Source organism: Alnus glutinosa, chromosome 8, assembly GCF_958979055.1.
Source record: "Alnus glutinosa chromosome 8, dhAlnGlut1.1, whole genome shotgun sequence".
NCBI classification, from domain to species: domain Eukaryota; kingdom Viridiplantae; phylum Streptophyta; class Magnoliopsida; order Fagales; family Betulaceae; genus Alnus; species Alnus glutinosa.
The window spans coordinates 6605525-6727434 of record NC_084893.1 but is presented as its reverse complement, the minus strand read 5'-3'; the positions used below and the strand labels follow the sequence as shown (position 1 = coordinate 6727434).

Genomic DNA, 121910 nt, shown 5'->3' with positions numbered 1-121910 from the left:
AGGCTATGAATTTATTGTAATTGGAGAAAATATACAATAAAAGAAAATTAAAATTATTTTTATACTATATGAGTATTTTCATTTGTCATCTGTTTTCATTTTTTTGTCCTTAATTTATGTTCTAATTTATATATTATTGCTTATTTTGTGCTAAAAGTAATTTCTTTTATGATATATATGTGAAGGATGGTGGTCGAAAGAAAAAAGATCTCATTTTGATTGGACTTCTTCCTATACCTATTAGTTTCATTGAAGCCGAGAAAAATATACAAAAAATACAAATCTTACGTTTTAATTTCTGGTCCTTATTTTTTGTTCTAAATGCAGTTTCTTTTATGTTATACATGCAATACATATATACACCTCTAGAATGTCGTATGAGTTACACTTCATTTCATATTGCCCTCAATTTTAAAGGCAATAAGAAAACAATATTTATAAAAATGACAATATAATATTTGACTTCATGTTTGATGGTTTATAAATTGTTAATTATTTATTATTTGATTATGGTGAGAGTGTGATTTCTTGAGTTTAAATATGTCAAATGTTAACAAAATTTTCCTTTAGGGTTTCTTTTGTAAATATTAAATACAAGTTATAGCAATGATGTGAGTACACTATTTTGTTCTTTGTTTTTGTGAATTCATATATTATGTAAAAGGTCTCCTGAATTAACGTCTATAAAAATTGAATAATATGATTACTTATAAAAAAATTGAATACATGTGATTTATATTAATTCCTTACAAGATAATTTACAATATACATTTACATTTACGTATTTTCAATCTTTTTTTTTTTTTTAATTAGTAAAAACCCGCGCATGACGCGGGTTATATGCTAGTTCTAAATTAAAGTAAAAAATAATTTGCTTATGTAATTTGTTTTTTTTTTTTTTTGGGAAAAACTCCATTTGCTTATGTAATTTCCTTTGATGTTTTAACATTTTTGCAATCATACATTTGAAGTTAATTTAAAAATTTGCAAAGTCTGGTTGATCGCAAAGTTTAAGAACTTTGCAATGTTAAAATATATAAAATTCCTACCAAGTAACCGAAAATTCCAACAAATAAGAACCCTAATGAACTTAAAAAAAGGATAGAGGCCGACCATAAATTACTTGTTTTTCGAGACCCGCTATAAGTTCCATCCATATTTGTTCTGATCGCCACTTCATACTAGATCTAGTTCCATTTTATTGAAATTGAGAGAATTAATAACCAAATAAATTTGATTTTTTTTATGTGTTTCAAAAGTAACTCTCATCAACTAGCACTATTCCAATGTGAAAGACGCGAAAATTTTTAAAATACCTCTTTTTTGGGAACCTAACCCACGGCTACGAGTTTTTTTTTTTTTTTTCCTTTTGTTTTTGTCTTTATTTATTTATTTTTTATTTATTTAAGGGTAATTTTAGAATTTTGTATTTTTATTAATTTTATATGTGTATAAAGGACAATACATCCATTTACCGTTGATTTAATCCCAAACCTTTGACGGTAAGAGTGAAATTTCAAATTTAGTCATATATTTTGCCTGCCTAGCTAGCTATCATGCAACCATGGCCAACTTGCTTCGAAAGATAAATTTTTTAATTAAAACAAAGGAGAAATGTTAGGGGTATTTAAACTTTTACAAAGAGAGTTTTACTAACTGACGTGGCATGTTATACAAATACAAAAATACCCTTCATCAGTCCTGAGAAAAATGGGCCAGATCCTCTTCCCATCGCCGGATCCAGTTCTCGCCGGCGACCCTGTTCTCTGGCCAAAAAAGCCGGATCCTGGCCGTTCCCGGACAGAATGGCCGAATCCCGGTAGGCAGGATGGGATCCAGCTGTTCCCAGACAGAACAACGAGATCCTGGCAGGCTGGACGGGATTTGGCCGTTCCCCGGCCAGAAACGGCTGGATCCCGGCCGTTACCCGAACCAAACGGCAGGGATGGACGGGATCTGGCCGTTCCCCGGTCGGCTAACGGGGATGGCCGGGATCTGGCCCTTCCACAACCAGACTGGCCGAAGATTAGGTCATCGAGGTGAGAGGTCGGGAATTTTCGGCGTGGTATATTCACCGATAGATGGAATGGACATTTTTATCTTTATCTAACTAAAATATTTTTTAACTTATTTTAATATTAAACTGATGTGGAGCCACTTATGAAGTTCCACATCAGTTAATAAAACTCTCTTGATAAAAATTTAAGCATACCTAACATTTCTCAAAACGAAGATAAATTTACTGAGTTGGACATGAATGCGGTTACCTTTTTCGGGTCCTGGCCTAAAGATCTCCACAAAAGGTATAAAGAAATTTTGCGGTTGAGTTGATTGTTTAGAATAAACTGCTCTACAGGCAATCTTTTCGGCTTCTGGCATTCAAGCCCAGCACAAAAATGGCCTCTACGCTTACTATCTCTCCCGCGAGACCGATAACTGCCATAACTACCATTTCGCAGTTCCCAGAAAACCCCAAAACCCTAATTCTACAACAATGTAGAACGACCAAAGACCTCAACCAAATCCATGCCCACCTCATCAAAACACGCCTCGTCCTCAACCCGGCCATCGTCGAGAACCTTCTTGAATCTGCTGCCATACTTCTCCCCAACGCCATGGACTATGCACGCTCGATTTTCCGAGAAATGGACGAACCTGATTCGTCGGCTTACAACATCATGATTAGGGGCCTCATATATAAGCAATCCCCTCATATGGCTGTACTTATGTTCAAGAAAATGCTCGAAAGCTCGGTAGAACCCGATGAATTTACTTTTCCTAGCATCTTGAAGGCTTGCTCTAGACTACGAGCGTTAAGTGAAAGTGAACAGGTTCATGCCCACATTGAGAAACGTGGGTTTGGATCAAATGGGTTTGTTGAGAACACTTTGATTCACGTGTATGCGAATTGCGGTAGAGTTGAGGTTGGTCGTCAGGTGTTCGATGGAATGTCGGAGAGGGGTGTTGTTGCATGGAATTCAATGATTGCTGGGTACACGAAGAGCGGGTGTTGGGAGGAGGTTGTGAGGCTGTTTTGTAGAATGAGAGAATTGGGAGTTGGGTTTGATGAGGTTACGATGATTAGTGTTTTGACGGCATGTGGGAGGTTGGCTGATTTGGAATTGGGGGAGTGGATTCGTGAGCATATAGAGGCAAATGGACTAGAGAAAAACCTTCCCTTAATGACTTCTCTTGTTGATATGTATGCGAAATGTGGTGAGGTGGATACTGCACGAAGACTGTTTGATCAGATGGATCAAAGAGATGTCGTGGCATGGAGTGCCATGATTTCTGGTTATAGTCAAGCAAATCGATGTAGAGAGGCTCTTGATCTGTTTCATGACATGCAAAAGGCCAATGTGGAGCCCAATGAGGTCACCATGGTCAGTGTGCTTTATGCTTGTGCTGTCCTTGGAGCTATAGAAACTGGTAAATGGGTCCATTTTTATATAAAGAAGAAGAAAATGAAGCTCACTGTTACCCTTGGAACTGCACTGATAGATTTCTACGCGAAGTGTGGGTCTCTAGACAGTTCTATTGAAGTTTTTAGTAAAATGACTTCAAAAAATGTCCACACTTGGACAGCACTGATTCAAAGTCTTGCTAGTAATGGACAGGGGAAAAGGGCTCTTGATTTCTTCAATTTGATGCGGGAGAAGAATATTGAACCAAATGATGTAACTTTCCTTGTCGCTCTTGTTGCTTGTAGTCATGCAGGTCTGGTTGATGAGGGTCGAAGTCTTTTTGTCAGTATGAGTAAAGATTTTGGTATTGAACCAAGAATTGAGCACTATGGTTGTATGGTGGATATTCTTGGTAGAATGGGGTCAATTGAAGAGGCATATCAGTTTATAAAGAACATGCCCATCCAACCCAATGCCGTTGTTTGGAGAACACTGTTGGCTTCATGCAAGGTTCACAAAAATGTTGAGATTGGGGAAGAATCATTTAGATGCATAACCAGATTGGAGCCTGCTCATAGTGGGGATTACATACTTCTATCAAATATCTATGCGTCAGTTGGTAGACGTGAGGATGCACTGAGGGTGAGGTGTCAGATGCGGGAGAAGGGAATTAAAAAGCCACCAGGTGGTAGCTTGATCGAGTTAGATGGAGTAGTTCATGAATTTTTCTCCGAAGATAATGGGCATGCTCACTTAAAGGAGATTTATAGTGCAATAGAAGACGTGATAAAACGGATAAAGTCAGCCGGCTATGTGCCCAACCCAGCAGATGCGAGATTGGATGCTGAGGAAGATGATACGGAAGCTTCAGTCTCTCACCATAGCGAGAAGTTGGCCATTGCCTTTGGTCTTATCAGAACTCCACCAGGAACTACAATCAGAATATCCAAGAACCTTAGAGTGTGTACAGACTGCCACAATGCCACAAAGTTAATCTCAAAGGTATATAATAGAGAAATCATTGTTAGGGATCGGAATCGCTTCCATCATTTCAAAGAGGGATCATGTTCTTGCAATGACTACTGGTAAACCATATGATCTACATGTATTGTCAGACTATAAAAGGATTTTTTCTGCCTGTTGTAGCACCAAGAGGATACTTAGGCATTCTTTAACACTATGGTGGCCGGCCTTGACTTGAGAGATTTTGTACAAAGAGAGCAATATGATCTTGTTCTGTATTCGAACAATTTTCGTATGTCTCAATCTCCGGAGAGTGAGAATGAGTGATTTTTATTTATCCTAACTAAACAATAAGATATGAATCTTTTTCGCATGGGCTATTTTCTTCCATGGATATGATGTTTTCTCAATATATATATATTTCCTACAAACAAAAACAAGCAGAAAACACGGCAAAAAACGACAACAGGAGGCAAGGACGCAATGTGAATGCTATGACCCATCTAGCAAGGTTATGCACTGTTTAATTAGCACTGCGATGAATTTTATGGAAAAACCAAACAAGAATATCATGTAAAAGCTGACGGGCTTCAAAGATAAAAGGGTCTAATTTCCACTCCAGTGGTTGCCCTAGTTAGCACTGCAGAGATCACCACTTGTGAGTCACCCTCTATTTTGATATTATTGAGCCCTTCCTCCACTGCGGATCCTAATGGCGAGTAATGCAGCTCTAGCTTCACCCACGGTTGGATCTCTAAGTGGGAGCTTTTTTGTCCAAGCATATAGAGTTTTTCCAGATGAGTCCCAATAGAAAGTGTCGCGGATCGCCGTAACAAAATTTATCTTCAAGGGAACTTTCGGGGGAGGCACCTGATTTTCAATCTTTTTACTCTTGTTTGGAGCTTAGCTCTAGGCCCTCTCAACTTACTATAATTGCCGCATCAGAAGATCCTTTGGATGGGCCTTTTGCCAACAAATGCTTCTTTTCTTTCTTTTTCTTTTTCTTATTATTCGAAGTTTACATTTTACTTTAGTTAGCAGTTATGACAACAGTATATTTAGCATATGCAAAGTACTATATAATAGAGCCACGTACTTGGAGCTAGCTACCATCCTACTGTGTTTGGTAAACTCAACAGTAGCATCAGATACACACAAGGCAGAGAAATCTGACAACAGTACTAAACTTCAATGAGATGTTAAATGATCATTTAAACATATACCATGTCATCCAATATATTTGTGAGACTAGAACCTATTATCTACTAAGCTTCCCTTGAGCCACTTTGGACGGGAAGACAAAGCTTTCGATCCTTATTTACTATTCAGGGGGTTAATAGCACTGGTTGAAGCAGAAAAAGAAGCCCTTTGGCTTGTCCTCCATCTCTGCCTTGGGTGTGTCCCCTGTGTCATCACGCACTGCCATCAAAGAGCTTGTACCAGGAGACTCAGGTGGCAACACTGTGTTCTCCGACATGAAAATTCGAGCAGGAATTGAGGGTTCTGGAGGAGAAATGGTGTAAAGATAGTTAAGCAGCATCTGGATTATTTGGCCGAAATTCGGTCGAGCATTCGGGTCCTCCTGCCAGCATGAAGTTAGAATGGTAGCCAATTCCTCTGGGAGGTCCTCTGCACTAGGCCTTACATTCTGAAATGGGAAAACACCCCTTACAATTATCAGTAACAAAAGGGCTTCAGATTATAACTACTGCAATAATCAGGTAACAACATGATAATATAATATGTAGATAGGGAAATATACTTTAAAAGCGGCTGCATATGCTGCCTGGAGATTTGACATTCCCTCAAAAGGCAATTTGTTGTGTAAGAGCTCCCACAACACAATTGCAAAGCTATAGGCATCCACTTTATGGTTATAATGCTTCTTTTCTCCCTGCCTTAATGTAACAGTACTGTACAACTGCCGCCAATAAAATGCAATTAAGCAATATTTATGTGCTCATTCATAAAATGAGAAATAGGTGAAGGTACCAAGGAGAACAAAACTAGGCCTTTTCCTAAAGAACTACCTCTGGAGCCATCCAACGGTACGTCCCAGTTTCAGCGGTCATCATCTCTGTTAATGACTCTTCTCTTGCTAAACCAAAATCTGCTAGTTTAACTGTTTTGTGCTCTGCATTCAGGAGTAAGTTTTCTGCACAAACAAAAGAAGAAGTCCATCTTCACTGGGTAAATATTGTTTCTCTGAAGTCACATAATTTTGAAAACATAAGAAATGCCTACTAGAGTGATTTAGTCTGGGTGAGCACTATGTTGGGTACAGCAAGGTCTCAAGTATTTAAAAATGAAAAAAAAAAAAAAAAAAATCTGTTTTTGTTTTTGTGGCAGTCCAGGTAATGTACTTGTCATGATATACTGGCAAATAAAACTAAAAAAGAGTGAAAATGATTAGATATTGACTCATTTCAAATGCCATGAGAGATTAAAAAAAAGGATAACTTTCATTTTCTTGCTTTTGACTGAATGATAATTGCAAAATTTCCCAATATGATGCAACAAAAAAATTTTCAAAAATTAATTTTGGTGAAGCTCCTTCCTGAGACGGATCAGTTATGTACAATGAAGACCTATGGATGCACTGATGAAAAAGAGTAATTGCACAGAAGGAAGAAGGAGAGGACAAAAATGAATACACTATTATACTTCAAGGAATTTGTATTTTGTACTGTAATTTTGTGTTTAGGAACATTCTGTTTGCATGTTCTAAGTCATCCAAGCACTGTGAAGTTTTAACTTAAGAACTTCTTGCACAAATCACATCTTTCTGCATTTATGCCAGAAAAAAAAAAAAACGTATTTTGACGTCCATTGCAAATGAGAAATGATATTTTTACTTATCTTATACATTTCTTTTTTAAATCAACCATTGAATCTGTAGGGCCTACGTGTGGGTCCTACAAATTAAATGGTTAATTTTAAAAAAAAAAATGTACAAAAGATACATGTGTATCATGTCCCATTTCAAATTCTTATTCATCGTCAACCACCATAATAAACAATTATTAATTCTGACACATTTTCTTTTCTACACAATGCATATCAGATAGTAGAGAGGATGATTGCAACTTTAAAGATTTATGACTATCCAAACAATTCTTAAAAAATGTAACTGCATATAAGCCAAGATATGGGTTGCAATATCCAAACTATTGAATGAACATATTTGATTGGCATTGATCAGGATCTAGAAGATTGTAATGTATTTTTCTTTCAAGAAGTTTCTTCTCCAATTTACATCTGTCGATTTACCAGCTGAGTGTACCCTTTTGATTTATATTCCAAACAACAACATAGATATGCCATAGTGTCTGTCAATAAGAGGGGAAAAAAAAATAATTTACTGTTATCTTCTTTTAATAGGTTACGCCCGAAGGTTAAACTAATTTGATAATACTTGAATGAACAAGCATATGACTGTACTGAAACACATCCACCAAAACTTACCAAACGTTTCTGCAGCCATAAATAAACTTTGCAATCTTAAATAATGACTCCAGCTTGAGAAATTGATGTTAGATGAAAAATATACATATAAATGAAGTAAAAACCCCAAGGCATATTTGAGTTCTCTTCCACAGTTACTTTAAGATGAATCAGTCAAATAAATTGTGATCAAGCCAAACACTAGTGCATAAAAATGTCAGTTTCTTAGAGTGATAAACTGAAAATATTAACATCAAGTATAACTTGGCAACAAGGACAGGAAGATATGGATAAATTGAGAGCTAAATTAGGAAATTGCATTTCCATCAACTTATCCAAGCAATTAATGAATAATCAGCAATAAAAGATCGACATGGGGGAGCTTATTTATAGAAGTCTGAATATGCAATCCTGTAAAGAAAGTTGAAGTGTGTGTGAAGGTTCATATTGATGTAGTGAAGATACCATACTTTCATAATTTCCTGAGTAAATCCATGCATATGAGACATTCTCAACCAATCCAGATCAGATCTTAACCTAATGAGACCTATATCAAAAGAATAAAACATGGGAATGAAAAGATTACCAGGTTTCAAATCGCGGTGTATGATCCCATGAGAGTGCAAGCATTCCATAGCACGAGCAATATCAAGTGCAAACCCGACAGCGATGCGTCTGTCCAACGACCTAGGCCGCATGCTCAGCAAGTATTTACGAAGTGTCCCTCCCAATAAAAGCTCAGTAACTATCACCATTACAGGCTCCTTGCAAGCACCAGTAAACTGTTGACACAAGGTTTCAATATTTATTATCAGATGTTGATAAATGATAAGTACAATATTGTAAGAGCCTTGAAATCAAATTCAAACCTTCACTAAGTTTTTATGCTGAACTCTAGACAACATTGCAACTTCTCTTGCAAACCGTGCTTCTCTCTTGGCAATCTCCTCTGGAGTTTCTCCTTTATGAACAACTTTAATAGCAACAGTCTGGTTTTTGTATCTGAAGAGAACCCCCATCACCAAAAAACTGGAGAGTGAGATACTTGCAGCATAACCAGATACCACATTGCAATATATTACTGAAGAAACTCATCACTGATTTAGGAGCTCAAACCAGATTCATTAGTGTTTACTAAAGTGCAATTCCATGCAAGCATGCTATTCCAATCAAAATCAGGCCTTCGAAATACGAAAATAGATTGAATTATTGACAAAACCTCATGAAATAACCTAGACAATGTGGAATCCGCATAGTAATTGCTTAAAAAAATCCATTGAATACACAGGACATTGACTAATTACCAAAAGGTGCATATATATAGAGAGAACGCACAACAAAAACAAAGATGGGACTCCTGAATCTGACAAAACTAAGCAAGTACTTTGCAGATCTAAATAATAGTTCTCCAAAGCAAGAACAAAATTCCCACACGGGAGAAAAAGCATTGCCCAGAGGTCGAAGTAGAGAAATTCTCACTTCTGCAGACCAAATAACTGAAGAACAAGAATCCTATTCAAGAAAAGCTCTGAACTTACTTCCCCTCGTACACTTTGGCATGAGCTCCCTCTCCAATTCTAGGCCCCACAAATAGATGCTTGGGATCAATCAGCCATTTTGCATCCAACTTGAACTCATCAGCTGAGTAGAACCTACTCCCAGATTCCATCTTTTTTAAGAAAGCAATGAACTTAGCATCTATATCTTCCAATGAACTCTAGGCTTTAGCACCTATTATTTTACTTTATGGTAAAAGTAACATATCAGAACCCCAAAAAGGAAAACATTGGAAAACTTATTATTAGTACGGAGAGTGAATTGGATAAGCTGACACAAAAAGAGAGAACTAGACAAGACATGCTCTGTGGTGTTTTCTGCTGCTCATAACCACATCTCAAGAATTCAGGTCCAGAGATCAAAACTCAGCAGCTTGATGCCCTACTCTACATGCCTTGAGGAGGCAAAAGCATAGAATCCCACATGTGCAACTGAGAGAGAAAGCAGAGGGAGAGCGTGTCAGGTGTAGGGTGTCATGTGTGTGCGTGACCCCAAACACCAGAACAAAGCTCAAAGCCCAAAGAGATATCTTGAAAATTTCTGGGGAAAAGAGAGGAATCCTTAGAAAGGGGAACAAGGGAAGATATCCAATCAACAAGCCTTCAGGAAGTGAAAAATCATTGAAAACCTATGACCCATTATGGAGATTAATTAAATGAGACAATGGCTTTTTCAGCTAATTTAATCTTTTTGGGTTCAGAGCTTCACTCTTGATCTGTAGACAAAATCATGGAAGAGATTGAGTCTTTGTTCAATAAAAGAATTTAGAGAAAGAGAGTGAGAGAGTAACTGAGTAAGAGAGACACTTGTGAATATTGTAGTAAAGAGTGTGGGAGCCATAAATTAATCAAAAGCACGTGGAAACACATCTTGTCAACATGGGCCATGGGACAACCCACTCAATAAGAAATGCCTCGACTAGCTCCTACCCTTTAGCTTTCTACACAATTCTACCCTTTAGCTTTCTTGTCTTTCACGGCTAATGATAAAGTTTCATCTATGTCATACACTTTCCATATAACCCAATTAGATCATAAAGGTTGCAACTTTATGTTACTTTTAGCATCAACGATGATTTTAAATGTTAATAAGTCATTACTATCTTATTGTTACAAAACTAAGATGAAGAAATAAATTCGTGAATTCGTTGGAATCCCATTAATACCACTCATTGCATTATTTTCTATTGAATGATCCTAATTATTCTCTCCTAAATAACGGAAAGAAAAGACACCTTTGATGGCAATAAGATTCTTCATTCTTCATAAGCATCCATTTGGTAGGAAGAGCATTCCATTTCCAATTACCATGTACAGTTTCTAATTTTTTCTTTCCACCTAACCAAACTACTTTTCCTATAATATTAAAAGCAGTCCATAGAGGGTTAGGTAGAGAGTTTACCTCAGTTTTATCCAAATTCTATCAATCTTTTCTATCTACTTATCTTTGATCAAATATTCTAGCCCTCTCTCACCACTAGATTCTCTACGCATCTAGCGAGGAACTTGATCATTTTTTGTCTTCAAACTCGCGAATTGTCCCATAGTTTGTCAAGTTCGAAATGGACGAAATCCGAATGATTATATATGCCTCTTTTTTCTCTTTGGAAATTACATTCTGCACATAGAAGTACCTTTTCCTTTCTGGATTTCTTTTTATCTTAGAACACCTTACCCTAAACTCACGTTTGTGGTTTACAATTCACAGCGCATTAACGTAAACATAAAAGATAAACACCATTGCTAAAAATAAGGGTCCCAAGTGACTTAACATACTATATTGAGGTACACAACGGTCATATACATAGAAGACTACAAACTGATATACGGAAACACGCACCAGGAAGGATGGTTCCCCCCTTGAAAAGGAAACCATCCTTTCCTAAAATGCAACAAAAAAGTTAATACTAGCAGCGTATTTATTTATAGTATTAACATCACACTTTCAGCCAGTTATATATACTATTAGAAACAGAGCCTTCAACTAAGCCTTCTCCCCACTGATAAGATCCATGACAACACGCTTGATACTCCCGTTGTTCTTCATCAGCAGCCTCTTGTTTCTATAATTATCATGAAAACCCTACAGCCACACAAACCATAGTTTTAACACTGTAAAGGCTATCAAAAGCCCAACAAAAAGAAGAAATGGAAAATAAAAAACTAACAGTAAAAGCTTCATCATGCTTTCCAAAGAATACTTACCATCTCCTGCAACTCTTCAAGGATTGGATCCCACTCAGAAACACCGCAGAGATGATCTACAGACTGCTCCAAATTGTACTCGTTTATCCTCAGGATTTCCTTGTTCAGATCAACCTGTTTGAAACCCATCTCCTCGAGTTCCTTAAGGAGGGTCTCCTCAACTCCTTGATCTGATGTTGAAGCAACCACAACTTTGGATGGCACCAGGGTCGGTGCTCTAGGAGTGGGGGATTGTTCATGGCTAGCTGCTCCGGTGGCATTTGATGGTGCCTGGTTGGGCACTGCAAGAACAACCTCGGAGAAATCAACAATGGGGTACGACACAGCCTCTGGTGTTGCAGATGAAGAGATGCCATGGCCAACCAGTAAAGCATCATTTATCGGAAAATTCAGATCATGGTCCTTTTTAGGCTGCTCGTCAACAACTGGTTCTATTGGTTCTGTGGCTATGTTCGAGTTGCAAGGCTGGAGAAGTTCACCATCTATAGCAGGCTGAACATTCACACCTGTAATTTCAGGGCCTTTAGACCCGACAGGGGGAAGATTCAAGTTCAAACCTTCAAGGCTATCACAAAGTGAGTCCGTCAAGGAAGCATCAACCTGAATTTATTAATGATAAAAAAATAAATAAAAAATCAGAGAACATTAAATCATCAAAGCAGATATTCAGAAAACAAAGTGATGCATGTAGCACAAGGTTACCTGGATAAGAACCCAAACACGCTGCCCAAACTTTTGACCGGATTGTGAAGCCATCCTCCAGTATGACATGTATCGACCAGGAGATGCAGGTGCAGTGAAGTCAACTGCAATGTCAAGCTCCTGATCCATGGGCACACCATTTGCAGGAATCTGGCAACAGGTTGAGAGGGTTGATTAAAAAAAAAAAAACTCAGCAAAATCTAAGGGAAGACACCAGACTCAATGTTAGGCATGTACATGAGTTGAACTAGATGTTGTCACATGCTCACCTCTAACTCAACTGAAGGTACATCACTATATCGGTCTCCTCCAATCCAGACAAGTTGTGTTCCTCTTGGCCATATTAAACTTCCATTATTACGCATCCGCCAAATCTTAGTAAATGGTGTAGATGGGGCCATCACAGTACCATCGATCACATTGACATCTTGAATGAAGCGACTATCTAGCCTAGGACGACCAAGCTTAGTTCCACAACCTCTATACAGATCATGTGGCAATACAGGGGCACCAGCCCAAGGAGCATTCGCCTGAGGGTTCAAATGAAAATAAAAGAAAATAAGTCAGTAAACAAAAGAAATATAAAGAGCAGCAAACAGATGAAGAATCTACATACTTGCTCATGTAATCCCTTGAATGACCGTGCATGCCGAAAAGACACAGGGCGGTCCATTCTAGTGTAATCAGTCTCATTACCCATTTCTGAGAAGCAAATACTGCAAAGGTCAAAATCTTCTTTGCTGCAGTGGAAAAAATTCAACTTTAGCTTCAACAATGAGGTCCCTGAAAAAGCTTCATTAATAGGTTAACATCAGAGCTAAAATAATTTCCTTACACTTTGGACTTGAACCGAGGTCCAATTATGGGATGAACCCCACAGCCATCACATTGTATACCCTTGTGGAACATACCGCCCATCGACGCAGTGTGACTATGGCTCCTTTTAAATGGATGGTTAGCAAAAGGCATTGCAGAGGCATGTACCATGGGTAATCCAGTAAATGGACACAGACTCATAGGAATATTACCACTTGTATTAGTAGTCTGGCTAGGCCTTGTAGGATCAGACGAACTTGCCGAGACATCACAACCAAAAGACTTGAGACCGTGGCTGTGCTTAGTGACTTTCCAGTGGTCTCCAGCAGGAACATTTGATGCAACTGGTGCAGACTTCACAATTCTGACACCTGATGGATTAGAATCACTGGGAGGGAGATTCAAATCAACAGAAGCAGGAAGAGGGGTCACTGGTGCCCCCACACCCATTGTCACGTTTCCAGTGTTCACATCACAAATGTTTTTGGATGCTGAGTCAACAGATACAGACTTCGGCATAACTTCTTCCACGACACCATCCTTTGTATCATTTGAACCACCAGCCACATCCTGTGTGCATGAAGATTCTGCACCAGTATGAGTGTGGGAATCCACATTCAGGTAGGACTGTCCTATCTTCAAGAAAAAGTCAAGCAGCTCAGCAGGCACTGGACTGGAGGCAGCTTTAGAAGCCATGTCAAGGCAAAGCTTCGAAAGTGGTTCACGCAGCAGCTGTGGCACTGGCAAAACTTCAACACCACCAGCTTTAATATTTGGAAATGGATGCTGGACTTCAGGAGAAAGTTGTTCACGTAGTGCCTGCGGCAGAGACTTTATAACTTTAACAGAACCAGTCTTAATTGGAAATGTCCGTTGGACTTGAGGAGATCTTAATGGGGTAGAACTTCCACTTGAACCATCATATGTTTTACCACCTTTGTCGTTGCTCAATTGTACGTCGATCCTCAAGAATTTCAGGCTCTGCCTCATCATATCACGCATATCCTCATCATCAACAAGTGTTACTACATCACCATCTTCATCCACATATGTTAGGGTAAAATCAGTATCAGGAGGGAAATTGAAGAGACCGAGGATCTTTGCCCTCAATCCAGCCATGTCAAGATCCAGTCCTCCATTTAGAGGATCAAGAGGAGCACTAAAGCGCCTAAGAGTATCTCCAAATTTAACCTGTATAGACACAAGTCCAAAACTGGTTACCAATTTTTCTTTTCTTTTTAAGTGCATTCTCACTTGTAATGACGATAAGATTCTGAGCCTTTACCCCACAACATTTACATTTGAAAGGCACCAGAATAAAGATATATATGAAATTTTTAGGCCTATTAAAGAAAAGTAAACCACAAAAATGAATGAAAGAAAATCACAGAATCAAATTCTACATGCATTTCAACGGTAAAAGCAACAAAATTAAAGAGGGATCCAAGGTTCAGATCCTTCATGACTCGTTATGTTTAACCTGTAATCAACTACCTAAGTTTGAAGCATAGGCTCCATTCAAAGGGATACAAATTTCAAAATATTTACTGACATGCAACCACTCCAATTAAGTATAGCCATAGCAATATATCCACATGTTCGATAATCAGAAGGCGCACTCTATTTGAATTATTTTTATTTGGTGCCAAAAGTAAAACATCAGGAAGCTTCATACATTGTACGATCAACAAAACAGGCTCTTTCAGCACCAACTGGTCCCAATATATGGTCAGAGCAGTGTCAGCAAACGAATTACAGTACCAATTGTCTCGATCTAAAACTAAGCACTGAATCAAGCAAATATATCATCTTCCAGTCAAATGATACAATGGAAGACCACATTCGTAAAAACAAGAACACGCATAGAGCTCACAGAATCTTGCGCAAACAACCAAATACCAGTCTTGAGTCCAAAACCGAACCATTTTTAGATTTCAGATTAAAAAAATATATAATAATTAAACCCTAAGGATACCTTTGTCCAAGGACTATTTACCATAACCCTAAATTATAAATTCAACATCCAGTTACCAAATTCATTTTTTTCCATTTATTTTCCGATTTACAGCAAACCACGCAAAACAAAACGAAAAATCAAAACTGAACTTCTTTCCAACAAGAAAATCCGTACATTTTGATCTGGAAGCAAAATAAAGGATCTGTTTTGTTTCCCACGTTAAAGTCAATTTCTTTCCGACGTCTTATGAGCGACCAAACATAGCATAATAATGTAAAAACAAGCGAGAAAATTCAAAAATCAGCCTCAATTCCATCCAGATCAAAAACTAAATTCACAATCCAACCCTTTCTCAGCAACCAAACGGATTAAAAAATCCCACACCCGACTTAAAAAAAAAATCCCACACCCACAAACCCATTATAAAACACAACAAATAATCTCTAATTCCCAACCTTCTCTCAGCACCTAAACGCACACAAAAAACAAAAAAACAAAAACAAAAACAAAAATTTCTAAAAACCCCACCTTGATCACCTTCCCGAACTCCATAGTAGCTCCGAAACAGCGTCCCGGTTAGCCGCAAAGGGAAACTATTACCTCGCAATCCACGAATTCCTAACCCAAATTCGAAAAATCAAGAACAATTCAAGAACCGTTGCAAGTCTACGCGGATAATTAAGAGAGAATCGGAGAAAGAAATGAGTATTTGTGGTTACACTGAGAGAGCTCCAAGCGTTCCCGTAAGCCGCTATTTAGCACCTCCGCTCCTCAGTCCCTTTCTTTTATAGCGTGCGTATATATCGGTGGCTTGGGCGAAAAGAAATTTTTTTTTTTTTCTTAAATAAATTTATTTGACTTTTGGTTTTCTTTCTGGCTAAGGCAAACCAGACTGCGGAACTGGAACGCTGATCTCTTGTCGTGATTTTCTAACAGTGGGACCATTATATCCAACCTGGCAAGATTTCATTGGATTGGGAGAATTATTTTACTGCAACATGGAAAATATCGCCCGGGAAACGTTGGTGTCCACTGAGAAATCATGACCGTAGGATGGTTCTTGATCGGCGGGGCCAGGGCTACACGTATATCAAACGTGGCAGGAGTGAGGTGGAGGATTGGACGTAGATGAAACGTGGCAGGATTGAGGTGGAGGATTTGTGTGGTGGAGTTGAGAGTGGTGGATTTTCCTGCAACATGGGTAATTTCGCCAGGAACTGTTGGTGTGAATTGAGAAACCATGACCGTAGGATGGTAGGATGGTTCTTGAACCGGGAGAGAGCGAGATTTGAGAACATTAATTTCGTCTTTGGAATTTGATTCCTACATAACATCACCACAATAACTGCACAGCACTCCCTCACATGGGGTGGACCACACATACTGGGTCACACCCCATGTAAGGAGGTGTTGTTCAGTTGTTGTGGTGGTGTTGTAAATTTATCATTTTTCTTTCGTCTTATAATTGTGATTTTTGATCGGCGGGACCATGGCAACACGTACATGAAACGTGGCAGGAGTGAGGTGGAGGATTGGACGTATATGAAACGTGGCAGGATTGAGGTGGAGGATTTTTGTGGTGGAGTTGAAAGTAGAGGATTATACTGCAACATGGGTAATTTCGCCAAGGAACTGTTGGGGTGTGCATTGAGAAACCATGACCGTAGGATGGTCCTTGAACAAAGAGTTATTGAGATCTGAGAACATTTATTTTGGTCTTTTAATCGTATTTTTTTATCTGTGGGACCACTGCATATTAGCAACACGTGTAAGCGTGGCAGGTTTTCATTGGTTTAGGATATAAAGTATTTCTCGATAAAAAGATTGGATTGTGCCACGATGCGGTGGTGGAGGATTTGTGAGGTGGAGTTGAGAGTACTGGATTTTACTGAATATAAAACTCTTTCTTTTATTATTTCTTTTATTTATTTTTTTAAATTTATAAATTCAATATAAAATTAACATTGACGAGTTTGATTAATTTAATTAAAATATATCAAGTTAATGTTAATTTATATAATTCTAAATTCATACATTGATATGACTCGAATTCGACATGTAACATTTAAAATTGACAATTTTTTTTACGACTCGTGAACCTGATTCAAATTTAATACAAATTTTGAAGGTTATATAGTTAAGGGTCAAATCACCCGTTTAATTAAATAAGCCAAATTAAAATTAATGTATAGGATCTTATATTAATTTTCCAATACAATCTGAACTTAATACATAAACACAAATAGTCACTTCATAGATATTAAGGTGTTGCCGTGCATTGAGAAACCATGAGCGGAGGATGATGCAAAAAGTTTTGGCATTTAGTAATGCTTTAATATCTCTAGCTATGGTTTGGACTTCTAAAAAAAAAAAAAATAATGAAATTGACAATATATATTTCGATTAAGATTTTCAATAATTTTGACAAAATTGTATATTCTCATATTACAAAATTTATGTTGTTGTTAGGCATCAAAATGCTTAGAAAATATCACATTTTAAAAAGGTGGCATGTTATCGAGACAACAAAAAAGAATTTTTCTCCCAAAAAGACTTTCTTTACTTTTGTAGATATGCCTCTTATTTAAAAAAAACTGAAAGACAGTTTTTGGGTCAATTTTTTTTTTACAACATATAGAACACGAACTTTATGAAAATATACTAAATTCTCAATTGTAACATGCCACCTTTTTAATGTGTGGTATGTTTTAAGCGTTTCAATGCCTAAAAAAGGCCTAGATTTCATAATTTGAAAATTTACAATTTTTTTGAAATTGTAAGGAATCTTAATCCATATATTTTATTGTAGGTATTTAAATATTTTTTTTTTAACAAGTCAATATTTAAAGTTAATGCATAAAACGAACATAATTTCACATTAATTAAATTTTAAAAGAAAAACATATTAACATTAGCTTCTCTTGAAAGATGATCTCGAATCAGCAATGTGATTATTGTGGTTTATCAATAATTGAAAGCTATTGGAAGTTAAGGAACGATTGTAATACATTATTATGGTTATGTGGTTCTATCAATAATTGAAAGGCAATTCAATGCTATTTGTTTAGTTAAATTAAATGCTAATTATAATTGATGATAGTGTTATTTTTTATTTTTTATGGTTTGAGAATCTTCTTCTCCCTCTTCTTTTTTTTATTTTTATTTTATTTATTTATTTATGAGGAAAGAAAAATTCAAAACATGTCCGTATTATATGATGAGGCTATGTTGCAAGTGGCAATGATTAAAAAGTAGGGTTAAATTCATAATTGATAGTTTTAGTCTTGCTCTTTATCTAAAAAGGTATTTGAGTTTTAAAAAGTAACAAAATCGATATATATATACCTTACAAGTTTTTCAATTTGATACTTTCGTTCATTTTCCATATGAAAATCTAGCATAATTTTTGCCTATATAAACATGTAAAACCAATAAAATATTTTTATGTATACAAAATGCCACCACAACTTGAGACTAAAAACATAATAATAATAGCCAAAAAAAAAAAAGAAAAAAGAAAAAAAGAAGAAGAAGAAGGTAGTTGAGGGGGTGGTTCTCCTCTCTCTACCATTTGGGGTTAAAGAGTAACTAGACTACCCTTTTGTCTAAGGTGGGGGATTAGGTTATACCCTCACTTTGGAAGTGGTTTTGCCACCTTGAAAGAGGTTTCGAAGGTGGCTGGAATATTCCTTAACATACGAAGTAATCCGACTACCCAATTGAACAATTTTTTAGGGTGATCCAGCCACGACTTTAAAGAATTTTTGAGTTGTTCAAGCCACACCAATAATTCTATTGAGGAATGCAGGTTCAACGACCATCTTTGTCACTCTCAAAACTTATTTAGGAGTGGCTTGACCACCCGTAAGATAAGAAGTGGTCCAACCAACCCTAAAACCTTTTTCATGGGCGGTTGGATTAACCATTCCCAAGTGACACAAATGGCAAAGCCACCCATTGCATTGCTTTTAATTCGTTTGTGTTTTTTCTTTTCTTTAAAAAAAATAGTTTTTTATTTTCTAATCATTTTTTTATTTTATTAATTATCAAGTTGAGATAACATTTTGTATACACGACAATATTTTATTGGTCTTGCATAATTTGAGATAACATATATATATATATATAAAATGAGTGAGTGGCCTCAAAGGAAGAGAGTGCGAGGGTATTTCCCAAATAAGTTATTTTAGGTATCATTTGTTACTTGCGATTAACTGAGAATCCCATTCAAAAGAGTGGGGAGTATAAAGAGAAATTCCCAAAAAAAGCAGGACCTTTTTGGCAAAAAAAAAAAAAAAAAAAAAAAAAAAAAAAAAAAGAAGAAGAAAAGAAAAAGAAAAAGAAAAAGAAAAAAGAAGCAAGCAGCGTTATGCATTTCTCAATTGGACTGTCGCTTTACAAAACTCTACGAAAAAGAGAAAATTATTCAGCCTCTTTAATGGGAACCATGGTCATGAGGCTCACAATTGCTGCACAAACCACCGCAGCAAGGCCTCTTTCTCTGAATACAACCCTGACCAAGTGCACCGCAACATCAGCGGTGATCTCCCTGCCGTGTTGAGCCAGTACACGGCGACGCTTTCCAGAAAAGGCTAGCAGCACCAGCACTGTGATCCATGCCACCATGGCGGCACGGGCCACCACTATCACCAATGTCGCCATCAAAGCCACCCCCACGAAAGGCAGCATCCCCACGTAGAGGGCTGACCGGTCAGTGCAGGACAAGAGGATACAGACGGTTACAAAGAGGGAGACCAACAACATTGCTGTTGCTGTTGCTGATTTGGTTCTAGGCAGGTTCATGTTTGTCAAAGGTGATCTCACGAAAATGGAAGAGAAGGAGAAGATCTGAAGATGAAGCTGCTTATTATATGGTAGATGAAGATGATGGTTGAGGATTGGAACTTGAAAGGAATTTGACAGCCATGTGCTGCACATGGGGAGGTTGGCCAGGTGGTACGGACCTTAGTAATTTAGGAGCTGTGAAAAGTGGGTATGATCAAATAATGTCAACCACAACTGGTACACTTTTGTAATGGACAGTTAAAAATGGGAGTAGGAATATTTTCTGATTTCATCTCTTGTGCACGAGCCTTTCTACACATCCTCCCCTTCATCTCCCCCTTATCACCTTTTTATAATAAAAAAATTAATTTTTATTAAAAAGTTGTCTCTGATGTGACATCAGAGACAACTTTTTAATAAAAATCAATTTTTTTATTATAAAAGGGTGATGAAGGAAGGATGAGTAGAGGATATTTAGCATTTCCCCTTGTGTACATACCCAACTCCCCTTTTTTTTTGGGAAAAAAATGCATATATCCAATTCAAATTATTTCAATTTCCGATCTCTCTCTAAACTTTGAATTTAAACATGAGACCTATTACACTTAACATCTCTTGGGTGAGTACTACAGAACTAATAGTTGATTTGAAAAAGAGATGTAAAAAGATCATTTCTCTTAGAACAATATCCCTCCAAACTACTTGAAAATTACAATGTACATTTGTACCAAAAATGACAAAAATATTTTTATAAAAAAATTAGAATAAAATGCAATTTTTTTTTTTCAAACTTATAAGGATATTTATCTTATTTTTTAGAATTTTTAGAGGTATTTGTCTTTTTGTGAGACAAAATAACATTGCAATTTTTGGTAGTTTGAAAGGAGAGACATTGTTTCAATTAAAAGTTGGGAGGACATTACAAATTACTTTATAGTTCGAGAGATGTATGTGTATATATATATATATATATTTTGGTGAAAAAAGTTCACATCCACCTAAAATTTCTTCCCGTTTGACAATGTCCTCCCAAACTTTAGATTGCGACAATGTCCCCCACAAATTACCAAAAAATATCAATGTCCTCCCAAGGCAAAAAGAAAAAAAAAAAAAAAAAAAAAAAAAAAAAAAAAAAAAGAAAAAGGCACATCTTTTTCAATAAGACAAAAATAACCTATAAATTTTTATTATTATTATTTTTTTAAAAAAAAAAAAACAAAGAAGAAGAAAGGAAGGTCATCAAACCATCACATGGCCTGCCTCATATCATACTGAGGTGGTTCAAAAGTTTGGGAAGATATTGTCAATCGTATGAAGTAATTTGAAGGGTATGTAAACTTTATTTATTTATTTATTTTTGGTAAATGCGCTTCTGCTTGTACGGTCAACTCGCAATGCTGGGAGAAGGTGAGGAGATAATGCAAAAGCCACCGTTAAATATTCGAGAACAATTTTGTTTAAGGTAATGAAAACTGCAAGAAGATTGGAGCCAACATTTGATACTCCATATGTCGCGCCCCCAAATTAGGAAATAAGGGGCATAAACTTACTGACGTAAAACAATAACAAATAATCTCAGGGCAATAAAGTACAATACGAAAATTTAAAATTTGTACATTTAACATATATTTTAATACATCTAAAAAATATCTAGGAACCAACTTTTAAAGGAATTATATTGCATATAGGGAGGTCCCCGCCATCCCCCGATCCTTGGTCCCGCTAATCGGAGGATGATATAAAGAGCCATGCTCAACAGTGTCTGTAAACAAAGTTTATAGGTGCAGGCTATTGCAAGTAATAAAATTCTCGATGAGACCGAGGTCTATCCTTAGAGAATGATAGACACTCAAATAAAATTTCTATTATCATACAAAAAAATAAAATGAGTTGATTTTTTATTTTTTTATTTTTTTTCACTAAGATGTGGAACAATGGGTTGAAACGCAAAGTAAGCTTAAATTGACTAAAATATAGTTAAAAGAAAAATTAATAGGGCTTCAAGAATCCACCTAGCATTCTTTTACATGTTCTTGAGATATTATTTAACCCGACTATATTAGAGAATCAACTCTCCTAATCGTAAGATGAAACAATTAAGCACTAATCAAAAGTAAAATAGATTAAGCATAGGTTGGTTAATACTTTGAATCCAATAACGCGTCACAAGATAAATTATGCATTCAATATATTCTCGAATTATAACAAATTAAACTGATGCAAAAGAAAATTAGGCATAAGTTTTGAAGATTATTTTTTGATTAAGATCAATACAAGAATAAAAAGAATCATACAAAATATTTAAAAATTATTTTTAGAATAATATGTTTTACTTTCTGTACAAATATTTTGCTTTGTCTCAATGTTTATGGTTATGTATTTTTATTTATTTCTTTTTTTTTTAAGTATTCTGATTGGAAAGTACTTAAACTTTGCATATATAAAAGCAGGTCTGTATTATTTTGGAATGAAGTTTTGAAGTATCAATTAAATTTTAAGTCTTTCAGAGTTATTTCTCTGTTTGCTTATTTGGGGCAATTAAGGTTTTTCTTCCTTATTTGTTATTTTTTCTCTTCCTGAATTCCATTTTCTATCTTCGATTCATAGTTTTTGCTATTGTCATGTGCTGATAAAGCAATCTTAATTTTGTCATGCGTCACAAACAAAGTAAGCATTTGATATATCCAAAAATCATAATGAATCATAAATTCTTATTAATATATAATTTTTTTCAAACCAAAATCCATTCCAAAACACTTAAAATCTATGAAGAGCATTCATTAATCACCTAAATAGCATATAAATTGAATATGAGTTAATTGAAAATTTGATTTCAACAACATGTTACAAGAGAGATTAAGCATTCATTATATTCTCAAATAATAACAAATCAAATAATCCTAATGAATAAAAAACTTGTCAATGTTAAATTTTTCTCAAATTAAAATCATTTCCAACATCCGATCACTATTCAATGAAGAGCATCGAAAATTTGATTTCAATGACATGTTACAAAAGAGAACAAGCATTCATTATATTCTCAAATCATAACAAATCAAATAAGATAAGCATTTAATATATCCAAAGACTAACTTGTACGTTAAAAATAAAACTAATATGATCTTGACATCCCCTACACCACTTAGAAACCTGTAAATTGCTATTATCACTAATATTTTAACAGAAAATATAACTCTAAACTTCATCCAACTTTAAGAGAAATCCACCATGCCTCACCTCACAAAAAATATCAGCAACCTCGTATCTTATAAATTTTCCAACAGCATGTAAGTCCATCAAAACACTCATACAAAATTAAATAGCAATACTGTCCAGTCTATATGTTAAAGGGTCATGAATACTTAATTGAGCCACATAATCCCATTTTTATTTATGACTTAATTTTACGTTCTTGAATCCAATTGTCATTTGTCCATGTCCAGATAAAATGTCCTCTGTCCATGTCCAGGTAATATGTCCTTTGTCCAGTGTTGTCCAGGTCAATTTATCCATTGTCCGAGGTCCAGATAAAAATGTCCATTGTCCAAAGTAGGGGTCAATAGGTACATTGTCAGGGTAAATATGTCCATTGTCTTGTCTGGTGTCCATTGAAATTATGAGGGTCCCAATAATAGTTGGGAGGTCAGTTATAGGTTGGATTAAATTCCTCTGCGACTTTAATTATTTAAAAGCCATAGGTCTCTATTCCATTTTAAAGAATAAGGTTACAAAACCAAAGGCGCCAGCAAATTCCTCCATTTATCCTTTCTATCAAAAGGCACCAGCAAATAAAAAAAAAAAAAAAAATCAACCAAACAGGAAGCATAAACCATCCGAATTTCTATTCATGAAATTTGTACACTTTATTAACTTCAAACATTCTCAAGGAGTTTAAGCAACCAATGTCAATTTCAATGGAATGTTAATCATCATATACCATTTGGACAGACAAACATAGCAGCACAAAAGTTAATCTACTTCCTTTGTGATTTTGAGCTTGCAATCATGTACTACCAAATAGGTATTAGTTTGACTTAAAGAATCACACAGTGAAACTAATGTAAGCATCTTATCATAAAGGGTATAATATAACTTGAAAACAATAAACCCACTCACATGAATCTTGGTTTACAATTGAAGAACCCACATCTCTTTGAAAAGTTAGCTCAATCGTCCGAAAGGAAATTACCCAACTCAAAATTCATCAATCGCAGGCCCTGACTCGGCCAAGCACCTGAAAAATTATCATAGAAATCCCAAAATTAGACAATCCCAATCCATACTTGTTCGGCCAGCACCCAAAAAAAACAGCCAAACCGACATCCTTCAGAAATTTTAGCAAGTACTCCCCATCAAGAACAAATTATTGAAATCTAAAACAAACACCCCAAATTTGCTCCAATTTCGGCCAATACAAAGAAAAACAAAATCCAACACCTCCTGCTCCTACAATCGATCAAGCCACCCAAAATTTTCCTTTCATCAATCAGCCAACATCCAGAAAATTAAACAACAAAAGAACTACAACCAAGAAAACAACCCAATCGGCTGTATATATATATAAACCCAGCATAAATCAACCAAAAAATGAATCAATATCAACCAAATTAACCAATGGGTACGCCAAAAGGGGGCTGTAATCTCATGGGTATCGTTGAAAACCGAATTTGAAGCAACACAAACACTGTAGAGAAAATTTTCGTTTATAACCCAACTACCCAAGCTCTCAAAGTTTTTAGGAATTTAGGCTAAATCATTAAGTGGGTATAACCGAAAATCATCAACACATACTAACCCATAAATTTTTCCTCAACAATCAATCAAATATGACAGAGCAAAGTAAAGAAAACGTGAAGGGATTTTCGGGTAAGGGAAACCAGTGAGAAGAGAAAACAGAGAGAGGGAATTTGAGCTCATACCTTGTGTTGTAACCATGACAAATCTTCTTCCAAGCCCTCTTTGGTCTGCTCTCTCCCTCTCTCGTTTTCTCTGGTTTGTTTTCCGTCCCCCATCGCCTCTTTTTCATTTTCTAAATAAAAAAAATTTCAAAATTTGTTGTTTGATGTCACATCACCCTCTTTTAATTTTTTAAATCAAAAAAAATTAAAATTTGTCCTTAAATGGAATATCACTGCTCTTGTTTTTTTTGTTTCGAGGGCAGCAGGGAGGACCGGAGGAGTAATAATAGGCAGGGGTAAAACAGTCGGCCTTGCCCGACACTTTTCATTTAAATGGAATTTTTTATTATAGAAGTCTGCTGAGGGATGGTTATGATGTGTTTGGCAACCGAGTGGAATAATTATTCCACTCGGGTTTTAGAAAAAACCCGCCCACCCGCCCGAATACTCGAATTTGGCCCGAATTTCGTTTGAATTTTAAGCTGACATTTTGTGTAATGGCTGGGCCCCACGCGCAGGACAAACTGTCTCCCAAAAAGCGCGTGGGTCCCACATATAAATAATAAAATAATACAAATTTAAATAAAAAAAATAAAAGAAATTAATTAAAAACACAAGGGGTGGCTGCCAACCGCCAGCGGGGGTGGCCGCGCGGTCACCCCCGACCCTTGGGGGTGGCCGCGCGGTCACCCCCGACCCTTGGGGGTGGCCGCGCGGCCTCCCCCGACCACGGGGGGTGGCCGCGCGGCCTTCTCCGGCCACTGGGGGTGGCCGCGCGGCCTCCCCCGGCCACCCTGCATCATTTTTTTTTGTTTTTTAATTTTAATTTTAATTTTTAATTAAATAATCAATATATAATAAATTATTATTATTTAAATTATTATTTTACACAACTTTTCAAAATACCAATCATTATATACAACTTTTTAAACTTCCAATAATTTTTTATCATTAAAATATAATATTTTTCAATCTCAAAATTCAACATCCAAACACAATTTTTTACCTCGATATTTGTAAATAGAATTAGAATTCAATTCTAATTCTTAAAATTCAATACCCAAACGCACCATTGTGATTGGGGACCCTTGACCGGCCCTCTTCTCTCTTTTCAAGAAATAAATCATTTTTATTGAAAAAAAATAAAGCAATAAAAATATCACTTTTGAAATAAAATTGTTTTGTTTATTAAAAGGGGGAAGGGGCCGGTCAGGTCCCCCAATCACTACCCGTGCTTCAATACTTAATGAAGCACCACAACTTTGTCCTACTCCCAAGAGTCATTTTAAATTCAGTTTACTATTAAATTTTTGTCCATTAATAATCAATAATAATCCTCTTAAATTCAATAATAATTTTTAAAGCCAATCACATCTTTATCCTAATTTAGTTCAATACTTAATCCTAGAAGATTGCTGAAAAATTTTGGGTCTTGCACATTGTCCAACTATCAAAACTAGAAGGGCCATTATGTCAACATTCTCTTTTATTGAGCAGAAAATCTTATCAAAATTTTAGCAACTCTCTCCATTGATAAAATTTTTAGTAACTCAACATTATTTTCAAAATTTTCAATATGGCCATTTTAATTCCATTTCTAAGCCGATTGACCTTATTTCAAATTCAACCTGCCCCCAAGAATAGCTCAATCAGCTGGAAATCATGCCTTATGAAACGGAGATTATTAGTTCGAATTCCCTCTTTCCCTCTTGTGTGGACATGTAAAAAAAAAAAAAAATCAACCTTAAATGGGTTGAAAATCCATTTTATTAAGTTAATTGACAAGTCCACACCATTTTAGGCCTTGGCTCAAAGATTTGATCCCTAATTAATTTTCCAAAATCCTCTTGTCAGGTAATTAAGAGCTGAGGGTATCACACCAGATTTAGTGAATGTACAACTATAAGCAATCAACTACTTGCAATCAAAAAGAGGAGCACAGCAGGCTGTATCGATTGACCTACAAAAATACTCATTTCCGCAACTACTAGACTGGAAAAAGAACAACATTATAAGATATTCAATACTCTCAAGCTTTAATTAAGCAAGTATGAGACTGCAGCAGCTAAAAACCATCTCTTTGATCTTCATCAGCTTCGCATTGGAGGAAAAGAAAGTGAACAATTGAAATGATTTACGAGCATCATAGTTGCTGATCAAGATAAGGGTCTCTAGGAGATCCCCTGGGAGATGTCAAATATTCCGAAACATTCGAAACATAACTTTTCAACCAGGAGGTGCTGCGAGTCAACCATCCAGTCTGTCCCTGTTCTTGCATCTCAAGCATGCTCATCCTTTCTTCCTCCGCCAGTACCTCCAGCCACCTCTTAGCCATAAAAAGTTTGACAGCTTCAACCCCTTCATTCACAACCTCCACTGGTGGGATCACAAGAGGATTTTGGTCCATGTTGAGTTTGGTCAAATTGTCAAGCCGACCAAATGTATCAGGAAGAGCATGAATTTGATTGTTGCTGAGATCAAGTTCCCTGAGGTTGGTCAAATCACCAATGGTGTCAGGGAGTTCCTTCAGGTCACTAAAATTACTGCTTAGATTCAGAATTTCAATATTAGTCAATCTTCCAATAGCATGTGGAAGGCCATGGAGTTCATTGAAGTGAGCATCCAGACAGCGCAAAGACTTCATCTCACATACAGAAGTGGGAAGGTAACGAATCTTGTTCAATTGCATTGAAAGCTTCTGTAGATTTACTAATTCATAACCAATGTTCGTAGGCAAATATGTCAGGCTGTTGAAGCTCACATCTAACTCTACCAATGATCTGAAAAATAGCAAAAGCCAGAACTAAATATTCCAAAAAAGCAAAACAGGAAAAAGAATGTGGCACTCTCTTTTTTTTTTTTGGCTAATTATTTACCTGCAATGACAGATGGAGTCAGGAAGGGCAGCTAGCTTGTTTCCTGAGACATTCAGAATTTTCAATTTTTGCAACAAGCCAATCGAGTCAGGAAATGACTCCAAAAGATTAGAAGAGGCATTAAACTCCTCAAGATTTTCTAGTCCCGCTATTGAGTCAGGGATAACCTGTTACTTTCACACACAAGTTAATTTTATTAAAAGGCAAAAATATGACAAGCCAAACACCCAGTGAACTAATACTTGCCCAATCATAATAAGAGGGGAAAAAAAAACCAAAGGAAAGTCTGTACAAAATAAAGATAATTCATATATACCAAAAATTAATGTCCAGCAAATTTGAGTGCACATTTCAGGGTAGAAATGTATACATGAACCCATTATTCACGAATTTTCACAAAGAAAACAACTTATAGAAATAACAAAATAGGGAGTTTATCACCGATGAAATATTGCATAAATAAGCTTAAACATAGGCATCAAGAAGAAATAATTGTTCTATAGCTAACATAAATGAATGCCAATTTAAACAATGTTCGCAAAAGAATGCTTATGTTAACAATTAACAATTCTAGCTGGCCCTCTAACAAAAATCTTAATTCATAAAAGTTGTTGGTTTTGAAGTGTGAGACACTGATAAACGACACACCGGTATGATAGGCTTCTCTAACATTCTTTTTGATGAATAATAATTCATTAATTAAAAAAAGCAAAGGCCTCGCAAACAAAAAGTACACGAGAGGCAAACACTCTACAAGCATCTAAAATCTAAAAAAGAATCAAGATCTAAAAGACTTGAAGACGAGAAATTTGGAACAAAGACTACAACCCAAATCCACAAGAGATTCAAAAACAAGGATTGATGATTTCATGAGTCATTCATAACTATGGCATCAGGAGAGCCATTGACGATGCAGACGAGAAGCAATGTACTGATTGTTCGCCATAGAAGCTTTGCAACACTCTCTCTCTCTCTCTCTCAATTCCAATAGCCAAGCTGAGCCGAGTCGAGTCAAGTGCCCGATAAGGCACTCGGATCGGCTAATGGATGAGCTCGAGCTTGCACAAGGTTTTTCCTTTGGCGAGCTGAGCCGAGACAAGGTTTCTAAGCTCGTCACGAGCTCGAGCCGAGATCGAGCTCTTGTATATTGCAAACAAACCGAGCTCGCACAAGCACTACTCGCTCGAGCTCGGCTCGTTTACAGCCCTACTTTTGCCTCATGATTTTCTCATCTTCTACAATATATCTCTCTTCTAGCATATCCAGTGATTGAATCTCCTCCAGTAAGGACTTCTTCCTCACCTCAACATTTCCAAAGGCCTCCTTGTTCCAGCGTTTTAAGTCAACTTTCAGCCGTTTTAGTTTATTAGCAAAAACAAAACAGGGAGTACCAATGAACTGGTATGAGTCCCATCACTGTTTCACCATATCTACAAAACCTTCTGCTTTCAACCACATATTCTCTTATATACCATTGATCAACAAAAAGATTGCACAATTTAGCAAGTTGAAGATTTATGTTCCAAATAATGGGTTTCCGTGAACTAAGAAATTCCTTGCTGGTTCCAAATAATTCATTCAACTTTCAAAATTTCTTGTCCATGATAAACCTAAGCTTTCAATTATTCTGAATAAAACCCTTGTGAAGCAATAACTGAAAGAGAAAATAAAATGGTTTGGGAACCATGAGCCACAACTCACTGCCCTCTTCACCAGATTACACCTTTGGAACTAGCTTAGCTCTTCCTAATTTGCCTAGTATTCCAGCACCATGTTGACTTCATTTAAGCTGCAAAGTGTCATTGACACAACAACAGGCAAGCCCAAAACAACATGAAGGAGACATAGTTTAATGGGAATAAAAATGACAGCAACATACTTGAAGTCAGAAATACATATCAAGTAATCAAGCTTTGAATATTTGCAAACTATGACAATGAAACAAGGGGGGAAATGTAGGAAAAACAAACAAAACAAGTTGTTACTGGGGTAACCTGGGCAGAAAAATTGGCGACGAAATTTCTGAAAATAGTCATAGTTTGTCAAATTGTTGTAGTTTGCAAATTATTCATAGCGAGGGACGAAATTTTCCTAGCCTAAGTCTCACTCTAATAGTTTGCAAATAGTAAGAAACACATTTCTGAAATTAGTCGTAGTTTGACAATAGTCGTAGTTGTCAAATATTCATAGCCAGCGACAAAATTTTCCAATTATCCGAGGCAAATATTAAACTCTTTCTGGTCACTAAAATACTCCTCAAACGAGCCCAAAACTTCACCCCCAGAATAATGCAAATGTATCATTATCCAAAAACCATGCTTCTGGAGACAACCACATATTCCACTACTAAGGCTAAGAATTTCAAAAAAAATAAGGCATGTTAGTTCACCCGTATCACGGGCGTATGTAGATACTCTAGTTGATATGAGTTTAGAATCTCATCATGATCAAACTATACACTCTCTGTTTGATCCATTTTCACCATTTAATATTTTTTTTAAACAACTACACTCTAAAAAAAAAAAAAAAAAACCATAGAACTAGAACTCAAACACAAAATTAAACGGAAATTACCTCAAGTTGATTACTCGAAATGTCAAGCACAAGGAGGCTCCGAATCCGCCCGAACGCCTCTGGCAAGAACCGCAGCCTCCGGCCCGACAAGTCGATCCGCTCCAACCCCTGCCCGGTCGCCTCCTGCAATATCCCAACCACGTCCTCGTTAATCTCCTCCCTTGCCACCATCGGGGCCTCATCCGTGCCCGCATCCTCCGGCGACGCCTCGGCCGAATCGTAGATCTTGACGAGGCGCTCCTCCGCCTCCTTAAGAAGCCTCTCGTACGCCTCGTGCATCTCGTCGAGCTGCAACACCGCCTTATAGTCCTGCTTCTCCTTCTCCGCCGATCGCCGGCACTCGTTCTCGCGCTCCGCCAGGTGCGCGCGCCACTGGAGGCGGTCCACGTCCGGTGGCCGCGGCGAGCGCACGATCTCCTCCAGCTGCTTCCCCAGGGTGGCCTCTATGTCGGAAAGCTTAGCCCTGGCCTTGTCGACGGTCTCGTGGTCCGGCCGGGGGCCCAGGGTCTGGAGCACGGACCTGGTCTGGGCCACGTCAGACACTGCCCAGGTCATCGAGGCGAGGAGCCTCTGGTCGGCCAGGTGCGGCATGTCGTCCTCGATTTGGGCCCGGGTCTGGCTCGAGGATGAAGATGGATCGGATGGTGGTTTTAGTGGCGGCTGCTCGATGTCGATTTCAGAGTCGGAGGTGGCCGGTTTGGGTCCGAGAGAGGGGAGACGGGCCATGACGTAGGAGAGGATCGGGTGGCTTTTCGGGTTCGGATCCATTGCTCTCTGAGATGAGGGTTTGGATCAGAGAACGAGAGAGAGAGAGAGAGATTGAATCGATGATAGATATGTCATAGTTTGTTTATAGTTTTGAACAGTTCTGAAAGTAACTGTCACAGAGGGTAGACATTTGACGTGGCATCCACTAATCCAATCCGACGGTTAGGAAAAGACGAAACGGAAGGCTACTGTTTCACTTTTACGGCGAAGCATATTCTTCCCTATTCAAATGCATAAAATTTCTCTTAATCACAATCATTATTTACAAATAAAATAATCATGTTAATATCAATATTCATTATATATTATTTATTTTGAATAAATGTATATAATAAAAATAATTAAAAAATTTATTTTATCTAAATTTTGTAAGACAATATTATTATTTTTTACAAAAAATAAAAACTTTAATAAATAAAAAATGTAGGATGCATGCTTATGCCAGATTAATATCATAGATTATCTTAAATTTATCGCTTCAGCATGTGTTAATTAGTCATGAATTTTAAAAAATTCAGATAAATAATTACAAAAAATTATTTATGAGACTTATCTAACAGAGTAAATAATTGAACAACCTAATTTTTATTGATCAAATAAATCTTATAAATAATTTCTTATATTCACCAATTTAAATTTGCTGAAATGGTAAATAATTTGAGTGAATCGTATTTTCACGTGGATATGGCTTTGGATAAAGATCGGCGGCTGCATTTCCATCTGTTTTCGATTTTTTGTTATTGACATTTGACAGGACGCCACGCGGCATGGCGATGGGCCTATGAATCTATGATTCTATGAAAGTGATGAGTTGATACGGGAGTGTGCCCAATTTTCCCGAATAGGAAATTCTTACGTTTGCATTGATCATCGCTAGCCACTGTTCCACCGATAGAGAGGGATTAGTAACCAGCACCTTCTTTTCTTTTTTCTTTTTTTTTTTACAGGGATAATCCGCGCTCTTTAATTTTAAAATATGGATAATTGCACCATTGGTCATTGAAATTAAACTAAATTACTAATCACTCTCTGTAGTACAAAAAGTTCATAGAGGGTCTCTATGTTAAATTACAATTACGAATTATTCCCTGAACCTGTTTTTCGTCCAAAAAATTAACAGATTCTGTTAGTTTGTGACGTCATATTTAATGAGAAATCGATGTGTGTCCATTACAATAAAAAAAAAAAAAAAAAATAGTCAAGGGGAGGCTACCGGGGGTAGAGCACTGCTACCCCTTTGCTAATGGAATCTGTTAATTTGGTGGATGAAAAACGTCTTCAGGAAGTGATTCGTAATTATAGTTTACTGCAGGGACCCTCCATGAACTTTTTGTACTACATGAATGAAGTGATTTATAATTTAGGTCAACCACAGAAACTCGTAGTGCAATTATTCACTTGAAATAATTAAACAACAATGCCTAGTTTCATACTCAGACAAAAGGGACTAGCATCCGCCATGGTCATGTCTTTTTCTCATTTTTTTGAAATCTTCTATATAAATATTCTTTATGGCCTCGTTTGGTTTGCGGATTAGACCCATGGAAAGGAATAGCTATTCCTACGGAATAGCTATTCTTTTGTTTGGTTGTATATTATTTAAGGGAATAGTTATTCCCACGGAATAGCTATTCCCTTACGAAGAGGAATAGGTATTCCACTCAAAAAGGAGTGGAATGCCTATTCCTTTCCTATGAGAATAAATTAAATTCGTCTTTTGCCCAAAAACCCCAACCTTCTCAACACCCAAGTCTCTTATCCCTCTCTCTCTCTCTCTCTGTTTCTCAACTCATGGTGTGTTTTGATACGAAATTTTGACAATAAAATATAATTCTGATTCTACTTTTTTCAGAAATAAATCATATTTTATTCAACTTTTTAAAAAACAAATTATATTTTATTCAACTTTTTATAAATAAATTATATTTTATTCAATTTTTTTCTAAAAAGTCAAATTTCAAAATTCGCAAACAAAATAAGAATTTAATTATGATTTCAAAAATTCATCACTCAAGTGCACCATCAATATCTTTCTCCATCTCTGCAATTATATTCTCATCCCCCTCTCTCTGTTTCTCTACCCAACTTAATTTGTTGTGGGGTAGTCTTTCTTCTTCTTCTCTTTTTTTTTTTTTTTTTTTTTTTTTATAAATCATTTTACTTTGTAAGCAAAGAATGAATGTTTGTTGCTGGAAAACAAATAAAAAAGAATAAAATAAAAAGGGCTTTGCAGATGATCTATTTTTTTATTTTTTTATGATAGTGATATGATGATTATGTGTGTGTGTGTGTTTTTTTTTTTCCTTATAAATCATTTTGTAGCGTAATTGTATATGAAAAAAAAAAAAAAAAAAAAAAAAAGAAGAAGCCATGACCTCTATGAAATTAAAAAAAAAAAAAAAAAAAAAAAAAAAAAAAAGGTCATAGTATGATTGTTTATGTTTCTTAAATAAAGAAAAAAAAATGTCCTCAAGAATATAAATTATATTTGTATTATAAGGGTATTTTAGAAAATTTGATTATAATATGATTCCATTCACCAATGTATTGCAATGTACCAAACAAAAGAATACATATGCAATGTTCTATTCCACCGTTACAACCAAACAAAAGAATAGGAATAGTTATTCTATTCCACCTTCATCTATTCCCATGAATAATTATTCATTTTCCTAATGGAATAAACATTCCGCAAACCAAACGAGGCCTATATCAATTTGTTCTAAATTTAGACCACAAACATAAATGTTTTGAAGCAAAAAAACATAAACTTAATAACATTGGCCAGCATATAACGTAGAGAGTCAGTGGTAGATCTGTATAATGCTTTCTTCTAAATGAAAAAAAAAAAAAAAAAAAAAAAAAAAAAAAAAAAACCACCCTGCTCTGGAATAAGCTTATTTGCGTACTAGAATAAAACCCACCAAAACCTACTCAAGAATAAGCCTATTCCCCTGCTGGAATAGAAGTAATCCAATTGTGCACCCAAACATCATTCTTTTTCTTTATCAAAACGCTATCGATGCCTTGGAAAAGAAATATCCCAGGTTGTGTAACCCATCATCATTCCTTCCTCTTTAAATGTTGCCGACGACCTCTGAAATAACACAAAAAGTGCAGACCCGAGAAAGAAAACCCATCTACATCTTCCACACTCCCCGCACCAATCCGAGTCTCGCCAAAAACAGAAAACTCATCTTTGCTCCTAACTTTGAACATCCCAACTGTAGAGCGAAATCTACCAACTCAAAAGGATTAGAGGAAAACATCTTCACCTCTTGGGTTTGCAGAGAGCCACCTAGAGAGAAGAAATCCAATAGCCCACGGGTCAGTGTTGAGTCGAAACTAAAACCATAAACAGAAAGCAATTTTAATATAAATTTCAGAAAACCATAAACATAAACAATATATATGTTTATACTAGAGTTTTGTTTGGTTGGCACGCCCTCCTTCCTTGTTTTCTCTTCTGTTTTTTAATCCTCTTTACCTGTCCCCTTGTATTTGCTTAGAAAACATTAAAATAAAATAAGGAATACCCAGTTGGGTACACTTTGGGCGGGCATTAGTCATCATCAAACCTTCCATTGCCCACAATGACTTTGACAGGCAGAGGATTGCATTGGGATGAACTACTAGTTTGTCAATCAGCTTCCTTTTTTTTTTTTTTTTAGTTTTATTTTTAAACTATTTTGGACAAACGAAAAAATTCCAATGGTCAAGGCTCATAGTATTACACAAACTACTACTCCTCATCCTGATCTCATTGTTTGGTACCTTAACATGGACTACTTGGCTATCTTATTTCAATATCCGAAACCTAGTGAATCACGAAACTATGAACATTGAACATGACTGAAACTATGAACATTGAACATTGGCTATCTTATTTCATTGAACATGACTGAAACAGAATTCACTGAACATGTTCTGTTTTTGAGATATTTGTTTATCCTTTTCAATGCACAATGATGGTTGGTAGCTCAAGTATTCATCAAATGGAACTATATATCCTGATGGGTTGTGAAGAGAATCTCTCTTTCAACAACCTCAAATATTTCCTTCAGTCGATGGGTAAGCTTCTCAGTTACGTTCCGGGTGATCCGCTGCTGAAACTTCGTGCTTTTAAGCCAGGTGACACCAATGTAAGCATCGCACTTGCATGCGTTATCAGCAAGATCAGATTTCTCAATTTGGTACCTGAAGTGAACCTGCACGTAAAATGGAAATCATGCAATGAAGAAAAAACTCTTTTGAGCACTTGTGGTTAAGTTCCATGAAGTTCCCAAGAAGATGGACATAAAAAAGCATAAAAAAGAAAGATAAACGTGAGATCGATCAGTTTCTTGTCACCTACATGGAAGTGGTCGCCAAATGGGACACCATGTAGAGTCATAACTTCGTTCACAGTCCACCCTTTACTTTCAGGAATGGGAAGTTTTTGTTGTGTGCATGTGACTTCCCCTCCAAAAGCAGAGACATGGCGGTTGAACTTGTATGACAAACGCCGTTCAAAAACATCAGGCTTTAAAGGCTCCCATGTAGTTGTTGCGTAATTAAGACAACCTGATTTTTCCATAGTCTTATGCTCCAACTTTCCTCCATCAAACATTTTCATCAATGATTTTATCTGCACCATTGCCAAAAGAGTTCCCACACCATGATTAACAAGTTCATCATACTAATTTAATGTATTACATGCACATGATTCACTTTTCCTTTTGTTTTTTAAACAAGTAAAGCCGAAACACGCTCAATCCATTGCCTCGGAAGAAAGAAGATGAAGCTCAATATCATGGGTGTATTCAACACTCCCAAATAAAAAGGGGAATTGGTCTATGGTCTATTTTCTCATAAATACTTGAAATAATTGGGCGCGAGAGCCAAATGAATCAAAAGATTCATGTTTGGTTCAAGAATGGATCATGGAAGTTTTGAAATAAATGGAAAGATAATCTACTTTTGATACTCAGAACATCAATCTAACGCTTATCTGGGTTTAATCCGGTAGACCCTCCTGAATGCTTAATGAGATCCAATGAAACATAAATGAGAAGAGTATTGACCACTGACATTGATGGGAAGTTCTGCACTGTAAACCTTGGACATCTTTGCATCTTCAACATTCAGAATGGGTCCAGCATCTTCAAGCATGATAGACCTCTCATCTTGATCGTCCTGCTCTTCTGCAATTTCTGCTTTCTGAGCAGGGGTCAACGTTCTTGTTCTCCACAAAGCCATAATTGTCCTGTCAGTTAGTTCACATTTGTAAATACTTGTGGAAATCAGCATATCATCCTCAAAGTATTGAATGGGCTCAAGTGAAGTATTTCATTACACTACTACCTGGTAGCTACATTGAACGACACAAATGATTGGAAACAAAATTTAAGCCTGCCCTCTTCATCTTGAGACTTTGCACCATGCCTTGCATCAAGACCTCGACCCTTCCGCAGAACTATGACCAATGAAGGGCTACCCATAGATGACAGGGACGGAGGAATCACTTGGATATCTTCAATATCCTCCAAAAGAAGGAAAAATTTGGTTTTATGTCCAAACAAATTGCCAGAAAACCCCACAATTCTTGTAGATAGATAGAGTCGGCCCTGCACCAAAGAGTCATTCCATTTTCAATCTATAGAGATGTGGGAATAAACAGGTAGATTTATTTTTTTATTTTTTAAATATGAGTAAACATAAGCATAAGCAGTTCGATCTAGCCATTGGAACCATCTACAGTATAAAGTAGACAAATTGGTGGAGCATTTTACCCTAGCATAAAATTAGCCAACTGTGTTTACAGCGCAGTTTAAATAATCCCATTTAGGTTTTAATTCAATTAAACGAGGTCCTTTGTTATTTTAATACTCAGTTAATCTATGATTTCAGAAGAACAAAAATAAATTTCATGTTTACTATTAGAATAGGCCCCATAACTGTAAACTAAATGGAATTTCTAGGGTAGCAAAAGGAGAGGAGCAATTTAAATCACCTCTACGCCTTGAGACTAGACCGACTTTAACAAGCTCATTTGTTGGCCACTTTGAGATTCCAAGTGGAACTTCCAGTGGTGATCTTTATAGATCATTCTTTATAAAGGTGTATGGATTCCCATGAAAAATATAACTAGCACCTGTAACGGCATTTTTCTCTTCAGGGAGCATGTAAAGTCGCTGATGAGAAACTCTTCTGGTGGCAACATAAACAGTTTCTGGAATGTTGAATTCTTGTGAGGTGATCGTAGATTCAACTGTCAATCAGCCAACAAGGTATTAGATCACAGTTTCTACAGGGGATACTAAAAATAGTGGGGTAAGGTAAATAGCACAATGTTAAACATCAATGGGAACCACCATGACAGTAAAACTGTTATGCATGAGTAGGTCGGAAAGACGGAAACAAGGGTCCTGGACTATATCATTCAAAAATAATGTGAACCAAGTGCTTACCTTCTTTCCAACTTCCTTTTCCATCTTGCTCAAATACTCCCTAATCGTTTCAACCCCCTTATTATTGTCTAAGAAAACTCTCAAATGCAATTTTGACTGAGAAGACTGAGCGAGCTTCCCCTCAAGGGGGACCCAGATATCCGCAAGTTCAGAAGATGTGTGTTTTACAAAATTGATCTCAGCATGCCCAAGCGAGGTGGCATGGTCAAATGGACCCTCAAAATCAAAAACTTCTACATCTAAAACTGATGGTGGTTCTTCCATAGCATCAAACTCAAGAATCTCTGCATAATTGTTTCAAGGGTCCTGGAGTTAAGTCTGGATGAACAGATATCAATGGAAAAATAATTAAAACCAATTTCTAAGAACTTAAAACACCTCACCAATCCATCGAGGATCACGAGTTTGGAGCTTGACAGAGCTTGTTCTTGTTTTCCCATTGCAGGTGAAAACCACATAGGGATCTGACAACTCCACCAAATCCAACAATGCTAAGTTGACCCCTTCAATTAGAGCTATAGTAAGAACCCATCCATCACCTTGGGCTTTAACTCCATGATCACTTCCTATAGAAATAGATTGGCAAAATAAGTCAATTCTTGGACAAATTCACAAAAGTGGAATCAAGAGAGTGTGTTATAGATTCAAGTCAGTTGATAAGCTCTGTACTAAGTAGCATAACACATTTACCTCTTTGCAACCTAGCTTGTACAAAGTGTGAGATCATGTAATAAACACGTTCCAGTTGAATGACTAATATTCCACATGTGATAAGCTCCCCTACGCTATCTGGTAGATCAAGTCCATTAAATTCCAAGCCTTGGAGTTTGCTGGGCTCAGAGAGTAGAATATGCACTAGGACATAGAACACCATAAGAATCGTAGAAACTACAGTGAGATTCCAGAAGTATTCGGTTGCCAACTGCCAGTCTGATTGATGTTCTGTTTGCAAAGTTGCCAGCACATTATCCTTGTCGGATAAGTACATGGTATCCACCGTTTTAAAATTCTGAGCCAGTAAGTTGGTAAACTGGTCAAAGCTCTCCTTCAGTCCCTGACGAACTCCTCCTTCAATCATGCCTCGCATCATCGTGCTTTGCAGGAAGTTAATGCCCCAGGACACTACAAGATGGGATGATTCTTCTCCTGAAGATAGCTCTGCTCCAGGCATTATCTTGTAAAGCAATTCAACCTTAAATGTACTTCCATAAGGAACTTCAGGTGTACTTACACTTACCATTACAGCAAATTCCCTTCCATCTGCTCTGATATAGGTTTGCTCTTCTGTGGCTTTAACAGCCTTAACTAACTTTGTTGCAGCTTTCGTGTAGGAAACAACTCGTGTTAAACATGATGTGTCTTCTGATTTCCATAGCCAGGGCCCCTCTTGCACATCTGTTGTTCCCTGTAGTTCTGCTAAGTCTTTTCTGAACTGTGAATTGGGAGCAAAAAGAAATGAATTAAGATCATACAATGGTATTATGTACATCTGATCTAGAAGAATGCCGCCCTGCAGATCCTCAGGGATTTTATCTTGTCCATTATCTCTTGACTGCATCATCTCAATAGCCTCTTCAAAGCTACAGCTGGAGGGTTGTTCCTCCATGCATTCCTCATAATCAGATAATGAACTTGATAACTCCGAAGGATCATCAGTTCTTGAGGCTTCTTCATTTTTATTGAATATCTTCTCCAGACGATTAGCAATAGCCTTCATCAAATTTTTCCCTTCTACCATCTTTCGATTTGGAGCTTTGGAGCTAAATACGTCCTGACATGATACGGATGGATTTTCCCGTTCTTTAACTTCCTCAATGTTGATATTAGAATGTACACAAAGGAGGTGGTCGGTCGAAGTTTCATAGCCTTTTCCGTGAAGAGAAATGGTGATAAGAATTTTCCCTGCATGCAAGGGGCATAGATATTACCGACTTAAATGAGAGGTCTCCAAACATGCCTAAAAAATAAAGGACACCACCTGAACAGCGTTGGTTAGAACTTCAATTGAAAGGCCAAACAGAACCAAGAGGAATGTAATGCCAATAATGATTTCCTTATGCTTTGGCTGTAGGAAGCCTCATGTATGCTATGTTTTGTACTAGACCAGACATATGTTAGCATTGTTTCAATTTAGCCTTCAATCATTATTACTTTATCAGAGTTCTCATCGAGTCCATTATGAGTAACTAACCTGCAAACTGCCAATTTTTTACTCGCCCAAGAAGATAATTGTTACAGCACTCTTCATTGTCTCAATGTACTCTATATTTATTGGATGGTTAACTAGATTAACTACAAAGCAATCCTCTAAAGCAACTGTAGCAATGAAGCATCAACTACTGCGTTGGTCCGTTGGATATCTAAACAAAATTGTATCCGTTCATCATATTGGGCACGACAACTCAACCGCAATGGAAGAAGCAATAAAATATAATACAAAATAAGTCATTTATTGAAATCTCAAAGGCTCAATAATTCAAGGACAGTCAATAGGATCCCGAGCTTAGACAAGAGCTATGCACGCTTTATTGGCTCAAGATATAAGATAATAAATTCAAATTAGGAAAGAAGAACCCTGTTCAAATGCCACAAGACAACAAAATCTTCTTTCCCAAATCTTGAGCTAAAAAGAAAAACAACAACAAAAAGATGTTGAAGTGTCCCTTGTATAGACGAAGTCTGCTTAATCACAGCTCCCAAAATATTTCAAACAAGTTTTTTCAACCAAACCAGGCATTCTTGAAGCGCTAATAGTCATGACTTTTTCTATTATTAATGCACGATGCCATCTTATACTACAAAGAAGTTGAATCTTTAAGAGCTAAAAAAAATCCCAAAGAAACTGTAAAATGTAATAAAAGTGAATGTAAATCCAAGTTCCACTGTAGGAGGCGTGTCTAATTGTTGAAGCCTTGATTCTAATGTACAATATACAGAACTATGAAGCAAGCATGTCGCATGAATTCAAGAACAGAGCCATCAAAAACACAATATTGGAATCAAACGTTCAAATGTGATTTGACAAGCAGTGACAGAGAGACTAACCACAATCTTTATTAATAAATTTCCCAGCTTTGGGACTTTCAAGAGGAAACCATGTGGGTGGCAAGGTCTGATTTTTCTCGGCGGCAACAGACCACACCGGAATCCAAACTCGACCCACTAAATTCCCAGAGCCATTGAATACGCCGGGTTCCTCAACATGGTGAAAAACAGACACAAGAAGCTCCTCCTCCGTGTCATGGACCCTGAACACAAACTCTTCATTCCAAACGGGCAGCAATGTGTTCTTCGAAATCCTAGTCTTGGATTTGTGTTTCCCAACCTTAAGCTTCACATAGGAGTCCTTCACAGGCAAGTCTTTGGCCTCCAGCACGTACACATATAGCCTCATGTCTGTAAAACTTCACCTCTATTACCTTTGAAACAGAAAACCAAGTTGGTTTCGAAAGATCAGAAAGTGGGCTTGAATGGGTTTCAATAAAAGTTGAAGACAGTGATCGTTGTTGTTGTGAGGGGAGAGAGAGAGAGAGAGAGACTTGTATGCGAAGAAACCATGAGGAAACGTGGATGTGAAAGCAAACGGACACGAGGATAAGTGAGAGGAAAATATGGAAAACTGTAGAGAAAATGGGGTCGGTTTGGGGGCATGCATTAATTCTTCAAAACGGTTATCAATTTCCAAGGGGATTTAATTTTGTTTTTCTCTGTTGTTGTCCTTATCAAGGCTGTGGATTTTGTATTCTTGTTTATTAAGCGAGACTTTCTTTTTCTTTTTCTTTTTTCTATTATTCTCTCCCTACTTTCTTTATTTATCTTTTTCCTCTTTAGAAATTTGAGAAAATGGAATCAGAAAAAGAGGAGGAGATCATATATGGGGAGTTACCAGATTGAGGAATCGATTGCTTTACTCTTGTTGTAATTTCCATCGTTTAAGACCAGTTAGTAACACCAGAATAGAATTGTTTCCATTTCAAGCGAAATGTAGACAACTTATTTTTGGATTGGGATCTCTAGTAATCTTATGTCTCAACTGAGTCAATTTTTTTGGGTCATTCTTAGTAGTTTATAGGATCTCTATAGACTACCGGTTGTTTCTTTGGGTGTTTGAGCGTTGGCCACCCTATTTTGTGTTGGATTTTTATGTTTCTTCTGTATCTGTCTCTTCCTATTCTGCGCAAAATTATGTTTAAATTGTTAATAATTTGGGTAGTGTATTGTGAGAGAATTCATTTGAGATTTACTTATCCAAATAAATTTTGAGCTATCCAATCATTTATTCGGGCATGCGGTTCTCATGTGGCTTGATTTAAAAAATTGTTGGAAATCTTTATCCTATATTTTGCAGTTCAGAATTTTTTTTGGTTATATCTAATAGTTTATACCGCGATATGTCATTTGGATTTTTTTTTTTTTTAATTTAATATGGACCATAAAATTAAAGAAAATCATGATACAAATGTGTGAGTTGTAGATTCAGTTTCTCATTATGGGAATCCTATTCCCAAAACATGCAAGTGGTATGAGTTAAGGTTGAAAATACGGATGTGTATGACCTTCTGTCTCTGACATTATTTTTGTGAGTCTCTACAACTTTAGGGTCTTTGATTTATTTATAAAGATTTTTTTTTTTGTTCAAAAGAAACTACACATTTTTATTATATAATCATTTTACATTGTTGATACGGCAGTTTCGATCTATCATTAAATTAGTTTTTGTTTAAAAAAATATACTAAATAATTGATTAAGACTACCACGTTAATATTACAAAATATTTATAAAATAAAAATGTGTTATATACATTTATGTTCTCGATATAATCCATTGGCCCTCAACAACGACGTAGGCCGAACTCAAAACGACAACAGCGCCATTGTTTGGCTTTTCTGTCCGTCCATAGAGTAACCGAGGAGAGCCTCAGGTGAGGAGAAAAAAATGTTACAATTCCCGGCGTTCATGACGCAGTACTCGTGGTCGTCGAGGACGATTCCGACGTCGTTTTTGCTTCCTTATCAGTGGCCCCAACCCCACAGCGAGGATCTCCTCCTCGCCATGGAGGAGTCCGATTTCGAAGAAAAGGTACCCTTAAACCAAACCCTCTTTTTTTCTTTTTTTCTTTTGGTGTCCCTAATTTTTTATCCGCATTTGAGGTTGTAATCAAACATTTGCCATCTGGGTTTTGCAAGATTTACCAGAAATTGCATACCCATGATTTTTGTCATCGTTCTAATGGTAGAGGATTATAGTATTAGAGTTCAGTGAAATTGGACCACTCGCTGGCATGGTTTGCATCTGAGAGATAAGTTTTATCTAAACTAACATTGTGTACGAAGTTACAGTTTAAAAAGCTCTTATTTAAATCGGATGCTTTAATTTAAACATCTGATTTTTTTAAGAATTTTGCTTTACGAGTTTGAGAGGTTTTGTAAACCTATAGCTTAATGGGTTTTGCTCTCTGCTCAAGTATCTAACAAGAAATTCTTGATCCAGCTTGAATTTTTGTTTAATAAATGTTTGAGACTTTATGGTTTGTTTTTTAGATTTGATAGCTGCCAAAATCTCTACATGCTGGGTTCAAAATGTGATACTGTTTAGGTTGCTTAGGAGTGTAGAACTTTGGATGTTCCATCTGATTGCTAAAGTTTATTTCAGCATATTAAATTACTCCCCCGTTCAAGTTATTGGATGTCATAGCTTAGCAAGAGAAATGGAGCAAGCCAGAAGAGTGGATAGGCAGTTTTTATGAAATTGGTCTCACTTTCTTATGTGCTACATAAGTATTTTATAGCATCAAGAGTAATGATGTACCCCCTCTCTTGCTCTTTGTGAATGATGTAACTGTATTCTTTGAAACATGATCCACAATTGGAATGATGATCCAAACATGACATGATGGACTATTGCTGTGAAGATGATTAGTTGGAATTGAGGACAAGGTTTTTTATGGGGAGTCAATATGCAGAACCAAGAGTTGGGTCATTCATGATTTACTGGATGGAGGTCCAAATTAAAACCACTGTAGATGGATTCTGGAAAAAGAGCTTTGGTTGTGGGGCTTTTATTTGTTTGAGCTGAAGTTTATCTTACACAGGCACCTGCAGGGAGTAATTTGATATTCTGATCTTGGAATATCAGGTTATAAGTTTGGTTTAACTAGATAGTTTGGGTAGTTTTCTGCATTTTCATGTCATGAGGAAGAGTTTGAAGTTGAAAAATAATACAGGAAATTACATTTCGAGTTGCCAACATGTGGTTCAAAAAGTTGCATTTTATCCACTTGAGGTCTAATTGTATTTGCTTTTGGTTCGAAGCTTAATGTTTTCAGATTGTATTAGTGTTGCTATTATGTATCTTAGACTTTCTTTTTTAGGTATGTGAGTTATACATATGAATTGTATTGAATTCAGGCTGAAAAGGTAAGTAAAGTGCAATTGTTTTATACCACATATTGGCAACTCAGATCATAGGTGAGAAAACTGTGACCCAAAAAGAATTCATTAAAAAAAAAATTGACCCCAAAAAAGTTTAATGAAGGCAGTAAACATCTGGAGTTTTTGGAAGAGTGCAACAAGTCAGTGATACTGATGTTGTCAATACTGTCTTCATTAGGGATGTGCATTTGGTTCTTAATTGTTTCCTTGGTTTAGTTGTTATACTGATGTTGTTATTTAAAGTTATATAATAGTTGGGACTTTTCACTTCCTCCTAACGTGCGATACCTCTAAATATCAGTCAATCTCTCTCTCTCTCTCTCTCTCTAGGAAGGTTCCCTCCTCACTGTGATGCTGTCATTCAAGTTATCTTAAATCAGGAGAGTTAACCATGTAAATCTTCTAATGTCCGTGTTTTTTTTGTGTGTGTGTGCGCGCGCGCGCTTTGGGATAGGGGAGTTAAGTAAGAATGCCAAGGTGATCTCTACATAAAATAGTATTACACCTCTAATTTTTAATTGCTATTTCTTTTAAATGATTGTCGGTGGCGCTGATACATGTAACTTTTGCAGTGTAATGAAATCAGCAAGACTAATAGCAACCTGATTGTGATCGGGAGAACCGCTGTTTATAATGTTAAAGAAGACTATGATAATGATGCCGATGATGATGATGCTGACAATGCAGAGGAATCTGAAGGTGAAGAGTTTGAGCAGGAGGCGGGTTGAAAAAGCTGTATATCAGTGCCCCTATTCTTACTGTTTTTTCTTGGAAGATTCTAAATGTGTGCATTGCTATGGCCTTGGTATCCACATGCAGGACTTGCTCTGTTAATGGCTTGTACTTAATAAGAACAAATTTTCAATTAGATCTCTATATATGATCCCTTTTTCTCAGACAGGCATGCACCGCAAGCACTCGCACACTTGCTTAAATCCCATGTACACAGCAACAGATGCTCTCAAATCAAGTGTGCTTTTATCTACTGTTTCACTTGCTGAATCTTCCTTTAAAAAATTGGAGGTGAAGAACTTGTTCGAATTTCTTGTTGATTGACTATTTCTTCTATATGTCAACGAGACTTCTGTCGGGATTCCGAGAGTGAAAGCTCCAAACTCTTCCCTTCTTTCCCTCATAGCGATAAACCAAGAACTCTCGTACGATCAAGTCAAGTCGGTCCTTAAGGACCATGGGCCAGGGGATGGAGCAGAGTAGAACAGAGTATGTGGAATGAAAGTTAAAAGAGAACAACTAACTAACAGAAAGGCTAACTAACTATTTGTCAGTACAAATATAATCACGTGGTGGAATACACACAATGGCTTGGGTGCATCAGTTCATCACTTCAGCTTCCAGCTCATCAATATGGAATAACTAATTGTAAAATCCCCCCTCAAGATGAAGCATGAATATTAAGCAAATTCATCTTGGACAAAAGATCAGAAAAAAAGAGAGCTTTAGTAAAAATATCTACAAGTTGATTTTTGGAGCTGAACATGTAAAGTTTGAACTAGACCCTTTTGAATTTATTTTCTTACAAAGTGACGATCAAATCTCAATGTGCTTCGTTCATTCATGATATGCATGATTAGTTGCCATATTGAGTAGCATCCATATGAGATTGACATGGTTCACTCATAAATTGACTTAGAGTTTGAACATAATAAAATAAGTGAGGTCGAGTAATGGTAAGATATAAAAGACGTCAAAGTAGTCTTGGAGAACTTGAAGGATCTGAAATTAGAGGCCCATCAAGTTAAGAAAATCTTGTATTGGGCTCCATGGGAAACTTCATTGGTTTTGAAGCTGATCTTCTAAGATTTCAAAGGCATATTCCTCTAACAAACTGATATACCAAGAGTGGTTCTTGCAATTTCCAGGCCAAGAAAATATTTAAGAACACCAAGATCTTTTTAACTTGAACTGAGCATTGAGAAGCTTAGTAATTTTTGATATGGCATTTGAATCATTATTGCCAATACGATATCATCAACATATACTAATAATGCAAAGTAAGATGAACCAATATTCATTGTGAAAAGAAAATAATCAGACTTTGATGGGAAGAAACCATGACTGATTAAGGCAATGGAGAATTTGGAACCATTGTCTTGATGCTTTTTTTAAACTGTAAAGTGACTTCTTCAAATGGCAAACTTGAGATCCCCTCTTGCTGGAATAACCAGGAGGTAAAGACATGTACACTTCCTCATTTAAATCTCTGAGAAGGAATGCATTGTTCACATTAAGTTGATAGAGATGCCATCCTTTGATAGGAGCAATGGCTAGTAAATATTTCATAGAAGTAAGTTTTACCACGGGTGAAAATGTTTTATAGTAATCAATTCCTTCAGATTGTGTGTAGCCCTTGGCTACAAGACGTGCATTGTACCTTTCTATAAAGCCATCAGCCTTGTGTTTAATTTTGAACATCCATTTACAGCCAATGGAGTGTTTGTTGGATGGCAAATTAGTAAGGACCCGAGTATTGTTCTGTTCAAAAGCTGAAATTTCAGCCTGCATAGCATCTCTCCAAAGGGGATCTTTAATAGCTTGATGAAAACATGATATGAGACAGTTAAACTAAAATGCTTATGACTTGGATAAAGTTTATCATAGGATAAAAGAGAAGATAGGTCATAAGGGATACCCGAGGAGCCATTTGTCAGCGAAATAGAAGAGGATGGGAGATATGAGGCAGCAAGTTGACAAAGATATTCTTGCAAATAAACTGGTTTTTGACTAGTGTGAGTGGTTCTGCGAAGAGGAGAAGATGGCATACTAAGAGGAGATGACACAAAAGGAGAAGATGTTGCATCAGGAGATGAAGTAGTATGAGGAACAAATTGAGTTAGTGAGATGAACGAATCAATGTCACTAGAAGAAGAAATAGGTAAGACAACACTATCATTGGATAGTGAAGATTGTGAAAGAGACATAGGGAAAGTATTTTCATGAAAGGTGACATCACGGAAAAAAACAAATATAGACGTAGTGTTAAGATCATTATAATTTGAAACCCTTGATGCCATATGGATAACCAATAAAAAGACAAGCACAAGCAAAAGCAAAAGCAATCAATATTGCTCAGATACCATTTCACAAAACAGAGTAGAACAGAATATGCGAAATGAAAGTGAAAGAGATAAAGAGAATAAACTGAATTCTCATTATACGATTCAAAAGATACATGGTTGTTGTATTTATACAATGGAAAATAGAAAAACTAACTAACAGAAAGGCTAATTAACTATTTATCAATACAAATATAATCACTTGGTGGAATAGATACGCTGGCTTGTGTGCTTCAGTTCATCACTTGAATTTGAGCACCACTTGGGCTTGGCTTGGGATTTGGAAGCTCAACCCCTACCCTTAGCTTAGTAGCTCTTGGTATAGGCATACTGCATCCCTTCCAGCTAGAACGAGCGCCCTTTGTCAGGATGAGGGTCCCGCAACGATATGGAATACAGATTGCGATACTTCACACGGAGGCGGTCCATGTTGGAGTCTGTCAGTTCGAAGCGCCAGCTACTCCCTATGAATGCATCTAATTGGGCAGGGCCAACATCCGACCTTGTGAAGACAGATGATTCCACCACAGCATGATCAGTTTCGCGAGCCATTCCATGTAGAGAAAATGAAAATGAAGAGAACAAGTTTGGTAAAAGCAAGAAAATGATAAACAGGTGGCCTGTGGCACAATGGGAAAGTATAGAGTAAGAAACCAGTCGGCGGAAGAAGAAAGGTGAACTAACAAGGCGCTATACCTTCTTAAATGCTTCCAAAGGTTTTTGAATTTTGAATCAACAGCGATTCGTATTCATCCACGTGGACCGAAAGGATAAGAGACATGGACATGGTAAGCCCATCGTAACTATCAAAAGTCCATCACCTTAATCCGACTAATAAACCTCTTCCAACAGGGGAATGAGGGCAGCTGAGGTGTCAATATGCACTTTATTGGGCCTGGCAGATGAGGCCCGTTGAAGTCAATCGTCTGAGCCCAAAAGCATTAACTACTTGGGCCTAATAGCTTGGCCCACCACTAGACTAAGAAGCAAGGAGGGGGCGCATAGTAGAGGATCGCCCCTTCTACAACCTCAACGCATTGTCCCTATATTCACTGCAAGGAATCAGGTAACGGCCATAATGCAACCAACCAAAGGGTGCGTGGAACTACCAATAACAAGAGCAGAAGGCAAGAACGTGGTACCAAATACCAATACCCTGCCAGGAACGTACCCCACTAAAGTACACCAGTCAAACCCCATACCAAAACAGGATCCTAACCAATAACCGAGTGACACGAGGCCTAAGCCATACAAGGAAAGGACGACCATTTCCATGTATGTTCATTCCATTCATTACCCTCGATCTTTGCTCTCAACTCTTCCCCTCTCTTAAAAATTTAGAATTCTTTACTAGCATTAATTAGAGGCATTCCCAACCAGCACACCTTGCTTATCCTACCCTCTTTTGCAAGCCCTTTCGACTTGAGTTCAGTTGTGTGATTTACTGTTTCATCACTATGGATTGGCAATTTTTGCATTGCTTCCAATATCTTAGTTTTCATCCTAGCTTTCTCTAGTTGGTTAGCAGCAAGGGTTTCTAGAGATGAATATATATATATATATATATATATATATATATATATATATATATATATATATATATATATATATATATTTTATTTGTTGCGAAAAAGAATAAAGGCATGGGAGATGCAAACCCTTATGCTCACGATTTCACTAGATTAGTCACTTCAATTCTTTCCTTTGAAAGCATTGCTGCTTCTTCTTCTTTCTTCTTTCTTTCTTTCTTTCTTTCTTTTTTTTTTTTTTTTTAATTTGTTTTAATTTGTTTTTTTATGAGTTTTCAATGCCTCCAATAAAAAAGTCACTTATGTTAAAAAAAATAAACTCTCAAAATTTCTCACTTTAAAAATAATTGGTCTTCTCATAATCTTGCAATCTTGACCATTTACTTTTTAGGGATAATTGCATCATTGGTCCATGTGGTATGCCATAATTATTTTTCACTCCTTATAGTTTAAAAAGTTCATGGGAGGTCCTTGTGGTTAGTAATAATTACAAATCGATCCTTGAAGTCAAATTTCATTAAAAATTTTAACAGATTCTGTCAAATGCCACGTCAGCACCATGTGTTACCAATCAAATAGCGACACGTGTCCATCTTAATAAATAAATATAAATTTATTAAAAAATAAATAAATATACATATTTTTTTAAAAAATAAAAAAGAAAAAAAGAAAAAGAAAAAAAGGAAAGACAATGAGTGGCTAGGCCACCCCCAATGGCCTAGGGGTGGCCTTCGGGTCACCCTTGGATCTACTAGGGGTTGCCCGATGACCACCCTCGGCCACTGGGAAGGCCGCTACCACCCCCAGAGGTGGCCCAAGGTGGCGCGCGGCCACCCCTTGCCTTCCCTTTTTTCTTTCTTTTAAAATAATAATAATAATAATAAAAATAAGTATATATATATATATATATATATATATATATATATATATATATATATATATATATATATATATTTTAATAAATTTATATTTTTTTATTAAGATGGACACGTGTTGTCATCTTATTGGCAACATGTGGTGTTGATGTGACATTTGATAGAATATGTTTAAATTTTTAACGGAATTTGACTCAAGAGATCGATTTGTAATTATTTCTAACCACAATGACCTTTCATGAACTTTTTAAATCATAGAAAATGAAAAATAATTACGGTATATTACATCGACCAATGATACAATTATCTCTATTTTTCACGAAATATCTTTATAATTATTTTCTATCTCCTCTATGTATAAAAAATATTTTTGATAACCAAACATGTCCTTAACTTCTTCGGTTCATGTGAGGTTAGTATCATTTAACCAACAAATTCCTTGTCACGACCCTAGAATTGGGGAGAAAGTTCTCTTCCCTTTTTCTTTCTTTTTTGGTGGTCGTTCACACGGACCTTTACTTTTTGACGGCTCGTTCGTCACGATTCCAGAAGTGGACAGAAAGTTCTGCCTTGTAATTTACTTTTGACTCCTTTCTTCCTCCGGTTCAAGCCTTAACCAATGTATATGATTGAATCCCTCCTTGGGTTGAAATACAGCTGTCAAATCTTGCAATTTAAGACTTTCATTTAATAATTTAGTTATGCCTATTTGAATATATTTAAGTTCACATTTGCTTTTGCTTATGATATTTATTATTTTATTGTTCTCACTATAATTTAATTATTTAAAATATTTATAGTCTTCCGGAAAGAAAGTTTCAAAGCAAGTGCTCTCCTTAGAATCTTCAAAGGTCCGCAGCCACATGGCATCTGGTGCCTCCCTCGTTGACCTGTAGAATCAGAAAAATAAAAACTCACGCAAATTAATACAAATCAATTCAAAGAACAAAGAAATGTAATTCTTATACACAACAGAAAAACTCGCACGCGTAAGCCACTCAGCCGACTGACTCTGAAACCAGAACGTGTCAAGAGCACAGTTTGACACAGTACGACATCTAACTGGAATTCACGTCTGTTAAAAACGAGAACGTGGCACAAAAAGAAAAGAACACGGGATTAACGGCGAATGACGGAACCCTAGCGGCCTAATCTTTGTGCCAAACAAACAAGTTGCAGCGAATATGGAACCCCAGGGCAGAAAAAGTCTCAGGCACAAATTCATGTATAATCCCCATTCAATAAGGATTTTAGAAATAACAAATCCCTCAAAATTCATATTCAATCACAATACCTAACTCAGCTATTCACTCTCACCCTTTTTTTTTTTCGTTTTTAATTTTATAGTTCTTCGTCATCATCTATTTTTCTTCGCTAGTATAGGTTCCTTAACTATTTAAGTTTTTGTTTTAGGGGCCTCAGTGCCAGTAATTGCAGTGAGGAACACAATACGGATACGAAACTCTAGGGTTATCCTGGACATGGCGGCTATAGCGGTAGGCTTTTCCGGAGCAATTCCGAGCGCCGGAAGGATATCCGACAGGAGGCGAACAAGTCCGCGGAACAAACCGGTAGGCTGACGAGTTTTTCAACGAATCGACGGCTACGAACGGCGATCCAGACGAGGAGACATTCACGCTCGGAGTCATCGACGGAGGGGGAGAGATTTTTTTGAGAGATGTAGGTGTCGAAAGGACGGCTCTGATCTTCAGAGGATGAGACATCGCCGACGAAGCGCGATCGTACTCTTCAATGAGATTCGCCAAATCTTCGTCAGAGGAGATTGAAATTAGTGTTTCCAAATCTCCGTTCGGCAACTGGCACCTCAGAGTCACAGAATTGCCACAGAACTCTAAAAGCTTCAACATTAACTCTGTAAAAAAGTAAAAAATAAAAAAATAAGTTCACAAAAACTAACAAATTCAACGAAATTGAATTAAATATCATTGCTGGAAGCGAAAAACACGAACCTGCAAAGGAAATAGAGCGATCGACAGCGAGGACTCGGGTAAGGCCGCCGACGTAACGAAGATCGCCGTCGGTATAGCGAGGGAGGATCTTTCCGCCATAGCTACAAAGAAACTTGATAGTCTCTCTCTCTGCGCCTCTGTTGGACTTCATGTCTGTTCGTACAGTTTTGAATTCGCGAAAAGAAAAGAGAAACTTCGAGAGAAAGAAAGAGAGGGAGAGAGAGAGGGGGATCTCTTTGAGCTAAACCTCAGGGGAGTGGTTTCCTTGCGTATTTATAGGAGGAGAGAGAGTAGAGGGCTGACGTCAGGGTGGAGCCCCACGCGCAAATTGGGGTTAAATTTAAACTTGACGGAAACGGAAAAGCAACCGAAGCTGCCTACTCTGTACTCCCCGTGACCAATTCCGTTTTAATATTCGGATATTCGTTTTCCTTGGAGAAAGCAATAACAGTCGCTGCGTCAAGCCGTCAAGCAACAAGAAAATGGCGTGTTCGGGTAGCGATCAGAAGAGTAGCGCGGGCCTCAGTGGGTCCGACCCATAGCACCCGGCAAGTCGGCAACAGACCAATATTATTTTGTTATTATTTTTTTTTATTACTATTATTACTAAAAAAAAGAAAAAAGAAAAAAGAAAAAGAAAAAGAAAAAGAAAAAGAGAAGTGAAAGTGATATTATGCCTTTATATTATAAGCTAGTATTTAAGATGTGGTGTAACGTTGTGGCTAGTGTGGTATCAATGAATTTCACTTAGGTGTTGTGAAAAAATTACGGCACATTTATAGAATTTTTTTTTTTTTTTTTTTTAAGTACCTAATTCAAATTCGTTTGTAATATACTAAATCGTGACCGTTCATTTATAATTAATGATTCAAAAAAATGTCACATCATTTATTCAAATTAAAAGTTGTTAAGAGGACTATTATTTCTTTTTACAAATTTTAAGGATGTCGGTCCACATTAAATATTGAGCTAAAGGGAAGCCAAACCAAAGGAACGTATCAAGCTCGTCCTCACGAGTAAACCAAGAGTTCACCGCGCCTATCCTTCATCAGATGTGATCAACACAAGATGTAAATATCAAAAAATAAATAAATAAGAAATTTAGTATTTATTAATTAAATTTATTAAAATACACGGGATTAATAATTAGATCATAAGTAATAATATTTATATTATCTAAAATAAAATAAGTCTAAGATAAAATAATGAAAATTAGAATAATAAAATACTACTAATGGATCTTTCTTCGGGTGACATTTTCTGATCTAAAATTTCGCTAGTGAGCTGGTTCGGTCTATCATTTCTAGGAATTGTGAATATCAATATTTATTTTTTTTGTTTTTAAATTTATGTTTGCATGATTTAGAGAATAGATTTGAACTGTTCTATTCCCATAGGCAGTGGCAGAGCCAAAATTTTGGTTCAGAGGAGTCAAGATTTTTTATTTTTATTTTTGAAAAAAAAAAATTTGAACATAAATCAATTAAAAACATTAATGAATATAATTAACAAAATAAATAAACATGTTTAAAACATATAAATGTAATTTACAATTTATTTTGCTATGTTTAGCGTTAATTTATTTAATTGTTCTCAACAAATCTTCATATTTTGAAATCACTGCATGATTCATTGTAGATATTCTTGAATATATCATTTTCAATGTGCATAACTAGATAATCATTTATCTACTAATTTCTTATTGGTTATGCAAACAATTTTTTTACAAATTTATTGCTGGAAATTTTCTTTCAGCAATAGTTATTGCAACTGGCAAAATCAGTGATAAATTTGTTAAATCTATCGCGACACGAGCTAGTTTACAATATTCGTTGCTAAAAATGTTCTTCGAATTCGGTCTCTATCATTATGACGGTATTCAAGAATTTTTTTTTCTTAAGCCAGGATCTACTGGCAAATTTGTTAAATCTATCTCGACAAGAGCTCAAAACTATATATATTCATAAGCAATTAATTTAAAAGTACAATTTAAATATAAAGGCTTAATCAATATAAAAGTTGGAATACATACTTGAATCTTTTTTTTAAAAAAAAAAAGTAGCAAGAAATTACAAATCTCAAATTGCATTATTGAATGGCTTCTTATTTTCTTTTTTGTCAAATAGCACTCACAGTAGATTGAATATATATATATATATATATATATATATATATATATATATATATATATATATATATATATATATATATATATAATCCAATAGCTTAATTGAATTTATTAGAGATAGATTTTCCTAAGAAATCTAGCGAATTGTTTTATTTAGCAGTGGAGAATAAAACCAAGTCATGACTCATGATGCAGGCCTTCTTGTGCGTGCCTTTTATGTCTTTATCGACAAATATGACAAAAAGTCATCCTTTATTTCATGCTTTAGTTTTTGACTTTTGTCAAAATGGCTCACAGGTGTCGCGTTTTGCTTAAAGCCTTAAGCCTCGTTTGGTTTGCAGAATGACTATTTCATTAGAAAAATGAATAGTTATTTTTAGGAATAGAAGGTAGTAAAATTTAAATTTAAATTGACTTATACAAGAAAACACAAAATCAAATACACCCCCGAGGGACTTGCGTCCACCCCCGGAACGCCTCGGGGGTCCACCGCGAGGCGTTCAGAGGGTGGCGCGACCACCCCCGGCTCCATATACTGGCTGGCCGGCCCCCCCAATGGGTGGCCGGCCAACCAGTTAAGGGTTTGGTTTTTTGGTTTTTTTTTTTAAAATAATAATAAAATATAAAATAATTGTTTTTTCTGAAAAATATTGCATTTACCCTAATGAATAGCTATTCCTCTCATTTTTTAGAGGAATAGGTATTCCTCTTCGTAAAGGAATATGTATTCCAATGGGAATACATATTCCAAGAAATAGACCACTACCAAACAAAAGAATAATTATTCCATAGGAATAGTCATTCCATTCTAGTGGTCTATTCTGCTAACCAAACGAGGCCTTAGGGTTCATTTGGGTTTACGATTTAAAAAAGTGCGATTTAAAAATGTACGATTTGAAAATGTGATTTTTAAAAATTCAGTTAAGTATTTGGCAAAATCGTAATTTGGCCTTTAAAATCACAGGTTAACTTTTTAAAATTATGCGTTTTCAAAAAAGCACTATATTACCTACGATTTGAAAAAGCAGTTTTCTGCATTTTTAAATCACAATTTTTTAAAAATGTCAATTTTCAAACTGTTCATTTTCTGCGATTTGATTTAAAATCATATTTTTTGCCTACAAAATCGCAATCCAAAACGCACTCTAAAAATGTTTTTTTTCCTACGCTAAAGCCTTTAACAGTTAAACCAGCGTCTCTCAACATTAATAAAACGGCTCGTTTTTTGTAAACAAAAAAAAAAAGCCTAAACGGTGTGTTTTGGCAACTAAAAAAAGACTTCGTCTTCAACCTAGCTTGTGTTCCTCAACATTGGTCTCGACTCTGACCTAATTATCCATTCGACAGAGCATAAAGAAATCATGCCAATGAGTTGTAAATTCCACTCCTCTTGAAAAAGATTTACTCACTGATAAATGATTGGGGGTGAGCAACCTAAGGTATCCAATTTTATTTATTTTTATCAAAAGTAAAGAAGAATTTTGAGAAGCGAGAAGGGAATAGAGCATTTCACCCCTCTCGACCCTCCCTCCACCCTGCCCAAAGGTAAAATGATTGTCTTTTGTTACATGCAACTATACAACTCCTTTAGTGGGTTTGTCTTGATCGATGTGAGTGAGTTACGTTGAAACAACATCATAGAAATTAGAAAAGAGCAGACACAAAAATGAAAGAAACAACAAAAGCAAAGGTATTTATTTTCAAAATTTTGAAAAGAAAAAAAAAAACTCATTTTAGATTAGCTTTTGCTTGAAAATAATTTGGTGGGAAAGAGGTTGGTAGGAGAATTCAGTCGAAGCATCAAACATCAATGGCCTCGAATGGTGCAATCTCCTTTATGACGCACAAACTAATATCTATTAATATTAGTTTGTTGCCGACGTACTTAACAGAAAGAGAATAAAGGCAAATCATGCTATCAGCATAATGAATAACATCAAGGCAATCGTTTCTCTTTTACGTCTCACCAATTGATTTCCCAAAGTTGTGTGAAAAGAATAAAAATGAAAAATATACATGTTCATCAACCAACTAATCTTGTATATATGTCGATTGATGTCCCCTACAAAAGTTTCAATCCATTAAACTGTGAGGAGTCGAGGACGGTGGTCCGGTGATAGTCTAGTAGAGGCTTAGCGTTGTTTTGACGGTGGTGTGGTAGTGGAGAATGATAAGCTCAAAATTAAAAACTCAAAATATTTAATTTTTGATTAATAACTATTATTTTTCATCACACAAAACACCATTATATATATATATATATATATTTTAAGTTTATCATGCAAGTCTTTTATAGAAATAGAATTTAAAAATTAAGCGTTAAGCAATTACAATGTCAAGAATACTACAAGCGAGGGCCTTCCTCCATAAAAAACATGTTCGTTCATAAGAGAAAACGTTTTCTTGGTTAGCCTATGAGCTACTCCATTTTTGCCTCTCTTCTTACATGGTTCACCCTTCATAACTACAAACCGCTAAGCATCACTCGAGCATCTTCAATCAAGAAGCCATACTCACACCAATTCTTTCATTCTTTTTGTAGAGCATGCATAATCTAAATAACATCACCTTACAATTCCACCTGTTAATGTTCCAGTTCTATAGAAAAATTGCGGTTCTTAGAGCCGCTATAACTCCAGCTATCAAATCAAAAATTATTTTATACCGAAACCAACGGAATCCGAATGAAACCTAAACTAAGTATATAATTTTAGAGAATTTCAAGGAAACATGAGGCTGAAAACAAAGTGACCTTTTACACTTAATTGAACATAGAGCTGGACACGTGGATGGCACTTGGGAGTTTGAGGACACGTGGAAAGATGTTATGGATCAGTGGCACCACTCAGATATCCTCAAAATTCAGTTTCCTAGAGAGGTTCATGTGTGGAGCTGACAGCAAGTGTTTGGCTGATTGTAGCCGCAACCACAAACTTTAAAATTTAAACAGATTCCTTGTATAATTCATGGGGTTGGTCACTTGGTCTTGGCTTTGGCTTTGTTGTATTGGAAAACAACGTAAGTACAGGTGTCTTGCGGACGCGTCTTGCACGAGTTCGAGATTTGTCTTTTAACTTTTTAAGAAAGACATACAAATTATAATGAAGAGAAATGGATGAGACTCTGGTTAGTGGTTCTCAGTCCTTCGACGCTTCTTCTGTGTTCTTTTCTTTTTCTTTTTCTTTTTCTTTTTTCTTATTTTAAATTTTAAATTTTTAAAGCTATGCTGAAGGACTAGTTAATGGGAATGGTTCTAAAAGGCAAGTGATTGTTGATAAAATACGAAAAATAGAAAGGAGCAGATAGCCAACAGGCTATGGCCGGGCGGAATTGAGTAATGCTATGTACCTTTTGTTTTTATCAATTTATTATTATTATTATTATTTATTTTTTAAAATTAATGTGATTAATAATATTATCATTCTATCAAAATTTAATAGTGACTCATTTTAAATTTAATAATGATTTTTAAAGTTGTATCAGCTTTGAGATAAAAGGAGAATAAATAGATTATATGTAGCATTACGTGGTAATTGTTTTTGTTATTATTATTATTATTAATTTTTTTTATTAATTTTTTTTATTATTATTTTTTTTTTGTATGCTATACCCTTTGTTCTTAGAAAAAGAATAAAAAATTTTACTGTATGGACTAAATTATTATTTTGACCTATTTTGATAACTTTTGAATTATTTTTTATACTGTAAGAAGTAATTTGTAATTTAAGCCAATCGCATAAATTAATTTTTATATTTTTCCCTAAATTTTAAAATAATTAAAAAAAAAAAATTCCCCAACTAAGCCATGGTTGTACAGCTGAAACTAAATCATTAAATGGACACGTAGAGCCTGTTATGTTTGTTCCTAAATAAAGTACTTTAGGATAACATTAGACTATTCCCCTTGGCTTTACATGGTCAGCACGAAAAGTAAATAAAAGTGCAAATTTTGGTGTCTATTATGTGGCGCATTAGGACGCAGCTAGATTAGCAGGATTCCCACTTCCTCTGGTTTCCATTCATCTCCTGTTCCTTTTGTCAGTGGCACTGATCCTATGAGCACTGTTGCGCTCTTTTCTAATCCTTAGTTGTTATTGTTATTTGTAACTTATCTATATATATATATATATATATAAAAAGCACTATAGGATAAGCCCTCTATATTTCTTTTAAGAAAAAAGTGTTTCAAAACTATTAGTGTGATTGAATCAGTGATAGACCTTAATTTGAGTCTTGGCTGGATTTACTTTAGCAGTCCAAATCAATAGCTGTATTTTCTAGAACTGCTAGATATTTTCTACAATTGGTTGCGTGGTGGTCTCTTGAATTGGTGCAAATCAACATTGGATTTTATAAGTCTTATATTTTTGTTGCTTTTCGCAAGTAGATATGGCAAGGCTCACGACCACTTGGAACGGAGTTAGAAACTCTTTTGGCTACGGATCAAAAAATTTTGTAAATAAAGGTCCCTAGACTATTTTATTTTATTTTATTTTTACCTGAATTGTTTTTGGGGGTTTTAGGAATTTGGGAAGGGCATGGCCTATACCGGCCACCCCATAAATCCGTCCCTGCTCACGGCCAACCTGGGTAAGTGGGCTCTTTACAGCCCAAATAGTTACATGGCCCATCAAAGCTTAATCAGCCATAGGTCCAACAAATAGGGCCCATTAAAACTTCAAGAGTTACATGGGCACTCTCAACCACATGCTTTTCTAGATGTGGAGCAGGCCAGGAAAGTTGTATGTGTGGTCATATATTACAAATACTTTAATAACTCGTTGCTCATTTCTAATGTATTTTTTTTTCTTTTTTCACTGATTTTTAATCATGAGTTGTTTGGAAAAGCCAGAGGATCTAATGGGTCAGCAGCCAAACTAGATAGTTAGGAAAAAATAAAGAAAAAAAATGTATTCATCAAAATTTAACAGAATTTGTAAAAATACTCACGCGTAAATCTTTGAAAATTTTTATAATTTATAATTTATTTTTTTTTTAAATAAAGGTATTTTGAAAATTTTGACAAGATTTGACAGAAAATTCTAACGAATGATTGAAATTGAAAGATAGATACCCTAAAGTGACACTTTTTAAAGTTTGAGTACTTAATAGCAAAAGTCATGAAAGATCAGAAGTTAAAAGTAGAGTTTTCCATAAAAATAAATGATGGAACGTGCTTGTTTAGTTGCATGCTATAATTCCTAATTTTTTTTATAGAATATGAGTGATAGGATTAAGGTTTTGAAGTGTTTTTCACCCTTATGAATTTGTTTATGGCTCATGGAAACAAACAATGGGATGTGTTGGTTGGGTGTATTTGTTTAGTAGTATGCTATAGTTATCAAGTGATGATGAAATATGGATTATGTAATTATGGGTGTGTGGTGGCTTTAATTATTATGAATTGTTTGTGACACATGGAAACAATCTAGAAGATGTGATTGTTTAGTTGTATGCTATAACTAGTAAGGGGTTAAAGAATGTAGATGATATGACTACAGTTCTGAAGTAGTTAGAATATGGTGATTAATGTGAAAATATACATTTATTTATTTAGAAGCTTTACTTAGCTCTTCTAAACTAACATCATGTTTGAAATATCTCCTCTCTTAAGTTAAAAAAAACTCTCAATTTAGTGTATTAAACTTTAATCTTTTTGTAATTTTACCCATCCCGTTAGGGTTTGGGGTTAAATCAGACAATTAAAGGATAAAATGACCTTTATGTTCTTGTAAACTTTATAAAATTATAAAATTACCTAGAATATTTTAAAAAATTTTCACCTCTCCGTTGGGATTTAACGTTAAATTTTAACAAATGGGTGAGATTACAAATTTTTCAAAGCTTGATACACTAAATTGAGAGTTTTTGAACTTTTAAGAAGGGAGATTGCAAAAATAATGAAAATTCATTACGGTTAAATGAAGTTTTTTTTTTTTTTTTTTTTTTAATTTTTTGGGTTAAATACATATTTGATACATGTGGTTTAAAAACTTTATTTCTTGGTACATCAGTTTCAATCTGCATCACAGATGGTACCTGAATTTTGAGAGATGTGATATAGTAAGTAATCTTTTTATACACGTAGGTTGCTTGTGTTCTCTATATATATTTTGGTGATGGATTGCAGTAAATATTGTTTCTTGAACTTTTTTTTTATTTTTTGATAATTATTGTTTCTTGAACTTATACTTTGTTTTAGAGTGATTTTTGTTGAATTGTTATTTGGGTTGTGATTAATAACATAATACAGAGAGCTGAAGTGGAATCATACGGTGGCTGTCCCTCCCTTTTTTTTATGAGATATGTTACATGCACATCACTTGTACATCTTTTGTACATCACTTTTTAAAATCAATCATTGGATCTGTGGGACCCACATGTGAATCCTTCTGGGTCCTACAAATCTAATGATTGATTTCGAAAAGTGTTGTACAAAAAATATACAAGTGATGTGCAAGAATCATTTCTCTTTTTTTATAGCAAAAGTGGTCGTTCTCTCTTCCCCTGAGCAAAAAGACCATGCTTGTTGGCCAACTAATGCGTGTCAAATCCCATGTTTAAGACTAAGGCTCCATTTCACCTCAGGAATTTGGATCCTAACTGAACCGGAGAGTATTCGGTTAGTTATAGGGCAGGAGTGTATTTGTCTAAAAAAATGTGAAATGACAAAAATACCCCTAATATAATAACTAACTGGATACTCTCCAGTTCAACTGAACTGGAGAGGATCCTGTTCCTTGACTCAGTTTGTTTCAGTGTAAAATATTGTTTAGATTTTTTATTTTTTTATTTTGGTCTTGTACGATTGGATTGGAAACTGTGGTCAAATTGAAAATTTTTAGTTGACCAATAAAACATTATTTTATGTCCGTAAAATTGTTTCCCTTCCTTTAAATTGTAAATAATTTTTCGAATTTGAACTTTTTCTTATACGCACTCTCTTTGCAATTCATTTTTCGCTTTTGCCGATTGTCGGAATTAGTTTCCAAAGATTTCTGTGTTAGAGAATATATTATGGAGTTCAATATATTCTCTAACACAATGGAATCCATCGCCTGCTGTCGGCGCTCATTGAAATCCAATATTGCCATCATTAGAAGTCATTGGCCGTTTTTTGTTACTGTTGAAAGTTGCTGGCCTTTGTTTGCCTTAACTGATTTTCCGTACAAGCAAAACGTCAAAAATATTTTTCGTCAAAACAAATGAAGCTTAAATTTTATTATATCTCTAAAAAGTTTTGAAAGTGAAACTAATACATCCATGATAGTTGAATCAAGTGTGGACTACTTTAGACTCTCTTTTCTCTCTCTCCTCTTTCTCTCTTCTGACCTTCCCACCGTTTCATGTTGTTTGCCGGGTGTCACACCCCCGTTTTGGGATATAAGGAGAACGAGAACTTGAGCTATAAAACATCTCTATAATTTAAAACATATACACATTTTCCCAGGAATAGCACATGGCTATATTTCATTATAAGAATATATACATAGTAGTTCTTTAATTATTACATCATTTTTCTAGGAATTCAAAATAAATATGTACAATACAAAAGTTAGACCGGTTTTTATCGATCTATTGCTCTTAGGGCGGGTTCTATGCCATCCATAAAGAAAATACTCCGGTCTACAGTGTCATCTGAAAAGATTTTGGAGGAAAAAGTGGTGAGTTTGACAACTCAGTAAGAAAAACACAATAACAAAAGTGTAATTTTCTTTTCAGGAATTCTAAATAGAATTCAAATAATTTAGCAAGTAAAGAAACAGTTAAATGACATACAATTATATCAAATGTAGAATGGTGCATGAATCATTTATGCTACGTGTAAGTTTTAACCTCTCTTGGTCCAATATCCGCTAATTAACCATGAGCGGCGCACGTTTGGCTCGTCTCGAAAGACGACTATGAGCCCATCCTGTTGTCACAGGGGAGAGCCGTACCGGGTTGGGAACTTCCCTAGGTGAAGGCCTCCCCGGCCGGTAGCCCACACTTTAGTCCTTCTGTGTGGTTGCATAACACATAGCACATAACACGTAACACATATATGATCTGGATTGTCTATGACATGGTACCGCGGGGGTAAAACTGTGTGCATATGAAATATATACTACGATATTATCAACCTTTGCTCATATGTTGCACATATAACACATATATTATGATATCATCAATCTTTACACATGTAACACATATATTATGATATTGTCAACTTTATTCATATGGTGCACATATTTTGAGAACTATGATTTCACCAGCTTTATTCATATGGAGCACATGTATCAAATATAAACCAAGTATGATCACATGAGATTTCATTCACATCATATGACAAAAGCATTATTATATTGATAATAAAAAAAACAAGTAATATTAAAGAGTTGAAAGAGTTTAGAAAATTCCCGACTTTTTCTTTTGAAAAAGTTTTATTAAAACTTTGCCGGAGTTTTGAGGTAGTGTTTCCCTTACCTGATATTTTCTTAGCAGTATTTTTGCTACCTTCTCCACGGTGTCAAAGGGAAACTTGCTTGCTGCTGGACCAAGTGGAAACAGAGAAGAGAGCTGGATTAAAAACAGAGAGAGAGAGAGCTTGCTGCTTTGCTGGACGTGAAATAAAGTAAATGAGAGGGTTCTTTCTTTTTGTTTCCGGGCTGCTAGTAGGAAGGTAAACATGGAGTGTTTTCTACAGCTTTGTTGCTTTTCTTTTTCTGTGCAGTGGGGAGGGTTATTTGCTGTTTATGAGAGAAACAGAGATAGAAAATTAAGGGAGAGTTTCTGCTCTTCTTTTCTGTTACAGGCCGAGAAGAGTGAGAGCAAAGAAGGGCTTTTCTTCTTGCTGATTTTTCTGCAAACTGAGGAAGAAAAGAGAGAGTTTTTGCTCTTGTTTCACTGCTGTTTAAGAGAGGGAACAAGGGGAGTTTTGTTGCACCTTAGCTGCTGTCCAAAACATGGAAGAGTGGGTGTTCTTCTTCCACTATTCTGATAAAATCAGAAACAGAGAAAGAAATGGATTGTGGGTTTTGTTTGCTGCAATATACAGCAATAATAATCTGCATAAAACCAGAGAAAGTGCTGCTGAAAGTGAGAGAGAAACAAGGAGAAGAGAGAGAGCTTTTGCTGCACTATTTTTCTGCAGAAGAGGGAGAGTTTTCTGTGGCTTTTCAGAGGGAAGAGGCTGCTGTTTTTCGGGAGAAAAACAGAGAGTTTTACCTGCTGTTTTTGTGAAGTAAAGAAGAGAAGTGCTGCTGGTTTTTCAGCATCTATTGGTTGCTGCAATTATACAGAAAATAAAGAAGGAAAAGGGAGAGATTTTCTGAAATGAAGACCGAGAGAGAAGAGAACTTGAGAGATAAGTTTCTGCAGAAAACAAAAAAAACAACGAAGAGAAGAAAAGGAACTTCTCTTGCTGTTCTACGTGAGTCATAAACCAGAAAAGAGAGGGGAAGTTGCTGCAAAAACAGAATAAAATCAAGAGAAGAAGAAGAAGAAGTTGGCGTGAAATGAAGGGGTTACTCCTTCCCTTTTATACTAAATTGAGTGGTCAAGATCTCTTGAGCTTAATTCAATCCATTGGATGGGAATTGAACTTGGGCAGCAAGTTTGGTGAGCCATGTGGGTGACGTACGTGATGAGGAGGAACACAGCACCTGGACATCTATCCTCAACCAACTGATAGTTAGCTTCTAACTTAGGAACTAATTTCCTAACTAAATTTCCTTTCGATGGTTTCTCTGTTGATTGAACTGGGTTGGGCTTATGCACATGCTGGAAATCATGGACTGGGCTGAGCACAATAATATGTAATAATGCAAGCTAAAAAAGAATGCTGGACTTGTGGAAAAGAAATGAAAACAAACCTGAACATGGGTTTTAACTACCCACGTGAACTATAACATTTTTCTTAAGTAAAAACTAGTCCCTTTTTAAAACATGTGGGCTGGTTCTACTTGGATTGGGCTGCCATATGGACCGGGTTTGTGGACAAAGTAGCAAATGGGCTGTGCCGAGTTAAAAAGATGTACCCATCAATTATTAATGCTAATTTTCGCCCTAATTAGAGGGACTATTTTTCGCGGGTGTTTTCGTATCCTTAACGAAGTTTAAAAATTATGAAATTTGGAGGTAGCTATAGAATTTCGAGAAGAGTGTTTTGGATTTTGAATCGACCAAAACGGAGTTCGTTTGACCACATTTTCGTGATTTCGAAGTTTAAGGTCAATTTAAACCTTTATTGAACTATAATTAAACTAAAACAATAAAGATAAATGTTCCTTAGTAAATAAAAAAAAAAAAATACAGGGTATTACACCGGGGGAGGGAGGCTCTTGCCTCCCTCCTCCCGGTTTTGTTTGGTTCTTCTCTTAGCCTTTTCGGGCTAGAGAGGTTTTTGTGCTAGAGTCTCCCAGCCACTAGGGCTGTTTGGAGTTTTGTGTCCCCTGGACTTGTCCGGTGGTGGATTTTAGTCCTCCTAGTCAGTTTGGACTATGGAGGTTTGGGTAGTCTTTTAGTTTTTTATTGTTTCATTCGGTTAGCAGGAAATCATTTCAGAGAGGCGTCGGAGGAGGAGATTCTGTCACTTCGGTGGCTGGCGAAAACTTTGGTTGGCTTACAGTTTTTTCATTCTTTGAAGGCCAGATCTGCACTGTTTCACAGCCCCCCAGTCGACATGCGCCCCTTTGCCGTGCTCATCGTCGTCCTCTGGTTCAGACGCTGCCTTCTACGGCTGGGTAGCTCAGCGGTGACCGGCGCGTGGCATCCACGCGCCAGGGTGTTCTTCGTTCTTTGGGCCGCGCGTGATGGCCATGTTCCGTATCTTTGCCGTGTAGGGTGGTGCCCAGGGGTTTTTCTTGCTTTAGGCGGTTGCAGGGGTTGTCCTGTGGCGGCGCGTGTGCTGCACGTGCCGTCTCCGGTGGTGTTTCCTCCGACGGCAGATCCTGCTTTGGGTGTTTTTTTGCTTTTGACAGATTGTATTTAACAGCTTGCTTTGGGTTTGATTTAGTCTGGTCATTGCTTTTAAGCACAGTTTTGTGACCGACTCCATAGTGCAAGTAGAGGTTCATATCTCAACGTAGAGGCACATTTCTGTTGGCTAGGCTTATTAGTAGCAGCTGTTGGTATAATCTGTGATTTGGGTAACTGTAATGGGGCATCTGTATTTTGTTAAGTCCATGTTATCTGTAATCTGTACTTTCGTTACCCTTTGAGTGTTATTAATGAAATCTTTACACTTTCCCTTCAAAAAAAAAAAAAAAAAAATACATCCATGATAGTTGGGCATACTTTCGATAGTCTACCTTGTGTCTATCTCGCATTGGAAAATGAATTCCCCCCATTGGTTTGATTAATTGGTATATTCATTTCAAATCTATCATACATGACCCTTCGAAGGTACCTTACAAGACTGAAACCATATAGAGACCATACTGATCTACAAAAACTAATAAGTAGATAAGTTATTTATGCTCTTGTTGGGGATAAGTTCCACTCAACTTGATCCAATGAGGAGATAGACATCTAGCAACAACTTTAGAGAAATCAGTCCTATCCCTGATGGAATTGGGATATGACTCATGGTTTAATCAAATAAGAAGAATGATCAGATTAGAAGTCTAAAAAAAGATATCAGATTAAAATTCTAATAAAGGGTCAGAGTCCAATTAGAACTCTGACGGCAGTTCTAGATCAACAAGGAGCAGGAGTCCTAATTTAGGTTTGACTCCACCTTTTTGCCTATAAATAGGCCCATACCCCAGGTATAAACTAAGTCTCAATTTTTATACATAGAGCATTATTTTCTTACAGAAGCTAATTTAGGTATCGGAGAGGACCCCCGGAAGGGTCCCTTATTTTTTGTTGTATTGCAGAATTATTAAAAAGCGTGAAGAACATCAGAAGAACGTTCAGATTCACACCATACCGGAAACTGTACCAACAACTCTGTTTGTTTTGACGTAAAATATTTTTCGTTGTAAAATATTTTTAAAGAAATCATTTTATTTTTTCTTGAAAATATTTTTTGGCGTTTGATTCGTACGAGAAAATCATCAACGGTGTAAAACGAAATCCGACAACGTCCGGCCGTCTTTCTTGGAATCTGGCGAACCAGATTCAAGCCAAACAAGCCAAAATTTGACCAATACGGCCGGAATCCGGCCATTTCCAGGAATCTGGCCTAGTTTGGCCGGAATTCGGCAGTTATTTTCGGATTTTGACCGTACTAGTCAAATTCTGGCAATCGGATACCACAATTAGAGGATATTCAGAGGTAAAGTCGGGCTATCAACAAGCTCCAATGTCCGGCGGTGACAGATTTCCACAAATGTATGTGTAAAAATGAAAAATTTAAATCCAGAAAACAATTTACGGTTTTCAAAATCGTAAATCATTTTCCAAAAATTAAAGAGCCTCTTATGGTCAAATTGAAAATGATTACCATTGATTATTATTTTCACCCCACCAAATATTAAAAAATGCCGAAAATATTTTCTAAAAATATTTTTCGCCAAAACAAACGAAGCATTAGACTAAATTGATTTTTAAATCTAATATCTAAGTTTCAAAAGCATAAATACCAAGAAATTGAGATAGATAGCTAGTGCAATAGCCCTAATCGAGCCATTCATTTTAAATAAATGATTCAAAATTTGCCATGTCAGCAATATTAGATAAAAAAATAATTTGAAACGTTCTCTATTTCTAGTGGTTGACTCCTATATCTACCTTGTCTCCACTATAAATGCCACTACCAATCTACTACCACCGTCATCAAAGACTATGTTGAGGGTAGTTGAACCACTCCTTTTGGCTACAGAAGTGATTCGATTGCAGGGATGATTCGATCACCCCCAAAGGATTTGTTGGTTTAGGATTGGTTTTGTCTTCTTTTTTGTTTTTTTGGATAATTATTTGCTATAAAGTTGGCAAATTTTTTGTTCTTATCTGAGGTGGTTTGCATGAATGTGATCTTAAAATGACAAATATAGATTTTGTCATATAGACATACTTTAAAGTCTGAAATACAATTTCTTAGATTCAGAGATATGTTAGAATATTATTATAGCGTAAATGAATTTTGGTGAGAGAGAAGGGAGGGGAGAGAAAGAGAGTGAAAAAAAAGATATGCATGTGTGTATAGTGCAACTCTACGACAAATACATTTTGCATTTGATTTGTATAATAAAATAAAATGATCTTTTAATGAATTTGTTAGCTATTTTAGCATAAAAGTGAAAATGACTAAGCTTTTGAAAATTCTCTAAATATTTGCCAACCACTCTATCAGTTGAGCAAATCTTTAGCCATTTTGTCGAACCCCATGTAGAACCCAATGCTCTGGGGGTTTTACCACGCTTTCAATTTTCAAATCACATTTTTAGACACAAAAATGAAAATGGTTCCCTTTTTGATCGCATGAGTGGTTTGGCCAGCCTAGTCAAGCCACCCGTTTTCATGTCCTGTCGACTGTTGTGTTTTTGAGTGGTAAAGCGCCCAACTCGAGGATCTCACCCAGTCACCCAAAGGCAAGTTCAGCAACTTTTTTTTTTTTTTTTCAAATTCAATGCGGGGAAGGGAAGCAAATTCAGCAACTTGTAATAGTCAAACAAATGGTGGATTGGAGAACAACGCTCTCAGAAAGTTTTCATATCCAAATCATCTTTGACCGATCCTCCACACCCACCGCACCTCTTCTAATCTCGCAGCCGCCGACCGTTTCTGGGTTCACCAAAACCTGTACGGATGCTCTCTCTCGTACCCATCATTGTACTCCAACTCTTCCTCTCCCCCACCTTTGCTGTCGACTTCCTCTACAACTCCTTCAATGGGATCGTCAATGGCACCAACCTCACACTCATCAACGACGCCCTGGTCGACTCCTCCGTCGTCCGCCTCACCAACGACTCCAACCAATTCGCCGTCGGGCGAGCCTTCTACCCCACCAAGCTCACCATGATCAAATCCACCCCAAACAACTCCAACTCCTCCACCATCTCTTCCTTCTCAACCTCCTTCGTGTTCTCGATTTTGCCCGAGATCTCTTCCAGTCCCGGCTTCGGCCTCGCCTTTGTGCTATCGAATACTACTTCTCCGCGCGGCGCGCTTGCTAGCCAGTACTTTGGGCTCTTCACGAACGCTACTCCTTCCGTGGCTCCCCTTCTGGCAGTTGAGTTTGATACGGGACGAAACCCAGAGTTCAATGACCCGAATGACAATCACATCGGGATCGATCTCAATAATATTATATCGAGGACTACCGAGTCGGCCGGGTACTATAACTCGAGTGGGGGTTTCGTCCCTGTCCAGATGCGGAACGGTCAGAATATACGAGCTTGGATCAATTTCAGTGGTACGAGCCTCGAGATCAATGTTACTATTGCGCCGATTGGTGTGCCTCGCCCGTCTAGGCCTACTCTTAGTTTCAAGGATCCGGTTATAGCTAATTACGTTTCGGCTGATATGTACGTTGGATTTTCGGCATCGAAGACTGACTGGGTTGAGGCACAGAGGGTTTTGGCTTGGAGCTTTAGCGATACAGGGGATGCTAGGGAAATAAACACGACGAATTTTCCGGTTTTTGAGCCGGAATCGTCGTCTAATTCGTTGTCATCTGGGGAAATCGCTGGGATCGCCATTGGTTGCGTTGCTTTTGTGACGATTTGTGTATCTGGGTTTTACTTTTTTTGGCGAAAGAACAAATTGAAAGATGAAGAAGAGGATGAGATCGAGGAATGGGAGCTAGAATACTGGCCGCATAGATTTTCCTACGAGGAGCTTAGCCAGGCCACAGATGGGTTCTCCGATCGCAACCTTCTGGGCTCGGGTGGATTCGGAAGAGTCTACAAAGGAACTCTCCCAAACAACACCTTCGTCGCAGTCAAATGCGTGAGCCACGACTCGAAACAGGGGCTGAGAGAGTTCATGGCAGAGATATCAAGCATGGGCAGGCTGCAGCACAAGAACCTGGTCCAAATGCGAGGATGGTGTAGAAAGGGCAACGAGCTCATGCTCGTCTACGACTACATGCCCAACGGAAGCCTCAACAAATGGATCTTCGACAAGCCCACCAAGCTACTCGACTGGGAACAGCGCTGCAAAGTCCTCGTCAACGTAGCCGAAGGCCTAACCTATCTCCACCACGGTTGGGACCAAGTGGTCGTCCACAGAGACATAAAGTCGAGCAACATATTACTAGACTCCGACATGCGAGGCAGGCTCGGAGACTTCGGGCTCGCCAAGCTTTACCAACACGGTGAAGTCCCTAACACTACACGTGTGGTCGGTACTTTAGGCTACCTAGCGCCCGAGCTGGCTAGAGTGGCCGCACCCACCACAGCAAGCGATGTATACAGCTTTGGGGTTGTGATACTAGAAGTGGCATGTGGGAGGAGACCAATAGACATGGCGGCGACGGAGGACGACGTAGTGCTGATGGAGCGGGTGAGGGCGCTGTACGCACAGGGAAAGGTGGGAGAGGCGGCGGACCCAACGATTAGGGGGCAGTATGAGGCGGAGGAGATGGAGATGGTGCTCAAGCTTGGGTTGGCTTGCTGTCACCCTGAACCGCAAAGGAGGCCCACCATGAAGGAGGTGGTGGCGCTGCTGGTGGGCGAGCAGGTGGCCGCTGCGCCAGCGGACTTGTTGTCGGACTTGGCGCGCGGTGACACAAGCTCTGGTGGTGGTGGTGGGTCGGAAGAGGCTGCAATGTTCCAGCCTCCGGTGTGAATGCAATTATTATTATTTATTTTTGCTGTCTAAACAATTTTTGTGAATGACATTTTGACAGCAGATTTTTTGACAAGTCAACTTTATTTAATATCTTGCACGACTTTTTTTTTGTTTTTGTTTTTTAATTTTTTATGTTTGTTAATAATTTTAATGTATTTTGCATAATTTATGGGTATTGCCAGTGCGACAGAGTTGGAAATAATTTTCTTACAAACTAAATTAGAGAATTTATTCCAATTTAATTTATAAAAATATTGGTGAGAAATATTTTTTATTTTTTATTTTTTAATAATTTTAGGAGGATGTTCCTCGAAATCTCTCCTATTAACTCTGAATTTTATGTCGTCCGTCAAATAAAAGTAGAAGTATTAAGAGCTTGTCTAGGTGTGCGATTTTTTTATATTATATTTTATATTTAAAATTATAAATACCAAAAAAAAATTATTTTTTTAAATTATATTTAGATGATTTAGAAAACTTGAAATAAAATTAAAAAAGAATTAGATAAAACTTTGAAAAATAATTAAAACCCAGCCAAGACCCAGCGAGGAAATTCTACTCAAAGTTTTATCTAATTCTAATTAAAACAGCAATTTAAACATAATTTTGAAAAATAATTAAATATAATAATAAAAAAAAGTATTACTCAAACCTGCCCTAATGTATTGTATTATATTGTACAATTTTTTTTCTGAAACTGACATCGATAGCCCGTACAGATTATTTGACTCGCAAATCCTATCTTTGATTAATAGGTGTAGGTGTAGGTGTAGAAAAGGTAAGTAAACTAGCTTGATTTGACGTATTCTAATTATTATTTGCTGACTATAGCCAATTAATCAATAAATAAAAATAAAAAATAAAAAATAAAAAAAGACTAACTACAGGGAAATAAGGTGCAATATTGTCAAGGACTCAAGGCACATGTGGAGCAATTATTTGTTAGTGTTGCATCATCAAATTCTTGCAGATTCTGGAAATAATAAGGTCCATTGTGGAGGCCGTGGAATGTTATAAAGCATATGTAGTCCAATATGATCTTTTAATCCATCTACGTATTTTTTTTTTTTTTTTTTTTTTTTTTTTTTTTTTTTTTATCAAAAAGATAGGCGAAGGGAGTAGCGTGATTAGAAGCGGTACAAAAAAGGTTTAGACGGTAAATATTACAAACGCTCCTTCAAATATGATCGACCTATAACCTAACTCAACTCTATTAAGATATGACTAAACCCAATACCATATCATTGCCCAACTTGATAAGGCTTAAAGACTAAAAGATGATATATTTTAATGAAATGTTGGTGGCAAGTTGACTTCAATGTTCCTTTCAAATGTCTTTAATACGACAATTCTTATTTTTTTGGTTGTGGTTTTTTCTCCCAAAATAATTATGGACCGATTGAAGAAGTCATGAGTTGCCTGGCTGGCCCCTACGGTAATTGAATGATTACAGCTAATATAAAGATTGTAGTGGCAACTTGACCTTTTATATATATATATATTGTTGGTTTAGAATTGTGATACGTGTCATGGATCTATTATTTTTAAATACTAAATCAGTTATTTAAGTAAAAAAATCGGTAATTTTAAATATTGAACCGATTTTATCATAATTTTAATAAATTTATTGTACTTTTAATGAAAAGATCATGGGTGTTGCATTTAGGGTCCGTTTGGGTTTGCGATTTCAAAAAGTGCGATTTAAAATCACGATTTTAAAATGTGCGATTAGAAAAAGGGATAATTGCACCGGAGGTCCCTGTGGTATACCATAATTATTTTTCACTCCCTATGGTTTAAAAAGTTCACTGGAGGTCCTCGTGATATGCAATAATTACAAATCGATCCCTGGCGTCAAATTCTGTTAAAATTTTTAACAGATTCCGTCAAATGCCACGTCAGCGCCACGTGTCGCCAATAAGATGGCGACACGTGTCTATCGTAATAAAAAATATAAATTTATTAAAAAATAAAGAAAAATACTTATTTTTTTATAAAAAAAATTCAAAAAAAAAAACAAAAAAAAAAAAAGCTGAAGGGGTGGCCCAGCCACCCCTTTGGGGGTGGCCTGGCCGCCCCCAGCCACTGGGGGTGGCCGCGCGCCACCCCCAGTGGCTGCAGGGGGTGGCGCGCGGCCACCCCCAAGGCCCAGGGAGTGGCCTTCGGGCCACCCCTAGATCTACTAAGGGTGGCCCGATGGCCACCCCCGGCCACTGGGGGGGTGGCCCGTGAATATTAGGAGATGTTCAAAAAATTCAACATCCTATTTATATAAAGGCATTAGATTCCAATTCCTTTCACAGTTTTAAAATATTATACAGGCATTATATTCCAATTCCAATTTCGCTTATATATATATATATATGCAATTTCTGTGAAAGGAATTGGAATCTTAATGCCTTTATATAAATATAAGCCAAATTGCATTTCAAAAAAAAAGAAAAAAATGAAAGCGAAATTGCATTTCATCCAGTAGTTTGCCCTTTTCATTTTCCTCCTTTCATATATATATATATATATATATATATATATATTTTTTTTTCTAATTAAAATGGCAGGCCAGGGAGACTAATGCCTGTATATTTTAAAACTGTGAAAGCAATTGGAATCTAATGCCTTTATATAAATATAAGCCAAATTGCATTTCAATCGGTAATTTGCCCCTTTTCATTTTCCTCGATTTTTTTTCCCCCTAATTATTAGAAGGGCAGGCCATGGAGATTTATTGCGGCTATTCTAGAAAAAATTGTAAGCGCTCCCTCGAACCTGACTTGAGCCATAGCTTGACCGAGCCTCACCATAGCATTAATAGGAACCAATGTGATTTACACTAATTAGGCATAGAGATTTCTATTGTGGGATTATTTAATTCGAATCCACCCTTAGAAGATCTAGGGGTGGCCCGAAGGCCATCTTATTGACGACACGTGGCGCTGACGTGGCATTTGACGGAATCTGTTAAAAATTTTAACAGAATTTGACGCCAGGGATCGATTTGTAATTATTGCATATCACGAGGACCTCCAGTGAACTTTTTAAACCATAGGGAGTGAAAAATAATTATGGTATACCACAGGGACCTCCGGTGCAATTATCCCTTAGAAAAAAGTGATTTTTAAAAACGCAGTTAAGCGTTTGGCAAAATCTCAGTTTAGAATTAAAAATCGCAAATTAGCCTTTAAAATTCTGCGTTTTCAAAAAAGCACCATCTTATCTGCAATTTGAAAAAGCCGATTTTCTCCGTTTTCAAATCGCAATTTTTAAAAACGCAGTTCCCAAACAATTTATGTTCTGCGATTTGGTTTAAAATCGCACTTATTGTTTACGAAATCGCAATCCCAAACGCACCCTTAGTAGGGTTGAGCATGAGAGGGGGGATGATGCCTGTTTTTTGACTCCACACCCTGCTGAAATCTCCCTACACCCGTGCGGGGTGGTTGGGGATGAGGCGGGGATCCGTGGGTATAGAATATCAAGTCACTAAAAAATTTGACAACAGCGAGAAATTAGAAATTGAAACATCGAATAGGGCGTCGGCCATATTAGTACTCCTGGATATTAGTACTCCTGGACATACGGAAAGAAATGAAGACAAACATAATAAATGCCATGATCGACGATATCAAACTCATATGAAGATGGGTTTTTGAAAATTCTTGCAGTTTGATAGAGAGACATATCTGTTGCTGAGTTGGTGTCCGTGTCACTGGCATCAGAACTTGTTCCAACAGAGAAGGAGCCAGAATTCAAGTCACCAATGAAGTTCTGACCGTCGACAGTAATGTTGGACTTTGACCCACAATTGATGAAATATTCATTGGGTAGAATGGAATTAGCCGATGAGAGAAGCAAAAGAGAAAGGAAATGGAGAAGAAAGAAAGGCAAGACAACCATGGGGAGATGAAGCTAAGACTAAGAGGTGCGGGTATTGAAGTGGTAGACGGTTGCTAACAAAAAGGCCATGTCATGGCCATTTCTCTGGCCATGACCGAAAAGGGTGAAGCTTGAAGGTTGGAGCTTGAAGATTGAAGAGAGAGAAGAGAGTTGCGTGAAGTGAAGAGAGGAGTCAGGGAGTTCAAGAAGTCCCACTTCGGATGGACGGCTGAGAAAGGCACACGTGGCAGCAGGAGGAATAATGGCAGAAGACGAAACGGTGCACGGTGGATGCTTCTAGACCGTGCGTTTTAGTTGCTACAAATGTCGTTTTGGGCATTTAGTTATAAGCTGCGTTTTGTGTTAGGGAGTATGTCGTTTTGGGGTATTTTTCCTGTAAGGCCGGTATATAAGGCCATTTTAGGTTAAGGGGTATTTTATCGAATTTCAGTGAATTGTTTACCTCTTGTAAACCGGAGGCAGAGCACCTCGAATGCTCGTGGAAGTCAGGCACCCTTGAAGTTGCCATATCTTCTTCTTCTTCTTTTTTTCTTCTTTCTTTTCTTTTCTTTTCTTTTTTTTTTCTTTTTTTTTTTTTTTTTTTTCTTTTTTTTTTTTTTTTTTTGTAATTTCTCAAGTTAATATCATCAATTTCATCCCTAATTCCATCTTTAATTCATCTAAACCCTAATTTCTCAAGATACTTGTTACAGGCCAAGACTGAAAGATTGAAAGATATTGTAAAGAGACTAGCAAATGGTATTGCAGAAAGAATCTAAAGACTAGCAAATAGCGTTGAGATGAAGATTTTCCATGGAAAATTGGTAGGAGTTGGTAGCTTTTCAATATGGGTGCGGAGCTGTGCGGAGATTGGAGAGGAGTAGAGGACTTGGACAAAATAACCATGCGGCGTTGTGTTAAATTTGCTAGGGTTAAGTTTGCGGGGTGGGGATCCAAGAATTTGCAAGGGCTCCCCCCACAGCCCGCACCACGCCGTGCGGGGGGTCCAAATGAAGGCCCGTGGCCCGCACCATGGGTGCGGGTTTTATGCTCTATGGGGTGGAGCAGGTATTGCAGGGATTTTCTCACTCCTAGCATTAAGTGGTGATAATTTTTTTTTAAAATTTAAAATTAAAAACTTTTCCTTACAATAAACGCATGTCTCTCTTTCTCTCTTTCCATTAATGCCTTAAAATATAAAAGCATTTCAAATTATATATATATATAAAAAAGCTGAGTTCTTCCTTATAATCTCACACATTGCGTAGGTTATGAGCTAGTCAGTATAAAAAGTGAGTTCCTCAAAACTTGGTCCGATTGGGTGTTTGATTTTTAAAATCAGAATTTAATTTTTATTTAGTGCGCGAATTTCAAAATTTTACTTTGTGAAATAAAATTAAAAAAAGTTGAATAAAATATAATTTATTTTTTTAAAAGTTAAATAAAATATGATTTATTTTTTATAAAAGCAAACACGATAGTAAAAAGCCATATGAGCATCACCATGCTATTGATAAACACCTACAGTCGGCTGTTGCATGTAAGGAAGAGAAGTATTTGTTTAGAGTTGGAGAAAACCTCAATTTCTTTTTAGGATGTAACCTAACTCCCCCTTTTAATACCGACCTAAGAAAAGTGTTAGTGACATTCGTGTTATTACTTCAAAATGACTAGTTAAGTTACAATTGAAACTCTTTAAAATCACTTATAAAGACCAATCTCACGTAGTAAAAAATCAATGTGTGACTTTTCTCCCTTAAATAACTGACGTCATTGTCAAGGTCACGTCATGCAATGCTTCATTGCTAAATGGTATTACTAAGTTACTATGATACCATTTGCAACGACTCAAAAAAAATGATAACCACATTCGTGCTTATCACTAGGTACTAGTAAATTGCAATTGGAACTTCCTACAATTGTTTATAAATGCCATTCTCAACTAGTAAAAAATTAATGTGAGGCTTAGTACTCATGAGCACTTTTATATAATCTATCCACTCTATGTGGGCTAATAACTCATTAATTGTTTCCTCGTATAGGAATTGGTTAATGTTAATGATTTTATATAAGCTATTTGTAATCCTAAAAGTTGAAATTTAGAAAAGAGAATACAATCATGTAACAAAGGGTAAGAAATTTACGTGCTAGAACTAGAAGAGATATTGAAGAGTTCCAAGTCCTTGATGACATTCCAAATAGAAAATAGTATTAGATTAGAAATGTACATGCTGAAATTCGAGTATTTGGTAGCCTAAATGACAATCACATAAGCAAGCAATCTAGATAGACCATTAAAAAAACTACAGCATATCTGCTAGCTGCAGTTTTTGTTTTATGACATGTAAGCCAAATCTGTGCATGATTCTGATCCAATCAAATAATAAAAAGAACAAAGAAAAGGATATAGGCTACTTCGAGATAGCCGTGATCTGCAATGACTACTTTGAGGAAGCCGTGACTTCCAATATATCAACAAAGGTTTTAGGTTTTCATAATAATCAGCATGATATTTTATTCATTAGGATTATACTTATATAGAAGACGGTTAGGTCATAAGGCATAACCATCAGGTTTAGCAGTCATTACATCATGCAAGAAAATAACTAAGAAGGAAATAAACTAACGAAAAATACATTACTTATTCGCTAAAACACTTAGGAAATAAAAATGAAAAATAATTATACTCCTTATTCTCTGCCGACTTGGGCTTTAGTACTACCGCGTGTACTGCCCCGTAAGCCCTGGAATCAGATTCCTAGTAAAGTTCTGCTTACATTTGGAAACGACACTATCTTGTGCAGTTGAGGCAGTGGAAACTGAAGCATGGCTTCTTTTTCTTAGCACCCATCTGGAAACCCAGAGATTTCTGGTGGCATATGGATGCTACTGACTCTTTCAATGATTCAGGTCCACAGACCAAGACTCCAATATCAGATCCACCCGCTTCGTTTGGAAAGTTGCCAAATATATCTGTTCAATTCACTTGTTAGAATCCATATATACTTCCCGTCAATCCTGAGACTATAAATAAAGCCATGGAAAATACAAGGAATACATAAAAGTACCATGAAAGTCGGGCCTTCCTCCAAAATGAATTTCATGTTCCACCAGGGAACTCCCTGTTTCTCTGTCCATGGCTTTGAATGGCTTTTGGGAGACTGGTGCAGGGATCTCATTCTTCAGCCTTCTCCTTCTCAAAACTATTGCCACTAAACTGCTGCATGTTAAAGCTATGAGAAAAGAAGATAAGAGAAGTAGATCAACCACCCAAGATGGAGTCTTTTCTTCGGAGACTTTAGAGGTCTTCTTTTGGGAGGGAACAAAGATATGATTGAAACAAGTAAGAAAAACAAGAAACACGATGCAGGAGAATCCAGCCAAGGCAGCAATACAAAGGAAACTTTCGAGTCCATATATTGCATGATTCGAACATTTTTGTGCTGAAGTGCACTGTTTGAAGCTGAGATGAGTCACTTAGAAGTTGTCTTGCTGTTGGATTAGCTTGCACTTCTTGGGTCACAAAAATTTTCAGTTTTAGATGCAATCCTTCACTTGACTGGTTCTGGAGCAGAGACGAGATTGAATTCAACAGACATATGTCCTGAGACTTCTTGACAACAAATATAAGCTGCATTCTTGTGGGGAGTCTATATTTGCTGCTGTTTTGTGTTGAAGCAATTTCCAGCAAAGTGCTCAGAAATGGAGTTATCCCGATTCCACCCGCTGCCAGAAGTAGACTGTCATATCTGCAAAAAAGGATTTGTTATTAGTGTTGAAAATCTAACCTTAACATGTTAGCGCAGAAATTGAAAGCAGGAAATTAAATGCTCGATGTTAAGGTGCGTTACTAAGTCATTTTTTTAAGAAGTTATTTGTCTCCACCAATTCCAATGAATTGGTATGCACTAGGTTATAACAAACACTTCTCCAGAATATAATAGAGCCTAAGAAAAACACAAGACTCGAATTTTACAAACTACAAAAGGTTTTGAGAGAAACAAAATAAAAGATAATTTTTTGTATATTAAAACAACGCGCGTGTCCGTCTATTGCTTCTCACCGTATTAAAGCATACACACAAGTGCATACACCCAACATTAGTTGCTTTAAAACAATAGTTTGATGTGAATTGGGCATTAAGATGCCAACTTTAATTTCTCTCTTTCACATGTGAACTCTCTTCTTCCAAAGCTCTTTATAATTTACCATTTCAAATTACTCTGAAATCATATATAATATATATAATTATGCTAATTTTGAAAACTCTTTTAACAAAACAAGATTTCTAGTCAATAGGGAACCGATGGGCATCTCAATAACCACTGAATAACTCCTATAAATAATCAAATAAAAAGTTTTAATATGGTATGATCATTTTCTACACCTTAGGAAGTCCATTGAGGCAGGTCCGTAAGGGCCTTCAATTGCTACTGGTAAGCAGTTTGTCTGATCAGCATCCGATTCTACTTCAGCTTGCATCAAGTCATACAGAGAACTTGTCCACCCTCCTTCACATTTAACCATAACAGACAGCGAGTCATCGTCAACACCAGAGCTGGAGGTTACACTGAAGGAGCGCCATTGAGTTCTGGATATGCTTTGTATCTTCATGAATACCACACTTGTCGGGTTATACTTCAAACCTGCAATGAGTAGGAAAAATTAATTGCTTTATGTGAACTTCCAATCCTTCTCTACATGATTTTCTGATAACATAAAGGGACTACAGAAATAATTACTTGGATCCTTGGGCAGAATAAGTTCTATTGCCTTGGAAGGGAAGATTCGTGCCGAAAGAATGCAAGTTTCTGGTCTTGATTGTATGATTCGGAGTAACTTGTCAATGCCAAAGAGAAAAATCCCAGGGAAAACCATATAGAAGTGCCTATCTCAAGCATGAAACATGAAAAATACTAGGAAGACTATGTACAGATGGTGCGTGTAATAGAAGAGTTCAAACTTTTTCCTCCTTATCTGAGGAAGCGATGTAATCCAGATTACTAGCCCTGCCACAAGAGCAATCTCCCCAGCAAGGTATATCCTGCCTGTTTTCTGCCATTTCCATATCTGTTGTTCAAGAAACACAAGCCACGGAAAAAAAGTAAACAAGTTAAACTGCAATACCAAATAGTACTGATGATTAAATTACTCTGTAAAATTAATGGTTGAAATGGACTAGGAATTTTGTATCCGAAATGGTCTGTAAAATTATAAATTAAATGGTTAAATTCACCAATTCATATCAGTTTAAGCTTTTGGAACGAGTATGGATTACCTCATCCTGGATGTGGTGGCTGACACCCCAGATGAAGAGGGTGCTTGCACCATGTAAAGTGGCAAAAGTAAGCATTGCTGTCCCAACCCAGGTATGGTATTTTACTGAAGCTTCAAACTGGATGCCAACTAAGCGAAATATGGCAAGCCCCCTTAGAATAGGCAGAAGCAGCAAAGCCAGGCAGCAAACCAAACCGGGTTGCGACTCTTAAGTACTTGAATTGCCATCTGAAATACAGATGAAGCATCGATTAACATTGGTGAAATTTTTGGTTTTCAGTGCTCAACATATCAAGCACAGTACTTACAATTGCAGCTTCAGTGATTTAACTGGCATCAACTTCTTGAAATCATTAGAGATGTGGGCATAGAAAGTCCATGCTAAAACGAGGATAAATAGAAACACTGCCAGAATTTCAACACCAGATAAAACACCAATAAAACTGTTCACAACCAGTGGATTTGAGAAAGCTGAAGGTGAACTCCTTGCTTGTCTGTTTATCATCCATATTAAGCAGGAGAAAAAAGAAAAAAAGAAAAAAATCAATGAATCAAATTTATGGCTGTGATGTTCTAGTAGTATATGAGAGATAATATTACCTGGTTCTTGGGTCCCTGGTCTTCAAATCCAAATAAACAAGTCCGATTATAGCCAGGGCAATTACAGGAAATGTATACACAGCAAAGTCAAGACCTGCAAAATATCCACTATGAATTAGTGTTTATAACATAATTATGTATCTTGAATGAAGGAATATTATATAACCCATAATAAGGGAAGGAGCTTTATATATTAAGAAGAATTTCTTGGCAGTTGGTAAAACCCATAAGGCCATACTATATTTTTTTGATGAAGTCCCAAGTATGTACCATAATATCCAAACACGGTAGTCCTAGCGCTCTCTTCAGCTCCTTTCCATTTCCTTGTCCACAGTTCTGTCGGCTTTAGAAGCCAAAGGGAAATCCAACCAGTGAATATTAGAATCATCAATGCTTTGAGAATAAGAACAATGGCCTTCGCTATGTCCGGCCGTCTGCTAGCACGTTGCAGTGGTCAGTTTTTGAGTTCGATCTAGTATGGAAGGGGTCACTATATAAAGAAATTTGAAGAAAGATTGGAACCACAAGGAGATAAAGAGAGATTTAAGCTCATTGCTCCACCACAATTCCAAGAGTGCCTATGATCAATCTCATAATTTGGCAAATGATATACGGAGATTTTCAGTACTATCACATGATTTTCTCCATTTTCGGTCGTGTCATGGCTTGCATGTCTCAAACGTGGGCAACTTGCTTTCTTAGCCACACGTACATTTTGTCTCTCCTTGTTTTACTTGTCGGTGAAGTTTGCTTCTTATGCTCTGTTTTTTTCTTTGTTTTGATGTAAAATGATTTTCCTAGTAAAATATTTTTGACAAAATCATTTTTCAAAAAAAATAATTTTTCCGAAAAATATTTTCCGACGTATGGCTCGTGTGAAAAAATACTGACGGCGGAAAACGGAATCCGACAACTGCTGCCAAAATTTGGCCGCCGTCGCCGAATTCCGAAAAACCAGATTTTGGCCAAACTGGCCGAAATCTGACAAATACGGCAGGAATCCGGCAAGTACTGCTAGATTCTGGTCATATTGCCAGAATTTGGTCTGCCAGAATCTGGCTACGGCAGCCGAATGTCGTCACCGGCTGGATTCTGGCGGTCGACGTTATCGCCTGAATCTGGTGAGTGTCGATGGATTCCGGCAATCGGATACCAAAATTCTGGACCATCGGCGGTAAATTCATGCTATCAACAAACTCCAATGTTCAGCGGTGGCAGATTCTCACAAACGAGCGTGCAAGAATGAAGAGTTTAAATTCGAAAAACGATTTACGGTTTCTATAAATCATTTTTCAAAAATTAAAGAAGCTTTTATGGTCAAACCGAAAATGATTTTCATTGACCATTATTTTTGTCCCAACCAAACACCAAAAAATGCCGAAAACGCTTTTCAGAAAACATTTTACGTCAAAACAAATGAAGCATTAGTTAAGTTTTGAAATTTTACTTCACTGTGAAGTATTTTGACCGACTCACTTCTTTACAAGAACTAACACTTTCAATTATTTATAAAAGAAGAACAGTGAGAGGCAGGAACTTCGGGCAGTAGAGAAGAAATGAAAAGGAGAGGCAGAAACTTGAGTTGCAAAATACACGTTCACACTTGTGTTTTCTCATGTGTGAGGTGCCGTACAACACTTAGAGAGAAAAAAAAAATAGAGTCTCTCTCTCTCTCTCTCTCTCTCTCTCTCTCTCTCTCTCTCTCTCTCTCTCTCTCTTTATATTTTTCTCTTTCGTAAGAGAGTGAGATTTGAGTTTATCGGAGTTTTTAGGTTTGAGTGTTTTTCTCTATACTACTCTTTGTACTCCACCTTTTGTTAGTGAATATTTTTTGCGTCGTCTTCGCCAGGGGATGTAGACTTATTAAGCCGAATCACTGAAATCTTAGTGTCTTGTGTGATTGTGTTATTTACTGTTATGCTATTCTTTGCTTCTTTAGTAATCCCTAAAATTAGTTTTGTCACAACAAACTGGTATCAGAGCTTGGATATTTATTTTGCCGTATGGCTACTGAAAATTTGAAGTAGAAAAGTTTGTTGGTCAGAATAATTTCAGTCTTTGGCGTATCAAGATGTGGGCTTTGTTACGACAACAAGGCTTGGCGAAGATTTTAGAACCATCCGATGAAAGAATTGGTATTAAAGCAATTGAAGAAATTGGGGAATATGTGGAACTTGAAGAAAAAGCCCACAGTGTAATTTTGTTGTCCCTTTCAGATTGAGTTTTGAGAAAAGTTGCCGATGAAGAAATTGCTGCTGGACTTTGGAAGAAGCTGGAGAACTTGTACATGAAGAAGTCTCTCACTAACCGGTTGTATTTGAAGCAACGGTTATATACCATCAAGATGAAGGAAGGCATGCCTCTTTGTGATCATTTTGATGAATTTAATAAAATTCTTATGGACTTGAAAAATATTGATGTTCAAGTGGATGATGAGGATCAAGCCTTGATTTTGTTGTGTTCACTACCAGATTTGTTTGATAATTTTGTTAATTCAATGTTGTACGGTATAGATACCATCTCCTTAGCTGATGTTAAATCTACCTTGAATTCTATGGAGTTGAGGACAAGATTGAATGGGAAAGGTAGTGATAATCAGGCTGAGGGTTTATTTGTTAAATGGCGTTTGGAAAATTCCTCTAATTTTAGAGGTTGTTCCAGTGAGAGAGACTCGGAAGGCCAATCCAAGTCCAAGAAGAATGTTCAGTGTTACTATTGCAAAAAGTATGGACACTATAAATCCGAGTGTCTGAAGCTGAAAAATAAAGAGGAAGGTAATAAGCTAAGTTCCTATTCTGTGGTTGGTGTTGTTGAAGAAAATTTTGAGGGTTCAAAATTTGTCCTTAGAGTTACTGTTTATGATGGTCGTTTTAGCGACAACTGGGTCCTTGATAATGCTTGTACACTTAATATCTCCTAAAAGGGATTGGTTTACTACCTATGAGTCAGTCAATGGTAATTCAGTCTTGATGGGAAAATATGTTGTCTGCAAAATTGTTGTATGGGTACAATTAGAATAAGGATGCATGATGAGATCGCGAGGACTTTGAAAAATGTTCGACATATATATACCAGATTTGAAGAAAAATCTTATTTCTTTAGACACTTTAGACTCCCTTGGATACAAGTATTCCGATGAAGGTAGAGTCATTCGGGGTTAGTAAAAGTTCATTGTTTATGATGCAAGGTAACAAGGTTGATTGCCTCTATTTTCTTCAGGGTAGTACGGTGACATGTTCAGTTGATGTGTCTTCAGACACTACTTGGTTATGGCATATGTGGTTGGGTCATAGTAAGAAGGTGGAGCTTTAGGTAGAAGATTCACAGAGGATGCAAGATGTCACTCAAGATCAGCCCATTATAGACAGCCATGGTTCCGATTTTGATGATGATGATTCATAAGAAGAGCAAGCAACTGGTATTGCGACGAGTAGATAGAGGAAGCAGATTATGCTACCTCCGAGATATGGTTATGCAGATTTGGTAGCGAATGCACTTACTGTGGCAGAGGATACTGTGGTCCAGGAGTCTTCAATTCTTTCAGAAGCCGTCACAAGTAATGAGTCTGCATTTTGGGTTGTTGCCATGAATGAAGTAATTGAGTCTCTTCATAAGAAGCAGACATGAGATTTGTTGAAATTGCCAAAGGACTCGAAGACTGTCGGGTTGAGGAGATTGTATGGTTGGAACAATCTTCGGGACTGTGGTACAAGGGTTTTGTGTATTGTGGGCAATTTTCATATGGTTCTTTTGTTTATTTGTTGCTCTATGTGGATGACATACTTATTGCTGTTAAAAGCATTTTGAGGTTAAGAGGTAGAAATCTTTTTTGAGTGATGAGTTTGAAATGAAAGATTTAGGTGGTGCAAAGAAAATCCTTGGGTTAGTGAGTACTCCGTATGATGCACATTTCAGACTCTCAGCAGTGTTAGCACCATAGAGTGAGGAGGAGGAGTGTTTCATGTTGCATGTACCTTACTCTAGTCTAGTTTGGAGCTGCACTCGTCCAGATATTTCACAAGCAGTCAGTGTTATTAGTCCTTGCAACTTGCAAGGTTTACTGGCAGGCAGTGAAATGGATTCTTTGTTATTTACAAAGTGCTACAGTCTTTGGTTTATTCTTCGACAGAGGCAGTTGTATCATTTCCAGTGTTATTTAGTGTGTTGATTCAGATTGTGTTGGTCATCTAGTTGCGACACAGGGAGCTATCACATTGAAGAAAATTGGTATGGTAGGAAATCTAGTAGATATGTTGACTAAGCCAGTTCCGGTTCTTAGGTTCAAGCTTTGCTTGGACTTGATTGGTGTTTGTACCTTGTGATTACCCTTAAGGTTTTGGAGGAGACGTCGTGAGGATATTTGCATTGAGAACTTGATGAAATTCAAGTCAATGCGGAGATTTGTAGTGTAATGACTTGCCTTTCACAAGTCATGGTGGGCCTGGTCTTTTTTTACTTGTTTTTTCCTTTTTCTCACAAATATGGTTTCACCCGTAGCTTTACTTCTTGGAGAAGTTTCTTACCTTACTTCATGGTGAAGTTCTCATTGACCGACTTGACCACTCTATATCATAGAAACAACATTCGATCATTTTTGGTAGAAAGACAACAACTTCTTCATGGCAGCAGAGAAGAAGAAAGAGTGGATCTCACTTTGTAGATTCTTACTATTTGTGTTGGCCACACGGTGGCTTAGAGAATTTAGAGTATTATCTCTTTTGTATAATTCTCTTGCAAGTGAGAGTGAGATTTGAGTGTATTGAAGTTTTTGGGTTTGAGTTATTTTCTCTGAACTACTCTGTGTACTCCACCTTTTGTTAGTAAATATTTTCTGGGTCTTCTCTGCCAATGGATGTAGGCTTATTAAGCCAAACCACTTAAATCTTGATGTTTTGTGTGATTGTGTTATTTTCTATTATGCTATTTTCTGCTTTATTGGGATCCCTAAAATTAGTTTTGTCACAATAAGGCTTAGTACCCAATAGCTCTTCTATAATCTATCAACTCTATGTGGGCTAATAACTCATTAACTATTTCCTTGTAAAGGAAAGGGTTAATGTTAAGGCTTTTATATAAGCTAAGAGTAAGAGAATACAATCATGTTATTGCTTTTAGATAAGAGAATACAATCATGTAACAAAGGGTAAGAAATTTATGTGCTAGAACTAGAAGAGATATTGAAGAGTTCCAAGTCCTTGATGACATTCCAAGTAGAAAATAGTATTAGATTAAAAATGTACACGCTGAAATTCGAGTATTTGGTAGCCTAAATGACAATCAGATAAGCAGGCAATCTAGATAGACCGTTGAAAAAACTACAGCACATCTGCTAGCTGTAGTTTTTGTTTTACGGCATGTAAGCCAAATCCGTCCATTATTCCTAGTAAAGTTCTGCTTACAATTGGAAACGACACTATCTTGTGCAGTATATATATGTTGTAATTGGCGTAGAAAGTACTACAGTGAGAAGTTGAGGCAGTGGAAACTGAAGCATGGCTTCTTTTTCTCAGCACCCATCTGGAAACCCAGAGATTTCTGGTGGCATATGGATGCTACTGACTCTTTCATTGATTCAGGTCCACAGACCAAGACTCCAATATCAGATCCGCCCGTTTCATTTGGAAAGTTGCCAAATATATCTGTTCAATTCACTTGTTAGAATCCATATATACTTCCCTTAAAACCTGAGACTATAAGTAAAGCCATGGAAAATACAAGGAATACATAAAAGTACCATGAAAGTCGGGCCTTCCTCCAAAATGAATTTCATGTTCCTCCAGGGAACTCCCTGTTTCTCTGTCCATGGCTTTGCCTGGCTTTTGGGAGACTGGTGCAGGAATCTCATTCTTCAGCCTTCTCCTTCTCAAAACTATTGCCACTAAACTGCTGCATGTTAAAGCTATGAGAAAAGAAGATAAGAGAAGTAGATCAACCACCGAAGATGGAGTCTTTTCTTTGGAGACTTTAGAGGTCTTCTTTTGGGAGGGAACAAAGATATGATTGAAACAAATAAGAAAAACAAGAAACACGATGCAGGAGAATCCAGCCAAGGCAGCAATACAAAGGAAACTTTCGAGTCCATATATCGCATGATTCGAACATTTTGTGCTGAAGTGTACTGTTTGAAGTTGATCAGATGAGTCACTTAGAAGTTGTCTTGCTGTTGGATTAGCTTGCACTTCTTGGGTCACAAAAATTTTCAGTTTTAGATGCAACCCTTCACTTGACTGGTTCTGGAGCAGAGACGAGATTGAATTCAGCAGACATATGTCCTGAGACTTCTTAACAACAAATATAAGTTGCATTCTTGTGGGGAGTCTATATTTGCTGCTGTTTTGTGCTGAAGCAATTTCCAGCAAAATGCTCAGAAATGGAGTTATCCCGATTCCACCCGCTACCAGAAGTAGACTGTCATATCTGCAAAAAAGGATTTGTTATTAGTGTTGAAAATCTACCCTTAACATGTTAGTGCAGAAATTTAAAACAGAAAATTAAATGCTCGATCTTAAGGTGCGTTACTGAGTTGTTTTTTTTAAGAAGTTATTTGTCTTCTCCAATTCTAATGAATTGATATGCACTAGGTTACAACAAACACTTCTCCATGATATAATAGAGCTTAGGAAAAACATGAGACTCGAATTTTACAAACTACAAAAGGTTTTGAGAGAGACAAGAGAAGAGATAAGTTTCTGTATATTAAAACAATGCTTCTCACTGTATTAAAGCATACACACAAGTACATACATCCAACATTAGTTTGATGTGAATTGGGCATTAAGATGCCAAATTTAATTTCTCTTTTTCTCATGTAGACTCTCTTCTTCCAAAGCTCTTTACCATTTCAAATAACTCTCAAACCATATATAATATATATAATTATACTAATTGTTGAAAACTCTTTTAACGAAACATGATTTCTACGCAATAGTGAACCGATGAGCATCTCAATAACCACTGAACAACTCCTATAAATAATCAAATAAAAAGTTTTAATATGGTATGATCATTTTCTACACCTTAGGAAGTCCATTGAGGCAGGTCCATAAGGGCCTTCAATTGCTACTGGTATGCAGTTTGTCTGATCAGCATCCGAGTCTACTTCAGCTTGTATCAACTCAAAGAGAGAACTTGTCCACCGTCCTTCACATTTAACCATAACAGACAGCGAGTCATCGTCAACACTAGAGCTGGAGGTTATACTGAAGGGGTGCCATTGAGTTCTGGATATGCTTTGTATCTTCATGAATACCACACTTGTCGGGTTATACTTCAAACCTGCAATGAGTAGGGAAAATTAATTACTTTATGTGAACTTCCAATCCTTCTCTACATGATTTTCTGATAACATAAAGGGACTACAGAAATAATTACTTGGATCCTTAGGCAGAATAAGTTCTATAGCCTTGGAAGGGAAGATTCGTGCTGAAAGAATGCAAGTTTCTGGTCTTGATTGTATGATTCGGAGTATCTTGTCAATGCCAAAGAGAAAAATCCCAGGGAAAACCATATAGAAGTGCCTATCTCCAGCATGAAACATGAAAAATACTAGGAAGACTATGTACAGATGGTGAGTGTAATAGAAGAGTTCAAACTTTTTCCTCCTTATCTGAGGAAGCGATGTAATCCAGATTACTAGCCCTGCCACGAAAGCAATCTCCCCAGCAAGGTATATCCTGCCTGTTTTCTGCCATTTCCATATCTGTTGTTCAAGAAACACAAGCCACAGAAAAAAATAAAAAATAAAAAAGGTATACAAGTTAGACTACAATACTAAATAGTACTGATGATTAAATTACTCTGTAAAACTAATGGTTGAAATGGACTAGGAATTTTGTATCCGAAATGGTCCCTAAAAATATAAATTAAATGGTTAAATTCACTAATTCCTATCCGTTTAAGCTTTTGGAACGAGTATGGATTACCTCATCCTGGATGTGGTGGCTGACACCCCAGATGAAGAGGGTGCTTGCACCATGTAAAGTGGCAAAAGTAAGCATTGCTGTCCCAACCCAGGTATGGTATTTTACTGAAGCTTCAAACTGGATGCCAACTAAGCGAAATATGGCAAGCCCCCTTAGAATAGGCAGAAGCAGCAAAGCCAGGCAGACTTCTGCTAGCAAACCGAACCGGGTTGCGATTCTTAAGTACTTGAGTTGCCATCTGAAATACAGAAGAAGCATCGATTAACATTGGTGAAATTTTGGTTTTCAGTGTCCAACATATCAAGCACAGTACTTACAATTGCAGCTTCAGTGATTTAACTGGCATCAACTTCTTGAAATCATGAGAGATGTGGGCATAGAAAGTCCATGCTAAAACGAGGATAAATAGAAGCACTGCCAGAATTTCAACACCAGATAAAACACCAATGAAACTGTTCACAACCAGTGGATTTGAGAAGGCTGAAGGTGAACTCCTTGCTTGTCTGTTTATCATCCATATTAAGCAGGAGAAAAAAGAAAAAAAGAAAAAAGAAAAAAAATCAATGAATCAAATTTATGGCTGTGATGTTCTAGTAGTAGATGGGAGATAATATTACCTGCTTCTTGGTTCCCTGGTCTTCAAATCCAAGTAAACAAGTCCGATCATAGCCAGGGTAATTACAGGAAATGTATACACAGCAAAGTCAAGACCTGCAAAATATCCACTAGGAATTAGTGTTTATAACATAATTATGTATCTTGAATGAAGGAATATTTAAATATTATATAACTCATATAAGGGAAGGAGCTTTATATATTAAGAAGAATTTCTTGGCAGTAGGTAAAACCCATACTATATTTTTTTAATGAAGTCCCAAGTATGTACCATAATATCCAAACAGAGTAGTCCTAGCGCTCTCTTCAGCTCCTTTCCATTTCCTTGTCCACAGTTCTGTCGGCTTTAGAAGCCAAAGGGAAATCCAACCAGTGAATATTAGAATCATCAATACTTTGAGAATAAGAAGAATGGCCTTCGCCATGTCTGTGATCTGCTAGCACGTTGCAGTGTTCAGTTTTTGAGTTCTAGTATGGAAGGGATCACTATATAAAGAAATTTGAAGAAAGATTGGAACCACAAGGAGATAAAGGGAGATTTAAGCTCATAGCCCCACCACAATTCCAGGAGTGCCTATCACTCTCATCATTTGGCAAATGATATTCGGAGATTTCTGCAGTATCACATGATGTTCTTCATTTTCATCATTTCATTTTTCCACAATAAGAAGTTGACATTCTGGTTTAGATATGATCAAATTTTCTTATAGTTTGAAGGGTCACAAAGAGGCTCGCCGCCCTCCTTAAGAAAATGATCACGTCTCTTTCAAGACACAGCCAAACGTAAGTTCTTTTTGTTTTTTTGAACGATGCTCATATTTTTTAGGACAGAAGAGTAAATAAAGTAAAATCTCCTTAGCAAATAATGAGAAATATTATCGGGCGAGTAATGCTACTCTTCACACTCATTTTATTACTATCATGGGCAGAGACGGAGGGAGGGGGGCCAGTAGGGGCCATGGCCCCCCCTCAATTTCTTGAAAGAAAAAAAATTAAAGGTTAAAAAATCAAAAAATTCTAAAACGGAGTATATTTTTAGCCTATTACCCTTCTCAACAATATAAAAGAAATGAAAATAGTAAACAACGATTAATTCCCGAGAAAATGAAGAAAAAAAAAATTATTGAAAGCTAAAGAGTGGGCAGCTTCTGCTATGACGCGGGTTCAAGGAAGCTGAAGAGTGGGCTTGTAGGCATAAGACGTTGGAAAAAGAAACTAATGGCGGAGCACTGGTTCGTTGGTTGCCTGGGAAAGGGACAAATTGCAAAGAAACAGGAGTACTCGTGTGAAGTGTGCAAGCCAAATGCTTGGGTGAAAAGTCGTGTGCAGAATTAATGGAAGGTAGGTGAGATATGAGTTTTCAAAAAAAAAAAAAAAAAATAGAGCAACAGGTGCTGGGAATATATATATTATATTAGCCTACGCTCCTTATTAACAAAATTTTTTGTTCTTGACCCTTGTTTATAAAAGTTTCTGACTCCGTTCTTGCTCACGGGAGATATGAGTGCATGCCGGGAGAAATATTGGATTTCTCCAACCAAAAGCCATAACAGTGGAAATTGCGAATAGACATAGTACATATGTCATACATACGACATACAGCAGAAGATTCTATTCAAGTCTCATATTGTTGTGAGCTTAGCCTTCTTTTACGACTACCTTTGTATTCTAGTAAATGGCCCCTGTATTAGAAAGTGGACTCGTGGTCCAACCACTGCTAAATGGCCTCCTTTTTACTTGTTCACATTATTCAATTCGATCTACTTTATTCCTTTGGTTGGATGGAGATAGAAAGCGAGTACACCAGAAAAGAACAGGGGATTCAGAAATGGATCTTAGAGTTTCACCATAGGTGAAACAAAATCAATGATATTGTCACAGACAGATGAAATATTGAACTTTAGTTTGGATATGATCTTTTATGTGGACCGCAGGCGATAATAGTGTCAGATGGATTCTTTAGATGACTTGATAAATTAACTTAGGATCCAATGCTTGTACAGTGTAATACTAGAAAAGATAATCAAGGAAAGATAGGTTGTCATATTTATAGAAGGAGCTCCTTATTGAGATTGTAGGATTGCTAGTGCACGACTCAGAGATTTTATAGATGGAGCTCATTATTAAGATCGTAGGATTGCTAGTGTCGAACCAGAGAAAAACGTTAGTCATATCTGCGCTATCACTCCAAAAAGAGTACTAGGAAAAAGCTTAAAATTAATTAGTTCTTTTGAGGTGATAGTGCAGATGTGGTTAATATTTTTTCCTAGGTCGTTACAACTAGGCTTTCTTATTCATTAACCAACGTAGCCTTAAGTTTGTTAAGTTTGAAGTGTTAGCAAATTCAATGTTAAAACATATTTGGTTATAAGTTTTAGTCTAGATATAAGTCAGTGAAAAAGTTGATTCAAGACATGAGAAGTCAAGTTTGTGTATGCTGTTAACATTGACAAACACGGAGTAAAATGATCATAACTTTTGATTCTGAATTAGATGAAGACAAAATTGGTGGCGTTAGAAAGCTGACTCAAAATTATATGACTTTGTATTTCATGAAAAGTTTCAAATCCTAATGTTTACTGGGTTAAAATGAGCTATGGATAGAATATTGAAAATCTGGATCGGCTCGTGTGCAAACTCATCCGAACTAGTTTTTCCACAAAATGCCTCGTTTGCAATCTCGTCCAGACGAGCTGCAGATCAGTTTTTGGCGGAATAGCTTGTCCGTAACTCGTCTACAATCTCGGTCAACCAAAAACCAAAATTTGCAATTTTTGAGTAACCAACTTTAAGATTTTAGTGTTATTTTCTCAAGTCTATTTAAGGGCTTTTGGAACATAATTTTTCATGATATAAGAGGAAGTATTTTCAGGGAAAAAAAAAAGTGTATTTTTCTTCGTATGCTAAAAAAGAAAACTCATGTTTTTATGCTTTCAATTGTTTCTCTCTTTGAGTCTTTGTTGTAAATCACAACCTTTCATTAACAACAATTGAAGCCTATTGGAGTTCCAATAAAAGAGATCAAGTATAAGAATTGTCCATAAGTTCTGAAAGAACTACTGTAGTAGCAGGCAAGTGGGTTGCTTGTCTAGTACAAAGTCATGTCAATTATAAAGGTTTTGTAAGTATGAACATCTTGTAATTTATTATTCTTCTCTAAATGATTAATTTTTTGGGTTGGCTGCCCCGAACTTTTTTTACTTTAAAGAGTCACTCAAAAGGTTTCTACTTCGTCACCGAATTACTTGTGTTAATTGATTTATTGCTTTCATAATTTTTAGTGATTGTTTGTGTGCTGGTTAAATTTTTAAATTTCGCATTATTTTGTAAACACCTAGTCAATCTCTCTTTCTAGGTGTTGTTTGGAATCTTAGATTATTATTTTCAAAGTTGGTATCAAAAAAAGAAAATCTAAAAAAAAATTTGGTAGAACCACCCTATTACATGGAAAATGGCAATCGTAAATACAATACAGTATTGAAGACTGGTTTGTATTTCCCACTTGTTTTGTTCATTATACAATCGGTGTATATAGAGGAAAGAATTGACACAAGTGACAAAACATTGAAAAGTGGTTAGTGTTATGCATATTGGATGGGACAATCATCTTCCCTATTTTATTTGGAATATATAATATTTATTTTATTGTTAAGATTTAAAGTTGATATAGATATCTAATAATGTATATAAAGTTAATATTAACACGTAAAAGCATAAATAATCCGCATGGAGTACATCATTAACAAGATTAAAGTGCAAAGTGCAGAGAAGTTAACTAAATTTTAATTACAGTCAAGAAAAATAAACAAACAAGTCACTTCCTAATGCAAGGAAAACGGAAATTAGGAATTTGGTTCAGGAAATGATGATGGCCAACACTTAAGATGACATGATACCATGACATCACTAGTAAAAATAATTATCATAGTCCTCAAATCTATCTCCTAAGAGCGGTCGGAGTGAACTCGTCTCTTTGACGAATTTACCAAATTCAGCTGAAAACCTCCAAAATCAAGTTTGTAGCAAGCTCACCTCTGTTACAATAAATTTGACGATTGTCAAAAACCTTCGTGGAGTCGATTTCTCTCGTCTCTTACTATTTTTCCGTTTTTTATTCCATTTTCGTGGATTCAAACTTCCTTCGTCTCTTTCCTGTCCCTCTTTTGTGTTCGGCGCTAAAGGATTTAGAAGTAGACAAGAAAAAAGCCGGCCGTTGAGGAAGCCAAGGCCGACAGAGGAGAAGCTGGTCACCGAGGGTCTGGTGGATCTTGACTTGGGTCTAACAAAGGGGAAGCCGAAGAGCAGGTTGGGTCCGGAGATAGGCGCAACGGTAGGGTCGGGTGTTACAATTGAGGCGATCCGAGGCACATCGTTAGGGATTAGGATTCCGGTGATTCTAGAAGTAGAGGAGGTCTGGCCGTTGAGGAAAAGCCGGTCGTCGAAGAAATTGGTCGTCGAGAAACTTGGGTCTGGAGAAGGAGAACAGGTCGGGTCCGGTGGAGGTCTAATATTCAATTTTGGTGGATTGGTTGAAAAGTAGTTATTTTAAAACTAATAAAAATGGTATTTATTTAAAGGAGGGAATATTTAGTAAGTTTGGTATTTAGACCTTTAAAAAGTAAGTAATTAAAATAAGAAAAGTGAATTTTTTAGTCAAAATTTTCTTAAATTTTGTCTAGTTTATTATGAATACTCTAAGCCCTTCGGTGTTCTTGGTCAAAGGTAGATGTGAACCACCCCTTGATATTTTTCTACTATTATTTATATAGATGATAGATCATTCTATTATAAAACCTTTTGACTCCTCATTCTACATCTCACTACAAAATCCATATATTTGGATTATTCGGAAAATAAAATAAAAAAGAAAAAAGAAAAGAAAGATATTTTCGAAAGTGATCATACTTTTGGACAGATTTCAGATAACCTTGTTAGTTTCTAGGACTAAATTACAGAGGAAACCATATTTTAAAACCTATGGTGGATAATTTATCTCCCAAAAACTTTGAACCGGAAGATAGAAACATCTCTAAACTTCTATTATATTTATAACTACTATCCTCAATCTTCAAAATCTATTAATTTAGTGATTTATCTTTTAATTTTTTTCAATTTTATCCATTCGTTAAGATTTTTCGTTAAATAGTTGATGATGTTTTTATTAATAATTTTTGGGGGTGGAATGACGGCTCTACAGTTCATCCATTTAGCAGAGTTTAATCAACTTTTCCCATCAAATTTTCATTTCAAAAGCTCTCTAGGGCCGGCCTACATCATTTGCTCACTAATGTTCTATCACATTAACTAAAGCTCCAGCCTTTTATAATTAAAAATCCGACTCAATACTTAGATATTAAGAATCCAACTGTACCATTAATTAATATATAGTATCTATGGTTACCCTTTTCATTCCTATTTTATAGTGAATGTGAAAGCGTGATGACGTGTGCATACATGAATGAACATACGTGGCAATATTTATAGTGCAGGCTTACAGGGAAAGCACAAAATGAAGTCGTGGTGCTTGTCAAAACATAGTGATAATGGAGCACATATACGCATCAGCACAGCTGCACAATACATTGTTCCGATCCTATACATGCATGCATGCATGCTCCTTATTGCTGGAAAAAGGATTTCTTGCAGCTGATTATATAGCATCATGGGATATGCATGTAACCTTTTGATACGAGCTGAAGATATGTAACGGGTTCGTTTGTTAACGCTTTTTAAATGGTGTTTTTGTTTTTTGGTTGTGATGTGATATAAAAATTGAAATAATTTGAAGTAATTTGTGATTTAAGTTGTCTTTTATGTTAAAAAGTAAAACACAATCATATAAAGCGTTTGGCAACGAACTCTCGTTAGTTAACTTCCAATTGGCTCTTCAAAAGTAACAAGGGAAGTGTTAGGGAAGAAATCCGATTCTGCCCAATGGGCCAGGATCGTGGTCCATTAAGACTTGCCAAGACTATCATATCTGTCACGCCCCCGTTTAGATAAATAAGGGAAACGCGAACTAAAAGATAAATAAATAAATAAATAAAGACAGAGAGTTTCAAAACTCAAGTAGTATTATTATTTTACCAACTAAGATAGCAGTATCAAAATTTTACACTGGGGCTCGAAGTTATTTACAGCTCAAAAGTGAAGTGGTAAAACAAAAGCTAGCCATCAACATTGCTAGAAAAACCACCACATAAGATAAAAGACTGAAATGAGTACAGTTTCCATCAACAAAATATGACTGTACTATCATGATCTATCAGCTCTACAGTCTATGTCCACGACGGAGTCCCCAGGTACCAAACTGCTACTATTTACAAGAACCTACATCCTCTACTGGTCTACTGTACAATAAGTCCAAGTTGCCCACGGATGGGGCCAGATCTGGGGGTCACTGACCACCAGGAGTCCTACAGGCACTCCTCCCCTCAAAACTATGATGTACACCTTCATCTGAAAAAGGTTATAAGGGAAATGGGTGAGTTCGACAACTCAGTAAGGAAATATCAACACCAGGAAAATAAAACATGCTATAAAATCATTAATTATGCATAATGACAAAAATATCATAATGAGCAATTAAAACAGAATTTATAAGTATAATTAACAGAACTTAAAAATAGATGAACAAGAAATATGAATAATGGCATGAATAATTAAATCAATTCTTTTTATTTCCTCTTTTATCCTTTAACTGTGGTTTAACCCTTTATAGACTCTAAACCGCTGTTATCCGTGAGCGGAGCACGTTGGCTTTTGTCACACAGACCTATGGACTCAGCCTGTCTTCACAGGGGAGAGCCGGTTCCGAGTTGGGGATCTTCCCTAGGTGAAGGCCAACATCGGCTGGTAGCACACACCAACACATGGTATGCTTGCCATGCTACCCTATGGGTACCAATTCTAGCTGTAATAGTGCCTCAGGGTTAAACGGTTACTGCACATGAACGTTTTCTATTATACTGTGGCTCTGCTTTAATTGTATACTTTATTTCAAAACTGTAAGAGCCGTTTTCATAACTGTAGTCATGTGCAGAATTAAATTTTTTTTTTTTTTTAAATCTCTTTTCTTTCATTCACTGGATTCATGAATAGAATCATATTCTTGAAATGCTCTTTATCATTTCTCTGAGTATGCATAATTCATAATTTTTGAAATGTTCATAATCATAACTTTAATTATGCATAAATCATAACTTTAAAAAAATGCTCTTACTCATAACTCTAATTTATGCACAAAATTCTTGAATAATAACATATGAGCAATAAAAGCTTCGCATTAAAAATCACATGATCAATGCTTTGTAAAATTCCCCAACACTTTTTCAAAAGATTTATAGTAAAATCTTGTTAAGGGTTTTTCGGTGTTGTATCCCCTTACCTTGATAGCCCTTTTTGTCAGAGTTGCTTTTACCTAAATAAAACACAAAAGTAAATTTTATTTAGAGGATATTCCGAAGTTTAGGTAGCCGTTTATAACAGTTAACAATAAACTTTAAAATCTAAATTAAAGCTTATAATTACTCTATCATTTTATTAATACTAATTTTAAAGCCCACTGATCCAGCTAGTTAAAATAACCACTTTAAAACATATTAGTCCTCAATTAATAAACCCAACTATTAATCCAAAACTCAAACCGGTTAGCACAACAAACCATAACACAAAGACAACAACACGGAACTGGCCAAAATAATAACTCAAAACAGGACACACGCACAACCAGATTCTTCACCAAAACCCAGTGGCCGTAAAGCTCAAAGAACCACAAAAACAAAACACTCATTCAGTAGAAACACTGCACACAAAATCATCTACATCCCATTATACTCGGCCGGCCCTTCAACTGAAAATTACAAACAAACCCACTGTTCTCTTCAACTAACCGGCCGAACCCACCAAGCCAACCAAGATCAAAAACCACCAAAACTCACACCCCACAACACGGCACACCCACCCCAGCTCAACCAAGACAGAATTTATTTCTTGAACTAAGAATTTTCCCACAACATCAACCGGTTACCCAAGAAATCAACTCCCAAATTTGAACCAAAATCAACCCAAAAATGCATAAGCACAAGAATTTAACTTACCCATGGAAAAAAAATGGGTTTTCTAAGACATGGGTGCCGGAAAACATCACCGGAAAAATCCTCCGGTGACGTTGCCGACGCAGGGCCGTGGCCCTCCGACCCAGCGGCGCCGATCGCCCAGTCCGGTGGCCCACCACCGACTGGGTCTTGAACCTTCCTCCCCTCACTCTCTCGGTCAACACCCATTTCTCCCTCACTCTCTACTCTCGTCTTCCTCTCTGATTGTGCAAGGAGAAAAACAAGCAGAGAAGAAGAAGAAAAGAGGAAGGAAAAGAAGAAGAAGAAAGGGAAGAAGAAGAGAGAAAAAAAAAAAAAAAATCAAATGCTGCAGGGACCGCACGTTTATAGAAAGAAGAGAAAACAAAATAAAGAATAAAATACAAAAAGTAATATACACATGCCAAGATTAATAAAGGACTACAGAGCAAAACGAAATGTACTAAACTGAAGATATTACCTGCTGATTTTGCTCTGGCTTTGCAAGCTTACTTAGTTCAGTGAAGAGGTGATGAAGAAGAAGTAAGAGTCAAGGGTATATATAATTTAGATAAGTTGCGAACGTGGGAGATAAGGATTAAACAGAAAAAAAAAAAAAAAAAAAAAAAAAAGCTTGCAGATCCCGGCATTCACGGACAACCATAAATAATCAGAAAATCTCATGCTAATATATATCTCATGCTAAACAGAAATAACACATGTCCATCTGACTGCTTTTTTTTTTTTTTTTTTTTTTTTCTTTTCCTTTTTTTTTTTTTTTTTCAACTAATTATCAAATCTTAAAATATTTTAACAATTATTATTATTATTATTATTATTATTATTATTATTAGGGTGTTATAATATCCAACGGACTCGGTAATTTGCCGTCACTACATAAAGATCAAGGAGGGTTACAAGCCGACCTTATGACGACCATGAAGGAAGTCCCACGACTCCACGATCTCAAGTCAGTTAAAGACCGACTTGGCAACGATCGTGGAGAATATATCTCAGTTCCATGATCCGCACAAAAGGGAGGTGCCCCCACAATCTAAAGCCGGTTGAGGGTTGACTCTGCAATGATCGCGGAGTTCGAACCACGACGCCACGATCTCAAGTCGGTTAAAGATCGACTCGGCAACGATCGTGGAGAGTACACCTCAATCCCACGATCCGAGTAGTCGACAAGCACTTCGAATCTAACACGTGGTCCAATGGAAAAGCTGGACCGCTCTCGACACTCTCTTTATAAATACCTCACAACTAGACAGATATAATTTAGATTGCTCACTGTGATTAAGAGTAATATACACTTAAGAAAATACTGACAAAAGCGTCGAAGTGGGATTGTCAGGTTGCCCCCGACGTAGCTTTCTCTCTTGCAGGACAATGGAGATAGGCTCATCCGGTTCATCAACTACCATACCAGAATCTGTTCTAACAGATTGGCGACATCTGTGTGAAACGACTAGCAAGTGTGCGTCGTTTACTACGCAAAAATACATCTGAAAATGGTACGAACAAGAGCCACAGCTTCAGGAGCAAATAACCCCCGCAATGAGGTGGGGGGTACATCTCATCAACATACGGCTGAGATGGAGGCTCGAATAGCCCAAATGTCTAGAGACATGGAGGTCCTAACTCAGCAAAACATCTGTCTGCAGAAGCGGCTGGCAGATGAACGAGTTCCTGAAGTACCTGGAGGACATGAAGAAGGAGAAAGCAACACCTACGAGGAAGAAGACAGGGAAAGTAGAAGGCTCACATAAAGAACTCGACCTGAAAACCGATCTCGGCGAGTTGAAGGAGCTGTGAATCCTCCTCCTAGTGAAGGGATGGTGAATCACCATTATGAAGAAAGAAGGCTCAAGGAAGCCATCGCCACGCTCGATGAGAAGTATGAAGAAAAGTATAATCAGTTGCAGCTTGAAATCCAGCAAAAGAGCAAGGGAAAAATTTCTCGAGTAGACAGTCTCTTGAATAGATCTTCCCCATTCACTGAATGTATCATGGCAGTCCAACTGCCGAAAAAATTCAAAATTCCGGCTATCCAAACTTATACCGGGGTTGAAGATCCTACCGAGCACCTGGACAACTACAAAACGCATATGGATTTGTAGGGAACTCCGCAGGAATTGGCGTGCCGAGCCTTCCCGCTCACCTTGTCCGGTTCTGCCCGGGACTGGTTCCGAAAACTCCCACCAAGTTCCATCACGAGTTTTGAAGATCTTGGACGAAAATTTATAACCCAATTCCTAGTTGGGTGCAAACGGAAGAAGCCGTCTGGTCAATTAATGGCAATGCGCCAAAAGGGAGATGAATCTCTAAAGGATTATGTGACCTGATTCAACCAGGCAAAGCTCACGGTTGATAACCCGACCGAGGAGATAGTTTATGCTGCTCTTTACCAAGGATTATGGGTGGATGGGCCTCTCATGTCCGAGATTGCTCTCAATCATCTTGAGAATCTGGCCGATCTCACGGACGTGATTGAGAAGTACGTAAATCTGGAGGAAATCCTTGGGGCTTTGAGGGAGTCCCATAAACAAAAGATTGCGGAGTCAAGAAATCCCAGGAATAAGGAAAAAGCCCAGAAGGAAGAAAAACGGACCGAAACCAAAAAAGAGCCTGCGAAGTATTACCAGTTTTTCATAGATGAGTGGACTCCTTCAAACTCTCCAATTAGCGATGTATTGATGGAAATCAAGAGGGACCCGCAGTACGAGAAGCCTTACCCGCTTCACAACAAATACGTGAAAGAAGAAAACAGAAACAAATACTGCGCGTTCCATGATGCACGAGGCCATGTCACCGAGGAATGCAAAAATCTCATAATCTTAATCGAGAAGTTCATCAAAAACGGAAAACTACTCTGTTTTATTGCTGACAACCAGGGCTAGCCTCGGCAGAATCAGGGATCTCGAGAGCATCAAGACAAAGAGCAAAGACACAGAGATCACTCCTCTCAAAAGCACCGGGAAGTTCACCGAGACAAAAGGAGGGAGGAACCCCGTCGGGAAGAGCCTCGACGGAATAGAAGTAGAAGCAACAGCAGAGGCACACGGGGTTGTGACCCACGTAATGAACCGATTATCGTCGATATCCGAACCATATTCGGGGGCTTCAGTGGAGGAGGAGAAACGAGTGCAGATAGAAAGGCCTACGCTCAGCACCAGAAGTATCAAGAGATTATGACTGTAAAGAGACCCCACAAATCCCACCAAAGGGAATCCATGGTGGTGGGGTTTTCAGATGAAGATTATGCGGGAGTTTCACTTCCTCATACCGATGCGATCATGGTTACGCTGCAGGTAGCTAACCACCGAATCCACCGAATGTTCATTAATAGTGGGAGCTCGGCTGATATCCTATATTGGTCGGCCTTTCAACACATGGCAATTAGCCCGGAAAAGGTTATCCCGGCTGCCTGCCCTTTGGTGGGGTTCGCCGGGGAGCAAGTCCAACCAGTCGATTCTATCGAACTCCTAGTAACGGCCAGAGATTATCCGGTCACAAAAACTATCATGGTTAAGTTTCTGTTGATCGATAGACCCTCGGCCTACAATGCGATCCTTGGAAGGACAGCCCTCAACGATCTGAAGGCAATTACTTCCACATCACATCTGAAGATCAAATTCCCAACCGAGAGAGGGGTTGGGGAAGTAAGGGGAGAGCAGGGCGTGGCACGCTAGTGCTACAACATAACGATGAAAGGAACCCCTTCACGGGGTAATGACGGGGAGAAAGGCGAGCAATAGCAATTACAGCCGAGAGAGCCAACCGAGGAGATGGAAGAATTTGAAGTAGGGGGTAAAGAGAGAAGGGTAAGGGTCGGGTCTTTGTTATCTCCGGAGATCAAAGAATCCTTGGTAGCTTTCCTTCGAAGTAACACTGACGTGTTCGCCTGGTGCCATGACGATATGCCAGGAATTGATCCTTCGGTAATTTCACACAGGTTGAATGTCGACCCAAACTACCGACCCGTCAAGCAAAAAAGAAAAAGCTTTGCTCCAGAAAGAAACCAAGCCATACATGAAGAAGTGGAGAGACGATTGAAAGCCGGTTTCATCCGAGATGTGGACTACCCTCAATAGCTAGCCAATGTTGTCTTAGTAAAAAAGTCAAGCGGGAAGTGGAGAATGTGCATGGATTTCACCGACCTCAACAAGGCATGCCCAAAAGATAGTTTCCCTCTCCCGTGGATGGATGTCCTAATCGACTCCACCTCGGGGCATGAGCTCCTAAGTTTTATGGATGCCTTCTCGGGGTATAACCAGATCCACATAAGCGAGCTCGATGAAGAGAAAACTTCATTCATCACTGACCGAGGGTTATATTGTTACAATATGATGCCCTTTGGTTTGAAGAATGCCGGGGCAACCTACCAAAGGCTGGTCAACAGAATGTTCAGTGACTAGATCGGGAGAAATGTAGAAGTATATGTGGATGACATGCTGGTGAAGAGTCGAAAAGCGATCAGCCATCTGGCTGATCTCGAAGAAACTTTCAACACACTAAGAAGATATTAGATGAAGTTGAACCCGGCGAAATGTGCTTTCGGCGTCTCATCAGGAAAGTTCCTGGGGTTCATGGTTTCGAGTAGTCGAAGCAAATCCAGAGAAAATTCGGGCTGTGCTGGAAATGCAAGCTCCCCGTACAACAAACCAACTGCAGCAATTGACCGGGAGGATTGCAGCCTTGAACCGGTTCATTTCTCGATCAACGGACAAATGCTTACCCTTCTTCAAGATACTTCGAAAGACATTTGTTTGGAGCAACGAGTGTGAAGAGGCTTTTTGCCAGCTAAAAGAATACCTAGCAAACCCACCACTCCTAAGCTCGCCAGAAGAAGGAGAAATTCTCTACCTATACTTAGCAGTATCGCCGTCAGCTGTCAGCTCGGTTCTAGTCCGAGAAGACTCCGGAGTGCAAAAACCAGTATATTTCATTAGCAGGGTGCTACACAGAGCCGAATGAAGGTATCCCCGGATTGAGAAGTTGGCCTTCGCCCTCATCACTTCAGCTCGGAGGTTGAGACCATACTTCCAAGCACATTCTGTAAGGGTGCTTACAGAGTATCCTTTGAAGAAAGTACTGCAAAAGCCCGACCTCTCAAGTAGGTTGGTAAATTGGGCCGTGGAACTCGGAGAATTCGACCTAGAATTCTACCCGAGAACCACCATCAAGGCTCAAGTTCTGGCAGACTTTATTACAGAATTCAACAACTTTCCCGAAAATTAAGAAATGCCCGACAAAGAAGCGTAGGTAGCATATGTCGATGGGTCATCCATGAAGTCCCGGAGCGGAGCCAGGGTAGCCTTGATAACACCAGATAAGGAGGAAATTGCAGTGGCATTAAAGTTAGATTTTCATACTACAAAACAATGAGGTAGAATATGAAGCAGTAATAGCAGGTCTCAGCCTAGCAGAAAATCTCGGGGCAAAAAATCTTGAAGTACGAAGCGACTCGCAGGTAGTGGTCGGCCACATCCAAGGTGGATCTAAAGCTAAAGGGGAAAAAATGATAAAATACCTTGCCAAGGTTTTGAGTTTCTGGGACCGCTTTGAGCGGGTGGTGGTCACTCAGATCCCAAGAACCGAAAACGAACAAGCTGATGCACTAGCCCGACTAGGGTCGGCAACGGAAGAAAAGATTTCAGCCTCAAAACATCGGGTAATTGTCCTGGACAAGCCTTCTGTGGATGACCATGGATCGGTGATGCAGATCGATGATGCCTATGTAACTCCCCAGTGGGCAAGAAGTGTGGTTGAATATCTAAAGAACGGGCAACTGCCGGATGATAAAAGGGAAGCTCAGAAAATCAGGATGCAGTCACCACGGTATACTCTAATTGGTGAAATCCTATATCGCTGAGGCTATACACTCCCCCTCCTAAAATGCCTTTCAACGACTGAGGCCGAGTATGTATTGAAAGAAATTCACGAGGGAGTCTACGGCAGTCACTCGGGTGGTAGAATGTTAGCGCACAAGGCTGTGCGAGCTGGCTACTATTGGCCAACAATGAATCGGGAGTCGATGGAGATGTGACAAATGCCAAAGGTTTGCAAAGTTACACACCAACCCCCCAGCAGAACTTAGCTCGGTCACTTCACCATTGCCATTTGCCCAATGGGGGGTTGACATTGTAGGGCTCATGCCTACAGGAAAAGGGAATTGCAGATTTCTAGTGGTCGCAGTAGATTACTTCACCAAATGGGCAGAAGCGGGGCCTTTAATGACTATCACAACCGGGGCAATCAAAAATTTCCTTTGGAAGGCGATCGTATGTAGATTCGGGATACCTTACGCCTTGGTAACTGACAATGGAACGCAATTTGACTGCAAATCATTCCGGGAATGGTGCGCCGAGCTCAAAATCCGACATTTTTTCTCATCGGTATATCACCCTCAGTCAAATGGGCAAGTCGAAGGAACAAACAAAACTCTGGTGAAGATATTAAAGAAGAAACTCTCAAAGCGTAAGGGAGGATGGGTGGAATATTTGCAGGAAGTCATGTGGTCGTACCGAACAACACCCAACTCGGCAACTTCCGAAACTCCCTACTCGTTAGCATTCAGAGTCGAAGCAGTGATCCCTGTCGAAATAGGTTCCCCGACCTTTCGCATTCAGCATTATAATCCCGGATTCAACAGTGAAGGATTAAAGCTGCACCTTGATCTTCTGGAAGAAAAGTGAGATGGAGCAAGAGTCAGAACTTCTACTTATAAAGCAAAAGCAGCTCGGTATTATAACAAAAAAGTAATGCCCCGATCGTTCAATACTGGTGAAGACCCCACTGAAGGAAAATTGGGGCCAGTCTGGGAAGGACCATTCTGAGTTATCAAAATCAACCCAAATGGAGCATACCATCTTGAAGACACAAACGGGAAGAAGCTACAACGACCGTGGAATGTCGAGCATCTCCGAAAATATTATATGTAATATGCTTGTTTTATAACTTCTTCGTTTATCAATGAAATGCAGATTTGAACAGCATATTACATCCATAAACAACATTTGCGAATTACATGACTCGAATCACGTTAAGGGGATTCGAGCCGAGACTTGAATCACGTTGAGGGGATTCAAGTCCTAAAAATTACATGGCTCGAATCACGTTGAGGGCCGTGACTTGAATCACGTTGAGGGGATTCGAGCCATGACTTGAATCACGTTGAGGGGATTCAAGTCGGAAAACGTTCGAGACTTGGGCCACATTGAGAGGGTTCAGATCGGAAAAGTTCTAAGTATAAAACTTAAACGATACTAGATAGACCAAAATCTACACTTAGCCAAAATTGGCTAAGTGTAAAACTTAAACGGTACTAGTACCACATATATAACAAAAAAGGAATTGGGGGGTAACAAAAGGTACAACACCAGCATAAATTTTGTGCAAAAATGCCAAATGTCATGAAAGTGCAAAGTCTTACAAAAACGCCGAAGCTTTGCGAAAAAACAAAAAAAAACTGGGTAAGGTTTCTCGGTATCCGGTTCTCTGGAAACTTGAGCAGCAGAAGCTTCAATATCAACGGCCTCAGTCGAAGCGTTTAAATTCGCCTGCTCAGTAACCTCACCAACATGTTCGGCGTCATCACCAACCCAATCCGGGACATCGAGAATTAAGTCCCGGCCTATTCCTTTCGGTTCTAAGATAGCTTGCTCGGGAATGTCCATAAAGTCGGTATAGTTCAGCTCGGCAAAATTTGGAGAAGGCTTCGAAGGGTTAAGCACAAATTCTTTAAGTGAATCAAAACCCCACCTAAATCCGTTAACCCATGTTTGGTCTCGAACCTTGGTAAATGCCAGAATCTGACTATGAAACCGATCTGCCCTCGCTTTGTAGCAAGTGGCCTTCGATTTATAGTGCTTGGACATCTTCCGAAGCTCGTGACACTTGGATTTCGCCTCTTGTAAATCTGCCCGAGCTATTTGAGAACCCGATTCAACCTCTTTTAGCTTCTCCTCAGCAGCTTTTCGAGCTTCTTCGGCACTCCGCTGAGCTTGTTCGGCGACTTTCCTTTGTGCTGTCGCAGCGCTCAGATCGGCTCGTAGAGTTGTATTACTGCACGATGTAGCCGAATACTTCGCCTCGACATTGTCAGTGTGAGTCTTAAGTGCGAACATCTCGCGAGTCCTCGCATCTAGCTGGGCGGATAATCCTCGGCTTGTTTCCTCGACCGCATTTCGCCTGAGCTCGAGGTCAGCAACTAACTCATCATGTCTGGCCAATTCCGACTCTCGCTCGGCAAGAAGCTTATAAAGCCTGGCCACCTCCGAGTCAAGGGATTGTCTCCGAGCCAGCTCGAGCTCAAGCTCGGAAATCCGGTGCTGAAGTCCGGCTATGACCGGAACCTGGTCCCAGTGGAAAGTCCTGTGCAGGTTGAACAGGGCAAGGGTGTCCACCAATTGCTGCGGAGCAAGGAAAAGGTTAAAAATAAGAATAAAAAATGGGGAAAGAAATCAAAATAAACTCACCATGGTTTGAAGTCGGACCAATGCAGAAATCATATCCTCAGCAGGAATACACCCAGCGGTACTTTGCCCTAGGTAATCGACCGGGGTCAGAGCCCGTATTGCATCCATAATCAGCCCAGCCAAGCGCTCTTCCAGTGAGGCCTCGTCATATTCGTATTCCCGGGCTGGCCTAAAAAACCCGATGAAATCGTAAGTAGACACTACCGTTGGCCCGACCTGATCGGTCCTCAGGTTAACAAAGGGCCTGCTAGAACTTGGCTCTGCTTCCTCGACCACATTACAAACTGAGGGCCCAGTACTTACCTCGACGGCCATGCTATCAGCTTCGACCCGGAAGGATCCCGCATCATCACTGACTTCAGCGGCCACTGGTGGCTGCTACATTTGAAGGGTCTCGACCTCGGTTTCTACCTGTACACTTAGCAACTCGGGTACGGCTGAACGACTTTCAGGGAGGGTGGTCTGAGCCACTTCCTCCCCAGTCATGGACGTAAGAGTCACATCCTAGCCCACAGGCTGCGCGCTGAGTACATCCTCATCATAGAGCACTGGTACTTCGCCTGGTGATGGATGATGAGTCGCAGCCTTCTCCTCGGCATTCTGAAGTAAGTGTTCGGAGGTGATCATCGACAAGGGTTCGGTGCGAATGGGAATACCCTTAACCGCCGAACCAATTGATTTGAGGTACGATTGTGCCGCCTCAATCCTTGGTTTTTTCTTAACAGGCTCCCCCTTAGGCTCTTTGCCCAACTGAGGTCTTTCTTGGGAAACCTTTGATTTTCCCGCCAACTTCTCGGCAGCCTTCAGCTCGGCAGTTTTCGTCTCGGCCTCTTTCTTGGCTTTGGCTTCCTGCTCGACACTGATCCGTTGGGCGTCAGCAAGAAGTTTCTTGACATTTTTTGGAGCCTTTTCATGCTCCTTATACTTTTTCGGTCCCTCGTGAACCTTTTCCTTACCCTTCCGGGTAGCAAGCACAGGATCTTCCTTTGGTTCTGGGATTTACCCTTCCTCACCTTCAAGAAGGGAAGATCGGAAATAGGGATGTCATAACCAAGAATATTTCACATATTCTCATTTGTCACGAGGTGGTCGAAATCGAGCACCACCGGCGCCTCTTCGGCGGGCGTAGCATTCGCAAAGGCAAGCATGGCGTCGACATTATCGGCCTGCTCATCATTCAGCTTAGGGGCTTTTGCAGCCCCGACTCTCATACTGGCCCAATGCCGGGGTACCCTTCGGTCCTGAGACGTTGAGGGCTCGGCTCTCTCCTACTGGCCAGAAACTCTAAAGATTTGCTCCTTCCATTCTTTGTTGTTAGAATATCTCCAAGCCAGGTGGATGAAGGACGGTTTCTTGCGGACGATAAACTCTACCGTGCCATCTCTTCAGAAGCCAGCTTGGTAAATGGTGAGGAACTCGGCTACAAACATCCTCTTCTAAAGCTTAATCCTCTAAAGGACGAAAGAAGCAAACAGGTATCTCCATCCATTTGGTTTTATCTGAGATGGAGCCACCCCCATCTGCACTAGCAGTTCCCTGGCAATCCCAGTGAAAGGGAATCAAAATCCTGCCATCAGCATTCGCTCGGTAATTGCCATGTCACCACCCGCGATGGAAAGTTGGCCGGGCTCCTGAAAGTGGAGAGTCATGGAGTTCGGGATATTATAGCTCTGGCGGATGCGACCTTCCTCAGAAGCTGGAATCAACGACCTAAACTTGTTCTCATAAGGAACGAGATTCGGGCCTCCACCAATAAGAGCACCATCAGAATCAGAAGCCATGAAAGTCGATCAAAGGTTTTAAGAAGATCGGTCAAAAGTTTGAAGGAGATCGGTCAAAAGCCTGAAGGAGATCGGTGAAAAGTTTGAAGGAAATCGGTCAAAAGTCTGAAGGAGATCGGTCAGTTGTTTGAAAAGAATCGGGAAACAGTGTCTAGTTGTGAGGTATTTATAAAGGGAGTGTCGAGAGTGGTCCGGCTTTTCCATTGGACCACGTGTCAAATTCGGAGTGCTTGTCTACTACTCGGATTGTGGGATTGAGATGTACTCTCCACGATCATTGCCGAGTCGGTCTTTAACCGACTTGAGATCGTGGCGTCGTGGTTCAAACTCCCCGATCATTGCGGAGTCAACCCTCAACCGGCTTTAGATTGTTGGGGCACCTCCCTTTTGTGCGGATCATGGGACTAAGATATATTCTCCACAATCGTTGCCAAGTCGGTCTTTAACCGACTTGAGATCGTGGAGTCGTGGGACTTCCTTCATGGTCGTCATAAGGTCGACTTTTAACCCTCCTTGATCTTTATGTAGTGACGGCAAATTACCAAGTCCCACAACTTCACAATCTCAAGTCGGTTAAAGACCGACTTGGCAACGATCGTGGAGAATATATCTCAGTCCCATGATCTGCACAAAAGGGAGGTGCCCCCACGATCTAAAGCCCATTGAGGGTTGACTCCGCAATGATCGCGGAGTTCGAACCATGACGCCACGATCTCAAGTCGGTTAAAGACCGACTCGGCAACGATCGTGGAGAGTACACCTCAATCCCACGATCCGAGTAGTCGACAAGCACTCCAGATCTGACACGTGGTCCAATGGAAAAGCCGGACCGCTCTTGACACTCCCTTTATAAATACCTCACAACTAGACAGGTATAATTTAGATTGCTCACTGTGATTAAGAGTAATATACACTTGAGATAATACGAACCAAACGAGGCCTAAGTGTGGAAGGAAACTATGGGAGAGACTATCCTTTCTACACAAACTCGGTAGGTGTTCAACAATTTGCCTAGCTGGAGTTCCCTTCCTTAGTTGATTTTGTAGGTGAGCGAATTACACCCTTACTTTCTTTCTTAGCATTGATTCATTTCCTTAACACTCCCCCTCAAAGTTGGAGTGGATATTCATGACACCCAACTTGCCGAGGAGACAATGGAATTGTGTCAAACTCAATGCTTTAGTAAATAGATCACCTAGTTGTTGGTTGGTAGGCAAGTGGAAACTCTAGATTGTCTTCCTGTAGTTTTTTCCAAATGATGTGGTATTCAATTTCTATATGTTTTGGCCTTTCATGAAAGATGGGATTCAAAGTGATGTGGGTGTCTGCTTTGTTATCACAATACAATTTTGTTAATTGGAGTGTGAGATATGGAGGTCAGTCAGTAGTTATTCAGCCAAGTAATTTCACAACAGGTGAAAGCCATTCTTAATTTGTACTCTGCTTCAGGTAAAGAATGAGAGGTATTTTTTTCTCGGTTTTTCAAGAAATTGGTGAACTTCCAAAAAGCATGCAGCATCATGTGACCGAGCATTATAGCGTGCCCAGTTTTGCGTCCCAAAAAACATGTAAATGTATATCACTAGTTTCTGATAAGAAGATCCCTTGACCTAGTGATTGCTTAAGATATCGCAATACTCTATGCACTACATCCAAATGAGGTTGCAGCGCTTTATCCATGAATTGACTCGCGCATCAAATGATTAACCACATTCGAATTGGGCACGTTGAGCTACCATCCCTGCTCAACCTCAGATTTCAAATATATGTCATATCAGACTAATTAATTAATGTCACGTAAATCTTATATTAGATAACTAAAGAAATGAAAGTTTGAGTCTTATATTAGTTAACTAAAGAAACTAATGAAAGCTGCAAAATAACTTTTGTAATTTGGAAAATCTAAAAAAATAGTGAAAAAAAAACTCGTATTAGCTAAAACAGACTTTCAATTTGCCTCAATCTATATCCCATGCCTATCAGCCACCTACCTCGCCTGCTTCCACTTCACACGTGACACCTCTTCGAACTAATGATTTGTCTAATTTTGAATGTTCACAAGTTGAACCTCTACCCTTGGAACATGTCAGCGCCGCCACTTCTTTGCCACATCATCCCATGTAGATTAGATCCAAGAGCAATATTTTCAGGCCTAAATGGTGTTTCTTGATGGTGATCTTGTTTGATAACCTCTTCCAAAGCCTCTCAGTACTGCTTCCTATCGCTCTAATGATGTCAAGCGTAGCTCCTACTCTGTGGCAACCAAAAACCCATCTGATGTAATGTATGTGATGCCATGAACTCTGAGTTTGATGCCATGCTTCTCAATGGGCTTGGACCTTGGTTCCCTCTTCCCCAAAAACATGAACATAGTTGGCTATAAATGTATGAAGCACAAAGCTGACAATTCAATTGTGTGTCACAAGGCTAGCTTGTCTAGTTGCCAAAAGGTTTCATCAACAACTTGGAATGGACTATGGTGATATATATAGCTTGATTGTTAAACCAACCACCATTTGCCTTGTTCTCTCGCTTGCCATTTCTTCTAGCTAGTTGGCTCATTCACCAAATCGACGTTCCAATTATGCTTTCTTACATGGTTTTCTCTCATGTATAAGATGTCTAAATGACTCAGCCACTTGGCTTCGTTCATCCTCAATTTCCTCTACATGTGTGCAAACTGCAAAAGGCTCTCTACAATTTAAAGCAAGCCTTTCGTGCTTGGTACTTCTGTATGCTGAAAATAATTTTGGATGGTCCACAAAATTCTTATTGAAATAAAATAATACCAATATAAAAATTAACAATTAAATAAATAATTGTTACACAAATAATTGGTTGAAAATGTTATTGTTGATACTAGACCATATTAATCCGAAGTAATAATAATAAAATAAATACAATACAAGAGATTAAAAAATAAAGCAAAGAAAGGTCTCACAATGCTATAGAATCACACAAGAGCGTTGTTCTTAAAGGTTGATTCGTGCCTCCCGGAGTATATAATTTAGTGTGATCGGATTTCTTGACACGCAACCTTCCAGGATTAGACTATAGCGTCTATCTTCGTTAAAGACACACTTTCAAGAACGAATATTACATAGAACAACCCTTTGATCAAAGTGAATGGAGGAGTTCAAAATATTTTCTTTTGTAGAAAAACTAATAGTGTGCCAAATAGTTTTATCACTAGAAAAAACAAATGTTTTTACAACACTGTGTGATATTGAAAAAACAAAAGAAACAATTTCTATGTAACAGTGTAAGACGTACATTCACCCGCTTGTGATTGAAGAAGATTTGTTTCTTTTATAAACAAAATAAGTGTTGACTTTCAAAGGATTATGAGGGTGAATCAATGACAAACGGTCATATCTGTGAGAAATCAAGAGTAATAAAACTTGATAATGGCCAAACAGGAAAACAACGTAAAGCCAAATTTGTAAAACGGTCACAAACGGTAAAAAACAAATCAATGGGTTTAATGACTAATAAAAAAAAAGGTTTAAAATATTAATGCATTTTAATGAACAAACGGTCAAAGCAAGATTTGATGATTCGTAAACACCAAACGGTTATATTTTGAGATTTTATGACTAAAACGTCATAATTCTTTAAGAAAGAAAAAAATAAATGGTCAAAACGCTTTAAGACCAAATTATAAAACTGATTTTTCTTCTTCATAAATACTCATAAACATTTTGAGAAACGGTAATATGTTTTAAATACTTCAAAAAAGAAATAATATTTGCAACAAATACAACACTGAATTAGGGATCGGTTATTTGGAACTTGGTTTCATTGGCTTGCGCTCTGTCTCCTCTTTGTCCATTCTTCGCAAACCTTATCTCATCAACTATATATGTTCTCATCTATTTTGATGACATTCTATTACAAGCTCTCATCCTAAAGGAGTTGATGATCTCCTTCTTTATCTCCAGGCCGAATGTGCAATAAAAGACTTGGGTCCTATGCATTTGTTCCTTGGCATGGAAGTTATCCCAGTCACTGGCCGGTGGGCTCGATCATTTTGGCACAATAGCACTATATATTGGATCTTCTTCACAAGTCCAACATGTCGGGTGCCAAACATGTCAACTTCACCCATGTCTTTTGCACACTCCTTATCTCTTTTTTCCGAGGATCCGCTTGATGATCCTACCACTCACCTCAGCCTCATTGGGGCACTTACAGACTGAATCTGAATATCTCACAGTCTCACTCTGGCCAACACTGTTGCTGAACTCAACGTCACATGCGCGCCAAGATGAAATTAGACCATCACCAAACAAGAAAATAACCCAAATCCTACTGAATAAACTTTAATTTCTTTGTATTATTGTATAGCTTGATCATGCAATCTCACCTACCACTACTTCAGTCTACACGTTACAATTCTTGTATATATGTTCACGTGTACGTATATGCAAAGCTAGCGTAAGTGTGCGAAAATTATTCAATAAAATTACCTCACTTCCATATATAATATACACATTAATTTTTTATTTTTTATTTTCATTACAATGAATTTTAGGTATTATCATAGAATGTGAAAAATATTATTCCATAATTTTTTATTAATGTGCAATATTCCAATATAATTACATCGATCGGTAAGAGTACTACGTAGTACGTAAAATGCTTTCTGTAAGTACGTAGTTTCTATCACGTAGTTATAGTTACCAAAAGTCCAAAATCAAGGGCAAAATTATGAGAAAGGTTTCAAAACTCATATAGGTTCTTTTTATCTTATTCTCATAGATAATTGTTTTGTATTTTTCACTCGTATACCTTAAAAAACCTTGTACGAGTACTTTACAAAATAAGTTGTTAACGCAACTTTTTGGCTAAAAAACCTGCAAGATAGCCTTTAAACTACTTAACAAAATAATGCCCTTTTAATTTTGGGGATTTTTTTTCCTCCCGGCCCCCTCCTTAAATTCTTAATTAATCGTGATCAACGAGCAAGAATCTGATTTTGAAATGGATCGAGATATATTATTTTATAGTTGAGACTTTATTTTGTATCATCTAACTGTACTTATAAGATGTCACATGGTGAATATATTGCTACGTCAATTAAATTTTTTAAATATTATTGCGTTATATATATCATTAGATGAAACAAAATAAAATTTTGATCATGAAACAGGAGACCGGTTCTTACACATGCAGCACCAGCCGGTTTTCACAAATTTTCATATGTTTTGTGGTCTCCCAAATATGATTTTTTAGAAAGGTCTAGAGGCCCATTGAGAAATCTAGCTCCTATTCCTTAAAAATATTTATTTCTTAATGTAAAAAGGACACAAATTTCGTACAAACTGCATGGTTAATTTGTAGGAAACTCATATAAACTAATGTTTAAAAGCGAAAAAGCATGTGAGAAGCACAAACAATTAAAAAATACATATGCTTCTCACATAAAAAAAAATATATATATCATTATTAAAAGTTGATTTGTAGTAAATTTCTTACAAATCAATTGGTCCGAATATTCAAATTCCTATCAATGTAAAAAATGACAGATTTCTTTGTATGATGATAATAAGAGCCAGGCCTTTCTTGCTTTGTGTGTGTGAAAAGGTGTCGGTCATCTTAAATATTTTGGCAATCATCTAAAATGGGAGATTAACAAATCAACTAACGTCCTTGTCGAATTCCTATACCCACCAACATTTTCCCTCCCCCTGCCCTGCAAAATTTTTGAAATAGTTTATGATATAGTCAACTTGTAATACGAGCCAATTGAAAAGTATTACTATTTGGCACAGGAAAAAAAAAAAAAAAAAAAAAAAAAACCAATATTTGATATCGAGATGTGGTACTTAGGAAAAGGAATTAATTTTTTAATCGATTCCAATGCTAATGTTAGAGAGCAGCATTTTATCTATAATTCATCCGAAAAATTAAAAGTGCTGCTCCCTGACATTAGTACTCATTCCCAAAGATTGATTTCTTTGAATTTCTACAATATTATAAATCTATTTCTACAATAATAATCACGGAGAAAATACACGTCTGTTTTTTATCAAATAATTAGAAAGGCTAACTTTACTTAATTTCTTAAATTGTCACTACTTTTGTAATGTCTTTTTCAGAGTTTATTTTTTTTTTAATTTAGTGTATCAATCTTTTAATTATTTGCAATCTCATCCCCTCCATTAAGAATTTTCGTTAACTCCTAATTGAAGGGTGTTAAAATTTCTAAAATACCTCCAATTGTTTTAGGAAAAAAAAATTGCAAAGATTAACAGTATTTACAAAAATACCTATACCTCAGTCTTTGCAAAAAAATAAATAAATAATTTTTTTAAAAAAAAAAAAAAAACAGAAATATTTTGAAAATTTTTATGGGATTTAACGAAAAATTCTAATGGACGAATAACATTACAAACAATTGAAATATAGATATACTAAATTAATAGAAATTAAACTTTAAAAGAAACACCGCAAAAATGGTGTCATTTCACTTACTAGAAGTTTAAAACCATGTTGCCATTGGCATAGGAATCATAGGACAAACTACAAAGCTCCAGATGTAGCTCAGCCGGCCAAGGGTTGGGAAAACATAGAATCAATTGAAAAGTGAAAAAAATCCTACCACATTGTAAGACCCATGTGGTTTCTCAGCAAGAAAGCACTTTGTAAGACCCATTTTGTGTGTTTTTTTTTATCAGCAAGAAAGACATGCAGTACAAGTGCATGCTTATGCCTAACTGTAGGGCCATCAAAGACGCTTGTCCTAAATATGAGGCTGACACAAAAAGATGCTCCATTCCCAAACGAAGGTCAAATATCCCAAAGGACTAAAACAAGCTAGGGGTAATTAATAAAGGAGCTAGACGAAAGCAAAAAAGGTATCTTTTTTCTCTTAAAAGGCACGTATAAGATAAAGAGAAGGGTAGGGTGCTATGTGACATATCCATTTAGCCTCAAATCTTGACAAAAGAGAATCTCTCTCTTTTTTTCTTTTCTTCCGTGGCTTTGAGAGCAACGACTCTTAATAATTTCCCTGTTTTTCCCCCATATAAACTGACACCCAATTAATCTTGTTATTTTCGCTAGCTCTCAATTCCCAGAGTAGTTTTTTGTTCTTAATTTATGTATGGAAAGAACGAGAGAAATGGAAGAAGCAAATTATGGAGGACAGGCAGAAGAGATGGAAATACAATATTGTAGTTCGCGAATCATGTCACCAGAAATTGTGGAGATAATAGAGGATAACAAGACTACTGTTAAGGATGTTTATGTGGCTGTCGGAAAAGATGACATGGATGTGCTGCAATGGGCTCTTGATAATCATGCTGTGTCCCCCGGTGCTCGGGTTTTTCTTGTCCATGTTTTTCCTCCTATCACCTACATACATACGCCTGGTAACCCCAATGCTTGTTATTTATCATCTTTTCCTTTTGATTTTCTCTCTATCTGGCCGTTTTGAAATCACATATATCTCCCTTCTCTCTCTCTCTCTCTCTCTCTCTCTCTCTCTCTCTCTCTCAACTCATGTTAGACATGGAATAATAATTACTCATGTGATAAGAAGACTTAAAACAAGAATTTATATATTTAGATTAAATGATCCTCTCCCAGCCGGAGAGATTCAAATGGGATGAATTCTTTGTTAATTGTTTGATAGTTGGAAGATTATCGATGAGCCAACTGAGCCAAGAACAGGTGAGAGTTTACATAAATGAAGAGCATAACAGGAGAAGGAATCTGTTGCAGAAATATATCCGGTTGTGCAATGAGGCCAAGGTAACCGTGGACACAATGCTCCTTGAGAGTGATGCGACACCCAAAGTAATCCTTGATCTAATTCCTGTTCTTAACATCACCAACCTTGTCATGGGAACCAAACGACAACCTTACTCAAGGTACGTACGAGAGATGCCTCTTCATTGTAGTGGTCGATTGAATTTGGATGACCCTTAATTAATTATAACAAAAATTCTTGAACATGATAAGGCTTACTAAGCAAATTTGCTTATCACAAATTTGTCTCTGGTAATAAGGCTAATTTGAGCATATATATTATCTTGCATATATATGTTATTGCTCTTAATTAGCCTAATTAGATATTGGTTTCATGATCATAGAGTACTTTTCAGATCGAACATATCTATCAAATACTTGTTACTATCTAGGAATTTGTTTTTCAAAAATTGACGTCGTTTAGTTCATGACGTTTGTCCATTGTCGTGATACATGGGGTCGAGAAAAATATTTAATGTCGCTTGTACCATAAACGACATCAATTTACATTTGTTAATGTTCAAACGACGTGTGTAAACCATTTTATGTTGTTACTATTTGAACGATGTAATTTTTTTAAAAAAATTTTAAGCCTAATATTTCTGCAGTTTTGCAATCGTATCTTTAAATTTTAAAAAAGTTACAATGTCGAGTTCTCATATTTTAAAAATTTGTAGTGTCACTCATTCCATTAGGATTTTTCGTTAAATTCTAACGAAAAATGTAAAAATCTCTAAAATATCCTCGTTCTATATATATATATATATATATGGGAGACTGAGGAAACATTGCATTGGACAATTAACTTGTTAAATTCTCATTGTTTTATATAGGAGACTGAGGAAAAAAATGCCGAAAGGAGAATTTGTCAAAAAGAATGCACCTGACTTTTGTGAGGTCACCATTGTTCATGATGGCAAGAAGGTAGTTGACAGTAAACAGGTAAAAGATGCTGTTCATTCATCCCCGGCATCCAGTCCGGCGAGCTCAGAAATTTCTGGCTGCCACTCTAAAAGGAACTTCTTTGAGTGTGTTTGCTTTGCAGGCAAGTTCAGCGGAAACTAATGCGTTGGTTTGTATATATATATATGAATGCAACGGTACATTTTCTGAAAGTACATTAAATAGAAGCAAGAATACTCTCCAAATATACATACATACATACATATATATATATATATAAACTGCAAGCACAGGTCTTGTAGCCATTATATATATATATCTCTGAAAAATGGGTTCTCTCTCTTGTCCTGTGTGTAAGACTGAATAAAATAATATTTAGAGTAACGCTATAGACCACATTTTTATCTCACAACTATCTCATAATGCTGACGTGACAATATATATATCAACTAAGCGTTAGTTGAAACTATCAGGTCAACATGATAAATACTAAATAATTGTAGGATAAAAATGTAATTTATAAAATTACTCAAAAGCAAAATCCTCAAAGTTTTTAGAAATATGCAATTGATGACAAGATAATGTGCCAGCCAAAGGATTACACTGCTGTAGATAACATTTTTGTTCTTATACAAGAAATTGGAGTTTAATATACTACTATTGAAAGAGTCTGAGAGAGAAATTAAACATGGTGTGTGTGTGTGTGTCTCTCTCTCTCTCTCTCTCTCTCTCTCTCTCTCTCTATATATATATATATATATATGAGATAAATGATATTTTGCCATCCAAAGACACAACTATTGATTTTATTTTTTTTTTGAATTGTTTTTTATTTTTTTAAAAAAATAAAAAATACAAAACTAGACTGCAACCTATTTACATGATTTTGTAATTTTTTGTTTAATAAAAAAAATTAATAGCTATGTCATGGGATGACAGTATATATATATATATATATATATATATGAGTACAGAAGCTGCCATGCTCATCTGTATTTCCCAGTTCAAAAAGCAAAATGCTAAGAGATCAGATTAAAAGCAGATGATAGATATAATCCTTACTGGAGTACTCTTGAGGATGTCATGTCCAGTAAAATATATGTTTATAAGAGGAATGGTATATGTATAATACAATTGCATTGCATGCAATCGCCATCTTAATCAGGAGCTTCTTAATTTTAAAAATCTTATTGCCTAAGGCTATTACCATTCCTTGATTAATTAAGGTATAATGTGACAATCCAAAAATTTAGTTTTAAGTTGGGTGGTTGAATTATCCACATTTGTTTTATAATAGATAATTAAAATTGGGCTTCATAAATGATTTTAGAGACTCTAATTATAACTTAATTAGTATTTTTGGAATAATAACGCAAATGCAATTGCCATTTTTTCTAGGTCATAACATAAATAGGGGTACATAATTCATAGATAGAATGATATTAAAAGGCATATTAACATCATAAACTTAAGAAAATCACTAGCCAAGAAAAGCTTCAAAAACCTACAATGCCCCCAAAAAATATATATCCAATTTTATTTTATTTAAAAAAAAAAAAAAAAAATCATTTGGATTCTAAAGAACCGCTGATTTGATGGGGCAGTTTCTTTGATCGGCTAAACAAGAAAGTAGGCAATAATTAAGGTCATCATATATTGCTATCCCATGAAAATTATGAAATATTTAGATAAGGATTTTGTTAAATAATTAAAAGTATTATTTCATATAAGTCCATGATGGCGGACTCAGGTAATTGACATTGGAAGGGCAGATAAACATAATTTAAAATAGAAATTAAATAATTTGTCATACAATATGTATCACAAAGGTACATTATAAAAATTCATTATAAATATGTGCCAAAATTAATACATTAGCAACAAAAACATGTTGGCACTAGTACAAAAAGACAGAAATATAAAGTGTTCAAAAATCTAGTTTACGTCATTTTAGAGAAACAAAATCATCAAGTATCGAATCTAAATTGAAGCTCTCAGCAATTTTCCTTTCAATATATACGATCAAACTATTTGCAAGAAATTCATTTTTCATTTTGTTGCGAAGTCTTGTTTTAACAATTTTCATAGCTGAAAAAGCTCGTTCGGTAGTCGCTGTAGACACTGGAATAGTCAAAACAAGACGAATCAATCTATCAATAAGATAGTATGTCTTTGATTTTCTTGTCTCTGTCAATCTTTGACATAATTCTGCAACAGAAGACAAATTTTGTAACTTCAAATCATTATGCACATCAAATTCAAAATACTTCAACTGGAATCCCAAATTAATTTTTTTCCTGCTCAGAAAAATCAAGAGGATAATACACATCCCCAATACTACATATATCATCAATTTTAAAGGATTTATAACCATCTTTTGAATCCAAAGCTGAGCTAAATGTCAAAAATTTGATTGGCTTTTCACCAAACCTACAATTAAGCTCTTGCAGTTGAAAGTCTATAGTAGCATTGAATATATCAAAATAATAATGATGTTCCACAGTAATGTAATTCTGTTGATTACAACATCGACCTTTAATATAACGAGCACTCATGTCTGGGATATCAATTTCGAATTTCTTGGAGAAAGAGACAATATTCTCAAGCAATTTATCCCAATCATCAACTCTCAATTTTTTGATAAGTTTTTTCGCAGCAAAAACTGAATTAATAACATTCAAAATGTCTTGAGATTTTTGCTGCAAAGCTTGACAAAGAAAGTCAGTGATACCCATAATTTCTTCCATCAAATGTAAAATAAATATGAATTCGAAGAATATAACCATTTTATAAGCAGTATTAACATCTCCACGTTAAGAGTAATTAGCTCATTCTCTTCTAATTATTTCAAGCACTGAACAGGTAGCATCAAACATATTTATTAAGCTACAAATAGAATTATAATGAGAACCCCAACAAGTATTACCAGCTCATTTCAAAGTGTCAATTTAGTTAGCTCCTTTTCTAGTTTCAAGATCACAAATAGCTCGCATATGTGCAATTTACTCTACTTAAGTAGCTTGTAGTTGATCGTGACATTTACATGAAGCACCAAACATATTAATAATGGAATTCAAATTTGTAAAAAAAACTCATGAACAGAAACCACTTCTCTAGATGCAGCAACTAATGCTAATTGCAATCGATGAACAAAGCAATGAATATAGTATGCATAAGGACAATCATTAAGAAATAATGCATGCAATCTTTTTCATTCACCACGCATATTGCTAGTTCCATCATATTCTTGTCCAAGAATATTTTGAATGTCAAGTCCATGATGAGAAAGAACATTAGCTATTTTATTCTTGAGAGTCAATGCCGATGTATCTTTAACATGAACAAGATCAAAGAAGCATTCTTGTATAAAACCATATTTGTCAACAAATCTCAAAACAATAGCCATTTGTTCTTTTTTAGACTCATCTCGTGCTTTATCAACAATAATGTAAAATTTAGAGTCTCCAATTTCTTCACGAATTTTATATCGCACTTTACTTGCCATGACTTGTAAAATCTCATTTTGAATTCTATGTGAAGTATACTTTGCAAATTTATGAGCATTTTCCAAAACAACTGTTGCAACTTTTTCATTATATGATGTCAAAATTTTAATCATCTCAAGAAAATTACCTCGATTTTTTGAATCAGGAGTCTCATCATGACCTCTAAAAGCATATCCTTGAAATGCAAGCCACCGAATAACATCAATAGAAGTTTTTACACGTAGTCAATTATTTTGAATTTGTTTAGTACTTTGTGCATTCAATAATTTATCAATATGTTGTGATTATTGTTTTAAATCCTCACAAGATTTCACAACATTATTATGGGGTGAACAAGGATCATCTCCAATATGAGTAAAAAAGGCACGTTTCTTTCCATCATGAACCTTTTTTCCAATTTCTAAATCCCTTGGTAATAAATACATCTCATCCAAGACGTCCAACTGGTTTCATTGTAAAAAGATAGCATGGCAGACAATATGTGGCATCCGTAGTAGGAGAAAACTCAAGCCAAGATGAAAATTGTGTGAACCACGAAACTTGAAAACAATGGGGATGATTTTTTTGGTTCAGAAAGTGGATAGTCTAGACGAAAATATTGATATGGACGCGCTTTCAAATAAGCCATTCTTATTTCATCACGTCAATTGACTGTATAGTCTCACATTGGAGGACGTTTTTCTGGATCCCGTTCTATAGAAAAAGTATCAACTTCGTTAACATCAAACGTGGATGATTTAAAAGGAATCTCTTAAGCTTCCACAATTAGAGATTCATAAGGATTGATGTTCTTTAACTTTAACCTTTTGAGATTTAAGAGGACGTTCTTTGAAATTTGAAGTTTCAGCATTACAATTCAATGGTGGATTACTTTTTGGAACATCAACTTCTTTTCTTTTGAAGAATGACTCGATAGTTTTAAACTTTGACATGCTTGATAAACCTAAATTTTTCAAGTTAAATTACAACCCCATAAGAGACAATCAAAGTTATAAAAATAAAAAATCAGAGTCTAACAATCATACAATCTTAAAAAAAAGAAAAAAAAAAAAAAAAAAAAAAAAAAGGTCTATATAACACTAAACTAAAACAAATTCTGAAAAACTAAAAATTCCAATTATAACATCATTCATAATTTCATATATAACCCAAAACTAAAAAAAAAAAAAAAAAAAAAAAAAAAAAAAAAAAAAAAAAAAAAAAAAAATCTGAAAATTTGAATAGAGAGATTACCTTCACCTTGTAGACAAATTCAGCACAAGTATTGAGCTTAGTGGAGAAGCAATGCCAAAAAATGGTGAAAAACCTATTGTCCTCTTCCCTCTTCTATTCTTCAACACTTGCAAACCTCAAAACTAACATTTTTTTACAAATTATAAAAAAAAAAAAAAAAAAAAAAAAAAAAAAAAAACCTTCTCATAGAACACTCAAAATAATACCTCAAAAAAGTGTTAGCTTCCACAGTTTCTAAGTTTCACTTCAAGACTTCACATCACAGACTTCCTTTTCCACCACCCACAAGCACCACTGCACCAGTCACCAGCACCCTCACAAGTCACAGCCGCACAATTTTGTTTTTGTGAAGGTTTTTTTTTTCATCATGTCATTTCTCTTATATGTTGTCTTCATTTCTTGAGTTGTGCAACGTGCGTTGAGGTGAAGTCTAGCACTATGCGTTGCTATCAGCTGTCGTCTCATCTTCCACGGAGATGGAGTGTCGTGCTAGACTGCTAGTAGATGGCCAAGAGAGTAATGGTCAGAATTAGAAGCATGCTATGAGATATTGGGAAAGACTCATGGCAAAAGTTAAGTTGCAAGTAAAGTATGTAGGCTTTTGGCTATTGGTGGGGGCCGTGGGGCTAAACTTGGGAGTTTCAAGTCTGGAAGACCAAAACAGTATACTACTTTTTTTTCTTTTTCTTTTTTTTAGGAGCCAGCAAGGGCCATGGCCTCTGCCGGCCCTACTGTGTATAACCTTATAATGACCACATTTCAATCAATACTAGGAAAAGAAGAAATTAAGTTCTTATCTGATAGCATTTAAGTTCACCTTGTAATGTTGTATACATTTGAATATCATTAATACAGTCATTTTAGAAAGAACTTGATGCTATGTCAAAATGATTGCAATTCAAGTGTAAGCTATTACAAGTAATAAATGTTAGACACTGATCAAGGTCGATTCACGAGAAATGTTAAACACTTAAGTAAAGTTTTTATTATTGTCCGGCAAATTAGAAAGAATTAGTTGTTGTTTTTTCACTAAGGAATGCTGAGACGGGATATACTTAAAATAAACTAGAATAATTACACTGGAGGTAAGAAAAAAAATAATAATAATAATGGGAGAAGCACTAGGGATTCAAGAATCTACTTAGCATTCTATTACATTTAAGTGAGATATTTTTAACTCAATTAGGTTAAAGAATTAACTCTCCTAATCGAAAAGTAAAAAGATTAAGTATTGAATCAAGTGTAAAGTAAATTGAACTTGAATTTGTTTGAGAATTTAATTCCAAAAACATGATAAGGGAGATTACGTTTTCATTATATTCCCAATCATATCAATCCATACGCACAAACCATGCATATGCTATAATATATCAACTCTCCTAATCGTATCAACATGAAATTTTCCTCAAAATCAAAAAACAACAACAACCATTCGGCCTGTACAAACGGAGCGGTTATAATCACCATGTAACTGATAATTGCTTATAATCGCTAGCCTCATAACCACATAACCCGCTTTTGAAGGCGGTTATAAATAACCGCTAACCGCCTAGGATGGAGCGGTTAGCCGTTTTAGGGGTAGACGATTAATAACTGCTAACTGCATACCCTTATATATAAATAATATAAATATTTATATTATATATTTAATATAAAAAAAAAAATAACTTCGTTACACAAAGTGATGTATTTAATTTTATTAAAAAAAAATCTTCCATCCGCTCTAAAATTTTTATTCTCTTTGATAACAAGCAAAGATTATACTTGGGATCACAATTTATTATTAATATCTTAAAATCTGCAAAAAATTCAAATACTACCTTTAAGTCTTTATATCTAAGATTCCGGTGCCTTATTCAACTTTTTTCAAGGTCCTACAGTTCATCTTTAAGGCAACAAATTAAGAGGGTTTGATGAAAATCTCATCAGCCAAATGGCCGGGTATTTGAATTGGTATATGGATATATAATTCTTTACACTTGTCTTGGACTCTTGGTATATACTGTTCAATTTTACAGGGAACGGAGAATTACAGTACCTTTGTCAATAGATATGACATGGACTTTTTCAATTACTTATTTGATAAGTCCTTATTTTTTAAAAAAATAATCACAAAAAGGGCCCAAAAATCCACGTATAAAAAGCGGTTATTAACCGCCGATTATAAATTTTAACAACCGTTAACCGCTTTAGCGGAGCGGCTGTTGTTGTTAAAATTCAATAACTACCTATAATCGTTAACCACAACCGCTTGTACGTCCTAGTTCACTTTGTCGATATCAAATCAACCAGTACCCCACTTGTTTTCTTTATTTTTCCTTTGCTAAAAATTCTACTACCTCCTACAAAAAGTGACTTTATACATTAATATATCATTTTATGCTCCGTTTGTTTCAGTGTAAAATGATTTCTGGAAAACGATTTCGGCATTTTCCGGTGTTTGTAGAGGCGAAAATAATAGTCAACGAAAATCATTTTCGGTTTGACCATAAAAGCTTCTTTAATTTTCGGAAAACGATTTACGATTTTTAAAACCGTAAATCGTTTTCCGAAATGAAACTCTTCGTCCTTACACGTATGTTTGATATCCGATCGTCAGAATTTAACAATTATCGGTCGTCGGAATTCGATCGGCGTCGGAGTCCGTCAACATCCGGTCGTCGGAATCCAGTCGGCGCTAGAGTCCGAGAACATCCGGTCGCCGGAATCCTGCCGGCGCCGGAATCAAGTTACTGGAATTGTACCGGCGCTGGAATCTTGCC

At 37.0% G+C, this 121910-nt stretch overlaps 11 protein-coding genes, 2 long non-coding RNA genes and 1 pseudogene across 15 annotated transcripts; 4 read left to right on the top strand and 10 right to left on the bottom strand.

Annotated features, from left to right (window-relative positions):
* The first annotated feature begins 2234 nt into the window (after nucleotides 1-2234).
* Nucleotides 2235-4740, top strand: LOC133875510 (pentatricopeptide repeat-containing protein At1g08070, chloroplastic-like). The gene has a single exon (XM_062313667.1). It carries the CDS (start codon nucleotides 2397-2399, stop codon nucleotides 4491-4493), a length of 2097 nt encoding a protein of 698 aa, XP_062169651.1. The 5' UTR covers nucleotides 2235-2396; the 3' UTR covers nucleotides 4494-4740.
* A 795-nt stretch (nucleotides 4741-5535) lies between these two features.
* On the bottom strand, nucleotides 5536-10189 carry LOC133876037 (serine/threonine-protein kinase STY13). Its single transcript, XM_062314341.1, has 6 exons — nucleotides 9350-10189; nucleotides 8681-8813; nucleotides 8398-8593; nucleotides 6398-6522; nucleotides 6130-6288; nucleotides 5536-6015 (listed from the first exon to the last, which is right to left on the bottom strand). The coding sequence occupies exons 1-6, from the start codon at nucleotides 9478-9480 to the stop codon at nucleotides 5701-5703; spliced, it is 1059 nt and encodes a 352-aa protein (XP_062170325.1). The 5' UTR covers nucleotides 9481-10189; the 3' UTR covers nucleotides 5536-5700.
* A 922-nt stretch (nucleotides 10190-11111) lies between these two features.
* Nucleotides 11112-15838, bottom strand: LOC133874487 (protein JOKA2). 2 transcript variants are annotated; one of them, XM_062312315.1, is made up of 8 exons: nucleotides 15767-15838; nucleotides 15576-15665; nucleotides 13110-14281; nucleotides 12891-13014; nucleotides 12544-12804; nucleotides 12275-12424; nucleotides 11573-12172; nucleotides 11112-11450 (listed from the first exon to the last, which is right to left on the bottom strand). In XM_062312315.1, exons 2-8 carry the CDS (start codon nucleotides 15597-15599, stop codon nucleotides 11352-11354), a joined length of 2430 nt encoding a protein of 809 aa, XP_062168299.1. In that variant the 5' UTR covers nucleotides 15600-15665; nucleotides 15767-15838; the 3' UTR covers nucleotides 11112-11351. The 2 variants fall into 2 exon arrangements, with proteins under 2 accessions (XP_062168299.1, XP_062168298.1); XM_062312314.1 differs by having other exon boundaries at nucleotides 15576-15809.
* A 3631-nt stretch (nucleotides 15839-19469) lies between these two features.
* Nucleotides 19470-19850, bottom strand: LOC133876054 (uncharacterized). The gene has a single exon (XM_062314353.1). The coding sequence runs from the start codon at nucleotides 19848-19850 to the stop codon at nucleotides 19470-19472; it is 381 nt and encodes a 126-aa protein (XP_062170337.1).
* A 1477-nt stretch (nucleotides 19851-21327) lies between these two features.
* LOC133874616 (uncharacterized) lies at nucleotides 21328-24978 on the bottom strand. Of its 2 annotated transcripts, XR_009901334.1 has the most exons (3): nucleotides 24752-24930; nucleotides 23949-24066; nucleotides 21328-21594 (listed from the first exon to the last, which is right to left on the bottom strand). It is a non-coding gene; the product is annotated as an uncharacterized LOC133874616 (long non-coding RNA). The 2 variants fall into 2 exon arrangements; XR_009901333.1 differs by lacking the exon at nucleotides 21328-21594 and having other exon boundaries at nucleotides 23738-24066; nucleotides 24752-24978.
* Nucleotides 24979-26614: 1636 nt separating this feature from the next.
* LOC133875165 (plant intracellular Ras-group-related LRR protein 1-like) lies at nucleotides 26615-31030 on the bottom strand. The gene is made up of 3 exons (XM_062313189.1): nucleotides 30181-31030; nucleotides 27607-27773; nucleotides 26615-27510 (listed from the first exon to the last, which is right to left on the bottom strand). Exons 1-3 carry the CDS (start codon nucleotides 30946-30948, stop codon nucleotides 26874-26876), a joined length of 1572 nt encoding a protein of 523 aa, XP_062169173.1. The 5' UTR covers nucleotides 30949-31030; the 3' UTR covers nucleotides 26615-26873.
* Nucleotides 31031-34811: 3781 nt separating this feature from the next.
* LOC133875682 (C2 and GRAM domain-containing protein At5g50170) lies at nucleotides 34812-41023 on the bottom strand. The gene is made up of 9 exons (XM_062313886.1): nucleotides 40443-41023; nucleotides 38088-39299; nucleotides 37781-37963; nucleotides 37398-37681; nucleotides 37082-37198; nucleotides 36292-36554; nucleotides 36019-36193; nucleotides 35303-35575; nucleotides 34812-35156 (listed from the first exon to the last, which is right to left on the bottom strand). Exons 1-9 carry the CDS (start codon nucleotides 40789-40791, stop codon nucleotides 34950-34952), a joined length of 3063 nt encoding a protein of 1020 aa, XP_062169870.1. The 5' UTR covers nucleotides 40792-41023; the 3' UTR covers nucleotides 34812-34949.
* Nucleotides 41024-42228: 1205 nt separating this feature from the next.
* LOC133875384 (uncharacterized) lies at nucleotides 42229-44725 on the top strand. Its single transcript, XM_062313503.1, has 2 exons — nucleotides 42229-42477; nucleotides 44402-44725. The coding sequence occupies exons 1-2, from the start codon at nucleotides 42334-42336 to the stop codon at nucleotides 44555-44557; spliced, it is 300 nt and encodes a 99-aa protein (XP_062169487.1). The 5' UTR covers nucleotides 42229-42333; the 3' UTR covers nucleotides 44558-44725.
* Nucleotides 44726-50244: 5519 nt separating this feature from the next.
* LOC133874501 (uncharacterized) lies at nucleotides 50245-51513 on the bottom strand. The gene is made up of 2 exons (XM_062312336.1): nucleotides 51278-51513; nucleotides 50245-51180 (listed from the first exon to the last, which is right to left on the bottom strand). The coding sequence occupies exons 1-2, from the start codon at nucleotides 51426-51428 to the stop codon at nucleotides 50726-50728; spliced, it is 606 nt and encodes a 201-aa protein (XP_062168320.1). The 5' UTR covers nucleotides 51429-51513; the 3' UTR covers nucleotides 50245-50725.
* A 9333-nt stretch (nucleotides 51514-60846) lies between these two features.
* Nucleotides 60847-63005, bottom strand: LOC133875690 (uncharacterized). Its single transcript, XR_009901476.1, has 2 exons — nucleotides 61872-63005; nucleotides 60847-61043 (listed from the first exon to the last, which is right to left on the bottom strand). It is a non-coding gene; the product is annotated as an uncharacterized LOC133875690 (long non-coding RNA).
* A 3808-nt stretch (nucleotides 63006-66813) lies between these two features.
* On the top strand, nucleotides 66814-69302 carry LOC133875069 (L-type lectin-domain containing receptor kinase S.1). The gene has a single exon (XM_062313066.1). The coding sequence runs from the start codon at nucleotides 67140-67142 to the stop codon at nucleotides 69120-69122; it is 1983 nt and encodes a 660-aa protein (XP_062169050.1). The 5' UTR covers nucleotides 66814-67139; the 3' UTR covers nucleotides 69123-69302.
* Nucleotides 69303-75789: 6487 nt separating this feature from the next.
* Nucleotides 75790-80044, bottom strand: LOC133876052 (ferric reduction oxidase 8, mitochondrial-like; annotated as a pseudogene).
* A 4030-nt stretch (nucleotides 80045-84074) lies between these two features.
* LOC133875982 (ferric reduction oxidase 8, mitochondrial-like) lies at nucleotides 84075-88106 on the bottom strand. Its single transcript, XM_062314272.1, has 8 exons — nucleotides 87684-88106; nucleotides 87415-87508; nucleotides 87115-87300; nucleotides 86798-87035; nucleotides 86247-86574; nucleotides 85892-86150; nucleotides 84610-85292; nucleotides 84075-84514 (listed from the first exon to the last, which is right to left on the bottom strand). Exons 1-8 carry the CDS (start codon nucleotides 87835-87837, stop codon nucleotides 84333-84335), a joined length of 2124 nt encoding a protein of 707 aa, XP_062170256.1. The 5' UTR covers nucleotides 87838-88106; the 3' UTR covers nucleotides 84075-84332.
* Nucleotides 88107-112684: 24578 nt separating this feature from the next.
* Nucleotides 112685-114658, top strand: LOC133876412 (U-box domain-containing protein 33-like). Its single transcript, XM_062314693.1, has 3 exons — nucleotides 112685-113127; nucleotides 113391-113628; nucleotides 114340-114658. Exons 1-3 carry the CDS (start codon nucleotides 112860-112862, stop codon nucleotides 114569-114571), a joined length of 738 nt encoding a protein of 245 aa, XP_062170677.1. The 5' UTR covers nucleotides 112685-112859; the 3' UTR covers nucleotides 114572-114658.
* Nucleotides 114659-121910: the final 7252 nt, after the last annotated feature.

What these genes read in the sequence shown, in the direction of transcription:
- LOC133874501 (XM_062312336.1), bottom strand. Translation starts at nt 51,428, where the DNA reads ATGAAGTCCAACAGAGGCGCAGAGAGAGAGACTATCAAGTTTCTTTGT. An exon ending in TCGCTCTATTTCCTTTGCAG is followed by an intron (nt 51,181 to 51,277) that starts GTTCGTGTTTTT and finishes ACTTTTTTACAG; the next exon opens with AGTTAATGTTGAAGCTTTTA.
- LOC133876037 (XM_062314341.1), bottom strand. Translation starts at nt 9,480, where the DNA reads ATGGAATCTGGGAGTAGGTTCTACTCAGCTGATGAGTTCAAGTTGGAT. An exon ending in GCCAAAGTGTACGAGGGGAA is followed by an intron (nt 8,814 to 9,349) that starts GTAAGTTCAGAG and finishes GGTTCTCTTCAG; the next exon opens with ATACAAAAACCAGACTGTTG. An exon ending in CATATGCAGCCGCTTTTAAA is followed by an intron (nt 6,016 to 6,129) that starts GTATATTTCCCT and finishes TTCCCATTTCAG; the next exon opens with AATGTAAGGCCTAGTGCAGA.
- LOC133876054 (XM_062314353.1), bottom strand. Translation starts at nt 19,850, where the DNA reads ATGAACCTGCCTAGAACCAAATCAGCAACAGCAACAGCAATGTTGTTG.
- LOC133876412 (XM_062314693.1), top strand. Translation starts at nt 112,860, where the DNA reads ATGGAAAGAACGAGAGAAATGGAAGAAGCAAATTATGGAGGACAGGCA. An exon ending in CACCTACATACATACGCCTG is followed by an intron (nt 113,128 to 113,390) that starts GTAACCCCAATG and finishes ATTGTTTGATAG; the next exon opens with TTGGAAGATTATCGATGAGC. An exon ending in AAACGACAACCTTACTCAAG is followed by an intron (nt 113,629 to 114,339) that starts GTACGTACGAGA and finishes TGTTTTATATAG; the next exon opens with GAGACTGAGGAAAAAAATGC.
- LOC133875510 (XM_062313667.1), top strand. Translation starts at nt 2,397, where the DNA reads ATGGCCTCTACGCTTACTATCTCTCCCGCGAGACCGATAACTGCCATA.
- LOC133875069 (XM_062313066.1), top strand. Translation starts at nt 67,140, where the DNA reads ATGCTCTCTCTCGTACCCATCATTGTACTCCAACTCTTCCTCTCCCCC.
- LOC133875982 (XM_062314272.1), bottom strand. Translation starts at nt 87,837, where the DNA reads ATGGCGAAGGCCATTCTTCTTATTCTCAAAGTATTGATGATTCTAATA. An exon ending in TATTCTGCCTAAGGATCCAA is followed by an intron (nt 86,151 to 86,246) that starts GTAATTATTTCT and finishes TACTCATTGCAG; the next exon opens with GTTTGAAGTATAACCCGACA. An exon ending in AGGAAGGCCCGACTTTCATG is followed by an intron (nt 84,515 to 84,609) that starts GTACTTTTATGT and finishes TGAATTGAACAG; the next exon opens with ATATATTTGGCAACTTTCCA.
- LOC133875384 (XM_062313503.1), top strand. Translation starts at nt 42,334, where the DNA reads ATGTTACAATTCCCGGCGTTCATGACGCAGTACTCGTGGTCGTCGAGG. An exon ending in AGTCCGATTTCGAAGAAAAG is followed by an intron (nt 42,478 to 44,401) that starts GTACCCTTAAAC and finishes TAACTTTTGCAG; the next exon opens with TGTAATGAAATCAGCAAGAC.
- LOC133875682 (XM_062313886.1), bottom strand. Translation starts at nt 40,791, where the DNA reads ATGAGGCTATATGTGTACGTGCTGGAGGCCAAAGACTTGCCTGTGAAG. An exon ending in ACAAGCTAGGTTGCAAAGAG is followed by an intron (nt 37,964 to 38,087) that starts GTAAATGTGTTA and finishes CTATTTCTATAG; the next exon opens with GAAGTGATCATGGAGTTAAA. An exon ending in AGAGAAAAATGCCGTTACAG is followed by an intron (nt 36,555 to 37,081) that starts GTGCTAGTTATA and finishes TCTTTGGTGCAG; the next exon opens with GGCCGACTCTATCTATCTAC.
- LOC133875165 (XM_062313189.1), bottom strand. Translation starts at nt 30,948, where the DNA reads ATGGATCCGAACCCGAAAAGCCACCCGATCCTCTCCTACGTCATGGCC. An exon ending in TTTCGAGTAATCAACTTGAG is followed by an intron (nt 27,774 to 30,180) that starts GTAATTTCCGTT and finishes TGAAAGTAACAG; the next exon opens with GTTATCCCTGACTCAATAGC. An exon ending in GACTCCATCTGTCATTGCAG is followed by an intron (nt 27,511 to 27,606) that starts GTAAATAATTAG and finishes GCTATTTTTCAG; the next exon opens with ATCATTGGTAGAGTTAGATG.
- LOC133874487 (XM_062312315.1), bottom strand. Translation starts at nt 15,599, where the DNA reads ATGGAGTTCGGGAAGGTGATCAAG. An exon ending in GTGTTTGGGTTCTTATCCAG is followed by an intron (nt 12,173 to 12,274) that starts GTAACCTTGTGC and finishes TAATAAATTCAG; the next exon opens with GTTGATGCTTCCTTGACGGA. An exon ending in TTGAAGAGTTGCAGGAGATG is followed by an intron (nt 11,451 to 11,572) that starts GTAAGTATTCTT and finishes GTGTGGCTGTAG; the next exon opens with GGTTTTCATGATAATTATAG.